The 119,276-nt window shown below is 45.9% G+C and overlaps 1 protein-coding gene and 1 non-coding gene across 2 annotated transcripts; one reads left to right on the top strand and one right to left on the bottom strand.

Moving 5' to 3' along the window:
- TRNAG-CCC lies at positions 9,821-9,893 on the top strand. The gene has a single exon. It is a non-coding gene; the product is annotated as a tRNA-Gly (tRNA).
- Positions 52,380-110,517, bottom strand: GPD1L (glycerol-3-phosphate dehydrogenase 1-like). The gene is made up of 8 exons (XM_018038391.1): positions 110,359-110,517; positions 96,709-96,886; positions 80,931-81,071; positions 79,311-79,449; positions 71,972-72,084; positions 62,861-63,094; positions 62,375-62,481; positions 52,380-55,311 (listed from the first exon to the last, which is right to left on the bottom strand). The coding sequence occupies exons 1-8, from the start codon at positions 110,403-110,405 to the stop codon at positions 55,215-55,217; spliced, it is 1,056 nt and encodes a 351-aa protein (XP_017893880.1). The 5' UTR covers positions 110,406-110,517; the 3' UTR covers positions 52,380-55,214.

Genomic DNA, 119,276 nt, shown 5'->3' with positions numbered 1-119,276 from the left:
GAGCGTCTGCGTTCACAGGTAAGGTACTGTTCCTTTCGGCACAACACATGCTTGCCTTGGACAGTAGGAGAGAGGCTCTGAGCCTGGGTCACAAGGCCTGGGCCTCGTCTGCATAAGGTTTATCAAGGGATGGATGACAAACTGCTCTTGGGTTTCTCCCCTCCCTTGGCCTGGTGAATCGGCAACCAGAAAAGCTAGTTAGGTGTCCTGCAGTCAGGGGTGGGGGCTAATGGAGAAGAAGCAGGTAGACTGGCTTTGTGGGGTGCTTTTCAGAGTGGGGGATCCTCTGAGAGCTTCAGGTGTTAGTCGCTCAGTTGTGCCTCTTTGTGACCCCCCCATGGACTGTAGCTCACCAGGGTCCTCTGTCCATAGAATTCTCCAGGCAAAAATACTGGAGTGGGTAGCCATTCTCTTCTCCAGGGGATCTTCCTGACCCAGGGATTGAACCCGGGTCTCTAGCATTGCAGGCAGATTCTTTACCATCTGAGTCATCAGGGAAGGCCCCCCGCCACCAACCCCACCGTCGCCTGAGAGCTTCAAAATGTATTGTAAATTTGAGAATGAAATTCATCACAGACTCCCACCCTGGTGCCTGCAAGGTGATAAACACACAGGATCTGGGGAGGGAACCGGGTAAAAAGAAATACTTTTCATAAAACCAGAGAATTGTGGGATCTCTAAACAGGCTGTCACAGACAATTGAGACAGTGCTCAACACAGAGACTCACGTGTTATTCTTATTTTGATTATTGCCCCATGTCTAGGAATGGATCACATCAACCCCCATCACACAAAGAGCAGTTGAGATAGGTGTTTTAGGCCCAAACTGGAGATGGCAATCACTCGCCACCAACAGTACTTTCAAAGTTATTTTAGCAACTCTTACATGAGAGGCCCTAATTGTCTTCAGGTGTCCTCTGTCCCCTCCTTCCTTTAATAATAGAACCCTAGAGTTTTAGCTGGACACACAGTCATCCAGTTAAGGACATTTCCCAACCTCCTTCAAGGTGTGGCCATGTTGCTACACAAATAACAACAACAACAACAATAATAGTATATCTTCCAGTCGAGTATGTGTTAGGTAACTATTCTAAGTGCTTTACATGTACTAACCTATTTAAATTTCACAGTAACCCCATAAGGATTAGGAAACAGAGGTGCAAAGACATTAACTGACTTGGCCATGACCACAGATGGCAAGTGGGAGAACGGGGGATGTTTTTAACCCCAAAAGTGGGGCCTCAGAGATTGCCTTCTAGCTCACATTCAGCCCAGTGGAATGTGAGTAGACTTTCTAGGTCATGCCCTCAAAGGGGAGAGGTTCGCTCCCAATCTCTCCATCTGTCGTTCCTGCCAGAGGGAAATCACTTCCCTGGTGGTTCCGTGGTAAAGAATCCACCTGCCAGTGGAGGAGGCACGGGTTCAATCCCCCGTCCGGAAAGAATCCACATGTCGCGGAGCAACTAATGCCCATGCGCAGTAGCTACTGAGCCAGAGCGCTAGAGCCTGGGAGCAGCTGCTGAAGCCCGCGCGCCCTGGAGTCAGCGCTCGGCGGCGAGAGCAAGCGCTGCAGTGAGAAGCCTGCACACCGCGAACAGAAGGTGGTCCTTACTCTCAGCAGCTGGGGACAGCCTGCGCAGCAACGAAGACCCGGTGCCGCCAAAAATAAATAGATCCATCTTAAAATAAAAAAAGAAGGAAGCTGCTACTTGAAGATGGTGGGATAATAAGATGAAAGGCTGGGTACCCAACACCATATAACCTATTTGCCTAGACGCCTTTATGATCAGCTTGTTACAGGAGAGACAGAAATCCTCATCCAGTTTTCACCATTGCTGTTTGAGGAGAGAAGAGCAGTCTTCCTTATAGCAAAACTGTAAGAACATATCCTAACGAATCCGCCTTAGGTCAAGAGTGAGGTTGTGGAAGGAAGGTCATGTCTTTGAGCATCTACTGAATACCCAGTGTCTTCACACGCCATCTCATTCACTCCCCAAAGAAGTTCTGCAAATAGGCATGGTCAGCCTGTATCTGGAATGAGGAATCTGAGGCTCAGAGTAGTTAAGTAATTTGCCTAAGATCACACAACTTGTAGGAGGACGGGCTGAGATTTCAACAGCCCTTTTCCAGAGGCCTCTTTCCCACTATTCCCAGTGATGCTCTGGGGAAAGGTGACTCATTTACGAGAAGCATTTCTACACCATCTGTATCATGACCCTATGATGAGTTGCTCCAAAAACCCATCTGATCAGATTGGTACTCTTAATTCCATGTTGTAGATGAGAAAACAGACAAGACAAGCAATTATACCCCCAACATCCACAGAGGGTCTAGATTTAGAAGTCACAGCTGCAGAAATTCAAGGCTGATGATTGCTCTATAAAGAGAACCAATTTGAGAACCGAGAAGTCCTTATTGTTGAAACTTATGAAATGTCTTCTCATTTTTCAAGAATTTTAATGGTGGGGGATAGAAGCGGAGGAGATCAGTTGCTGATGATATGGAAGTGTTGTGTTTAATTTGAGTTTTAGAGATTTTTCCTATTTGACTATTCAAGTTTTGTTGGTCACATCAGAACTTCTGAGTCACAGGGGACAGTTACATAAAGGCCCCCAACCTGAAAGCTGGCCCTCTATAGAGACAGAGGTGGTGGTCACTGAGGTTCTCAGCCACTCTGGCCATAGACAACCTCAAGATGGCAGACCTGAAGACCCCCAAGTCCTTAGAAATGTTTTGCCTTATCTCGTGTTTCTAATAGGAAACCACTTTCTCTGTTCCTGGTTTATCTGTAAGAAATGGTGGCCAAAACTTCTCTATGCCATTTCTCTTGGGTTAACAAGGGCAGCCAGACCATGCTGGAATCTATATCTCCCACCCAAATTCCCAAGGAAGGGGCCCAAGAGAGTAACTTATCCCCACAGCTTGCACCCTCATCCAGTCAACATCCAATGGCTGGTGCACCTCAGCCTTGTGGATCAGTGGGAATGAGGCATTCCCATGGAAATAACAGCCACCAGATGACTTAGTGCAGGCCTCCTCAAGCCCAGCTGCACATTGGTCATCCGGGGAACTTCACAAACAAACCTAAGGCCAATCCCCACCCCCAGAGACTTGGGTTTCATTGCTCTGGATGAGGAGGTATACGGAACCCTGGCATCACTGTTTCGGGGAAAATTTCCCAGGGGATTCCTTGTAGCTAGAGTAGCGTGTGTGCAATGTATCTCTACAGCAAAGAGGAGCATTTTCAGAAAGATTTCAAGCAGGAAGCTGTTTGTTCTGAAGAGCTGTTTGTTTTGCTGTGATTTGTCACTGGCTCCATTCCCCTCTTACGTTAAAGAAACATCTGAAGATCTTGCTACCCGTGGTCCCTAGAGCAGCCACAGCAGCATGGGTACCACAGGACCTTGGGCCCCACCCCAGACCTGTTGGGCTAGACTCTGCATTTAACAAAATCCTTGGTGCTTCCGTGCATACTAGAAGCACTGCTTTAAGCCCTGGCTCTCAAACCTGGCTGCACGTCGGAGGCGCTGAAACCGAAAGTCGTGTCCAACTCTGCGACCCCATGGACATGGACATGGGGTGGGTAGCCTTTCCCTTCTCCAGGAGATCTTCCCAACCCAGGTCTCCCACATTGCAGGCAGATTCTTCACCAGCTAAGCCACCAGGGAAGCCCGGAGTCACTTGGGGAGTGTTAAAAACTACTGAGGCCAGGCTCCACCCCCAAGGATTCCGATTTAATTGGCCTGAAGTACAGCCTGGGTGGGGAAGGAAATGGCAACCCACCAGTATTCTTGCCTGGAGAATCCCATGGACAGAGGAGCCTCGCGGGCCACAGTGCATGGGGTTGCAAAGAGTCGGACACGACTGAGTGACTGAGCCAACCACAGACCTCCCCAGGAGATCATAATAGACAGCAAAGTTTCTGAACTATGGTCTTAAGAGTCTTCCTTTCCCACACACCCTACCCCACTTTTCTCCCTGTGCCCTCCCAACCCCTCAAAAAAACTAGGCAAGTAGTACCAAAGATGCCACATCTATTAGGATGGTGAATTCCAAGAAAGCAATTATCTTATTTGTACTGTTTGCTCTAGGCTTAAGGATGGTAAACAGTTCCAGGAAAAATTACAGTCCTAAAGATTCGACTTGAACTTTTACAAGAATTGATTGGCCTGTCTAATTCTCCACCCCTTCCCTCTCCAGAGCCGCACCCCTAGGTGTCAGCCTGGAGTTCTTGCCAAGCCACTGCTTGAGGACAGGGGCTGCTGCCGCTGCTGTCTAGTTGCTGTTGTGTCTGACTCTGTGACCCCATGGACTGTAGCCCTCCAGGCTCCTCTGTCCATGGGATTTCCCAGGCAAGAATACTGGAGGAGGTTGTCGTTTCCTCCTCCAGGGGATCTTCTCCATCCAGTGATTGAACCTGTGGCTCCTCTTGGCAGGCAGATTCTTTACCACTGAGCCACCTGGGAAGGGAGAATAAATATTAGGCTTCTGTGTCCACAGCACAGGACTGCATTGTTTTTTAAATTGATTTGACGTCTCAGCTCAGGGAAATTTTCCATTTTGCTTTGAACCTCAGACTTCTGGAGAAGGGAATGGCAACCCACTCCAGTATTCTTGCCTGGAGAATTCCGTGGACAGAGAAGCCTGGCCGGCTACAGTCTGTGGGGTTGCAAAGAGTCGGACACAACTGAGTGACTAACACAGTAACACAACAGTCAGACTTCTGGGCAGCTCGGTTTATGCTTTGCCCCTTCTCTGAGCAGTTAAACTGAAAAGCACTCCGGAGTCCATCAACTGGGGCAGATAGCATCAGAGGGAAATAATCGAAAACCATGGCAGAACAATTGTCCTTTTATACAAGGTGAACTTTGCTGGGGGAGGGGACTTCTTTGATTTATTTTTCTCTAAATTAACCTCACAGGAAAGGGTCTGTGCTCTTCCCTGAATGCCCATCACCCCAGTCCTGGGCTTTTCTATGTCACCTTTCAATTTCACCAGCTCCTTCCTTTTTCTTTTCTTGGGAAAGAATCATGTTTCCTAAAATGGGTTGAAGCAGATGTTGAAACTCAAAAGCAGAGACCTTAAATCTGTAGGAGCTCGGCAGCCTTAGTGAATGATGAAACACCCACAGAGTAGAGAAACCCTGAATGAACTGGGAGGTGGGTCATCTTCCCATACCTGGCTCTGAGAAGCAGCCACCTGGAATTGTGAAAACAAGACACCGTTCCTTCTCCTGAACCAGGTCTTGAAGTCGAAGGGTAATCTCCTGTGTGACAGGGTGGGTTTGGTGGACTTTGAGGTTGCCTGTCCAACTGTCAATCATACCCCTCCATCACGGTAGGCTGAGGACGGTGGGAGAATGAGTTTGATCTGTCCCTTAGCCCCATGGCTGGTCCCTGATTGGTTCAAAGCAGTAGAGGTAATCCTATTTCTGCATCCTGATTGGTTGGATCGAACCTCGGTCTCCTGCATTGCAGGCAGATTCTTTATCATCTGAGCAACCAGGGAAGCCCCGATTGGCTGGAAGAGAAGCTTATTGGGTGAAGGAGAGCCGGACTGAGGACGAACCCTAATCAGGGAGGAAGACTGAGCAGAAAAGCGGAGGTGCAGCCCTCAACGTGGCCTGGAGGAGTCAGCGCGTGCACAGCCCAGCGTCCTCAGCTCTGGGCCCAGAGGAACCTGCGGCGTGTGTTCCATCCCGCTTCTGAGAGCTTCTCAAGGGACCAAGCTTAGGTGCCCAGAGCCTGTAACTAACTTAACAATGCCCCCTTTACTGGCCGTCTTCCCTTCTCTTTATCTCTTCCCAACTCTTTTCTCCTGTTCTCTTCAGATTCCAAAATAAACTACTTATGCTAAAATCCTCCTCTCATGTCTGTTTCTGGGGGAAATCTAAGCTACAGCAGTTTTGTTCAAGTCAGACTTTTAGGCCAAATGGGTAGCTTTCTCTTCATGGCTGCTGTTGTGCTTTTTCGGTCCTCTGCTTGGATTACGCATTGTCCCTGGTCTCTACTAGACAAACTCCTACTTATCCTTCAAGATCCAATTTCAGCCTGTTGTTCTGTGTTAGTTCTTCCTAGAAGTCTTAGTCATGGCCTCCCTCAGGCCATCATTGGACTGTGAACAACACTCCACTGTTGGAATGACCTTATTAGAGACAGACATTTACCTGGCAGCCTTTCTTCTGGACCAAGTACCTTGAGTTCAGGCACCTTTTCCCCAGGGACGTGTACAGAACATGGCACACAGCTGTCACTCAAATATTTGTTGAGTCAACGTATGAATCCATGTCCTGATAGCAAGGTGGTTGTTTTACATCATAAGTTTTGGATGGTTCGCTACATAGCAGTGGCCAACCAGAACAGCCACTATTAACTTCTCACCTGTGCAAGCTACTTGGGTTTCCCTGGTGAGTCAGATGGTAAAGAATCCACTTGCAATGCAGGAAACCCGAGTTCGATCCCCTGAAAAAGGGAACAGCAACCCACTCCAGTAGTCTTGCTTGGAGAATCCCATGGACAGAGAAGCCTGGCAGGATACATACAGTCTCTGGGGTTACAAAGAGTCAGACACGACTGAGCGACTAACACTTTCACTTTCATGCTACTTAAACTTTCAGATCCTCATCAGAAAAATGGGGATGATAAGATAGTACCTGCTGTCTATCTATTTTGTGAATCTAAGTTAAGAGATTCGTGCCTAACATGAAGTAAATGCCCAAGGAATACTTTCCTTGGGGCTCTCACTCACAGGGCCAAGCACTGAACTCATGATCCTGCAGAGATATTTAGTGACCAACACAGCTGGCTTTCCAACGTGATCCTTTTCAGCAGCTTCAGTTCTGAGACTAAGTCCTCTCCCCAAAGTTTAGGTCTTCACCTGCCACAGGTGGTGTTTATTGGGCTGCAGAAGGCAGGGGCCTCTGGCAGATGGGCACTTCCCCACCATTTCCCTGGCCCCACCCAAGGCCCAGAGGGCTCGCTTGGACTGCTGTTGGAGGAACCAGACTTTTAAATTCCCTTAATCACTGATTTTCACAACACCCTGCTGCCATTGTACAGAAGCTGAAGCAGCCAGCCTGTGACAGCCTGGCAAAGGCCTCATCTCCCCTCTCTCCAATCACCTGCTGAGGCTCCCAAGTGGCTCAAGCGGGCAGTCTGGTACCAAAACAGGATGGAAAGGGAAGAAGAGAAGTCGCTCAGTCGTGTCCGACTCTTTGCAACCCCATGGACTATAGCCCACCAGGCCCTTCTGTCCATGGGATTTTCCAGCCAAGAATACTGGAGTGGGTTGCCATTTCCTTCTCCAGGGGATCTTCCTGACCCAGGGATCGAACCCAGGTCTGCCGCGTCATAGGTAGACAATCACCATCCAAGTTACCAGGGAAGCCCAGGGAAAGGGTAGAGAGGAGAGAAAAGGGGGGCAGAGCGGAAGTCCTCCAGCCCAGCGTCAGTGTCCTGATTGAATTTTCAGGGGGGAATATCGGAAAGGCTCAAAAAAGATGAAATCACTCACCCAAGGATACAAGGAAATAGATAATGCTCCCTGGAGGGATGGCCCAGTCATTCTCCTTACAAATAGGTCTTTGAAAGCAAGTTCCTGGATGTTATCAGAGAAAGATTTTTTTTTAATCTTTTGGTGGTAGTGGAAGGAATGGGACACATGTTAAATATATTTGAATCTTCTTTTAAGTTATATTTATGTCAAGTGGTCTCTCCCTCTCTCTTTTTTGGCTGCAACTCAAGGTTCGTGGGATCCTAGTTTCCCAACCAGGGACTGAAACCCCCCAACTCCCGCCCACCAGTCCCAGCAGTGAAAGGGCAGAACCCTAACCACTGGACTACCAGGGAATTCTCCAATGTCAAGTAGTCCTGTTGGGAAAATGTTTCTCACCAGCTGGGCCTGGGGCTGGGCTGAGAGTAGGGAAACACTAATTAAGGCCGTTCCCCCGAAACAGAGCGGGACCCTGTGGTCCTTGCCCCTGTTCCACCTCATGTCCTTTGCCTGCCTTTTGTCTTTGGAAAACTTTAGTCAAATAATAAGTTTAATCAGAGATGTGAGAAATGCGGGAACAAAGGAAAACAGTCAAAGGAGACGAAATAATAATGCAGTGATTAAGCAAAGTCAAGGACTTTAGTTCTTTCTCCAGGGCTATAGATAACATTCTGAGCCATATCCTGTGAGCTGTCTTATAGATACCAAAACACCAGGTGGAGAAGTTGACTCTGTGATGACCAGACCATACCCAGGACATGAGCTGCCACAATTCTGAGAACTGGCCTCAAAGAAATGGGAACAAATGGACCCTGGAACTGAAGATTAACTGTACCTAAAGCAAGAGGACGCTGATGACCAGTTTCAAGATGACTGTCAGAGATGACTGTGCTGTTTCTGCATGGAACTCCCACCCCTGCACTCTGGGTATAAAAGCTCTTGCCCCACAGGTTGCCTGGGGATCAAGGGATGAAGGAGAGAGTCAGCTTTTGGACAGATGTCCACCCTCCCCCCTTCCCCAGTTGTCAGCATCTGAAATAAAGCAAACTGGGTGGCTCAGCTGGTAAAGAATCCACCTGCAATGCAGGAGACCTGGGTTCAGTCCCTAGGTTGGGAAGATCCCTTGGAGAAGGGAAAGGCTACCCACTCCAGTATCCTGGCCTGGAGAATTCCATGGACTGTATAGTCTATGGGGTTGCAAAGAGTTGGACACGACTGAGCAACTTTCCCTTCTTTTCTTTCCTTTCCACCAGCCTGGCCTGTTTATTGGCTTTTGAGCGGCAAGCAGCTGGACCCCACACACCTTTCAGTGGCAACTTTGAACCCTGGAAATCACTGGTTTTGAAAGGAAAGACACTCAGCCTTTTTGCCATTTTTTCAAGCAGGTTGACAGAGTGATTTCAACTCAGTTCTTCCTTTCTTCATATGGTTCAACCAAGTCTGGGTTCTAATAGAGACTAAACAGACACGTTTGTCTCTCTTGCTAGTGAGCAGTGAATATTTGCAGTATCTAAGGACTGCATACCGCAAGCAAATGCCAGAGGCTTGGACCTACTTTGGACATGAACAAAAGCTGGCCCATTTTAACTATTGCTGGCCCCTTGATCTCCCCTTATCTGAGAGGCAGGTATGTAGTCAGAAGCACAGATTCCGAAGCCAGAACACCTGGCTTTGCATCCAGATCTGCCATTTCTAGCTGTGTGGTGTTTGGCAACTAACTTAAACTCTCTGTGCCCTGGATTCCTCATATATATAGACATACACACATAAACACACACACACACACACACACACGCGCGTATGTATAACTGAGGGCTTCCCAGGTGATGCTAGTGGTAAAGAACCCACCTGCCAATGCAGGGAGACGTAAGAAACACAGGTTCGATCCCTGGGTTGGGAAGATCCCAGGAGGAGGGCACACCAACCCACTCCAGTGTTCTTGCCTGGAGAATCCCATGAATAGAGGAGCCTGGCAGACTACAGTCCATGGGGTCGCAAAGAGTAGGACGTGACTGAAGCGATTCAGCGTGCATGTTTGTGTAACTGAATCACTTTACTGTTACTTTGAAATACTGTAAATCGACTATACTTTAATAAAGAAAAGAGAAATCCTTGACTTCTGGAGCTGACATTCTAATGCTGTTGGTTGTAGACTCAGAGGTCTATGTACCACGAAGGTCACGGCCACAAGCCCCTCTATTGCACAGGCCCTTCCAAAAGCTCAGTGGGGGTCCTACTAATGCCTTTCCATTTCTTGCCTAATTGTGTATTCATAATTGTATGTTTTCTCTCTTCAAGAGGACCCTCAAAACTGCAAAAGCCTGGGACTTCCCTGGTGGTCCAGTGGTTAAGATTCTGTGCTCCCAATGCAGGGGGCCCAGGTTCAATCCCAGGTCAGGGAACTAGATCCCACACACAGCCCAACTAAGAGCTCGCACGCCACAAGCAAAGATCCCACACTCGCCAACAAAGATTGAGTATCCTGCAGGCCACAACTAAGACCTGTGCGGCCAAAAATAAATATATATGAGAAAAGACTAGTACCTGAACCTAATATTCTTCTCTACAGTGGCCTGGATCCAGCATCCAAGCCAGAGACAACCCATATTTGTCAAAATATCATGTAACAAGTATTCAGGTGTTTGGTTTTTTTTTTTTTTCTCTCACAATGTACCTACTACTCAGGTATCTGCAATACACATGCAAATATAATTTCTAACCTGCCCCAGTGGAGTGGCATGTTTGGACGGCAAACAAGACTTTGCTCTTTCTAAATGCCTCTGTACACAGAGCATGCGCAGCCCACCTCACCCCCACCCCCAACAGCTGATTTGGGAAAACACGTATTTGTCAATAGGCACAGCCATTAAGAACCGACGGAGAAAATTTACTTTATAGGTTCTAGGTCCCTCTTGAAAAATGTTTGCTTTTTCAACTGGGAATATCTAAGCAAGTAGATTTTATTTTAAATGTGGACCATTTTTCTTTGAAAGAAGAATAAAGTTTATTAGAGCGGGGTGGGGGTAGGGAATCACTGAGAATACAGCAAGCCGGCTTCCTGATAATGGGGGAGAGGAACTCCGGATGGGGGTCTTTGGTCTGCTTTAATAGCTGGGGGACAAAGCAATGGGATGGGGTCTTGCGAGTCGTTTGCTGATTGGATGAGGCACATAAACATTCTGTATATGAGGCAGGAGAAGAGTAGGACAAACACCTTTCCTTACGTAGGGTAGGAGGGGGCCAGGCCTCCAAACTTCCACAATGGTTACAGCAGGCAGGAAGGTCCATAAGAGTCTTGTTTTTTTCTGTTGCTGAATTTCGAGACCCTTCATGCTCATGTTGTTCTTTTCTCTTCAAGGCACCGCAAGAGCCACTGTAATCAGGACTGCCCCCAGGATGTGGGCCATTTTTAAAGTCTTCATGGATTTTGCAATATTGCTTCTGTTTCACGTTTTGGTGTTTTGGCCCTGAGGCATGTAGGGTCTTAGCTCCCCAGCCAGGGATCCAACCCACACTTCCTGCACTAGAAGGCGAAGTCTTAACCACTGGACCACCAGGGAAGTTACCTAAGCAGGTAGATTTTAAATAGTTGGTTTCATATCAGTTATCTTGTGCTATTTATTGCCATTATGGAAAAAAAAAAGTGTAAAACAGAGTTCCCTGTCATATAGATTTCTGGGGGGAATTACAAGCAAAATTGATTTACTCTTTAAGCCAGACAGCATATATAATCACCTGCTGTTGTTAGGACTTGCAGTTTTAAAAACTTCTGGGAAAATAGCAATGGGTGAAAAAGGAAAGATTTGGATGAGAGCTTTCAAATAATGAGTCCATTGGCTTTGGTGCATTAACTTTGATATTAAACTACTATATAGATAGCGCACTTGTTCCAGGAATTAATTATATTTAACCTTCTCCATGTATCCAAATGCCCACACAACTTTCAAAAATTGTGCTGGGCAATCTTGCTTTTAAAAATGCCTTTCAAGTGTTGGGGGTCAGGACAGATTGCAAGCTTGGGACTGACATGCATATATTGCTGTATTTAAAATAGATAACCAACAAGGATCTATTCTGTAACACATGGATTCTGCTTAATACTCTGCAATAACCTAAATGGGAAAAGAACAGATGCATGTATATGTTTAACTGAATCATTCTGCTATACACCTGAAACTAACAAAACATCGTTAATCAACCTGTTCCCCCTAATTCTACTGCAGGTCACGCTGGGTCTAGGTGTCTCCCTACAGAGACAGTTGTTTACTGGAGGATTAACTACCAGTCACCAATGGACCAATATTTCCTATTGAGTTAGACTGACTAAGCCCATTGCTAAGGATTTCATTCTATTTACTGAATCATGCTGGAGCCCATTAGCTAATCAGCAACTGGCCATTAGTATGCTGGGGAAGAAATAAATGAGAGTTACAACCATATCCCAAGCAGAGGAAAACAAAGGAGATGAACGTGACCAAAAGCCAGGGAGTGTGTCAAGCACAGGCGTGATCCCAGAAGCTGTTTTTATCTTTCACGTTGGCTGCACTGGCTAGTCATTGCCCCTTTGGGCTTCTCTAGTTGCAGCACCCAGCCTTAGTGGTCCTGACTGGGGATCAAACCCGTGTCCCCTGAGTTGGAAGGTGGACTCTTAACCACTGGACCACGAGGCAAGACCTTGTTTTTTTTATTTGAAGTATAGTTGATTTACAATGTGGTGTTAGTTTCTGGTGTATAGCAAAGTGATTCAGATCTACACACATATATGCACACCTGTACACGTAAACGGAATGTATGTGTAATGTACACACATATTCTTCTCCATCAGGGTTCATTACAGAATACTGAATATGGTCCCCTGTGCTACACAGTGCTACCTTGCCATCTCAGAATCTCTTTATTTAACAGCATCTGCTACTGGGACTTCCCTGGCAGCCCAGTGGTTAAGACTCTGTGATTCCACTTCAGGGGGTGTGGGTTTGATCACTGACTGGGGAACTAAGATCCCACATGCCAAGTGGTGCTGCCAAATATATAAATAAGTAAAGTATACCTGGTGGCTCAGACAGTAAAGAATCTGCCTGCGATGCAAGAGACCTGGGTTCGATCCCTGGGTCAGGAAGACTCCCTGGGGAAGGGAATGGCTACCCATTCTAGTATTCTTGCTTGGAGAATTCCATGGACAGAGGAGCCTGGCGAATTAGAGCTTATGGGGTCACAAACACTTGGACACAACTGACTGACTAACACACTCACACACAAGCATATCTGGATGTTAAAAAAATCCAGCAACCAAAGTTTGGAAGAAATGCAATCTACCCTACAGTCAAAAATTATTAAGCTCTTTCAATATTTTCAGTAATATCACAGCTGGATACATAAAATTATTTATAGTGTATGAGAGCTGTGACTGGAGAATGATATATTTTGATCTTGAAAAAATAAAAATGATGCTTTATGAAGTTTTAATAACTATTTAATCCTTTATGAAAAAACGTAGACTGCTTGGGAAAAGCATGCGAAGATTCAGTTTTAATTCAGTAGTTTGCTTTTATTTATCAGAGTAATAGAAATAGTTTTGATGTACAAATTTATTCCCATGCTGAAGTTATTCCCAAAACATAAATTTCAGGACCACTAAAAATGGAATAAGGTTTCCCTCTGATAATGAGGAATACTCAGGAACATTTTCACTGGGTAATTTGAGTCTTAGAGCTATTCAAGAAAAGTCTAACTTTCCCTCCCTAAATTATTAAAGCAATAAAAATTTATTATATCATATTCTATCAAGTAAAGAAATGACAGAAATGAAAATTAGTTCTTCCTTATTCCACTCTCCAGAAGTAACCATCATTTTCACTTTCAAGTTAAGTGGGATTTTTTTTAAGTGGGATTTTTAAAAAACAAATCTTCAAAGCTTAAAGCATTATGCTTTGTGCACAAAAGTGAAAAAAATTAGTAACAGCAATGCAGACATACTTTTTCCAAGGGGCAATTTCTCTTTTTCTTCTTGATGGCATAAAAATCGATTTCCAATCAGAAAGCTAAGATATAGTGATCCAAAAAAGATCACTTCTTTTTAAAATTTTTTACTTTGAAATTATTATAGCCTTGTTATGGACTAAATATTTGCTTCACCAAAATTCATATATTAAAGCCATAATCCCCAATGTGATAGCTTTAGAAGGTAAGTTAGGTGATGAGACTGGAACCTTCATAGATGGGATTAGTGGCGTAAGAGGCCAGACAGCTGGCTTGCGGCCTATCTGCTGTGTAAGGATACAACCCAAGGGAGGCCTCTCACAGACCCAGATCATGCCAGCCCTCTGATTTCAGAGTTCCAGCCTCCTGAGCTGTAAGAAATAAATTTCTGCTATATACAAGCCACCTGAACTAAGAAAAGTCTCAGAAGAAGTTGCAAAAACGGGAGAGAGAGGAACTCCGTTGGTGGTAAGAATCTGCCTGCCAGCTTAGGAGACACGGGTTCAATCCCTGGTTTGGAAAGATCCCACATGCCTCAGAGCAACTAAACCGATAAGCCTGTGCTCTAAAGCCCCCGCTCCACAAGAGAAGCCACTGCAATGAGAAGTCCCTGCACCGCAAGAAGAGAGCAGCCCCCGTTCACTGCAGCCAGAGACAGCGTGCATGGCAGTGAAGACCCAGCACAGCCAGAAGTAAATCAACGATTTAAAAAACAGTTCAGAAGTACCAGGCACCCTTCCCCAAGCTGCCCCTCAAAGTTATGTCTGACGTAACTATGGTGTACTATCCAAACCAGGAAATTGACTAGGTCATTTCTTTTCGAAACACCCAGTATTTGGGGGGAAATCCTGCCATAAATATGATGAGGCCTATTGGATTTTTTATATTCAAATAAAATTATTCTTCAAGGTATCTATACAGTAGAAGGACCCAGTTGCCACCATCACTATTGTATGTAACCCAACATTGAGTCACTGTCCTAGATAGACGTCAATGCAGAATATTTCAAGGGCTTTGATGGACAATGTATTGGTTTAAATATCATGTTTAAATAAGCTGAGGACTTGCCCTGCACTCCAGTGGTTAAGACTCCGCCTTCCAATGCAGGGGGTGAGGATTCAACCCCTGGTCAGGGAACTAAGGTCCTATACGCCTCAAAGTGTGGCCAAAAATTAAAAAAATAAGCTGAGTTTAAAGTAATAAAGGATACTGATGGAACAAATACATTTTATCCTTAGTGGTTATGAGACTGGAAATGTATTTTTCTGTAAAGTACTATTTAAATGCATCAAATATACTTTGGAACTGCTTCAAATGGGAGTAAATGGCATACACAATCACAGAACTTAACTGCACCAACATTTTAGCTATTAACAGAGAAGCCTGCCTCCCAGGCCACGTTGAGCATTAGTTCCTCAAAAGCACTGTTTAAATTTACTTTGGAAACACCTACATTTGGTGCATCTTTTCCTTCATTCTTGAGGGTGCCTTTAGGAAAATCCAAGAACACAAATAATAAGGTAATGTGGGTGTTCCCAAGTACAGTTTCATAGTTAGTAAGCAGATGGTTCGGGGCTTGGAAAGCATGATGACAGTATATTTTTATATGCCAGAACTACTGAACAGGAGAACACAGCAGGTCAGAGGAGTCTTTAAGATTTAAAAAAAAAATCAATTTACTTATTCAAGAAATACTTACTGATGGTCATCTGGTAGGCAGGCACAGGCCTGGGCACTGGATACATGATGCTGAATTAACCTTTTATTTTTCAAATTCACAAACTTTTCCATTGACCCCTCTGGTAGGATCTGAAAAAAGTGGAAGTATCAGTTGCCCAGTTGTGTCTGACTCTTTGTGACCACACCGACGGTAACCCACCAGGCTCCTCTGTCTAAGGAATTCGCCAGGCAAGAATACTGGAGTGGGATGCTATCCTCTTCTCCAGGGGTTCTTCCCAATCCAGGGATCTAGAAAACACCAAAATCAAAACTTGCAAAAGGGGTGTGAGGTCACTGGGAAAAAATTCTAGAGATAAAAGTGGAGTACTTTCTAAAGAGATCCTGAATATGTGATATTCTTCATGTCTTAGAGAATAATATATGGAAAAACATTCACACAAAGATTGTGGATGGACTGACAAGTGGTTCAGAAAAATAAGACTACAATTGTAAATTTTATTACTCATATAAATGTTATACCTACATACATGGTGTGTATATATGTGTAATATGTATCATATATACACATGATATATATGCATGAATCAATAAATATATTCTCCTACATAAATGCAAGAGGGATATATGATAAAATCTATGTCTAAATAAGTTTATTTAAAAGGCCAAAGAAATCCAGAAAGAAAAGAACATCTTTTTCAACAAATGGTGTTGAAACAATGGATATCTATAAGAAAACAAAAATGAATCCCAACCCCTACTTCATACCACATACAAAAACTAATTGTATGGTTGAAAAATTTCAAAATAAAGTGGTGGAAATAAAATATGCCTAAAACAGCTCTTAGAAGAAAAGTTATGACCAACCTAGACAGCATATTAAAAAGCAGAGACATTACTTTGCCCACAAAGGTCCATCTAGTCAAGGCTATGGTTTTTCCAGTGGTCGTGTATGGATGTGAGAGTTGGACTATAAAGAAAGCTGAGCACTGAAGAATTGATGCTTTTGAACTGCGGTGTTGGAGAAGACTCTTGAGAGTCCCTTGGCCTGCAAGGAGATCCAACCAGTCCATCCTAAAGGAGATCAGTCCTGAATATTCATTGAAAGGACTGATGCTGAAGCTGAAACTCCAATACTTTGGCCACTTGATGTGAAGAACTGACGCATTTGAAAAGACCCTGATGCTGGGAAAGATTGAAGGCAGGCAGAGAAGGTGACGACAGAGGATGAGCTGGTTGGATGGCTTCACTGACTCAATGGACATGAGTTTGAGTAAACTTTGGGAGTTGGTGATGGACAGGGAGGCCTGGCATGCGGCACTCCATAGAGTCTCAAAGAGTCGGACACGACTGAGCGACTGAACTGAACTGAACTGAAAACAGCTCTATCAATCAATACAAAATAAAAATTCCAAGTGGTAAGGAGTCAGTGTCTCCTAATTTCATTGACAGGGCTTTTATTTTCTTTCTCAATTGTATATATGATAATAACGTATCTCACATTTCACAGAATTTCAGATTTGAAGAAATACAGTCATTTCTAGGGTGGAGGAAAATATACTCCTCTCTCCCTTGAGGGACATGAATCTTAAGAGTGTATGGTGTTAAGTGCTATAATGGTGGTGGGTGGTAGGAGTACACCCCTAAAGTAAGCCTTACATTTTCAAGCCTTACAGTTTGTATTGGGTATTCATATTATAGTTGCAATGAATTACGCTGCTGCTGCTGCTGCTGAGTTGCTTCAGTCATGTCCAACTCTGTGCAACCCCTGAGACGGCAGCCCACCAGGCTCCACCAACCCTGGGACTCTCTAGGTAAGAACATTGGAGTGGGTTGCCATTTCCTTCTCCAATGCATGAAAGTGAAAAGCGAAAGTGAAGTTGCTCAGTCGTGTCTGACTCTTAGTGACTCCATGGACTGCAGCCCACCAGGCTCCTCCATCCGTGGGATTTTCCAGGCAAGAGTACTGGAGTGAGGTGCCATTGCATTGTAATTTCTTAACTGCCTTGCAAGTAGGTCACATGATTAGCCCAATGTACAATAATGAATGAATGAACACATAAAGTAGCTAGGGCCCACATCATTAAAAAGTCTACAAACAAGAAATGCTGGAGAGGGTGAGGAGAAAAGGGGACCCTCCCTATACTGTTAGAATGCAAGTTGGAGCAGCCACTATGGAGAACAGTAGGAAGGTTCCTCAAAAAATTACAAATATAACTACTATATTATTCAGCAATACCACTCCTGGGCATATATTCAGACAAAAATATAATTCAAAGAGACATATGCACCCCTATGTTCACAGCAGCACTATTTACAATAGCCAAGACACAGAAGCAACCTAGATGTCCGTCGACAGACGAATAGATGGAGACGTGGTGCAATACACAGTAGGCTAGTGCTCGGCCATAAATAAAATAAAATGACATCTGCAGCAACATGGATGAACCCAGATGATCATTCTAAGGGAAGTATGTCAGATAAAGACAAATATTGTATAATGTCACTTATACGCAGAATCTAAAATATAATACAAAATGACATATCTACAAAACAAAAACAGACACACAGATGTAGAGAACAGACGTGGTTGCCAAGGTGGATGGGGTAGGGGAGGGAGGGATTGAGAGTCTGAGGTTAGCAGATGCAAACTCTTGTATACGGATGGATAATCAACAAGGTCCTACTGTACAATTCAATACCCTGCGACAAACCATAATGAAAAAGAATATGAAAAGATACATTTGCTGTGCAGTCACTTTGCTGTACAGAAAAGAAATAAATACAACATTACAAATCAACTATACTCTGACATTTTTTAAAAAGAAACCAGGACCCAGAAAAATTAAGTATCTTAACCTAAGATCATCCAGTGAGTAAGGGCTCTAAGACTTGGTTCTTCTGACAGCTCTTCCTCCTAAACCATTTATCTTTGACTGACTTCCCTAAAAGCAGAGCCGGAGCTGAGGATGTCCTGTGCATGTGATTTATTGAGGTTGTTATCTCAGGAAAAACCTGTAAGAGATGAAGGGAGGCAGGATAGGGCCAGGGACTGAAGGCCCATGAAGATGAGAGTTCAGCCAAAGTCCAGCCTCAGCCTACTCACAGAAACCCTGGAGCCGCAGCATCCACCTTGGGGCAGGGGAGCTGGGCTTGTTTATTTAAACTACATCAGCCTGTTCATGGCTTGTGGGGGGGCACCCACCTTCTCATGCAGGGGGCAGGCATCTCTGAGCCAAAACTCAGCTGCAGCTAGAGAACGGGGGTGCCAGCCAGGAAAGGGAATTTGGATAGGGCTACACAGCCTCCGCCTACTGGTGGGAGGAACATTCTCTTTAAGATTCAAAAGAATATTCAGTGGTACAATGGAATACTGTGTGTGTGTGTCAGTTGCTCAGTTGTGTCTGACTCTTTGCGACCCCATGGACTGCAGCCTGCCAGGCTCCTCTGTCCATGGAATTCTCCAGGCAAGAATACTGGAGTGGGTTACCATGCCCTTCTCCAACAATGGAATACTACTCAGCCATAAAAAAGAACAAGCTTTTGCCATTTGCAGCAACATGGATGCAACTAGAGATGATCATACTAAGTGAAGGAAGTCAGATGAAGAAAGACGAATACTGTGTGATATCACTCACATGTGGAATCTAAAAAATACAGCAACCTAGTGGATGTAACAAAAAAGAAGCAGTTCACAGTTTGTATGGAAATACAAAAAACCTCAAATAGCCAAAGCAGTCTTGAGAAAGAAGAATGGAACTGGAGGAATCAACCTGCCTGACTTCAGGCTCTGCTACAAAGCCACAGTCATCAAGACAGTAGGGTACTGGCACAAAGACAGAAATATAGATCAATGGAACAAAATAGAAAGCCCAGAGATAAATCCATGCACCTATGGACACCTTATCTTTGACAAAGGAGGCAGGAATATACAATGGATTAAACACAATCTCTTTAACAAGTGGTGCTGGGAAAACTGGTCAACCACTTGTAAAAGAATGAAACTAGAACACTTTCTAACACCGCACACAAAAATAAACTCAAAATGGATTAAAGATCTAAACGTAAGACCAGAAACTATAAAACTACTAGAGGAGAACATAGGCAAAACACTTTCCGACATACATCACAGCAGGATCCTCTGTGACCCACCTCCCAGAATATTGGAAATAAAAGCAAAAATAAACAAATGGGACCTAATTAAAATTAAAAGCTTCTGCACAACAAAGGAAACTCTAAGCAAGGTGAAAAGACAGCCTTCAGAATGGGAGATAATAATAGCAAATGAAGCAACTGACAAACAACTAATCTCAAAAATATACAACCAGCTCCTGCAGCTCAATTCCAGAAAAATAAACTACCCAATCAAAAAATGGGCCAAAGAGCTAAACAGACATTTCTCCAAAGAAGACATATGGATGGCTAACAAACACATGAAAAGATGCTCAACATCACTCATTATCAGAGAAATGCAAATCAAAACCACAATGAGGTACCATTTCACACCAGTCAGAATGGCTGCGATCCAAAAGTCTACAAGCAGTAAATGCTGGAGAGGGTGTGGAGAAAAGGGAACCCTCTTACACTGTTGGTGGGAATGAAAACTAGTACAGCCACTATGGAGAACAGTGTGGAGATTCCTTAAAACACTGGAAACAGAACTGCCTTATGAGCAATCCCACTGCTGGGCATACACATCGAGGAAACCAGAATTGAAAGAGACACATGTACCCCAATGTTCATCACAGCACTGCTTATAATAGCCAGGACATGGAGGCAACCTAGATATCCATCAGCAGATGAATGGATAAGAAAGCTGTGGTACATATACACAATGGAGTATTACTCAGCCATTAAAAAGAATACATTTGAATCAATTCTAATGAGGTGGATGAAACTGGAGCCTATTATACAGAGTGAAGTAAGCCAGAAAGAAAAACACCAATAGAGTATACTAACGCATATATATGGAATTTAGAAAGATGGTAATGATGACCCTGTATGCAAGATAGCAAAAGAGACACAGATGTATAGAACAGTCTTTTGGACTCTGTGGGAGAGGGAGAGGGTGGGATGATTTGGGAGAATGGCATTGAAATATGATAATATCATATAAGAAACGAATCGCTGTCGGGAGCCACGTTAGGCATTACTGGCAAAATGGAGGTACGGCCCTAAACCCCCTCCCTTTGTTCCGTAGGCACAGACATGGAATGAAGGAGTTAGGTTTTGTGATTCTGACTTGTTTTTTCCTTTCCTCGGCTAAGTTGACTGAAGAGAATATTAAGGTGCTGACTGTTTTTGAGAGTAGCATGAGAAGGCATAAAGCCTTCTGCAGCTGTGCTCAAAGAATAATTCATAAAGTTAATCACTGACATTTGTTCAAAGACTTTTGCAGAAGAGTGTTCCAGGGTGAGCACAGAGGCTGCAGCTTGAGACCATGAGGGATTGCTATCTGAAGCCTATTTGTGAGGAAAGTGTTCATGGTAAAGGAGTTTGCTGAATTTAGGGCCTAGGAATAATTAAAATAGTTAGAAGCTAAAGATTTAAGGAATGTTGTAATGTTAGCACATTCTACTATAGCTTATAGAAATTAGGGACTTTAGAGATATTATTAGCTAGAAGCCCTTTCTGAGAAATACTGAGCTTAGGATACTAGGACCAAACAGGACTTAGAAAGATAAGAAATAAACTGAGGAATGCGGTATGCAGCCCAGACATTAGCATGAGTTACAGTGTATTCACAAGGACACATGAGAAGTAGATAAGAGAATCACTGAGGAAGGAACTCCTTTTGAGGGGCACCAGTGATTTTTGGAGAAAAATAAATTTGGGTCAATGGGAACTAAAATATCAAACCTCTGACCTAATGCTTTTGTAAAAGTATAAAAGAGAATCATAAGCTTGAAATAAACAGGCAGTCCAACAAAACTGAGAGGCTGCCTCAGTTTCTCGCTGACGCCACTCACCCCTTCAGGTTGAATCCCTGGCTGCTGGAGCTGGACTCTGGCAAATCGCCAGTCCAGGTTCGATGCAGGATATAGGATGCTTGGGGCTGGTGCACTGGGATGACCCAGAGGGATGGTACGGGGAGGGTGGTGGGAGGGGGGTTCAGGATGGCAAACACGTGTACACCCGTGGTGGATTCATGTTGATGTATGGCAAAACCAATACAGTATTGTAAAGTAATTAGCCTCCAATTAAAATAAATAAATTTAAATTAAAAATAAATAAATAAAATAAAAAATACAACAACCTAGTGGATGTAACAAAAAAGAAGCAGAGTCACAGATTCAGAGAACAAACATGGTTACCAGCTGGAGGGAGGGGTAATATAGGAGTTGGGGAGCAGGACAATCAAACCCTTGGATGTAAGTTAGGCTCAAGGATGTATTGTACAACATGGGGAATATAGCCAATATTTGTAATAAGTGTAAATGGAGTGTGGCCTTTAAACATGGAATAAAAAAAAAGACTCGAGGAGAGGAGGCCTGATTTAGCCCTCATGGGCTACACTTGGCTTTGTACTTTGGTCATGAAGAGTTAAGACATGAGTTTGAGGGACTTTCTTGATGGTCCAGTGGTTAAGACCTGCACTTCCACTGCAGGGGGCAAAGGTCCAACCTCTGGTCAGGGACCTATGATCCCAAATGCCATGAGATATGGCCAAGAGGTTGAAAAAAAAAGATAAAGTCTGAGCCTGGCCAGTGCTGCATCTTCCTTTTAAGAATGACAGCTACACAGGATGTCAGCACTCCCTAGACTGCCTGCTCCCCATCCTCCCCCTTCGTCCTCCCCTCCTCCTCTTCCTCCTTCTCTCTCCTCCCTACTTCCGTCTCCCCTCCCCCTCCTCTTCTTCTTCTCTGCCTTGTCTTTCTTTTTAAATTACCAAGTGACTAAGTGCCAAGCACAACCACTAAAAGAGGTGCTAAGTACAAATATTATCCCTAGTTGGCGCTGCCCCCATTTACATCCCTTGGATTTCCTGACCACTTCCCTGCACACAGGCTCCCTAGTCTAATTCTCCTGGTGGCCTGTCCTCTGCCTGGCAGTTTACAGACCTTCCCCAGGAGCCCTTAATCCTTGAGGCCCTGAGGCCACAGAACCAGGTCCCACCATCTACTTTCCCTGTGGGTTTCTTCTGGGAACACTTACGAATACATAACTTTCACATGAATCCTACTCTTCAGGTCTATTTATGAGAAATTCAACCTAAAACATTCCTACTTTATAGTCAGGGAAACTAAGAAGTAAGTTGTCCAAGCTATTAATTTTTAAAAAAGTGATAACACTGAGATTGAAACCTGGCCCTCTCCTGGTTCTCAAATCCACATACCAACCATTATATCCAATGTGGCTTCATGAACCCAGGTCCTCGTTGACATCTGGATCTCTGTGGAGAAGGCCAGTTCTGGACAAAACGCTGCTAGGAAGGGGTCAGCCATGCCAAGCCAGTCACCTCTTTATCCACCATCCCAGGGTATGTTAAACTCAGTTCTTTAAAGTTAGTTTGTTAAAGTTAGTTGAATAGACCGTGCTATCTGTCCTCAACTCTGCTCCCCTCTGCCTGTAAAACCCAGAACATTTTCCAATATCCAGCTACCAATGTCCAAATCCTGGCGATGATAAACTTTTCACTGTGCCATAATCAAAGGAGAAAAAAAGTTAATGTGTCAGAAACCAACACGACATTGTAAAGCAATTATCCTTCAATTATAAATAAATACATCTAAAAAGCAAAACACACAAAAAATGTCAATGTGGTAAATTTTGCTCGATGCCAAATATATTCATTTTAAAAAGCCTTTTTTTTTTTTTTTTTTTTTTTCCATTTTTGGCCACACCTTGAAGCATGTGGGATCTTAGTTCCCTGACCAGGGATGAAACCCCTGCCCCTGCAGTGAAAGTGCAGTGTCTTAACCACTGAACCACCAGGGAAGTCCCCAGATATATTCAGTTTAAAAGACTCTACTCTGGGGTGATGTCTTTCCTTCATTTTGGGGGGTAGGAGGTGGGGAGGAGCCACTGGACCTATGAGATCTTAGTTCCCCAACCGGGGACTGAACCCAGGCCCTGGGCAGTGAGAGCATGGAATCCTACCCGTTGGACTGCCAGGGAATTCCCTTCTGACATTTTTAATGTTCAAATATCTTCTTCTGTACAAGATAATAGTAAAAACAGATAGACGCTGATTTTTTAGAAAGTGGTCTAATGTAGCAAGATTAAAGTTGGCAACTCTGTAACTACAGATTTTTTTTAAAGGTGATGGTGGGTGGGTTGGGGGGCAATTTTATTCATCTTGAAATCCAGTTGTCTAGAGGTTAGTATGTTGGGGAATGTACCAGGACCCACAGGTGTCAGGAAATTTTCTTATTTCAGCAGAATTCCTTCTTAATGATGACCACCAGTGTTAACCGGGATTCTCTTGATAGCAAGTGACAGAAACCCAATGAGCTCAGATACAAGGGGATTTTGCAAGGCTTTCATTATTTCAAGAAGGTGCTGGTAGACTTCAAAGATTGGAACTAAGCACTCAAAAACCACTGTGACTAGGAGTTTAGGATTAACGGATACACACTACTATACTAAACATAAAGCAGGTAAACGGCAAGGTCCTACTGTATACACAGGGAATGCTCCTCAATATCTTGGAGTAACCTGTGACAGAAAATAGACATGCACACATACACATGGATAACTGAATCCGTTTGCTGCGTACTTGCAACTAAACAATCCTGTACATTAACTAGACTTCAATAAAAAAAAAAAAAGTCTGCTGTGACTCTCCGCGTTCCCGAGTATAACAGCTGTGTACGGTTACAAAACAAACCACCTCAAAAATCAGTAGGTTGAAACAATAACAGTAGGGCTTCCCTGGCGGTCCAGCAGTTAAGACACTGCGTCCCACTGCAGGGGGCAGGTCTACCCTACGTCGGGGAACTAAGATCCCGAATGTCATGGGGTGCCATCAAAAAACAGGAAAAAAAAAAAGATTAAAAATCAAGTAACACAACGACAGTCCCTTATTACACTCGTGAATCTGCATGAGATAGAGTCTGGCAGAGAAAAGAAGGCTCCTTTCTGCTCCATGTGATGTCCGACTGGCAGCCTCAGCAAAAGGCTGGAACTCTGCTTCTAAGGCAAGGCAACATGCTGCAAGCTGGTTCTGTCAGCTGGGCCGAGGGCCCCAGGGACGGGTCTCTCCACGTGGCTACTCACTGCATGAGAGCTGGATTCTGAGAGCAAGCCCAAGAGGGGGTGCTGGGGGGAGTGTGTTGTGTGTTGCCTCCTATGAGCTGGCCTCAGAGTCAGAGGGCACCCCTCCACCCTCCTCCACCAGGGAAGGCAGCGACAAAGGCTCAGCCTATTTCAAGGGTTGGGGATAGCTATAAACCTCTCCTTTATTTTCTTTTTTGGGTGCACCTTGAAGCTTGTGGGATCTCAGTTCCTGACCAGGGATGGAACTCATGCCCCCTGCATTGGCAGACGGATCCCTGACCACTGGACCGTGGGGAAGTCCGTAAACTCCTCCTCTTGATGGGGAGTGGCCAGGCTCTGGAAAAGCATGTCGCGTGAGGCGTGTGGTCACAGCCACCTTCTGGAAACACGATCTCCCACACCTGGCACTGTCTTCCCTCTGCAGTGAACTTCGCCCAGGCCTGGAGGGCGTGGCCATCCGTGACGCTCAGGCCCTCATCTTCAGCTCCACCATCTGAGAGCGGTGCACTCTTGCCTCTGGCCCAGTTTGGGGTGGATCTTGGTACCAATTATAGCCGGAAGAGATTGAATAGGGTGATTGGCTTATTTGGGGTCAGAGGCCTGCCAATGACAGTGGCCTACAGGATGAGATCTGAAACAACACGGGTTTGCTTCCCTGGTGGCTCAGACGGTAAGAAATCTCCCTTACAATGCAGGAGACACAGGTTCTATCCCTGGGTTGGGAAGATCCCCTGGAGAAAGGAATGGTTACCCACTCCAGTATTCTTACCTGGAGAATCCCATGGACAGAGGAGCCTGGCGGGCTGCAGTCCATGGGGTCACAAAGAGTCAGACACAACTGAGGGACTAACACTTTTACTTTTCAAGCATGGGACCAGAGACAGGGTGGGACAGGCCACAGAACCAGCAAAGGGGAGGAATGCTTTCCTGAGCAGACAGGTCCATAACTGTCCACTACAGGCCTTGCTCCAAAGCCTCTCCCCCTCCTCCATGGGGTGCAAGGAATGCAACCAGGGCCCTAATGAACGGGCTCTCTGGTTACAACCCCCAGAGAGGACTTGGATTACTTTATAGGTCCAGTTCTGATAATACAACAGGTTTGGGTGGAAGTTGTGGAGATTTACGTTTAAAGAAACAAACCCAACAGGCTTGGCAATAAATGGGATTCATTTCCTTCTGGAAGTTTCTGCCCTGAAGAGGTGCAGTGTTTCAAGCAATCTGATCCTGAGGGCTCAGAGCAACTCAGAAATGTTTCTCAAAACAGCTTCTTTGGTTGAACACCTCAGCTTTTGGATGCCAAGTTTGCCCCTCAAAGTACAAAAAAACCACTTGAGCTCATCTGAGTAAAATCGAGAGTCAGGGATTATCAAGACCTCCCACCACCTGGCTCCAGCTAAAAATCGCAAGCCTCCATTGCCACTTCCAACATAAACTAGAACAGGTAGAGTTTAAAATAATAGTTTCGAGAATTCCCTGGTTGTTCAGCGGTTAGGACTCTACACTGGTGAGGGCTTGGGTTCCATCCCTGGTTGGGGAACTAAGGTCCCATAAGAGGTGCAGTGCAGCCAAAATAAAACAAAAACACCCCATTTTTAACTGCTTTTCAAGGGACTTCCCCGGTCGTCCAGTGGTTAAGAATCTGCGCTTCCACTGCAGGGCGCACAGGTTTGGTCCCTGGCCGGGGAACTAAGATCCCACATGCCCCATGGTACAGCCAAAAAATAAATAGAAATAAATGTAGGACTTCCCTGGTGGCGCAGTGGATAGGAATCCGCCTGCCAGTGCAGGGATCACAGGCTTGATTCCTGATCCTGGAAGATTCCACATGCCTCAGGGCAACTAAGCCTGCGCTCTGTAGCCTGAGAGCTGCAACTACTGAAGCCGTGAGTCTGGAGCCCCTGCTGTGCAGCTAGAGAAGCCCGCGCTGTGCAGCTAGAGACAGCCCCCGCTCGCCGCAGCTAGAGACAGCCCCCGCTCGCCGCAGCTAGAGACAGCCCCTGCTCGCCGCAGCTAGAGACAGCCCCCCTCGCTGCAGCTAGAGACAGCCCCCCTCGCCGCAGCTAGAGACAGCCCGCACAGTGCAGCTAGAGACGGCCCATGCACAGCAGTGAAGACCCACTGCAAACAAAATTAAATTCATTCATTCATTCATTCATTCAAAAATAACTAAACACTTTTCAATAATTTTTCACCTGTGCTCGTTTCCTACGTAGTGGTAGGGACCTTTTTTTGTTTTTTTCTTCATCTTTTCCTGTATTTGAGGAAACCTAAGAAACATCACTTTAGGGGAAACAAAATTCTCCCCTGGGTAGAGGGGTCCTCTCAGATCTGCCAGGTGAGGCTGGAGCTGTGCTGTGGGAGTCTGCGGAGTCCCGGCAAGGCTGAGCTTCTTCCATCCCCAGCCAGCCATCCCTGTGAGAAGGTGATCACAGCAACCCCCAGCCTGCCTCTCCCCTGCCTGGGAGTGCAGGACCGGGCTCTGGAATAAGCTGCACAATCCTCCCCCACCTTCCCAGCACTGCCCTCCGGGTATTTGAAGATCCTTATCCAGGTCATCCCACACCTCAGCCTCAGCTCTGTTGCCAAGTTAAGCGGACTCAGAACAGTGGATGGGAATGCCGCCTGCCCTCTGGTCAGGAATGCTGCCCGCCGTCAAGCCCTCTGCCACTGCAGCACCCCCTGATGCTGCTATGTCCAGTTCACCTTCATTCCCACGTGCCAAAAAGAGCAACTTTAACACATGTCCAATGTCCACCAAGGCATCTGCTAAACCATTTTGCTGGTCCCTTTGAAGGCCTGGGTGACGCAGGAAGAGTCTATTTTCGTGGCATTGTTGCGGGCGCAGGCATCAACAGGAAAGCGCACCCTCTGGGGTGACATCATGTCACCGCAGACAGTGGGGCGGCAGCCACCCCTGCAAGGCTTCCCGTGACGGAGAGCTAGGGTCTCCCCCTGCTACTGACGCGCTCGCGGCGCTTTAGAGGAGCTTCACAGAGCAGAGGTCGGGGCACATCAGGGGGCCTGGGAACCCAGCAGCCTCCCATTCATGAGGGTAAAGAGTCAGTGAGGGGAGACAGGGAAAGAGAGAGGGTTTCTGCTTCTGCTGACCCAGGCCACGCCCTTGGTCTGGGGTGTCTGTGCCTCTGGGTGTGTGTGTGCATGTATACATGTCTGTCTGCGTGTATGTCTCTGCATGTGTCTGGTATATCTGTGTGTATGTTTGTGTAACTCTGAGTGTGTGTCTGTGTCTGTGTCTGTGTGTGCCTGTGTGTGTGTCTGTGTATTTGTGTGTGTGTCTGTGTGTGCCTGTGTGTGTGTCTCTGTATGCCTGTTTGTGTGTCTGTTATCTGTGTGTGTGTCTGTGTATTTGTGTGTGTGTCTGTGTATACCTGTGTGTGCCTGTGTGTGTGTCTGTGTGTGTCTGTGTGTGTCTGTGTATTTGTGTCTGTGTGTGCCTGTGTCTGTGTCTGTGTATTTGTGTCTGTGTCTGTGTGTGCCTGTGTGTGTGTCTCTGTATGCCTGTGTGTGTGGCTGTTATCTGTGTGTGTGTCTGTGTATGTTTATGTCCGTGTATCTGTGTGTGTGTGTATATATGTGTGTGTATATATATATATATATACAGATGATCATACTAAGTGAATAAGTCAGACAGAGAAAGACAAATATATGATATCACTTTTAGGTAGAATCTAAAAATTGATACACGTGAACTAATTTATAAAACAGAAGCAGACTTAGAAAACAAGCTTATGGTTACCAAAGGGGGAAGGGGGTGGGGGAGGGATAAATCAGAAGTTCGGGATTAGCAGATACAAACTGTGAAATATGACTAGATAAACAAAAAGGTCCTACTGTACAGCATGTGTGCCAAGTTGCTCCAGTCGTGTCTGACTCTTTGCAACCCCGTGGACTGTAGCCCACCAGGCTCCTCTGTCCGTGGGATTCTGCAGGCAAGAATACTGGAGTGGGTTACCATGCCCTCCTCCATGGGGTCTTCCCACCCCAGGGATCAAACTCGAGTGTCTTATGTCTCCTGCATTGGCAGACAGGTTCTTTACCACTAGCGCCTACCTGAGAAGCCCCACTGTAAAGCACAGGCAACTATAATAAATATCCTATAGTAAACCATAATGGAAAAGGAATGAAACTGTACCATTTGCAGACACATGGATGGACCTAGAGACTGTCATACAGAGTGAAGTAAGTCAGAAAGAGGGGCGTCCCCGGGGGTCCAGTGGCCGACTCCATGCTCCCACATGGAGCCTGGGTTTGATCCCCGGTCAGGGAGCTAGATCCTTCATGCCGCAACTAAAGACCCTATGTGCCACAATTAAGACCTGGCGCAGCCAAATAAACACAGGGAAACGCAAATCAAAACCACAATGAGGTACTATTTCACACCAGTCAGAATGGCTACGATTCAAAAGTCTATAAGCAGTAAATGCTGGAGAGGGTGTGGAGAAAAGGGAACCCTCTTACACTGTTGGTGGGAATGCAAACTAGTACAGCCACTGTGGAGAACAGTGTGGAGATTCCTTAAAAAACTGGAAACAGAACTGCCTTATGACCCAGCAATCCCACTGCTGGGCATACACACTGAGGAAACCAGACTTGAAAGAGACATATGTACCCCAATGTTCATCGCAGCACTGTTTATAACAGCCAGGACATGGAAGCAACCTAGATGTCCATCAGCAGATGAATGGATAAGAAAGCTGTGGTACATATACACAATGGAGTATTACTCAGCCATTAAAAAGAATACATTTGAATCCGTTCTAATGAGGTGGATGAAACTGGAGCCTATTATACGCAGTGAAGTAAGCCAGAAAAGAAAAACACCAATACAGTATACTAACACATATATATGGAATTTAGAAAGATGGTAATGATGACCCTGTATGCAAGACAGCAAAAGAGACACAGATGTATAGAACGGACTTTTGGACTCTGTGGGAGAGGGAGAGTTGGGATGATTTGGGAGAATGGCATTGAAACATGTATACTATCATGTAAGAAACGAGTCTCCAGTCTATGTTCGATACAGGATACAGGATGCTTGGTGCACAGGGAAGATCCAGAGAGGTGATATGGGGTGGGAGGTGGGAGTGGGGTTCAGGATTGGGAACTCATGTACACCCGTGGCAGATTCATGTCAATGTATGGCAAAACCAATACAGTATTGTAAAGCAAAATAAAGTTATCTTTTAAAAAATAAAAAACATAAATAAGTAAAATTAAAATGAGCCAAGGATCTGAATACCAATTTCTCTAGGAAGATATACAAATGGCCAAAAAGCACAGGAAAAAACGCTCAACATCATTAGTCATCAGGGAAATGCAAATCAAAACCACAATGAGATACCACTTCACGGCCACTAGGATGTCTGCAATCAAAAAAGCAGAAAATAACAATTGTTGGCAAGGACATGCAGGACTTGGAACTTTTGTATTTACTGGTGGGCACTTAAAATGATACAGTTACTGTGAAAAACAGTATGGCAGTTCCTCAAAATGTTAAACATAAAAGTTCCATGCTGCTGCTGCTGCTGCTAAGTCGCTTCAGTCGTGTCCGACTCTGTGCGACCCCATAGACGGCAGCCCACCAGGCTCCCCCGTCCCTGGGATTCTCCAGGCAAGAACACTGGAGCGGGTTGCCATTTCCTTCTCCAATGCATGAAAGTGAAAAGTGAAAGGGAAGTCGCTCAGTCGTGTCCGACCCTCAGCGACCCCATGGACTGCAGCCTTATACGACCCCGCAATTTCACTCCAAGGTGTATAGCCAAGAAGATTAAAAAACCTATGTCCACACAAGAAGCTGTACATGAGAGTTCATAGCAGCATTACTCATAATAGACAAAGAGTGGAAACAATCCAAGTGTCCATCAACTGATGAATGTGAAATATCCATACAAGGGAATATTATCCAGCCATAGAAAGCAATAAAGCACTGATACCTGCTACAATATGAATAAACCTTAAAAACAATTACGCTAAATGAAACAAGCCAGGTATAAAAGGCCACATATGGTACCACTCCACTTACATGAAATATCTAGACTTGGATATTATAATAGCAGACTTGAAGGGCTGCCCAGGTGGCACTAGTGGTAAAGAACCCGTCTGCCAATGGAGGAGACATAAGAGATAGAGGTTCGATCCCTGGGTGGGGGAAGATCCCCTGCAGGAGGGCATGGTTACCCACTCCATTATTCTTGCCTAGAGAATCCCATGGACAGAGGAGCCTGGTGGGCTACAGTCCAGGGGGTTGCAAAGAGATGGACACAGCTGAAGCAACTGAGTATGCACACAGACAGGGAAGGTAGATACAAGTGGTTGCCAGAAGCTGGGAGCAGGGGAAGGGGAGGAGTTGCTAGTGGGTTTCCACAGAGGGTTTGTCTGGGACTGAGGGATTTCCATGGTAGGTCTCTCAGTGCTAAGCTTGGACATTTCTAGGCAAACCCTGAAGAGGGGGTTTCCCTATTCCGTATCTGTAAACGAATGTGTTAGGTTGTCACTAAGGTCCCTTCTAGCTCACAAATTCTTTGAGATTTTACTTGTGAAGAAACAAACAAACAAGCAACAATACACATCAAAGCCTTAAACCAGAAAAGCCTGTTTTTCTTTCCCCGGCTGGTAAATGATCCGCCTGGGGGCCAGCTTGCTGTCCAGACCTGCTGGTCATTCCCAGGGTGTCATAGCTCCCCCTGAGTGTGGGAGAAGCAGCATGGGTACCCTGTTTCCTAAAAAAGACCCCTGCTTAGTCTCGAATCCCAAACGTGTGAAATCGGGACATCTGCGTGTCGGACCCAGGCCAAGAAGGCTTTTTAAAGAGCTGACCAGGGGATTCAGGTGTGCAGCCAGGTGCGAAAGCCAGAGGCTGTGCCATCTGACACCTGCCCTGCTCCTCCTCCCAGGCCCTCCCACGACTGGGCCAAGGGCCGCCGGGAAATAACAGATGAGTCGGTCAGGCTCTCTCGGGAAGCTGAACTAAGACACTTTGGGGGAAGCTTGAGCAAGGCAGGAGAGGCCGTAGTAGATCACAGGTGAGAGGGTGTGGGGCTTGGGTGGCTGGGATGAGAGCAGAGGTCAAAGGAAATTGAGGAGGATCAAGAATAACTAAGCACAGAGAGACCCAAGCATGAGGTCACAGTCTAGCGATTGCTGGTCCTGCTCGGCTTCCTTTCCAGGGTTTTCCTAACTCTGTTTTTTGCGTTGTTTTTTTTTTTCCCCCCAAATTTATTAAAAAAAATTTTTTTTGGCCACATCACACAGCATGAGGGATCTTAGTTCCCCGACCAGGGATCGAACCCTTGCCCCCTGCCCTGGATACTCAGTCTTAACAACTGGATCACCAAGGAAGTCCCTCTGCTGGCTTTTATAGTAAATCCTCTTCTCCTTAGTGGGAGGAGATACGGTATTTTTTAAAGATGGCTACAACAGTGTCTCAGCCCACGATGCTCTCCTCAGTGTGATCTCACCACTTCCCCATGGAAAGGTGGCAGGTAGTTTCTGTCCCCTTGAATCTAGGGGTGACTTTATGTTGTAACCACCAAAATGCAACCCAAGTACTACACGCGACTTCCAAGGCTAGGTCAGAAAAGCCGCGGAGGTTCCATCCTCATCTCCGGGGACCTTCTCTCAGGGAGCCCCAGCTAAGAAATCTGACTGCCCTAAGCCCACCAGCTGAACAGGTCATGTGTCGGCTCTCCAACTGACAGTCCCAGCTGAGCCCAACCTTCCAGGCACCCCCCCCCCCCCACTAAGGCACCATACTGGATACTCCAGACAAGCCCAGCCAGCAGCTAGCAGTACTGGGCAGTCTCAGTCAACATCACACGAAATGCTCAGTGTGACCCTGCCCAAGTTCCTGACCCACAGCATCTCTGTGATGCAAGAAAAAGGCTGTTCTTAAGCCACAAAATCTGGGGTAGTCTGTTATGCAACAAAACTGAAACAGGTAGTCCAAGAAAATCTGTAACCCTTTCCATCAGAACATGATTGGCACACCAACCCCTCCCAGGATCTGTCACCGTTCCTAACTCACCTTTGGTTTAGTTTTCATCAGGCCTGCAACCACCAACCTCCTACGACCAACAGCTAAAGCTTGCACTGTGGATAGGAATTGCTGATACTTTTCACAAATCAGAGTGGTTCCTAAAGGAACACAACACAATTATAAAGTATTAAAAGAAAATTGTTGTTGTTGTTGCTGTTCAGCTGCTACGTTCAGCTCTTTGTGACCCATGGACTGCAGGACTCCAGGCTTCCCTGTCTTCCACTATCTCCCGGAGTTTGCTCAAGTTCATGTCCACTGAGTCACCGATGCTATCTAACCATCTCATCCTCTGCTACTCTCTTCTCTGTTTGCCTTCAGTCTGTCCCAACATCAGGGTCTTTTCCAATGAGTTGGCAGTCGGCAAAAGAAAATATGAGTGATATATTTTTTTTAAGTTGTAAAATATACTTGAAATGAAAGTCATGTCTGACTTGTTGAGACCTCATGGACTATACAGGCCATGGAATTCTCCAGGCCAGAATACTGGAGTGGGTAGCCTTTCCCTTCTCCAGGGGATCTTCCCAACCCAGGGATCAAACCCAGGTCTCCCGCATTGCAGGCAGATTCTTTACCAGCTGAGCTAGCAGGGAAGCCCAAGAATACACATAAAACTGTTTAAACCATTTCTCAGTGGCATTAAGTCTATCCACATCTCTGTGCAATCACTGCCACCATACATCTCCAGAACTTTTTAATCTTGCAAACCTGAACCCCACATCCACTAAACAACAACTTCCCATTTCCTTCTCCCCTCAGCCCTGGAAACCACCGTTCTACTTTCTGTCTATGAACTGGATTACTCGAGGTATACCTCATATAAGTGGAATTATACAGTATTTATCCTTTCGTGTCTGGATTCTTTTACTTAGCATAACGTCTTCAAGTTTCATCCACGTTGTTGCAAATGGCAGAATTTCCTTCCTTTTTAAGATCCATTGCATGTATATACAGGACTTTTTCTAGTCATTCACCCACTGATAGCCACTTGGGTTGCTTTCACCTTTTGGCTATTATAAATAATGTTGAATCTGGATGTACGTGTATCTGCTCTCAACTCCCTGAAGCGGAACTGCAGGATCATATGGTAATTCTTCATTCATTTTCAGAGGAGCCCCTGTGTTTATTTCCCACAGCAATTGCACCACATTTTCATTCCCAGCAGCAGAGCACAAGGGTTTCTGCACATTCTCACCAATTCTTCTTTTTCTTCAGATATCCATGGGGTAATGAATGGGAAGTTGTATCTCACTGGAATTTTGACTTGTATTTCTCTAATGACTAGTGACATTAAGCATCTATTCATGTTCTTTTCATGTGTTCATCTTCTTTGGAGAAATGTCTGTTCAAGCCCTTTGCCCACTTTTTAACTGTGTTGTTTGGTTTTCCATCATCAAGACGTAGGAGTTTTTAAAAAAATTCTGTATGTTTACCCCTTATCATTATTATTATCATTTTTACTTTATTTATTGATTTTTGGCCACACTGCTATCTTTCCTTTTCACTAGCTTGTAGGATCTTAATTCACCCACCAGGGATTGAACCCTGGCCTTGGTAATGAAAGCGCCAAGTCCTTACCATCACACTGCTGGGCAATTCCCTTGACCCCTTGTTATATAAATGATTTGTAAACATGTTCTCCAATTTCATAGCTTGCCTGTAAGCAATATTAAAAGAGCTAGGATGAACACAACATTGTAAATCAACCATACTCCAATTAAAGGAAAAACAAGAGGATCTTCCCCTTGTGGTCCAGTGGTTAGGACTCTGTGCTTTCGCGGCAGTGGACACAGGATCGATCTTTGGTTGGGGAACCAACATCCCATAAGCCGCATGACCCAGCCAAAAAAACAGACCAAAAACAGAGAGAGCATGAGCGAGCTGGGAAACAGCTGGGTACTTTCTAAGCATGATACCAACACAGAAATAATAAAGGAAACAGTCAGTGGACTTGTCTACATAAAAATATGTGGTAGCCATGATTTAAAAACACCACAAACAAATATATCAAAAGTCAAGTGATGCAAAAACAAATTTTTGCAATATGCAGCAATATATTTTAAATATACAGCAAGTAAAATCCAAGAATCCAGTAAACAATAGCTAAACCCCAATAATATCAAACAGGGAAAAAGACACAATATACACTTACAAAAGAGAAATACACTATCCTTTCTACATATGCAAAGCCTTGTGGAAGCAAAGCTGACATCGTGCTTCCATGAAGTCGCAGGCTTAAGGGAAAACACACCTTCAGGCCTGTCAAATTCAGCCCCTCAAATCAATGGACTCCTGAGCGTCGCCTATAAGGTGCTGACTACTTAATGTGAACAACTCTATCCCTGACTTTTGCAGTGCTGCTGTCTGAGGTCTGGCCACAAGCGCCTAGAAATGATAACCCTGTAAATTGCTGGGTTTTGGTCCGGAACATACCAACCATAAATTCAGTCACCTTGGTAATTTTGCAGTGCTTGGCTTTAATGATCTGTTGTGCTTTTTACTTGAATAGCAGGTCCTTTGGGGTGTCTTGCATTTCTTGCAGGTAAACTTCTTTTCTTACTGCTGTTACCTGAGTCTTCAATTCGCCCAGAATCAATGAGATGCACAGTAAAATATCAAGGTACCATTTTCAGCTATAAAATGGGCAAAGTATTTTGCCAAGATATGTTCAATGCCAGTTGGGTGGGCAGGTAAGCTGGGCCCACCTACGTGACTGCTAACTTCTAAAATATACCCTTTAAATCCTGCAATTCTAGTACCTGCCATTCAACAATGGCTATCATTAGGCTGTACATCCTAAAATTAGCAAGAAACAAACACTAAAAGGTTATCAACTTACAAACAGTCAAATACATTTTCTAAGAGTATATAGTACTCTGGGGTAACGCTCTTGATTTAATGTGAAATGAAAAAAGCGGGATGAGGGTGGGATGAATTGGGTGATTGAGATTGCCATATTAATATATATACTATTGATAATATGCATAAAATAGATAACTCGTGAGCACCTAGTGCACAGCACAGGGAACTCTACTCAGCGCTCTGTGGGGACCTAAATGGGAAGGAAATCCAGAAACGAGGGGGTATATGTGTAGCTGATTCACTCGGCTGTACAGCGAAAACTAACACAACACTAGAAAGCAGCTATACTGCAAAAAAAAAAATAATTTAAAACACAAGTGGAATCATGCTGGATGATGGAAATTTGACACTAAAATATGATAAGAATGCATTTAAATTACCACCCTTTTCTTTAAGGAAAAAAAGAATTCATTTTAATCTGCTGCCATTTAATAACAGAACGCACTAGAACTTCAATTACGTTCTTAAGTTCAATTAAGGTGGAATTATAAATAATGTTGTGTTTTAAGGTCAGTCAAGGAGAAGGCAATTGCAACCCACTCCAGTACTCTTGCCTGGAAAATCCCGTGGACAGAGGAGCCCAGTGGGCTGTAGTCCATGGGGTCGCTGTGAGTCGGGCACGACTGAGTGACTTCACTTTCACTTTTCTGCACTGGAGAAGGAAATGGTAATCCACTCCAGTGTTCTTGCCTGGAGAATCCCAGGGACGAGGGAGCCTGGTGGGCTGCCATCTATGGGGTCACACAGAGTCGGTCACGACTGAAGCGACTTAGCAGCAGCAGCAGCAAGGTGGGTGGAAATGGCAGCCCACTCCAGTGTTCTTGCCTGGAGAATCCCAGGGATGGCGGAGCCTGGTGGGCTGCTGTCTATGGGGTCGCACAGAGTTGGACACGACTGAAGTGACTTAGCAGCAGCAAGGTGGGTGGATGAGGGAAAGAATCAAGAGGGGGAGAAAAAGACACCTGGCACAGTATGTGAGAATGAGAGAGACAGACAGATCTAGAAACAGGCAGAAGGATCAAATGTGATCAGTCCATGGACACTGCTTCATATCCTCTCTCTGCCTCTGTTTCTCTCTCTCTCACACACACACTCCAGGCTGCTGTCTCAGAAGGTTTTCTAGCAGAAACCAACAAAGAAAACAGCTATCTGAACCGCCAAGAGCATAGGCCCTCCTGCAGGTAGGAGCAAGTGAAAGGATGTTCACATCAAATCCCTGACAGAAGAGCAGGGTCAGGACTTTGCAAAGGACCTCAGAGCTGGCTCAGAAGCTGTGGGGGCTGTGCACACGCCCCCTCCTCTGGGAGGCAGGGACTCGGGCTCAGGTTACTGAATTATTTATCAGAGCCCTAATTTACAACAAACCAGTTTAAACACATTAAAAGGGCTGGGTAGGGGAGTAAGCAAGCACCGGCTGAAAGAAAAGAACAAGCTGTTATTTACAGAGGACTCAAGGACGCACACCCACAGGCGCATACTTGTCATGTGATCAGAGAAGCAGTATACCAGCAAATTAAGCAAACGTCTTCTGCAAAGATCAAAAACAGGAGTAATTGCCCACAGCCGGCCCCAGTGTGAGCCGCTGAGCAAGCGATCCTGGCTTCTGTTGATGCAGAACTGGCTCTGCAGAAAGAGCTTTGAAATGTTGGGTCAGGGACTTCCCTGGTGGTCCAGTGGTTAAGAATCCAAGCTTCCACTGCAGGCAACATGAGTTCCATCCCTGGGGGGGGGCGGAGGGGGGCGGCGGGGGGACTAGATCCTACATGCCACGTGATGCAGCCAAAAGGCAAAAAAAGAAAAAAAGAAATCTGGGTCAGGCAAGGTCTGTCCTCTCTCAAAAGCAGACTCATACTTTGAATTGCCCAGGTTTGGGAACTCCTGACTGCATGAAAACCCTCCAAGCATCTGTTTTAAGTAATAGGGAGCATCTCAGAGCTGTAATTAGCAAAGTGTCACCAACACAAGAGATTTAGCACTGGCTGCCTGAAAAATAAAGCAGGGTTCCTCGGTGCATATGAGAGAAGCAGGTCAAGTTAGCAGCTTAGCAACTCAGCCACCCCTGGAGAGAACCCGAGAAGCGATCCGACACCCGTGAGTGCCCTGCTGGGTGTATATTTCGGGAAGCTGGGGCCTTTGATTCTTGCATGGCCACACCTTCCAATAAGTCACAGCAGCCCAAGCTCTCGGGTGGCTGCAAATAATGTAACAGAAGGTTCAAAAGGACCTCCCACAGGACTTGCCTTAGTCGCTCAGTTGTGTCCAACTCTTTGCAACCCCCATGGACTGTAGCCCCCCAGGCTCCTCTGTCCATGAGGATTCTCCTGGCAAGTGGGTTGCCATGCTCTCCTCCAGAGGATCTTCCAAACCCAGGGATCAAACCTAGGTCTCCCACACTGCAGGCAGATTTTTTATTGTCTGAGCCACCAGGGAAGCCCACCAGCACCACCACACACCCACACCCCCACATACACACCCACACACACATATACACATTCTTTTTTTTTTTTCTGTGCCTTTTTTTTTTTTTTTGGTTTGTTCCCTGACCGAGCCCCCTGCATTGGAAGTGAGGAATCTTAAGCACGGGACCAGCAGGGAAGTCATATATATACATTCTTTTTAAACATGTTCTTTTCTGAGAATTCCTTGGTGGACCAGTGGCTAAGCCTTTGCACTCCCAGTGCAGGGCCATGGGCTCGATCCCTGGTTGGGGAGCTAAGATCCTGCATGCCTCAAGGTGCAGCCAGAAAACAGGAAGCAACACGTATTCTTTCCATTATGGTTTATCACAGGATTCTGAATTAGTTCCCCGTGCTATACACTAGGGCCTTGTTGTTCGTCTTTTCTATATAGAAAAGCTTACATCTGCTAAGCCAACCTCGCCACTCCATCCCTCCCTCAACCCCCTCCCCCTTGGCAACCACCATTCTGTTCTCAGTCCGTGAGACTGTTTCTGTTCCACAGATGAGCTCATTTGTGTCCTGTTTTAGATTCTACATGTCCGTGTATCAAGAGGGCTTCCCTGGTGGCTCAGTGGTAAAGAATCCGTCTGTCAATGCAGGAGATCTGGGTTCGATCCCTGGGTTGGGAAGATTCCTTGGAGAGGAGATGGCAATCCACTCCAGTATTCATGTCTGGGAAATCCCATGGACAGAAGAGCCTGGCGGGCTACAGTTCATGGGGTCGCACCAGAGTCAGACACGACTCAGTGACTGAACGGTTACATAAGTGGTATCCTGTGAAATTTGTTTTTCTCTTCCTGACTTGCTTCACTTAGTGGTATCATCTCTGTGTTCATGCACGTTGCTGCAAATGGTATTATTTTGTTCTTTTTTTGGTTGAGTTCAATACACGTACCACAACTTGCATACGTACCACCAGTTGTGCAAGGCCCTCCCCCTTGAAAATATTTATTTGGTTGGCTGTGCCAGGTCTTAGTTATGGCCTGAGGCATCCTCACTGTGACATGTGGGATCTTGGTTCCCTGACCAGGGATCAAACCCGGGTCCCCTGTGTTGGGAGCTCAGAGTCTTAACCACTGTTCACACAGCACACAGCACACACACACACACACACACACACACACACCACACACACACATTAATATAAAACTGAGTGATTTTGCCATACAGCAGAATTAACGCACTATATAAATCAACTACTTCAGTTAAAAAAAATTAGAGGAACTCACGCACACATCTGTGAGCTGGATAATGGCAGGATGCACGGGACAGAATTATCTTCCTTCCCTCTTCCCTCCTGTTTCCTTTAACTGAGAAAAGTGGCCCCAGCACCAGCACTGGGGTGCGGCTGTGACCCTATCTGAGACAGATGTAGGGCAGGATTGCAAGTGACAAGGAGATGTAGACCACACCCTGGAAAGGGGCGAAACCTTTTACGGACATGTAAGGTAGAGCTGTACCGCCTGCCTGGACCCGTGAGCTACCCCGTCACCATAGCCATGAGATCATAACAATACGGCAGGGCGCATAGGCAGGGCGCACGGAAGCCTGGGGACGGAAGGAAATCACAGAGAGAAGAAGGCAGGGAAACTGATGCGACAGCTTGTTGCTGCCGGAGCTTCCTTAGCAAAGATCAGGATTGGGTTTAGTTTTAAAAGAGACAAATCCTGGTATCTACCCAAGATGTTTGTTCCTATTGTCTTTAATCTGGTGGCAGGAGCAGGAAAGAAATCAGTTTGGGGTAAATACTGCTGCGAGCAGTGGCCGTTCCTTGTAGAGTGAGTTTGGACACTGGATGCTGAAAATGGACCAAGAAAACCCAGCACATCCTTGGCAGCACACCCAGCACAGGAGCTTCAGCTGTGTTTTCTCTCTCTCTCTCTTTTTTTTTTTTTTGGTTGCACCGTGCTGCAGGCAGGATCTTGGTTCTTCAAACGGGGATGGCAACTGCGCCCCCTGCAGTGGAAGCGCGGATTCTTACCCACTGGACCGCCAGCGAAGTCCCGTCCGCTGTGTTCTTAGAAACACAGACCGTCTTTGTCAGCAGAGCTTTGAAACCCATTAAGATGAGACCTCAGAGAGCAGAAGGTGAAACTGGCCACCTCACTCCAATTCCTTAGAAAATGGACACGCAAGTCCCTCCCTGGGAGCTGTCCAGGTGGTCTTAGTAAACAGAACTGCAAACCTTTACGATGTGTAGAACAGGGACGTCCCTGGTGCGTCAGCGGTTAAGAATCCGCCTGCCAATGCAGAGAACACGGGTTCCATCCCTGGTCCCAGAAGATCCCACAAGCCGAGGAGCAGCTAAGCCCGTGTGCCACAGCTCCTGAAGCACGTGCGCTCACGCTCTGCAACAAGAAAAGCCACTGCAAGAAGAAGCCCGCGCCCCGCAAGCAGAGTAGCCTCTGCTCACTGCAACCAGAGAAAGCCGCAGCACAGCAAGGAAGATCCGGCACAGCCATAAACCTTAAAAAGAAGAAAGATAAGTAGAACAAATATTCCTCTTTCTTTGCAGCTCTGTTTACCAAGACCACCTGGACAGCTCCCAGGGAGGGACTTGCGTCTCCATTTTCTAAGGAACTGGAGTGAGACGGCCAGTTTCACCTTCTGCTGTCTGAGGTCTCATCTTAGTGGGTTTCAAAGCTCTGCTGACAAAGATGGTCTGTGTTTCTAAGAAAAAAGTTGAGATTGTTTTTAAAAGACATCTATATCAGGGCTTCGCAGGCTGGCGGTAACCAGAATCACCCCAGGAGTCTGGGACGTGCTGGAAACTGGTGACTCTGCATCTCTCAAAATCAACGTTTGAAAAGCCTTCCTGGTGGTTTCAGTATGGACGCAGGGTGAGAAACAGTGGTGTAGAGGGACTTACCTCCTGGTCCAGTGGCTAAGACTCCATGCTCCTAATGCAGGGGGCCTGGGCTCAATCCCTGGCCTGAGAACTAGACGCCACATGCTGCAAGAAGATAGAAGATCCCAGGCACCAAAAGAAAGATCTGGCGCAGCCAAATAAATAGATATTAAAAAGAAAGAAAGAAATAGCGGAGAACCGTGATTTTATAACTTCAGTGGGCATACACCGCACTGGGGATTTCCTGAGATGGGAGTTTCATTCTGGCAGGTCTGGGAGCAATGAAAGTCTGCATGTCTAATGAGCTTCAGAGATGGGGACGCTATGAACCCCAGGCTACACATAGGATGTCAAGGGTCTCTAGAGGTACCTCATCAATTATGGGCATCGAACTAAGAATTCTCATCAATAAAGTACAATTCAAAGCCAGGGATAAACCTTTGCAACATTTTGGGCAAAACCACTTTTCTTATCATGTGTGGGAGAAGACGGGGGTAAGCAATCAGAGCAGATTGAGCAGAAATCAGAACAATTTTCCATATCAGTTGCATTTTTCGGTAAACATGACGTCAACTGATGAATCAGTAAACAAACTGTGGCATATCCTTACACTGGAATGTTATTTGACCATGAAAAGGAATGAAATCTTGATACATACTACATGGATAACCCTTGAAAATATTATGCTGGGAATTCCCTGGTGGTCCAGTGGTTAGGACTCCATGAGTTCACAGCCCAGGGCACGGGTTCCATCCCTGATCGGGGACCAGGATCCCACAAGCCACACAGTGCAGCGAAAATAAAAAAAATGCTAACAAAAGAAGTCAATCACAAAAACCACATATTATATATTCTATTTACATGAAATGCTCAAAATTGGCATATTCTTAGAGGCAGAAAACAAAATAAGTGGTGGCTTAGTGCTGGAGAGATGGGGGAAAGGAGAGCTAGCTGATGGGCATGGAGTTTATGAGGTCATGAAAATATTCTAAATATTTGTGAAATATTCTACAATTGACTACTAAAAAACCATTGGTTTATACACTTTAAATGTATAGTTGTATGATATGTGAACTCTCTCTCAATAAAGCTGTCAAGAAATTACTGAAAGAAGATCTCTGCAGTGCATATAAGCAACCGAACATACAAAAAGTATATTATTATATATGACATATATTATTTTCTTCACATACAATTTTCATTATATAGATATATTCTATATAGAATATAAATACAAAGATGATATAAAGACTTACAGGAGCAAGTCTATTTTTTTAAAAAAGGCAAACAACAACAGGAAAACAGAGGATATGCACAGGCAATTTACAAAACAGGGACCCAGAAGGCCAATATACACACGGAAGGAGGTTCAACTTCTTCGGAAGTCAAGGAAATAAACACTAATATATATCAACTGGATATCAGTTCAGACCCACTGAGTTGGAAAAAGAACTGCGAAAATTAGTATGATGACACTCTGTGTGCGTGCTAAGTCGCTTTAGTTGTGTCCAACTCTCTGTGACCCTATGGACTGTAGCCCGTCAGGCTATATTCTTCCATTATTTTCCATATTAGTAAAAAACTTCAACAACTTATATGCCACCAATAGAGAAACAGATAACTTTATTGGGGTTTATTCATATCATGGAAAATTAGCACTTAAAATAAATGAATTTGAGCTACCATATGTAATATAATCGGAGAAGGCAATGGCAACCCACTCCAGTACTCTTGCCTGGAAAATCCCACGGATGGAGGGGCCTGGTAGGCTGCAGGCTACGGGGTCGCTAAGAGTCAGACACGACTGAAGCGACTTAGCAGCAGCAGCAGCATGTAATATAATATTTAAAATATGATTCGCCACCACAGTGAGAAGCACATGTACTGCACTAGAGAGTAGCCCCCACTCACCACAACTAGAGAAAAGCCTGCAGCCACGAAGACCCAGCACTGCCAAAAATAAGTGAATAAATAACATTATTTAAACAACAAATGTGTGGATGTATGGCAGAAACCAACACAATCCTGTGACTGTCTTTCAATTAAAAATAAATTAAGAAAAAAAAATTCCTTAAAAAAATAAAAGATTCATGTTATCCCCTAGAAATCGTTGAGAGAGAGCAAAGGTACAGGGGACAGTTGAGCTGGCAATTCGTGTGTGGCTTGGACCTGGCACTCCATCCATACTGCTCAGTTACCTTGGCCAAGCCAGTCACAGGCCACGCCCCATCTGCAGGGGCTGGAGCATTGGCTCACGGCCAAGGAATCGGGGTCACAGTGGAAAGAGAACAAAATGACACATGGTGGACTCCCAGGGCGGATCAGTGGTTAAGACTGTGCACTTCCAATATTGGGGACATGGACTCAATCCCTGGTCAGGGAACTAAGATCCCACATGCTGCCAAGCCAAAACATTTAAAAAAAAGAAAAAAGAAACATGGATTCTGTCCAGGTCTTATCCCAGGCACCTCAGTTTTATTTTGGGGTTATTTGTCCCTGAATCCCTTTTCTCGGCACCTCACAGACCACCCTTTTGGTACTCCCTTAGAAGGGCTTCACCCAACACCATTCTTTTTTTCTTGTCTCCTGGACAACTCCAGACGAAACAAGCAATTGAAACCAAGTATCAATTTGTCTTTTCTCCCCAGGTTCTTTCCTTCTTGAAGTTCCCTAATGTGTTCAGGGAACTGTGAGAAGCAAATTATACATGTGATTTGATTTCTCAAGAAACTTGACACTATCTACAGAAAAAGAAATGGACTCCGGGAGAGATTAAGTAACTTGGTCAGAGACCCGTAGAGCCAGAACTTAAATCTCTACCCAAACATGTTAAGTCTTGAAAGGAGGTGTTGACTCCACTTAAGGGCCCAGAAGCTCATTTTTTTTAAGAATTTTTTTTGATGTGGTCCATTTTAAAAGTCTTTATTGAATCTGTTACAGTAGTACTTCTATTTTGCTTTGGGGTTTTTTCCGCCACCAGGCATGTGAGATCCTAGCTACCTGACCAGGGATGGAACTTGTACCCCTGCATTGGAAGGAGAAGTCTTGACCGCTGGACCGTAAGGGAAGTCCCAGGGGCTAGCTTTTAGAACCTGGTGATTTCTCTTTAAGAAAAAGAATACAGGGGACTTCCCAGGTGGTGTAGTGGGTAAGAACCTGCCTGCAATTCAGGGGACACGGGTTTGATCCCTGGTTCAGGACGATTCCACCTGCCACGGAGCATCTAAGCCCATGCGCCATAACTGCTGAGCCCTCAAGCCACAACTACTGAGGGCTGTGTGCCTAGAGGCTGTGCTCTGCACCAAGAGAAGTCATCACAGTGAGAAGCCCTTGAACCACAAGGAAGAGGAGTCCCGGCTCACCAGAACTAGAGGAAGCCTGAGTAGCAATGAAGACCCAGTACAACTAAAAATAAATAAGTAAATAAATTAAAAAGAAAAAGAATACATAGACTTCCCTGGCGGTCCAGTGGTTAGGGGCTACACTTTTGCTGCCAAGGACCCAGGTTTGATAAACTAAGATCCCACAAACCTTGCAGTGAGGCCAAAAAAAAAAAAAAAAAAAGAATACAAATTTAAGAAAACAAACTTAGGTAGAAGGCACTTGTACAAGTAAGGGTCTTGAAGCTTAAATTTTATTCACTTCTTGATAAAACAGCTTCTAAATGGAAATCACACAATCTCCAAAGATAATGAACCAGCAAACCAGGGGGAAGATTAGAACGCAAAGATTTTTCTTTTCCCCCTTCGCTATGTACCACCCTCCTTGTTGAAACTTCTCTAAAGCACGGAAGGTCCATCCTCCAGAAGTATTTCTGCAAAGATATTCCTAGAGTCTTTCCGGAAAACAAAAACGCAGGTATTTTTGCTTTTGCTGGAATGTCAGTGTCAGAATGAGATGGAGAAGAAATCAGACATCTAATGAAGACGGACTAAGTGGGAGCCCAATGTCAGGGAAGGGAAAGAAATCCATAAGCAACAAAATCCAGTCAGGTGTTTAAGCGGATACAGGACAGAGTCAAAAGTGAAGCATAGCAACTTACAGTCTGTTTTGAGTTACAACATCAGGATGAAACCTAGATACAGGGCAATTGTGCAGCACAAACTTGGCTCAGCTCCTAAGAACAGCGTGACCTTCCCAACACTTGACCAAAGAGCCACTGGAACAATAATGCTTTTTTTTTTTTTTTTTTCAAGGCTGCCAACTGCCTGGGGCGAACTCATTTCCAAAGAGTGACCTCTGGTGGACAGGAGGGTCATCGTTCACCGGAACCGGGAATTTCCTGACAAGCGTGGTAAACCCATCTCAACTTGCGTTTTACAAGTCTTCTGGGATTTTGTTTCAACTTGTAATGTTTTAAATTTCTTTTTGTTAATGTTTCTTGTTTCAATAATCCTCATAAACAAGTCACTCACAAGACATATTTTGTATGCTTATATAAACGTTCAGCACCACTATTACAACTACTAGTAAACAGTTCTTTTAACAAAATTGTGGTTTTGAGTAACAAAACTTCTAAGGAGACACTTCTAAATTCTTTTTTTTTTTTTTTTTCTTTTTTGGCCACACCATGTGGCTTGTTGGATCTTAGTTCCCCTACCCGGGACTGAACTGGGGTCCCAGCAGTGGAAGCGCAGAGTCCTAACCACTGGACTGCCAGGAATTCCCTAAATTCTTGATAAATACAACATTGTGCATTTCTCAGATTTATTGGTTCTATTTAATTCTCTTTATAAAAGAATCACAGATATTGGTTATAAAGGTAATCAGGAAATGATAATGAGGTCAGAACCATAAATTGCAGCCTTCCTTTTGAAGGCTAACTTGGCAGGGTCTATTAAAATACAAAACACAAATCTTTGTGCCAATCATTGCTCTTCTAGGAAGTTATTCTCTAGATTTGCTTACATAAGGGAACAGAGATTCACATGTGAGGATACTTACTGAGGCAATTATCATAATTAAAGAAAACAATCTAAGTATTCATCTATAATAAACTATGGAACAGTCATACAATTAAACATATGCAGATGTTTAAAGGCTACGGGAAATCCATATTTTTTAATATTAAGACTTTTAAAGGAAACTTTAGAACAGTATTTTGTTTTAAAATCCCACACATGCATGAACAAGGGCTTCCCAGGTGGTGCTAGAGGTGAAGAACCTGCCTGCCAAAGAGGGAGATGCAGGGGACTCGGGTTCAGTTCCTGGGTTGGGAAGATTCCCTGGAGTGGGAAGTGGCAAACCACTCGAGGTTTGTTGCCTGGAAGAGTCCATGGGCAGAGGAGCCTGGCGCGCTACAGTTCACGGGGCCGCAAAGAGTCAGACATGACTAAGTGACTGAACACAGCACACACACACGCATGAACACGGTATATTTATGCAAATTTGCAGAAATAATTATTGAGTGATTACAGTTTTGATCTTTCCAATCACTGACTTTGCTTCACTATGAACAGCCATTACTGAAAGGAGATGACATAACCTTAAAGTTAAGGACACAAACTCTGGGGACTTCTCTGCTGGTCCAGTGGGTTAAGACTCCACATTCTCAGTGAAGGAGGCACAGGTCTGATCCCTGCTCAGGGAACTAAGATCACTTGCCCCTTGAAGCAACAACAACAAAAACACACACACAAACTCTGAAGGCAACCTGCCTGAGTTCAAATCCTGGTTTTATCAACTACAGTCTATTAGGTAAGTTCTTTAGCCTCTTTGTGCCTTAGCTTTCCCATCTGTATATGGGCTGATAAATTTTGAGGATTAAATTAATTCATATACACAAAGCTCAGGCTTCCCAGGAGGCACTAGTGGTAGAAAAATAAAATAAAATAAAATCCTTCTGCCAAAGCAGGAAACACAAGAGACCCGGGTTCAGTCCCTGGGTTGGGAAGATCCCCTGGAGTGGGAAATGGCAACTGACTCCAGTATTCTTGCCTGGAACATTCCATGGACAGAGGAGCCTGGTGGCTATGATCCATGAGGTTGCACAGAGTCAGACACGACTGAGTGTACACACACAGTGCTCAAGGTACCAGAGTAGTAAGCTAGAAGTACTTTACCACTAGCATTTTAATATGCAATTTTTAAAATTAAGTGTTCATATGTTCAGGGAAATTGGGTGGTCCTAGGAATTTTCTGTACTATGTTTGCAACTTCCTGTGAATCTACTGATAAAATTATTTCAAAATAAAGGTTTTTTAAAAGTTGCTTAAAAAAAGCAACTGATGTAAAAGATGGTCAAGACATAATGTTAACTGAAAAAAAACCAAGATGCATAGTAATCCCTATTTTGTGTAGAAAAATGGGAAGGGGAATAAGTATATATTTGCTTATGTAAAATGAAATTCTAGAATAGCACATTAGGAATAAATAACAGTGGCTACTAAGGAAGTGGGCAGATGGACTTTAATTTGAAACGAAGGGACTGTTTCCCAAATATTATTTTAAAATAAGAGCAGTAACAATAAAGAATCACAGATAACACTTCCATCAAAGCATAAAAGCATTTCCATTTCCAACAAGTTGAATAACGCCAACTTGACAAATCACAAGTACAATGATGAAGTATTCTTCCAATGGGCTCATTTGCACTCAACATGTTAAAATTCAAAGATTTTTTTTCCCTTAGGTTTTTGTTTTTGGTTTCAGGAGGTTTTTTTTAATTATTAATTTTTACTGGAGTGTAGTTGCTTTACAACGTTGTGTTAGTTTCTGCTGTACAGAAAGTGAATCAGCTATATGTTCGATCCCCTTTTTTGGATTTCCTTCCCATTTAGGTGAGTAGAGTTCCCTGAACTACACAGTAGGTTCTCATTAGCTCTCTATTTTATGCACAGTATCAATCATCCCTTACTTTTTGAAGGGAGTCGAAGTCACTCTTTCAGCTTCAGCTACACAAGGGTTTTGGAGTTGACAGCTGGCTTGTAGACTTAGTGAAAATCTAACGACTGAGCAACTGAACTGAACAGAGCAGAATGACACTTCTAACTGGAAGCTTCTGAATTGAGGAAGGTAACTTAAGGAGACTCTAGCAGAAGAAGCACATGTTAAAGGCTTCCCTGGGTGACCCAGTGGTTAGGACTTACACTTTCACTGCAGGGGGCCCAGGTTCAGTCCTTGGTCGGGGGAACCAAGATCTTGCAAGCCACAGTTCAGTTCAGTTCAGTAGCTCAGTCGTGTCCAGCTCTTTGCTACCCCATGAACCGCAGCACACCAGGCCTCCCTGTCCATCACCAACTCCCGGAGTGCACCCAAACCCATGTCCACTGAGTCGGTGATACCATCCAACCATCTCATCCTGTCGTCCTCTTCTCCTCCTGCCCTCAATCTTTCCCAGCATCAGGGTCTTTTCCAATGAGTCAGCTCTTCACATCAGGTGGCCAAAGGACTGGAGTTTCAGCTTCAACATCAGTCCTTCCAATGAACAGCCAGGTCTGATCTCCTTTAGGATGAACTGGTTGGATCTCCTTGCAGTCCAAGGGACTCTCAAGAGTCTTCTCCAACACCACAGTTCAAAAGCATCAATTCTTCGATGCTCAGCTTTCTTTATAGTCCAACTCTCACATCCATACATGACCACTGGAGAAATCGCCACCCACATTCCAACACAGCTTCTATATCCCAACAAGGGATGCCAAAATAGATAGTAAGATGCTGTAGGGACCGGTGAATAAATTCTCCAAAATATTTTGATATTTCTGTAAGTTCCATCTCATCTTAACTCCGTAAATGTCTTTTTAGCAAGTTAAGGAAAATTATGCTAGATGTTATGATAAATAACACTTACATCTCAGTGGCATAATGATTTTTTTTTTTTAACTATCACAGTTCAATGTGAACTGAAGGTTGGGGGAAACTTCTCCACATAGTCATGTAGGAATCCAGGCTCTATTTTAAAACTTTTTATTTCTTTGGTTGCACAGGATCTTAATTGTGGCAAGCAGGATCTTCCATCTTTGTTGTGGCTTGCAGCATCTAGTTTCCCACCAGGAAGTGAACTCAGGTCCCCTGCATTGGGAGTGAAATCTTTAGCCACTGGACCACCAGGAAAGTCCCAGGATCCAGGCTTTAAGAGCCAATGTATGACTTCCAGGTCATTCTGGAAATTGATATCCAATCAGCACACGGGAAATGAGTGGAGACTCAAACCGATGTAACCCCAGCAAGGTTTTTTGTTTTTTTTTTTTAGAAGTTGGGAGTTATGTTTTATTTGGTGGGAATTTTAAGGACTTTAAGCCAGGGAGACAGCATCTCAAGTGACCCTGAGAGAATTGCTCCAAAGAGGTGAGGGGAGGAGCCAGGTTATACAGAAGTTTTTCGACAAAGGGCAGGTAGGCTTAACATCAAAAGGTAGGTAGGTTTAGTCACTCAGTCATGTCTGACTTTTTGCGACCCCAAGGACTGTAGCCCACCAGGCTCCTCTGTCCATGGGATTTCCCAGGCAAGAATACTGGAGTGGGTTTCCATTTCCTCCTCCAAAGAGGTATTTTTCTCTTCCCTATGTCAACTGGCCAGAATTCAATCACCTAGCTGTAGGGGAGGCTGGGAAATGCAGTTTAACTGTACATCTCAGAAAATATTTTTTTAATAATTTAGTAAATATATATCATTGTCTCTGCACAAGCAGCTACTAGTATTATGTTCTCCTCCTTTAAAGTTATTATTTCCTATTTCTCACTGAAGTGAAGTGAAGTGAAGTTGCTCAGTCGTGTCCAACTCTGTGCGACCCCATGGACAGTAGCCTACCAGGCTCCGCCGTCGATGGGATTTTCCAGGCAAGAATACTGGAGTGGGCTGCCTAACTGACCTTCACAGTAATCCTTGAGCTGCATGGATATTATTCCCAATCAATGAGGAAAATACACTTCAAAGAAGACTTGGCTGACCTGACTAAATGGACACTAAGGCAATTTGAGTGAACTCCGGGAGTTGGTGATGGACAGAGAGGCCTGGCATGCTGTGATTCATGGAGTTGCAAAGAGTCAGACACGACTGAGTGACTGAACTGAACTGAAGGCAATGAAGCAGAATCCAAAACCCAAGTCTTCCCACAGCGCTACACCTCCCATCCAAACCAAAGGAGACACAACTTGCTCCAGTACTCAGATCCATCAGACCATCAGTAAATTAGTAGCTTACACTTATAGCTCTATAGTTTATTTCCAAAAAAGAAAAAAGTTCATCATCAACTTATTTTACAAGCAGTCATAAAGTTATAAGGTCTATATAATAAAATTTTAATGGAGAAAAGTTTTAATGGAAATATATTTGGGAGAATAACAAAATTGATTGTATACAATTAACTCTGTTCAGACATTATTTTTTTCAAAAATCGCCTCTCCCTCTTCTTTCTTCTGGAACTCCAATCAGATGTATATTGAATTTTATCCTATCCTCGACTTACCTCTTAAATTCTCAGATATTTTCTTTGCTACTTTCTGTTAATATCTTCACATCTATTTTCCACTCTGTTAATTCCCTCTGCAGCACTTGTCAAATCTATTCTTTAATCTGTCCAATGACATAATTTATGTTCATATCTAGATGTTCAAATAGGTTTACAAGTCTCCTTCTTAATGGTTTAATCTTCCTTGTATGACCTTGTTTTTTTCTTTTGACATTTGAGTCATTTCCTGCTCATTTTGTGAAGAAGCCCTGGGCTGGTGAATGTGAGGTCTCTGTGCTCATTTGTCTTCACACCTGTCACTGAGTGAGCCTCCAGGAGAGTGGTGGAGCCCCTGGAAATTTGGAGACTTAATCCAGGAACCATTGCCCAGGCCATGTATACTTCTTCCTAAAAGTACCTTTCAAAGCATCTCTCATTTTGCTTAAATAAATATCTGGAAACTTGGGCATGTAATTCTTCTGTTTAAAAAAAAAAAATCTACTGACCTGCACTCATAATGAACTATTTTGTGATTATAATTTTAAAAGTACATACTCAATGGAGAATACTTATAGGAAGTGCATGTTTACGGGAAGCCTTGCAGCCTGGATCCAGAGAGATTTCTGCAGATGTTGCTGATTTTTGTTTCTGCCAGTTACTGGCATTACTGGCCCAAGTTCCGATTTTTATGTTAACTTTTTGCCTTTGACTCCTGGAAGTAAAAATTCAAACCCAAAGCCTGTTTGTGGTGCTGGTATGATTAAGTTTTTAGCAGAGACCTTTTCTCTACCTGGTGCTCAACTTTCTTGCTTATGCCCATACATGTGCTTTCTTAGTCCATTTTTTTCCTGAACCATGTGGCCCTTGGACGGCTGGAGCATAAGCTTTACAGCCCAGACCCCTAGGGATACAATGAGCACTCCCATGCCCTCTCCCACAGTCACAGAGCCACCTCAAAGCCTGGCTGCTCTGGCCATCAGTGTCCCCATTTGTTTCAGGATTCTGGGCATTTCCCTTGAGAGTCAATTCCTGGGCAGGTTGATAAGAAGTCCGGGGGTCCCCAAGGAGAGAGGGGGTCTGGAATTCTCAAGGAGGAGGAAAGGACTGCCAGGAGCCAGCACAGGAGATCCCACCCATGACAAGGTCATGTGAAGGAGACCTGATAAGCAAGGCTTCAGGACTTGAGGGACTCCCTGGAAGAAAATCAACTTAGAGCTCCTGGGCATGAAAGGAGTATTTCAATTCAATCCCCCTGTTAGCATTCTAGCTTACTTGGCAGGTTTATCCAGCTCTTGCAACATTGTTGAGCCAATGCTTGCTGCCAAGTTCCCACATCCCTTATCCATTGTGTTCCTGGGAGTGCATATAGTTAGGATATAGAAAAAACAAGCAGTAGCCTTAGCATTAGCAACATTAGACTTTGAGTTAATAAGTTCTTTCTTTGCTGTAACCCACTGAATCTTTGCTCCATAAAAATGTAACTCTGTACTTTAAGGGTGACGCAGGCTAGCAATTTAAGAAACACTTCAAGGGAAAATTATTGCTCTGGCTGACCAACCTTTATCAAAAAGGGGTCATAAAATATCAACAGGCCTCCGGGCCAGAAGACAATGTACAAAAAATAAGACTCTTGCAGGAAGGAACCTGGTATCGATAAAAGTTAATACTGATGGAATGTTGAGTTGACTCTGCATTTTTCACTTTGCTCAGTGTACAACTCAGGGTATAAAAGCTCCCTCTGAAGAATAAAGTGACAGGCCTCGCTCACTGAAGCTTGGTCTCCCCATGTCATTCATTCATTTGCCAACGTCGTCCATCCTGAGGGTATCCCTGGACTCTGCTGAGGCTGGACCCCGGCAAAGGACAAACTTTTTTTTTTTTTTCCTCTACATTCCTTAGGATTATATAATAATGTATCCTGCTTGAGGACAGTTTCTGGAAAACACCTTCTGGCTAATGCTATTATCTTGAAATGTAAATTACGGGAGTGGGTCTAGTGAGGTCTTAACAACTTCCAGACATTCTTTTGATTCACTGTAATAAGTAATTAAAAAGTATATAACTCCATTGAAACACTAGCAAGGGGGCACTCTTTCTGCCCCTTCTGATGTCTATGTCAGACGCTTCCTCTAAACTCTATCACACAAAATCTCTGAGCGATCAAGCCTCACTTCTGGCCCTGGATTGGATTCTTCTCCTCTGGAGGCCAAGAATCCTGGCATCTGCTGTGGTTTAGCAGCAACCTTTCACCCTCACACTTAATCCACTGAATGGATGGAAGGAGAAGGCCTCCATCCTATGCTTGTAATTCCATAAAAATAGCAGCAAGCAATGGAAGGGAACAGCTACCGACAAATGGAAGCAGATGTGTGTTTGAGGAATGCATTAGAGAGGAAGCCCTTCTTTTAAAATTTGCCTTTTTATTGTTGTCAAGGTAACACAGTTTGGGGAGAGAAATAAGAGAGACTACCTACACAAATAAAACTATCACATAAGCTGATTAAAAAAAAAAACAGGATCAGTAGCACAGGTTTGGGGGGATTCAATTTTTATTAAATCAAGCTTTTAAATCATATCCACCTACAGTCTGTAAACAAACATAGTACATGTGTAGGTAAAAGGCTCTTAGAGCTCGTGGAAGAAACTGAAGATTCCTTGGTACAGTGGCATCTCACCACTCCCTGGGCTGATGCCATGGGGCCACATGATAGCTAAGACTTAAATAAAAAACCAGGAGGAGTTTAGCTCAATTCCACCTGCTAGGATGGGTTTCAAGATAGATAATGTTCCACATTATAGTAGGCTGGATTATCGCAAGGCAACAGTGTAGTTTTTACATTCACAGATTTGGCTGAAACAGTATAAATTAAGCTTCTTTTCTAGATGTCTCCCTCCCCAATTACCGTAATTAGTAGTAAGAAAGGTGAATTAAAATAAATGATGGACCACAGGTGGTTATAAAAATAGATAACTCGTAGAGTAATAAATATCTAGTTAGCAAAGCATAAACTTATATAAAATTTACCTTTTTCTATATGTGCAGAATATCATCAGTATGTTCAAAAGACTTCAGAAGGGTGAGAAGGCATTTATAAAGAAAAAACACTCAAGTACAAAACCCAGAGTCAGAAGCTGAATGCAGATGAAGAATATAGACGAGACAAAAATCCGAATCCTCACATCTGATGATGCTACTTGACAGACACCACAATTAGCTTACAGCCCTTTATGTATCTTAAAAAGTAACTTTGTTACTTATGTACAAACTTTTAAAAAGATTAATTATGAGACAAGCAAAAATTGATTAACAGTGGCACTAAAATTGATGAAACATAGCATTTTGTGTGCTTTCATATTCTTCTATGTATAGGAGCTTTTAAAATTCCCACGGAAAAAAAATCTAGTTTAGAATCATTCTGGGTATAGAAGGGGAAAACAAATCCCAAGCTGGAAAATAAAAAAGGTCAAAATCTCAAAGTGACTGAAAATCCAAGAAAATGTAAAAGACATTCATACATTTCCTTAACACTCACCCACTACCATGTAAGGTAACCGCAGTGCTATCTTGAAACCAATCACATTTACAAAGATACAGTAATTTCCATTCTAATTCTAGAATTAAAAGCACTGAGTCCACACAGTGTGCGTTTCAGCGAAGTTGACATCCACTTGGCTGTACCTGATACTGTCGCCTTAAAGCTTCAGCAAAGACTGTGGCAGACCTGAGCTTTATATAAAGGTGCGGAATGAACAATACCACAGGTAGCCATTCATTCTCATTTCCTGCAGACAGTGAAGTATACTTGCACTGTCCTGTGGTTGCCTCAGCCTGGAATAGTGTTCCTTGGAAACTGGTATGTTTCCTTGCCAAAAAAAAAAAAAATCTCCATAATCTGTCTGGGACTTGCTGGGTTAAATAAGCATGTTCCATGAACACACAGTCTATCCCTTCAGGAGGGGTGTACAGACATGGCTTTTCCCAAACTCACTGGATCTTGCCAGGGAACATCAGGACCACTACTGGATCCTGGGACGCTGGTTTCCTGTGGAACGTGGTTTGCGAAATGCGAATCTAAATAATAAATTTTCTACAGTAGTGGTTCTCAGACAGTAGACAGCATCGAAAGACATGGAAGGCATGTCAAGGCAGAGATACTAGACCTCACTTCAGAGGCTGGGGTTGGGGAGGGACCTGGGAACCTATGTTTCTAAGAGACTTCAAGTGGAGCAAATGGAGTGAGGTCCACACTGAGTGACATCCTTCTAGACAAGAACCCATGCAAGTCTCAACTGCAGAAAGCTGCCCACGCCCTCCAGAAAGCCTGGGGACAGCACTTGCTATGACCAGTCAGCAGGTGTTCAAGCCAGGCCAGTGACGACTGAGCCTCTGGATCTGGCCTTCTTGTCAGATGACCAGGCAGAGAGCCTGGACCTTAGAAGAGGAGTAACAGCTGCCCCCTCTCAGGGGGTCTGTGAGGCTTACAAGAAATGTGTGAACACAAGTACAACCTGACAAAAGGCCTCACATGATGGTAGCTATCGAAGAACACAGCAGGAGCATCCCAGGTGAGTTCTCGGCCTTCCGCCACTGCTGTGCCTTTACCAAAGTACATTCTGGTAGTTAATGAAGAGAAAAGAGGCTGAAAGTGCAGAAAACTGCTATGAGTGGAATATATCAGTGAGTGGACGACCTAATTAAAATACGTAATTACTTAAAAAAAAAGATCAACCTACAATTGAAGCAGTTAATTATGCTGGCTCTGAGATAGTGTTTCAGTTTCAGTATGTTGATCTTTGAACCCCCTCACTCATCTACTCTGCCGTGTTAATGCTTGTTACATTTTAACCTTAACCTTGAGAATGAGAAAAAGAAATCCTTCGGTGAAACTCAAAACTTTTAGCTGCGATAGTTCCAATCTGGTATGCTACCATGGTGGGAAAATTTCAAAAGTGATTTTTAAAAAGGGCCTTTAATTTTAGTTCATAGAAACATCAATAGAATGAGAAAGGAGCACACATTCACATGGCCACATATGTGCGTCCAGATGTTGCCCAGTAACATCTTAGCCAATGAACTTCATCTTGCAATTCAAACGTGAACCTGGTAAAAATTCATACACATCCATGATGGGATGACAGTCGAGCATACATCTTTGTTGCCAAGTCCTGGTTTCCACCAATCTAAAGGTCTGATACGAAAGGCAGGCCGTTTCCTGACAGGTTGAATGATTCACTCTATATATGCTCTGGATGGCTCTGGAGACAAGACAACATCTCTTGGACGGGCCGGCCTTCATAGCAGATCTGGTACACTGCAGTGAACAACGGGAACCTGGTTGGGGGAGGGGGGATGGGAAAAGACAAGTTAAACCATCTGGTCTACCTCGCAGAACCAACCAGTCTTTCTGTCCGGCCCAACAGACTGCAGACTAGCATGCTACTGTTGGAAAACAAAGCGCCCTCCTTCACATCCCTTCCTTATGTGGTCTGCAGGGAGCCTCTGCACCGTGGCTGTAAGAACCTGGTACAACCTAAACCATCCTCTGGTTGCTTGGAGTGTGCTGTCTACAGACCCGTCCCAGGGAACTCTTTACAGGGACATCTGTGGTCACCGACATCAAGAGTTGTGGCTCAGGCTCTTGACCAAATCTGGAATGGACTCAGGTGTATGTCACTATTTTAAAAGGTTGGAGAATAAATTTTAAACTGTAGGGAGGTACTGCTCTCGCTTCTCTTAAACGAATCATCCAAGGATGAAGACGAGGCAGCCCACACAGCACCATGAACAATGGAGGCCTGGAACACTCCCACAAGAATCAACAAGGGGACTCATGATTAGTAAAACGCTGATCTCACGTGGGAGGTGGAATTTATCCTGCTGTTTCTTCTAAGATGCAAACACAGGTATAAATGACAGTTTGAAATGGATGAGGGAATGAAGGAGTAGGCTAATAATCCACTATAAGAAAAGGTAACATTATCCCAGGGTACTGCTAGCTCACTCAGTAAGTATTTATTTTTTTAATGCAGAAATCACTAAGGAAATAACTAAGTAATGCCAACAGGCTTTCAAACCCATACACACTGCCTAAAGTGAGCTTGAAAGAATCACAAGAATCTTAAAAACCATTCTGAAAGTTATCTAGTTAAGCAGTGATAACATGATTTAAGAACAGGAAACAGTGCCGATAGGTTACATGTCTTTATGACAGTCTGTCACTGTGGGTTTTTTAAGGTGCAGAATGTTCTGGCATTTTTCAGAGTCAGCTAGACTTAATAAAATCTTTGATTTCACAGCCTATTAACTTTGGGCAAGTTTCACAACCCCTCTGTCCCGTTGCTCATCTGCAGAATGGGACTGGACACTCAGGATTGTTGTATTAAGTGACTTAACGTGTGAGGTGGAAAATGCGACACTTGATACATGATGTGTGTAATAAACAGCAGCTTGTAAATGCAGCCACATCGCAGCCAAGGGTTCTAGACTATCTGAGAGGACAGGGCCCAAGGCTAGTTTTGTTCACCTCTGCATCAAAATGGCCTGGCCCAGTGCAGGCAAGAGGCAGGTGCTTACTGCTTGTCGAATGGATTTTTGTGGATGGGAGTTAAGGCCAGGCGATTTTAACTCCTTCCTTTGTCCTCCCATGACTTAACTTTCCTGTTCCTATGGTGAGAACAGTTTGCGTGTTCCTCAAGCAGAGTGGCAGGTAATGAGTGCCACCCAAAATCATTCCCAGCCCCCTTCTCTCCTTACTGAAATTGGAAATACCCTATCTCAGCCTTTCTTTCACACCAGAATTGGCCAAGTAAGCAAGTTCTAGCCAGCAAGACAGAATACATCTGGGAGGGTTTCTGGGGAAGATCTTTCTCTCCTTGAGAGGCACTAGACAAAAATATCTGCTAGACCGCCCTTGCTCCATGCTGCTGAGTACAGTTGTGAGTATGCGATGCCTGGAGCTGCTGCAGCCACCTTGAGGCTTTAAGGAATGGCCAACAGGATCACTAAGATTCTAACCCAGAGACACTGAGACAACACCAATAACATCTACCCCTGGAATCTGTTATGAGAGAAAAATAACCATATCGTTCAAGGTGTTTTAATTGGCTGTTGCTCGTGAAGCCAAAAGTACTCCCAATTTTCACAACTAGCATTTTCAAAATGTGTTCTGCAGATGAGATGATGACAAGTGATACAGGGTGGGGGGGGGTACATTTCTATTGACAAGTAACTTGTTTAACCTCACAACCACACTATAAGGTAGATAATGTTATCCCTATTCTATATATGAGGAAACTGAGGCACGGTTTCTGACTTTTCTAGCTAACACTAAACCACTAGGCTATAATGCCCATCTAAATGCTATTTTCTATCATTTAAAATGTTATGGGCTTTCCAGGCAGTCCAGGGGTTAGGAACCTACCTTGCAACGTAAGGGACACCAGTTTAATCCCTGGTCTGGAAGGATCCCACATGCTCTGGAGCACCTAAGCCTGTCACCACAACTCTAGAGCCAGCACTCAGAGCCCTTGAGTGACAACTACTGAGCCCAAGTGCTACGATGACTGACGCTCGTGCACCCAAAGCCTGTGCACAAGCCCGAGTACCCCGACGCAGAGCAGCCCCTGTGCAACAACCAGAGAAAGCCTGCATGCAGCCGCAAAGCCCCACCGCAGCTCAAAAGCAAAATCTGTTTTTTAAGAAAGGACTTATTTCAGGCCCACAGGACATCCAAAAATTAAGACTATAAAGCCAATTAGATCAGTTTGAGGAACTCTCTGAAGAAGGTTAAAAAGTGGGAGGAGGACATGGAAACCATTAACAGAACGAAGACAGCCTACCGGATGGGAGAACATATTTGCAAATGCTATGACTAGCTCATACAACTCAACAGCAAGAAATAAACAACACGATTACAAAATGGGCATAAGAACAGAATATTCTTCCAAAGAGGAAATCCAGATGGCCAACAGGCACAGGAAAAGATGTTCAACATCACTCATCATCAGAGAAATGAACATAGTCAAAAGGAACATAACCTCACAGTTATGATGGCCTCAGAATGGCCATCATGGAAAAGAACACAAATAACAAACGTTGGCACGAATGTGGAGAAAAGGGAACCTCACTACACCGTTAGTGGGAATGTAAATTGATGTAGCCACTGTGGAAAACAGTATGGCTGTTTCTCAAAACACTAAAAACAGAACTGCCTTATGTCCCAACAATCCCACTCCTGGGCATATATCTGAAAAAAACAAAAGCACTAATTTAAGTATGTGCACCCCAATATTCATAGCAGCATTATTTACAATTGCTAAAATATGGAAGCAACCTAAACAGCCATCAACAGATGAATGGATAAAGAAGATTTGGTACACAGAAACAATGGAATACTACTCGGCCATAAAAAAGAATATTAATGAATAAATATAACCAAAAAGATGCAGACTCACATATAGAGAAGAAATTAGCAGTTACCAGTGGGGAGAGGGAAGCAGGGAGGGGCAAGAGAGAGGTGGAAGGATGGGGTGTACCAACTGTTATGAATTCAATAAGCTACATGGATATATTTTGCAACATGAGAAATTTAGCCAATATTTTATAATAACTGTAAATGGAGTATAAACTTTAAAAGTTGTTAATCACTATATTGTATACTTGTAACATACAACCCTGCTGCTAAGTCGCTTCAGTCGTGTCTGACTCTGTGCGACCCCATAGACAGCAGCCCACCAGGCTCCCCCGTCCCTGGGATTCTCCAGGCAAGAACACTGGAGTGGGTTGCCATTTCCTTCTCCAATGCATCAAAGTGAAAAGTGAAAGTGAAGTTGCTCAGTCGTGTCCGACTCCTCATGACCCCATGGACCGCAGCCTACCAGGCTCCTCCATCCATGGGATTTTCCAGGCAAGACTACTGGAGTGGGGTGCCATCACCTTCTCCGGTAACATACAATGTTGCACAGCAACTATACTTCCAAAAAATAAACTAGTTAAAAAAAAAATGAAGGTCTTCCCTAGTAGTCCAGTGGTTAAGACCCCACACTCCCAATGCAGGGAGCCTGGGTTTGAACCCTGGTCAAGTAACTAGATCCCACATGCTGCAACTAAAGATCCCTAAAGCTCCCACATGCTGCAACTGAGATCTGGCATAGCTAAACAGAAAAATAATTTTAAAATAACAGAAAGTGAAAGGAGTACCAAAGACAATGTTTCATTACAAAATGGACATAAACCTATCAATCAAGTATCCCACTAATGGAGACTGAGGGCTTAGATGTTTCAGGCCTCGGCAAGGCAGAGATGTACGTGTGTTAGTCGCTCAGTCGTGTCTGACTCTGTGTGACCCCATGGGCCGTCAGGCTCCTCTGACCATGGAATTCTCCAGGCAAAAATACTGGATTGGGTTGCCATTTACTTCTCCAGGGGATCTTCCAGACCCAGGGATCGAACCCGGCTCTTCTGCATTGCAGGCAGATTCTTTACCATCTGAGACATCCTTAAGGCACAGAGATGTGTAGTATTATATATAAATGAGGCCCCAGCCCTTTACAGCACTGTTACCAGCTGACTGTACCCCAGCCCCCTCAATCCACCCAATGCCCCAGCACCTCAGAGTGACTGTATTCAGAGATGGTGCACTTAAGAGGAAATTAAGTGAACAGGGTTCATTAAGATGGGCCCTAAACCAATATGGCTGGTATCATAAGGAGACTGGGACAGACCCCTGAAGACATGGGGGTAAGACGCCATCTACAGGTCGAGGAGAGACACTTCGGAGAGGTCAGTCCTGCGGACAGATATCTGACTTCCGGTCTCCAGAACTGTGAGAAGAAATTCCTGTTGTGTGAGCCACTCTGTCTGAGACATTTTGCCTCGGGAGCCCGAGTGGACAAACGCCCGATACTCACACGTGGTCGTAAAGACAGGCACAAAGACGCTGAAGAAAGCACATTTCAAGACAGCATTAAAACCCAGACAGCTTTAGCATTTATCAAGGGGAGACTGGTCAATAAACAGAGGTTCTCCCGCACTGTGGAATGTTCTGCAGACAGTAAATGAGACCTCTGGGTGCAGATGTTGAACAATCTTCCAAACATACCCTGAAGTGAAGAAAAGGGGCAGAGCAGACTGTGGAGTCGGTCACTGTTACACCGATGAAAGCACCGTGTGGAAAGGTCAACGAACCCTGAGAAAGCGGCTTCTGTCTGCGGTGGGGATCAGGGCCCACTTTTCCGTGTGCGCCTTTTTGTATGACTGCAACGGTCTTTTCTCCCGGAAGTGTGGTCCCCCTCCCAGACTTGAAAAATCAAAGTAAAATTGTAAGTTTAGCAGCAACACCTTAGCAGCAATAGTGTCTAAACCAGGGATGTGGCAACCACGGCCAGAAATACAAGTCTTGCCTGTGACCTGTTCTTGCCCCACCTGCAAGCTGAGAATGATTTTTACATGTTTAAAGGGCTATAAAAGGAAACAAAGACACACAGGCAGAGGCCTGTGTGTGGTCTGCAAAGGTGAAATTTTGTTATGTGATTCTCTGCACAAAAAGTTGGCTGACTGCTGCTCTAAACAGTAATTTCAAAGTACAGGAAGTGATTTAATTCTACAGGGTATGGAAAAGGTTCTCTGAGGACACACCCAGGCTGCCTCATGGGCCATGATGGTTGAGATGCTCATGAAAGGGGTGTCCAGGCAGGTCAAACTGCCAGGGAAAGGCACACAGGAGTCTGAGAAAGAGGCGGTTGGGGTAACGGAGGTCCACTTCTACTAAACAGGGCACACAGGACATGCTGTTAGAAGCCAAGTTGGTAACTGGACTGAGATGCCAACCTAAGGCCTGTGAATTTCATTCTGAAAGAACAGGAGGTCTCTGAGTTAGAGGTAACCACAGCAGTCATCTGGTCTACCAGTTTGAGTTTGCAGATAAAAGGGCATAGAACAGCTAAACACATGACCTGCCCAAGACCACACAGCTGAGCCATAGGGCCACTGGCCTCCCCCTCAGCACTCTTTCTACAGCAGGGAAGGGAGTAGGAAGGGAAGGAAGCCCAGGGTGATGATGGCTGGAACGGCAGAGAAAGAAATTCAGGTAAGAGGTGGTGCCAAGTGAGAATGGCAGGACTTAAGCTCTGCCTGAACACTGAGGGACTCGACATTCAGCCTGGGAGAAGGGTAGGGACCCCAACCCAGCTGCGACCTCATTCAACACAGGCAGGACACGGTCCACGTCTCAGCTCAGTCGCTCAGTCACGTCCGACTCTGTGACCCCATGAACCACAGCACGCCAGGCCTCCCTGTCCAACACCAACTTCTAATCAGTTAGAAGGTCCACTTCTAATCAGAAGGAAATGGGACATGACTACGGAGAGGCAGGCTTCTCCTGCTTGGTTACATCTGCTTTTACACAGGCAGGTACTGATCCCAGAACGCCTGTTCCAGCCTGTATCATCCTGCAGTTAGAGGGCGCACACAGATTCACACCGGCCAACGTGTCAGTTCAGAATCCTATCAAAGGACAGGACCCTAGCCTCTCCCGTGTGCTGTCCTGGGACCCTAGGGTTCGATCTTGGTTGCACACAGGTGGTACTTTTTCCTTTTAAAGCAGCGTATGGATGAGTACACCTGAAAGGCAAGGAGACCGCAAGGTTCCTCATTGTACCTTAACACAGGGCGCCTCCACTGCTAGAGTCCTAGGGGGACTCGCTCTTCCTTTTTTTCTGAATTGCTTGACATTTCATTAACAAGAGTGATCTTTTTATTAAAAGGACAGAGTAACCTTTATTTTAAATTTTTAATTAAAAATATATGACATGTTGCTTTAAGTCATGTTAAGTCATGCTTTAAGTCAGGCCAACTCTTTTGAGACTCCATGGGCTGTAGCTCGCCAGGCTTCTCTGTCCATTCTTTCCTGGCAAGAATCCTGGAGTGGGTTGCCATTTCCTACTCCAGGGGGTCTTTCCCACCCAGGGATCAAACCGGGTCTCCTGCTTGGCAGCCAGATTCTTTACCACTGAATGACCTGGAAAACCCATGTAACTCTTACCAAATACCCAACAGGGCAAGCCAGAATCTCAAACTCCTATTTTGTCTTGGGTTGGCCAAAATGTTAGCTTGGGATTTTCCACTGATGGACAAACCCGAGTGAACTTTTTGGCCAACCTGATACCGTGCCTAACAGCGCTCATTTCCCCTCCCTCATTTCGGACTTTGGGTAAATGCCTGTTTTCAGGGCAGGCAGACGTTTCCTGCCGTAGACCCTCACAACACACGAAGGACGGCACTGCTCTGCTAACTTTCTGTCCATGCCTGGCAAATGCCTGAGTCAAACGCGGACTGTGCTCATCAGCGAGGAGAATGACAGCTGATCCTCTGGCTTCGCGGAAAATGGGGCACTTACTTGTCGAGCAGCCCCTTCTGTTTGAGGATTCGGTACACCTCGGCTGAAGTCTGAGGTCCTTGCAGCTTCTGTCCATTCAGCATCTCCTTCTCCAGTTCTTCGATGGTCTTAAAAACAATGGATGAACATAATCTCCTGTAACATCTAGAGCATCACTTAAAAAAAAAAATCTGGTGGTGCTGCATGGCATGTGGGATCTTAGTTCCCCAACCAGAGATCTACCCCATGCCTGCTGCAGTGGAAGCTCCAGGCTTAACCACTGGAATGTCAGGCAAGTCCCTAAGGCATCACTTATTCTAAAAGCAGGGTAAGGGGAGGGGAGCAGCAGGCCAAGGAAAGGTAGTAACACGCAAGCAGAGGGCGTAGGCCTGACGCGCATGTGCGTGAAGGCAGGTGGGGGTGGGCAGGACAAGCCCCGCACACACAGCCTCTGTGCCCTGGACAGCGGCTCTTCCCCAGCCCGGGACGCCCCCCACCCCGGGTTACCTTGCCGGTCCTGGCGAAGGCCTCGGCCACCTTGCGGTTCCGGCCCCCGTAGCAGGTGGTGATGAGATCAGCCACGCCGCAGCTCTCCAGGAACGTGGCCGTGGACACCTGGCCTTTGCAGAAGATCCGGGCGAAGGCGATCATCTCCATGAGCCCCAGGCGGATGACGGCGGCTTTCGTGTTGTCGCCGCAGAGGAGGCCGTCACAGAACCCGGCGCCTACGGCCACGATGTTCTGGGGAGTAGACAAGAAGCAGGGAGATGCCGTCATTCACATGCACACTGCGGGAAAGTGTGCAGGGAAGTGGGACGAGCAGAGGCAGGGATGCTGGCCGGCTTCCCCGGGTCCCACAGGACCCAGGAGGGACCAGCTCCCATTCATGGGGCAAACAGCCCAGAGCACTCTGGAACCTGAACTCAGAGGGAAGCATCCGCCAGAGAAAGGGAATGGCGCAGAGCCATCTCCAGTTAAACACTGTTTGTACAGACTTTTTTTTTTTTTAAAATAAATCAAAAGCTTTATCCAACTATAACATTGAAAGAAAAGTAGTCAAGTCTTAAGTACAGGGCTTGATGAAGTTTCACAAATGACACACTCTTAACCAGCACCCTGATCAAGGAACAGAAGGTAACTGGTGCCCCAGAAAGCCCCCGTCGGCCCCCCAACCCAGTCACCCCAGCACCAAAGGTCACCGCTCTCCTGACTTCTAATGGCACACGTTTACCTCCCCTGACCCAGCACTATGTGAGTAGAATCATACAGGATATAATCCTTTGTGTCTATCTCCTCTGTCTCAATTCCACATCACATTTGTGACCTTCAGCCGTATTTTAACGCAGGACACATTTATTTCCGTTGCCACACTGTATTCCACTGTGCAAAATCAATGTAATTCACCCCTTTGGGTAGTTGGCACTGGGGTAGTTTCCAGTTTGGAGCCACTGCAAATAGCTCTGCTTATGACACTAGGCACGTGGCCTCTGGTGACCCCAGGCGGGCATTTTTGTTGTGAGCATCCTTGGGGTAAAGTACTGGGTAATGACGGGTGCATATGTGTAGATCAAGTTTCCGCCTTTTGTTTCATTTGATAATCCCTAAATTAGCATTCGGAGAAGGCGATGGCGCCCCACCCCAGTACTCTTGCCTGGAAAATCCCATGGACGGAGGAGCCTGGTAGGCTGCAGTCCACGGGTCACTAAGAGTCGGGCACGACTGAGCGACTTCACTTTCCCTTTTCACTTTCATGCATTGGAGAAGGAAATGGCAACCCACTCCAGTATTCTTGCCTGGAGAATCCCAGGGACAGAGGAGCCTAGTGGGCTGCTGTCTATGGGGTCGCACAGAGTCGGACACGACTGAAGCGACTTAGCAGCAGCCAATTAGCATTGGTGACGTGCTGGCTTATTATGTGGCTCTCTGCTGGACACTAGGCAGCTCGGACACAGACCTGCCTCTTCAGAAGCTGATTGCCTAGTTCGGGGATCAGCAACTTAGGGCCAAATGACTGCTTCTGTAAGTCACATTGTGCTGGAAACTCAGCACCCCTGATCAGTAACGTACTGTCTGCAGTTGCCTTTGTGCTGTCAGTGGATGTGAGTGGTTGTGCGGAGACTCATAAGGGCTGCAAGACCCACATCTTCTACGAGGCTCTTCTGGAAAAAGTTAACCCCTCCCGACTTGACAGGAAAATAAAACGTGTGCACAAGTCACCGTGATGCTCAGCAGGAAGTGTTATTCCATAAGAGGTACTGAAGGCCAGGCGTCAGTTCAACTCACATGTACGGAGCAGGGCTGTGGGAAGCCCCGCTGGGCCCTGGAGGGGCGGAGGCTGCCCTGGGGTGGGGGTGGGGTGGGGGAGCTGCACAGACATAGAGCTTGCTCTCAAGGAGTTGACAGTATCATTGGGAAAAGACATAGAAAAGCACATCAAGAGACAGAAGGATCGGAGTATGTGGAGAAGCTTCATTACAAAGCAGGGAAGCCTGCACAGAGGAGATGGCATCTGAGCTGAGTCTCAGATCCTATGTAAAACCAGACAGTCACATACAGCAAGTAATGCCTGGCGTGGTAGTGGGGGACACTCTTTGGGACACCAGTCGAGCCCTGAGGTTTCTGGCCCTTTCTACATTACCGGTTCCTTCTTCAAAAACGCTCAATGCAGGAAAAATCCAAGTATTCTGTCTCCATCTAACCACACAAGCATTTTCTTCCATAATGCCTGATGCCTGTATAGGGATTTGTGCCTTAAGAGATCTTAAAATATGAATCCAGTTAGCAACAAATGGGAAATAAGCTCAAAGAAACTAAGCCCATTCCTCCTCCGTTCACTTGTTTGGGCCCAGCCCTGGGTGTGCCCCGGCTTCTGGTCTCTGCCCAGTGTCCCCTCTAAAAGGTCCGGCTGTTCCATCTCAAGTTGGCGGTGCTGAGGAATATTTCCTAGTTTGCTATCGGCCTCTCTCCAGTTCCTTTCCTCTGCCTCTCCTCTCACCTCTGCCCACAGTGTTGCCGGATGCCCAGTGCGCCCGGCCAGGGGTCAGCCTCCCCCCCATGGCTGCACACGCAGCGGCTGCTTGGGGCTGGAAGCTGCCGCCCGGGGGTCTGTGACCCTCACACGGCACTGCCCGTGGCACCCTTCCCGCCACGGCAGCCTGACGGAGGAGGCCACGTGAGGCGCGAGAACCACAGGCGCGACTTCCAGAGGGCCTCCGGTCCCCAGTCTGCTTGGCTGCTGGGTGACCCTGGGATACTCACTCCACCTCTCTGAGCCTCCTGGCCTCGGTTGTTAAATTGGGAGCTTGGATAAGAGCTCTCAAGGCCCTTCTGGTGGTGGCATTCCTCCAGGGAAGCTGGCTCAGTTGTGGCCCTGCCCTGGGACTGCAGACAGCAGGACGGCCCTGGGGCAGCAGAGAAACCTAAGGACGTGCAGGGGGACTGACCGCAGAGGCCAGGAGGCCAGCTGTTGGGAGAGCCCACCGAATGGTTTTATGGAAGTTACCATGGCAACGTGCCCAGGCCTAGGTTCCAAATGGTTAGACGGCTACAACGGCTCTCTGATGCCTTTTGGGCTGGGCCCCTGGTGTCCCCCCTTTCCTCATGACACAACCCATTCTGGGGGTCACTTGACAAACCAGCTCCAGCCAACGTGTATGGACTGGAAGGGAAATAGCAGGGACTTCCTTCCAACAAGGGGTTCCTGTACTCAGAGGAGAGAAAGACTATTTACAAAGTGCCTACAGTGAGCCCACCAGGCCACCGCCCATGCGGTCTCATCTGAATTCTCACTGGCAACCCCAGAGGAGCCTGGTGGGCTGCAGTCTACAGGGTTGCAAAGAGTCAGACACAACTGAGCGACCAACACTACACTTCAGCTGGTTCACAGGGTCAACGGCTTGCCAGGAACATCCCTCTGGTGACTGAGATAGTCGGGACATGCCCCCAGGGCCTGGCTCCACAAGCCCCCTGTTCCCCGGACTCTGTTCCTTCCACGGTGTGGCCACCGTGGCCTGGCCATTCCCACCAATCTTGGGGTCTGAGAGACCTTCCTGAGACACCCCTGCAACCAGATATCAAAGAGAACTGGCCCTGGGAATTCCCTGATGGTCCATCCAGTGGTTAGGACTTGGTGCTGTCACTGCTGGGGCCTGGGTTCAATTCCCGGTTGAAGAACTAAGATCTTGCATGCTGTGTGGCAGGATTGGAAAAAAAAAAGTATTAAAAAAAAAAAAAAAAAAGGACTGCCTCCCAGGCCTGCAGAGAGACTTGGGAGGTAAAAGGGGGAAGCCTGGGAGGACAAAAGATTTATGGGAAAGAATAGTAAAAATAACAACAGCTTTCCTTAATGAACTATTTCTAAGTGCTTCCTACATTATTAACTCATTTAATCTTCACAACATTCCTACAAGACAGGTTCTGTTACTATGTATAATGTGAGGTGAGGACCCTTGGGCACCTGGGGTAAAGTAGCTCACCCAAGGTCCCACAGTCAGGACCAGTCAGGAGCTGGGTTTCGAACCCTGACAGCCTGGCTCCGTCATCTCTCCTGGGAGCAGATCACACGAGGCTGCTCCAGCCAGCGAGTGGAACACACAGAGGGGCTGGGACAGCAAGATCTGAACTTTCTAACAGGAAGAGCTAACCCCAATCAACAGGAAATACTGAGGTGAAGGGATGAGCTCTTGGTCACTGGAGGCATCCAAGGAGGAGCTGTATGGATGAGCCCTTAGCTGCCAAGCAGTGCTTCTGACCTTCTGTGTCACTCTGCTCAGAGAAAAGGCAGAGGAGAGTGCCCCCCCACCGTGGTCTGGGGGCACACAGGTAGGGACCACTTCCCAGTTTCCCCTGGGCATCTGACCTCCCCACCTCGGGGAGCAGCGGGCCACTGCAGAGTCAACCCCTCCCTCCTCAGGGGACTCAGGGCCAGCTTAATCACCTTACGATGGATCTTGAACTCTTCCCTCTCCCCCACCACTTATCACTGTCCAGAGAAAAATAAACACTGAGGCAGTCAGATCGTGTGTGAATAGCACCCAAGCAGATGTCCTCTGAGATCGCTCAGCGGCGAAATTTATCATTATCCGCTGTACATTCAAATCTGCTTTAGACTATTCTGGAGCTAAAAATACCGTGATTTTCAGAAGACAGACGTGCTGAAGCCCTAGCTCATTTCCTGGGGGGTGGCAACACTCAGAGGCAGTCTTCCCGAAGTGTTGTCTTTGCAATCCTGCATCACAGCGGGTCGAGGGGCTCACTGTCTTTCGTTCCCACCCAAACTGTAAAACTGGAGGAGCAGCCCATGCTACCTGCAGGCTATGCAAACACTCCCACCCCTTCGGAAGAACTGCCCCACTGAAACCCAAGTCAGAATTTTCTGAGTCCATCTGACTCTCCCCAAGGCCACCTTCAAGTGCATCTAACCTAGAGGAAACCTGCAGAGTGGAGGCTAACCAACTGCAGGCAAGGTACCACCTGTGGTTTGTAGGTCAAGCCCTGAGTAAGGTCACCCATCTGAGACGTCCAGGAGGTCCAAGGTCAAGTCCACGCTCAGCCCCACAGGTTGGGCACCCTGACGAGACGTACATGTTTGATATCTGCTCGTCCAGCAGAGTGGCCACTAGACCTTGAGACTCACGAAAGACTCATGTGACTACTGAGTCTGAAATGGTGCTACTGTGACTCTGACACAGAATTTTGAATTTTTTAAAAAAGTTTTAATTTGCATGTAAATGAAAACAGCCACAGAGGCTACTGGGTGCTAGCTGGAGCCCCGGCTAGAGACTCGGTACCAGACTGTGACCCACAGCACATTCATCACAGCCAAAGGCCTGGAGGAAACCCGCACACCCTACAGCTAGGGTGGTGAGCCTCAGCACAGACAGCCCTGCGGAGAACACCACGCACCTGTGGCAGACGTGATGGGTGTCTCTCCCAGAACACCCTCCTCTTCTAGAGCCTGAGTCCCTGATTTTCAGGCAAGTGTATTTTTCCCAGGCAGGTGGAAAAATTCCCAACCTCCCTTGCAGCAGGGAGTACGACTAAGTACTAACTGCCTATTAAGATGAAGCCAGGACTTCCCTGGCAGTCAGTGGTTATAAGACTCTGTCTTCCCTTGCAGGGGGTGTGGGTTCAATCCCTGGTCAGGGAGCTAAGATTCCACATGCCAGAGGGTATGGCAAACAAAATTAAAAATAAAGCCAAACGTTACACTGCAACTCCCCAGAATGCCTTAAAAGACAGCTGCCACATGCCCTTTGTCTTTGTTTCTTTTTTCATCCTGTTGCTTGGAAGGTAGATGTGACGGCTGGAGCCCTGGTCACTATCTTAGAACATGAGGACAAGGGTCATCTCTCATGAGCTGGAGGAAGCCTGGGTCCCTGAGAATTTTGTGGAGTGGAGTTTTCATATGGAATTAGGATTTCTGCACAAGAAAGAAAGTTCTACCTTGTTCAGTCCCTATTATTTTGGTCTCTGTTAATGAAACAATCTTGATAAACCATTTATTGAAAATAACAGGTTGAGCTAAATACTTATGGTTTTTATACTTTTCTGTATGAAGAACATCTTAAAATTTACATTAAAAAATACACCCCAAGGGAAAGAAGCCAGACACAGAGGAGTACATACTGTATATGTGTATTATAAAAATTCTGCAGTGAACAAAAGCAGATTGGTGGCTGCTGGTTTGGGAGGGAGGAGTAAAGTGTAAAGACACTGATGGAGTTGCCCGGGGTGATGGAAATGTTCTGTATTGGAGTGATGATGTTCAGGGTGTATATACCCAACTGTTAAAACCTACTGTATCATGTATTTAATCAACACAGTTTAATGTACATGGATTATGCTTAAATAAGTTCACTTCAGTCACTCAGTCGTGTCTGACTCTTTCCGACCCCATGGACTGCAGCACGCCAGGCCTCCCTAAATAAAGGTGATATTTAAAAAAGAATACTCACTTACCAATTAAGAGATTAATGCAGCTAAGAGATGAAAGACATTCTGAAGGGTGTAAGATGCACTGGTACAAAATGATTTCGTATAATTCTCTGACTGTTCCTTTTCTTTCAACATTGTAGGGAGCTGTTATCTTTCTTTCTCTTCCCGCCCCACCTCGCCGTTTTTTTTCTTTTTTGGTAACTCAAACGCCCCCACGTTTTTAGGCACGAAAAAAGTGTACTTAAAAATTTTTTTAGAATAGAGATGACTAAAGGTTGTTAATGTGAAAAAAGTAAAACATCCAAAAAAGAATGATTATATGTGTACAACTGACTCACTTTGCTGTTTAGCAGAAATAAACACAACACTATAAACCAACTATAGTTCAAAAGAATTTTTTTAAAGGTAAAACAAACTACTTGAACAGTAAGATGCACTTTTTGTTTTAAAAGGGGGAACATGCACATACTTGTGCTTGCTAAAAAGACTGGAAGGACAGACAGCAAGCATTAACAGCAATTATCTCAGGATGTGGAGATCATCAGTCATTTTCACTTTCTTCTCTACGCCTCTCTGTAGTATGGGAGAATACTACAGAGAGGTATAATCAGGAAGAAAACAAAACTACTCATTATGTAATCAAGGAAAAACAGGCCCATGTGCCCTTGCTGGGGCAGGCTCTAACAAGAGAGGACTTCATTTCATTCAACCGCCTGGACACAAATGGGAAAAGTCAGGTCATCCAGAGTAACCAAAGAACCCTGGACGGATTCTTCAAACCCGCGTTCACATTCCGACTGGGCTAGTATTTGCTACATTTCAGTCATTCACTTTTTGGCACTCTGCCTCCTTATTGATCCGATGGGATGGTTAGCCTCAGTTACTGCCCAAGAACCTGCCTCTCAGTTTTTACAGCTCCCAGCTCTGATGCAGGCTGGCAGGAATGATGGGAACCACCCCTGGTTGAAAGGAAAGCCAGGGGCAGGATGATAAATGGTCCTCAATCCCCATCTACCTCTGCCCCCAACGAACCACTCTGTCACGGTAGCAGGAGGCTTCCTGCCAACAGAACTGAAAAGCTGTGCCCAGTTCAGAAGCAGGGCCAGCACGTGGTTCCACCCGGAGAAGCTTCTCCAGGGCCCTCAGTCTAGACCCTTTCTTCTCTCCCACCCCCTTCCCCTGCACCTTTGTTCTGGGTGGGTTTTCACAGCTTCTCCATCCACCACCCAAAATAACCCAGTCACTTCATGACAGTTTTGGAGCACATAGGCCGTGCTGAGCAGTGAGACCGCCCATTAGTTTAATGAAGGACTATTAAAAACGCATAAAAATCTCACCCAACAATAATAAACAACGCAGCCAAAGCCAGCATCTTCAATGTATAACAGGCTGCGTGCAACGTCAGAGTTCCCTGCCAGCATTCGGAAAGATGAACGTGGGCTGCCTGGGGGCCCATGTCTCTTGCTGGCTTCAATTTTTAAAACTCTCATTGTATGGAGAAGTGACTACCCATACGCACGTGACATTAAGTGGTTTTAAATTATGACTAGAAGAAAAGACGTACAATTTGCAGACAGCATGAGGAGCTGCCCTGTGGACGGGTCTCCCTGCCTTCTTTTGATCTTTGCAATTTTCACCTGACAAAGTCAGGCGAATGTCAGATTAATTTCCTTCCCTCGGTGCTCAAATTACTGAAAAGTAGCTTCTGCTACAGAAGAAATGACTCAAAAGTGACTCAAAGGGGTTATTCTTTCACAGGGAAGCTCTGTATTTTTCCTTGTTTTTGACATGGCAGCTAAGGCAGCTCTTCTTCCAAGAGGAGAATGTTCAGAAGTTACAGCCCATTGTCAGTTCAGAGAGGAACCCCAATCATGACTTCCAAGATTTTTTTTTTCATGTGGACCATTTTTAACATTTTTATTGCATTTGTTACAATATTGCTCCTGTTGCTTATTTTTCGTTTTTTTGGCTGCAAGGCATGCGGGATCTTAGCTCTCCAACCAGGGAACCAGCCTGTACCCCCTGCAGTAGGAGAAGTCTTAACCACTGGACCACTAGGAAATGCCCCTGACCACAACTTTTAAAGGCAGAGGGTTACATGTCAGGAGCTCAAGTCCAAACGTGGAAATTTCCCTTGACTCTCTCAAGGCACTAGCCAACAGAAGCTGCCTCGTTAATCTCATCTTTCCCCTTTACAGGCAAAGATTAAGCTATTCTTAGGAAAACCTGCCAGTAGCAGAGTGCTTTTTCTTCTTTAAAAACAACCAAGCATACCGTCAAACCAACAGATCCTCCAGAGCGACCAAGCTCCTCTTCCTGCTCAAGACAACACGCAGGGGAAATGTAGGAATTACAGAATACTTGGCTCCCAGGTAAGACTCTACAATCAGAGTATGCCCCTGGCTTTCCAAATGCTCATGCCGTCCACTTCCCAGAGAACAAACTAGCTCACTGCTCTCGGATTTACAAACAGAAGCCCACCATGACTGCGAGAGGAAATCTAACCACCCGGGAAAGGCTGGGGCCGAGCAGGAAGTGACGGACAAGGCTGCCAATTCACTGTTCTCCCCAGAAGCAGGAGTGCAGAACACAGAGCTCATTCTTAGAATGGGGCGCAACGACGCCTGCAGGGGCCCTGCGTGAGGACGCCATGTGCACGCAGAAACGACAGGGCTGCCTTACCTTCAGGGCACCACACAGTTCAACCGTGTCTGCGTCATCCACCACTGTAATTCGAAAATTTGGAGTCTGTAGGAGTTCTTTGAAGAGAAGGCCGTTCTCCATGATCTTGCTGCCTATTGAAAGGTTAGAAAAAAAAAAAGGAAATTAATAACGGCCTCTCATCTTAACTTTCACATCTAACACAGTTTAAAGTGAGTTTTGGACTTCCCTGTGGTCCTGTGTTAAGACTCCATGCACTCAATGCAGGGGGCACAGCTCCATTCCTGGCTGGGGAACTAAGATCCCCCCATGCCCTGGGGTGTGACCCAAAATTTTAAAAAAAGGTTTTTTAAGCCAATAAAAAATCTTTTTAAAAAGACCTTTTTCTCATTACAAAGGTGACATACGTTCCTGATAGGAAATTTCATAAAGTCACAGGACTAGACATAGAAAATTAAAATATTCCACAATCCCACCACAGATAAAATCAACAATTTGGCATATATCTTTAAATTACCAAACTTGAAATATACATAGTTTTCCTCAATTGCGAACATAACATGGATTCCACAATCAGCTTTCTCCCATTTATGGCAGGAATAATTTTCAGTGATATCCTGCATTTTCCACATTATTTTGTTAATAAATGGCTGCTTTGTATTTTATTGCATACATGCATTATATTTTATCCAAGTGTCTTTCTACTGTTTGAGATCTAAAATTGTTGCAACTTTTTGCTACCATAAACACTTACAGGCTCCCTCCACAGGAAGCACCTCCCTTTCCAACAATGCGAGGCCTAACCTCCGACGTGCCTGGACTCAGCGGATGAGACAATTTCCCCACCCTTTGGGCTCAGCCACATGACTGGCTTTGGTGAAGATGAAGTGTTAGCTGCTCAGTCGTGTAGATTCTTTGCGACCCATGGACTTAGCCTGCCAGGCTCCTCTGTCCATGGAATTCTCCAGGCAAGAATACTGGAGTGGGTAGTCATTCCCTTCTCCAGGGGATCTTCCTGACCCAGGGATCGAACCCGAGTCTTCTGCATTGTGGACGGATTCTTTAGCACCTGAGCCAGTTACATGACTGGCTTTGGCTAATGGGACCGGACCTGACACAGCAGAATTTGAAGCCCATTTGTGCAACAGCAGGGCCGGTTCCCATGTCCATCTGCCTTCACTGTGGGAACACACCCCAGCTGGCCTGCTGGACCCCACAGGAAGGTAAGACCGGAGCACAGCACTGCCTCCCAGGGGACCCACAGATGTGTCAGCTGTGCTTATTCTGGATGCCACTAAGAATTCAGGATTATCTGTTACGTAGCATCACTATGGCAACAGAGAACGGATACAACATCAACAAACATGTTCAGGGACTCAATTGGTGGAGGATGGAAATGCATTCAAGGGCTCCTTATTTCTGCTCCCCACTGGGGCCATGCCTGGAATGATGAGGAGGATCAGTATTTTTCACATGTTACTTTTCTATTTATAGAGACTTTCAGTTCAAAACAAAACTAAAACTTAACACATAGAGCCTGATGTGAGGTCTGCTCTGGTTGGTGGGGTGTGGGGTGGCGCTCAGCTCCGGAAATCACGGTGATAAAATTCGCCAGCTTGGTCCTGGCTCCCTCGTCATGCTCTCCACACAGAGCTGGCAGAAAGCTCCCCTGGGGACCATGGCACTTGGGTTCTTCCAGCCTTGAGTTTCCTGAGCCTGTTTCCCAAGCTTGTCTGCACATTACAATCACTGGGAGATCTTTAAAAACACCAAAGGTCAGCTACACCTGAGCATCCATTGACTCACAAGCTCTGGGGTCAAGCAGGTATCACTAATTTTTGACGTTCTCCTAGTGACTTCAATGGGCAGACAAGTTTGAAAACCTCTGATGTGATCTCTAATCTCATGAGTAAAACACTATGGCACATTCAGCACTGTCATGAGGTTAAGTAAGAATGAGGTGTGGAAAATGCCTATTAGTTACAACAAGCATGCAAAGGTCTATATAATCACAACAGGATAGTGATATTTATGTGCCTATGATTGATTTCCCCCACTCACACACAGGAGGCCCCAAAGAGGTTTACTGAGTTGCCCACGGTCATACAGCTAGTAAGAGGCAGAGCCCAAATTCTAACCCAGATGCTCTGGATACAGGACCTAGATGACCTCTCTCTATGCTATGCTCCACTCAGGGGCAGGACGAGAGGAGCAACAGACAGACATTACAGTTAGAGCCACAGTCGTCCACTGCAGGAAAGAACAGCAGGATGTTCAACAAAGTACACTCGGAAGCAATATAATATCAAAATGACCAGGGGAGGCCTTCCCCAGTGGTCCAGTGGTTAAAATTCCACCTTTCCAATCGACAGGGTGTGGGTGTGATCCCTGGTCGGGGAACTAAGATCCTGCATGCCAAAAAATAAAACAAAGTTCAGAGACGAGTAGAGAGAGGATGGGAAACAGATGAATAAGGCTACCCAGCAGTTAATCATTGCTAAAGATGGGCAGTGTGGGGTCCTAATACAGTTCTCTCCACTTTTGTTTGGTTTAAGGACATTTGCCATCATAAAATGTTTAAGATAGCTACATGGGATACTTAGAAACATTTTCTATTCTACAGGCCATTGCTATGATGTCATTTAGCTGAATGCTCATTCATCCAAATACTAGAACCCCCTCTGTTCGCTCAAACTGTCCTCTTCCTTTGATAAACAGCCCTACAGACCAGCAGCACCGACTCATCACCTGGGCTGGGTAAGCCAGCCCCAGGGCCCCACCATGATGCAGTCACTGTCTTTCTCTTCCGTCCCGCACCGTGGGCCCTGCCAGGTGCCTGCAACCCGAAGGGGGCTCACGAGCACAGACAGGCCCCCACTCCCTCCACTAAGCTACTTGGATTGAGCCAGCAGCAGCTCCGAGTAACCGGACCTGTGGAGGGGAGACGAGCATTCTCCATCTGCCACTGACACAAGGTGGCGTCTGCTGGTGCCTCTGTGCTGCAAATTACGCACGGGGTTCATGAGAGAGGTGAGCTTGATTTAAAGGAGCCTTACATTCTCTCAAACGCACCTTTTGTTTATTTTATTCTCTTCCATTATGGTCTATTACAGGATATTGACTCTAGTTCCCCGTGCTACATAGTAGGACCTTGTTGTCTACCAGTTTTATATAACAGTGTGCATATGCTGACCCCAACCTCCCAGTTTATCCCTTCCGCACCCCTCTTTTCCCTTTGGTAACCATTGTTTTCTATGTCCGTGAGTCTGTTTCCATTTTATAAATAACTTCACTGGGTCATATTTTAGACTCTACATGTAAGTGATATCAAATGATATTTCTCTTTCTCTGTCCGTCTTCACTTGAACCTCTCGGTCCAATCATGTTGCTGCAAATGGCATCAAATGTTTACCCTTTAAAATTTTTAATCTTCTAAGTCATGGGTAAGAAAACATTGATATTATTATTACCAGTCTGAGGCAGTGATGAGGCAAGAAGGGACCCAGGACATGTGATCCAGAACAGGGAATGCCCATTGGCCGTGTGGAAGGGCTTGTCAAACTCACTATGAACCAAGAGACAGGAAAATCCCCCTTCTCTTCCACACCAAATTTTGGAGATAATCAGCCTATTTAATCAGACTCCCTCACATCCCACGTCTCAGTCCATAATTCTCTGCTGTTTGTGTACTAAGAAGCTCCTTCCACAAAGAAGGGGCTCATGTATCCTTGACATTTAGCACCACCACTGATACAGAACAGACTGTGAACAGTATTTGCAGGCTGAGCAGACATCTCAAACTCCATGCAGTCATTCCCACAAAGGGGGCTCCCACCACCAGGGGGCACCAGGGCTCATAGTGCCTGTTTGACCCACGTCCGCAGGTTACTTTCATGGCCTGGGATCCAGCCCAGGATCCTGAACTGCACTTAGTGGCCAGATCCCTCTAGATTTCTCTTTTAGACTTGCAATGTCTCCTACAACACTGACATTTTTCAAGAGTGTGGGCCAGTTGTGGGACTTCCCTGGTGGTCAGCTGGTTAAGACTCTGGGCTTCCAAATGCAGGGGACGAAGGTTTGACCCTTGGCTGGGAAACTAAGATCTCATATGTCACAAGGTGCTGCCCCCCCAAGAAACAGTGTGGGCCAGTTGTTTTGTACCATGTCCCTTCCTTTGGCCTTGTCTAATACTTCCTGTTGATTAAATTCAGGTTACATAAGAAAATTTAGAAAATATCACTTTCCTGTTCTATCTCACTTTGAGTATTTTATCTAATTTAATTCAGATCACTCTTGCCAGTCATGGTCCAACCCATAGAAGGCAGCAGAAGCAATGCGTAAACAGAAGCCAGAGAAACAGATGTGACTTCTGTGCGTTTGTCTGTCTTTACAAAGTAAAAAAGCCTGATGCACCCAAATGGGAGCTTTCCTATAACAAGGGTAAGGGGCAGGCAGAAATCCTAGCCAAAATCTATCAGCTTAAATTTGGAGATGAAGTCTGTCTCAACCCTACAGAATGACTGGGGTTAACTGGCCAATCCCAACCAAATAACTAGCAAATTGATTACTAGCAAATAGGACTAAGCTGGAAAAAGTAGCTAATAATTATTTTTTAAAAAGTTAAAGTGATTACATAACAGTTTCACAGGCTACATTAAAATCACAGATGAATAAAAGAACTAAAAGAAGAGAATAAAGAAAAGAATAAAACCTAGTACAGCCTAGCATACATATGCAATTTTCTTTTTTTAATGGAAGGGTACTTAGGAACTACCGACAGTGATTTTCTTTGAGAAGAGGGAGTAGGTCTTAATTCTAATTCCATACCTTCTTGTACTGTTTGACGTTTCTTTGGTGCTTAGCTGCTTCAGTAGTGTCCAACTCTTTCGTGACCCTCTAGACTGTAACCCACCAAGCACCTCTGTCCATGGGATTCTCCAGGCAAGAATACTGGAGAGGGTTGCCGTGCCCTCCTCCAGGGGATGTGCCTGACCCAGGGCTGGAATCCAGGTCTCCTGAGTCTCCTGCGTTGGCAGGTGGGTAATTCACCACTAGCGCCACCTGGGAAGCCCCTGAATTTTCTTAGCTGTGCTTATTGCTTTTATAAAGATCAACCTGGGTAATGCTGTTATGGGTCATTTTGTTTCCTTCCTTTTACCATTTGTGACACCTCTGCTCTCCAAATTTATTATTACACACACACACACACACACCCACACACACACACCCCTAAGTGCCCAGATATATATGGGATTGTCAATGAAATGCTATGCAGCTATGAAGATATATGCTGATTGAAGTAAATGAAGCAACTGCAACCATAGTTCAGCACAAGTAGAAAAAAATAACAAAAATTAAATGAAACTTGAAATGGTTTTTCTAAATCAGAGAAAGACAAATATCATATGATATCACTTATATGTGGAATCTAAAAAAAGAATACAAACAAACTTATTTACAAAACAGAAGCAGAGTCACAGATATAGAAAACAAAGCAATGGTGGGATAAATTAGGTGATTGAGTAGGGCCTAGACACACTGTTACATATATAATAGGTAACTGACAAGAACCTATTATATAGCATAAGGAACACTACTCTGTACTCTGTAATGACCTGTATGGGAAAAGAATCTAAAGAAGAGTGGATATAAATAAATGATTTACTCTGCTGAACAGTAGAAATGAACACAACATTGTAAATCAATTATACTCTAATAAAAATTAAAAATCAATGTGCTGTGCTAAGTTGCCTCAGCCGTGTCCGATTCTTTGTGACCCTATGGACTAGAGCCGGCCAGGCTGCCCTGTCCATGGAATTCTCCAGGCAAGAATTCTGGAGTGGGTTGCCATGCCCTCCTCCAGGGGATCTTCCCAACCCAAGGACTGAACCCATGTCTCTTACACCTCCTGCACTGGCAGGTAGGTTCTTTACTAGTGCCACCTGGGAAGCCCCTAAAATAATTAAGTTTTAAGAAACGGCTTTCTTTTGATTATCTCTGTGTCCCATGGTAATCAGGTAATGTCTGTACAATTACAAATAAAAGAGAAAAATAAAAAAAATTAAAAATGTCCTAACTTACATGCAGGCATAAAAACATTTTCCCATCCATCCCATCTTACTCAAGAGAGCCTGATCTCTCCCAGAGTTTCCTTTCATGAAGCTGCCAAGGAGAAATGATTCCCATCACCAGTGTATTTGATAAGAGTGGAAGTTAAGTCCTGGAGTGGTAGATAAACTTAAATACACCCTGCAAAGCATTCTATGACCCCTATAACATGGTATGTGGGCACTTAGGAATTCTGAAGCCCCTTTTAAAAGAAACAGACATGTTCACAACACTGATGTGTAAGAATAGAAAGGACTTTCTGTTTCAGGAACCAGGAGACCCAAGTTCATGTCTGGGTTCTATATTAGCTGTGTGATCTTGGGGCAGGGAGCTTACTCTCTGAGCCTTGGCTTATTCCTTTGGAAAGCGGGGATCACTCCCATCAATTTCTAGATCTCCGAGGCATCCAATGAGGCTCCAGATACTGGCATTTATGAGTAAAGAAAAGCTACGTTTCCCTTGGACTGCACCAGACCAGTCAATCGTAAAGGAAATCAACCCTGAATATTCATTGGAAGGACTGATGCTGAAGCTCCAAAACGTTGGCTACCTGATGCAAAGAACCGATTCACTGGAAAAGCTCCTGATGCTGGGAAAGACTGAAGGCAAAAGGAGAAAGGGGCAGCATAGGATGACATGGTTAGATAGCATCACTGACTCAATGGACATGAACTTGAGCAAACTCTGGGAAATATTGGAGGATAGAGGAGTCTGGTGTGCTGCAGTCCAAGGAGTCACAAAGTTGGACATGACTTGCTTTCCCTGACCCCCACAACCTTCATGCAAGGAGGCAGCTGTCTACAAGCCAGGAAGAGAGCCCTCACCATAGAAAAGTGTTGGCTCAACCCTGATCTTGGACTTTCTAGCCTTCAGAACTGTAAGAAATAAATTACGGTTGTTTAAAGAAAAAGAGAAAAGCTGGGTTTCTAAGGCCTAGGGAGCTCCAGCATGGACATAACCATCTGCTTCTTGGTACAAGCAGGCACCCTTACGTTTTTGTGAACAACCTCGATGATGCACTACTGGACTGTGGCGGGCCACATGGTCTCCTTGGCTTTACTTTTACTCCAAAGTTTGCAGAAACGCTTCATGCCCACAGAACAGCCTCCTAAGATAAAATTTCCACCCCACTGAATGCCCATCCCAGGAATGTTAAGGGAACAGGGAAGAGTTCACTGCGGAAAATTCCAGAAATGGAATATGTGCCTGTTAAGACACCCAATGTAATGTCCCTTTCCCCAGCGGCCCTCACCGATGGTGGTCTCGCAGAACTTGCCGGCGGCCACCTCGTTGGCAATGTTAGCTCCCATCAGCACGCTGATGTCAATGCCCATCTTCTCTCGGATGATGTCAGAAATGAGCTTCAGCCCCTCAGGACCCTCGTCTATGCCCTGCAAGGACGTCAGTGGGTTAGAGGAAAAGAAACCCCCAAGGACAAGAGGCTGGAGACTGCTGCTTTATAAGTCATCTAGATTCAGACCTCCAATGGCAGAGGCAACTGAAAAATCTCGCTTCTAAGAGTGAACAGACACAGTGTGCATGCACCATTTAAAGAGTAACACATAAAGCGAAAATGGACAACGTCACCATCCAGGCTGAGAAAAAGAACGTGACGGACACCACTGAAGTCCTCTGGGTCCCTTCCCAAGTTCACCCTTCTCCTTACTAGCGCTTCCTGGTCCCCGCCAGGGTGAACCCCTATCCTCAGCGCCATTTATGCCCTGTTCCCGTTTTTCTTGTTCATTTTGTCACATGAAACTACCCCCATACAGTGTGTTATAGCACTATGCCTGTTTTTGAAAGCCTGTATATGAGACGGCGCCTCTCACCTGTGATGTGCCGCTTTGTGCTATATCATTATTTGGGAGATTCACCCACGTGGCCGCATGAATATTCTAGTTCACTCCTGCGTAGCTTCCCATCATTCATTTTTCCATCCTATCAATGACTGACATTTGAAGTGTGCTTGCTTTCCTAAACATTCACCTACAGAGTCTCTCAAGAAGGTTCTTAACCTTTTTTACAACACGGACCTGCCCCTGGCAGTCTGGTGAAGTTTATGGATTCATTTGCAGACTCCATATGCATAAAGCGAAATACAAGATTACTCAGCAAGGCAATTATTTTGAAATACAGTTATCAAATATTAAAAAAAAAACAACCTACATTTGTGACAAAGTAATATATGTATTTTCTTATTCCAATTATAAAAAGGTGCCATAGCAGGTCGAATTACTATAATTCCCAAGTAGTTGGGAATAAATGGTATCTTGAGATATCTGAAGCCATTGTAAGGTAACGAAAATACCTATAATTTGTATCCGCCACAGGGTCAAGGTCCTGCTAACATATTGTCACTGAAACTCTGGCTTGTGGCCTACATTCATAAGTCAAGGAGATGCTCATTTCAGTTAGAGGTTAAAATAAATAAAAATGCAACTCCATCCCCATATTTAGGTCCATGAACCTCCTGAATTCTGATTGTGGGAATCTGGGGATGGTTTGTGGACTTCTGGTTGAAAATGTCCTCTCCAAGGAATAAATTCAGGAGTGGGAAATTAAAGACGATCAACTTCGCAGCCAATGTAAACCACGTGAGATTTCCTGGGCAAGGGCGGAGCCCCGCGTGATAGACAGGAAGTTCTTTTCTTGCGGGAGCCCAGCACTGTGAACCCCTCCAGATAGGAAGCAGCCCTTCGTAAACCCGAGTAAAGCGAGGCTCAGGAGGGTACGTGTGGTTTTGATTCCCTTCCAGGCATCCTTAAAAAACAAACCCAAAGCAGCCATCCCCTCCCCTCAGCTCCTTTTCCCCAGCAGATGAAAGAGGTATGGAAGTTTCCAGGAGCCCGTGCGTGGCGAGGGGCCGCCTCACCTTGATGAGGGTGATGCCCAGGGCATCCTTCGGCACCCTCCCCGTGATCTCGTCGCAGATCCGGTGGATGAACTGGTGGGGGATGACAAACACCAGCAGGTCTGCGTCCTGCACGGCCTCGCCGAGGTTCGCAACAGCAACCTGCCAGGGCAAGGGTGACATGCTTACTTCCGGCCTGAAACACACCTGTCCAAGCCACACACGCGCTGCCCGGGCATCAGCTGCTGCCACTGCGCACAGGAACAGTCAGGTCAGTGCAGGGGTGTGCCACCTTCCCCGCTCTGCAACCCAAGCTGGCAGTGCCCTCCCATCTCCCCCACCCCGGTTCTGCTTTCCTTAAAATGGGGCTGTAACCATCCTGCTCGGTGGTTCTCTATTGCTCCCCAACCCCCCGCCCATTTCTGCCCTTCTCTGTTCCCAGGAGGCTGCGCTCTAGGTGCTGTTTCCCCAGCACCCTTGCCCTCTGCCTTCCAGGTGGCCTCAGCCCAAGGCCGGCATTGCCAGGAGCTCCAAGGTGGGAGGAGAGCCAGGTCAGGGCGTGTAACTGTTCCTGAGGCCACTCCTGCCTGGCTCGCAGGGGTGCTGGCCTGGGCTCCCGTCTAGAGCCCCACTTCCTGACCTGATCTACGGCAGACCCCTTTCACACCTCTAAGCCCGGCACTGGTCTGTCCCCTTGCCCTTTCAGGGGGGGCTGTGGCCTCCTCCCGCTGCTAATCTCTGGCCACGTTTCCGAGCCCTTCTGGTTCCCTCAGCTCTGCCTACGCCTGTCAACAGCCCCACACTAAGCATTTCTATGTGAGTACTTCTGAGAGCACCGTTGTGAAGACCAAATGACACAGAACAGAGTCTGTCACTTGACAGGCCCTGAATACATGTCAGCTATTCTGATGGTTACCCTGCAGAGAAGTACGAAGACGGGTTTTTGAATTTCACATGGGCAGGACTTCCCTGGTGGTCAGTGGTTAAGACTCTGTGCTCCCAACGCAGGGGATGAGGGCATGGGTTCCATCTCTGGTGGGGAAAATCCCATATGCAGTGTGGCAAAGCCCAGCCCACCCCCACCGGAAAAAAAATAAATAAATAACATGGGCAGAGAAACACAGAGGCAGCGGTGAGGGCACCGATTATGGACACGGGGGCATATGATCTCTAGCAGAGACTGCTCCTTGTTGCCCAATGTCCGTTCTCCCCTTCTTCATCAGCAAGAGAACCCCAGTTTGGGGTAAGGCTCATACCTGCCAGGAAAGAAAGCTACACTTCAAGCTTCCCTTGCAGCTAGGTGCCTTGTGTGATAAAGTTCTGACCAATGGTGTAAATGCGCTTGTGGTTTCTGGGATATGTCCTTGAATTCCTCTTTTGGCCAGAAAAATGCTGAAGAGATGGCTGGAGTATGGGCAGCCATCTTGGACTAAGGAGGAAACCGATGCTGAGATAGTGGAACAGAGTCCCTGTCACCATGCTGAGTCATTAGTTATGATGAACGTCCTTTACATTAGAGAAAAAAAGTGTAAGTGTTTACTTTGCTTAGGTTACCACTACCTTAGGTTTTCTGTCATATGCATTTGAACCTAAGACTTCCCTGATGGCTCAGATGGTAAAGCGTCTGCCTACAATGCGGGAGACCTGGGTTCGATCCCTGGGTTGGGAAGATCTCCTGGAGAAGGAAATGGCAACCCACTCCAGTACTCTTGCCTGGAAAATTCCATGGAAGGAGGAGCCTGGTAGGCTACAGTCCACGGGGTCCCAAAGAGTTGGACACAACTGAGCAACTTCAATGTCCAATGTTGCAGCTGACATAGTTTCGATTAAACAGTCCTGGTTCCCCAAATGAAGGAAATTGGATGTGGGTTCTTCTCTGAGGAAGTGCTATCTGCCACAGGAACATCATTCAGAATGGATAAGCCTCCTAGGAAATCTAGTGTGGGAGTTGTGATGGAGGTGCCAACTCCTCGATAAAATCTCTTTTCCCCTTTCGCCATAACTGCAGAGCTGCAAGCTGGTCCCTGGTCATCGAGCATGCAGAACTGCATTTCCCAGCAGCCTTGCAGATATGCAAGGTCAAGGACCAAGTTCCCATCAGTGGAATGAGAGATGGAGCAGTGCATACCACTTAAGATCCAGAGTCCTTCAAACAGGGGCTGCTTCCTCCACACTTTCCCTTCTCCACTTTTGTGCTATTTGAAAACCCAAGTGGGACCAAGAATAATGGTGTGAAGCAAAGCTGCTGGACTGCTGTTATGTGAGAGGGAAATAAATCTTTGTTCTTTAAATTACATTAGTGTGTTTTTTACAGCTTAGTCTAGTCTCTTAACTAATGCATGTGCAAGAGTTACTACCTCACTCAAAGAATTCCCCAAGAAAATCTACCTGGCATCATTTCACTCACCACTCCCTTTGGCTGGTATGGAAGACCTGTAATTTACCACCTAGCCTCCATTCTCTTTCTTTCTGGCAAAAATGCCTCTAAATTTCATTTCAAAAGCTACTGCTTCGCCACTTCAACTATGCAGTTTGGGTGGAAATGCCCACCCCACCCCCTCCATGAATGGTCTTTTAAGTTATTCAGGTCAATGGACAAACAAAACGATGGGAACCAATGTTTGCTGGGGTTTCTGAGAAACAGTTGCTTCTTTACTCTTGTGCACCAGCTACTGTGTCTTTCCTTGATCAGTAGGGAATAATGGTGCAAGGTCTGGAACACTTGCAGCCATTTTACAAATGTGAGGGGCAGAACCTAGACCTGCCAAGGGGCTCCAGTGTGAATGAAGGCAGAGTAGAGAAACAGGAAAAAAAAAAAAAACAGGGCCTTGTTGATATTACTTAATCTACTGTTTTAGGCTGCACCTGAAACCAGCCCTACCTGAATTTTCAGTCACATGACCCAAAACATCAGCTTAAGCTGACTTGAACGGCAATGCAGAGAGTCGTCCCCATAGAACGACTAAGCTCATAACCTGAAGCTTAGCACTTCTCTCTCTTTATTCACACACCCAAGGTGGAGGGAAACCTGCCTTCCTCTTCAGAGGGGCTTCTCCTGTTTGCTAATCTAGGCTAGGTAGTAAGGATTTCCTTGGCATCTGGATATTTCGCCCCCTCCAAAAAGAGCAGTTTCTTATTCTAAGCCATCAGCCTTGATGCCTAACCACAATTGCTGTCTGCCTCTTGTTGACAAGGCTCATTATGCTCTTAGATATTTGCCTGTGGTCCCAACCAGTCTCCGCCCCCCCAGCCCTCCTTAGAACTCGGACCCCCCCCCCCACTCCCCCTGGGGTTACTGGCCTCACTTAGGCAGGGATTTCTGCTCTTGACCCCCTTCTCACAGAGCCTGGCAGCCTGAATTTTAATGAAAACCTTTCTTCTCTAGACCTATTGTTTCTTCACTTCCCCATCCACCTCCCTGCCCTGCAGCCCCGGGAAAACACACACCCTTTTTCTCTTCAGGGCATTTCCTGACCTAGTAAGATGTAAAAGACACCAGAACCAGAGAAAAGATAGAAAAAATGAATATTTTCGTCCCGTGTCAGCAACTGATCAGCTATGGGACCTGCACAGACGACTCCTGTTCACTAAGCACAGTCGCCCTGGCTACAGAACGAGATAACAATCACTCTTCTGGGACTTCGTGGTGGTACAATGGTTAAGAATCTGCTTCCAGTGCAGGGGACCTGGGTCTGATTCCTGGTCAAGGAACTGAGATCCTACATGCTGTAGCGCAACTAACGATCCTGCATGCCTAAACTAAGACCCAACACTGCCAAGTAAATACTTAAAAAAAAAATCACCTTTCCTGGGGTGAGACGGGGAGGGAGGTGGGAGGTAGGTGCAAGAGGGACGGTTTATATGTATACTTACGGCTGATTCATGTTGATGTACGGTAGAAACTGTAAAGCAATTATTTTCAATTAAAAATAAAGTTAATTATTAAAAAACCCATCACAATATTGTAATTATCCTCCAATTAAATATTTTTAAAAATCACCTTTCCTACCAGCTACTTCACAGAGCACTTTCAAATTAATATAGATAACAGCACTCTGCAGCGATATGAAATACGTGAGAGACATTACTCATCAGAAAAACCCACTGGCCTCCTATCAATTCTTAACCTTTAAGGCATCAGCCCACGCTATGTCCTCTGTGACGAACCACTCCCATGGAAGCTGCCAGCTGGCCCGGGATTTCTTCCCATCTTTTCCGATTCCTTTTTCAACAAATCAAAGGAGACTGCAGCTGGTTGGGTGTGTCGGGTCTCTGGGATAATATGACTGGGGACTCCCTCAAGCACACACAGATGTCCTTCCATTGTCCTTGTCCGAGCACTAAGGGTTTAACCCACAGAAGCAACATGTGACCCAAGCTGTGTTTATACGGTGCACACGGCTGTCATTCCTGCTACACAGAATCAAAATAAGCTCTCCTCAACAAACACAATAAATTGAATATCCTCTTTCAGAATGACAGCTTTAGCTAAGCCTCTATCCTATCTTTTACTCTGAGCCAAATCAGGACACTGCTTTGGAAACGCTGACCTATTTCACGGGCCTCCTGCCAAAATCTTCCTGAGGGTGTCCACCACTAAAGGTTCCTGAAATGCTTTGAGAAAGACTATTCAGAGCAAACGGGCTTGCCTGTCACTGGCCAGGAGGGCAGGAAACCCAATTAGAATGAAGGCATCACAGCCGGTCCATCTGATGCCCAGTCTTTCAGGAATCCAGGGCTCTTGGTTCATGTTAATAAAAATGTTTAAAAACTAGTAATAAATAAAATAAAGTCATTTAAAACAGAGCCAATTGGGCTTCCCTAGTGGTCTAGGGGTTAAGAATTTGCCTGTCAATGCCAGGGACGTGAGTTTGATTCTGGGTCCGGGAAGATCTACAGGCCACAGAGCAACTAAGCCTGTGCACCAGAACTTCTGAGTCCACACTGCATAGCCCGAGAGCCCCAGTTACTGAAGGCCGCATGCCTAGAGCCTAGAGCCTGTGCTCTCCAAGAGAAGCCCCTGCTCTCCACAACTACAGAAAGTCTGTGTGCAGCAACAAAGACCCAGCACAACCAAACATAAAAGCAAATAAATAAACCTTAAAACAGAGCCAGTCAAGTCTATGGGCCCAGCCGGAAGGTTCTTCTCTTTCCCCCTGGGATAGCTACCACTGTGCAGCCCGTGGGCATCTTGACCCAGTTCCACCACCAGTTAAGTAACTGGGCACCCCAGGCAACTCGCCCGCATTGTTGAGGGGACGAGCATTTAGATCAAACACAACATCATGAGTAATGTACATAGCAAAGCAGAGCTGCCACACAGCAGAGGCTCGAAAATATTGTGGTTTACTCCAGTTCTCCTAAGCTCAGCTTGGGCCAAGATGAAGTGAAGTTCAGGTCCTTGGCTCCAGAATGATGGTGCACCATCCCTGGCATCAGAAAAATGATCCTCAAGTACAGGCAACTTGATCTGAGGATTCCTTTTTGTTGTTGCTCTTTGTTTACAGATTTTTGATGTGGACCATTTTTCCAGTATTGTTTTTGTTACAATATTGTTTCTGTTTCATAGTTTGGATTTTGGGCTGTGAGTCACGTGGGATCTTATCTCCCCAACCAGGGGTCAAACCTGCACCCTCTGCAATGGAAGGTGGAGTCTTATCCACTGGACCACCGGGGAAGCCCCTCTCAAGATTTTTATATAAACATACCACTTTAGTAAGTGAGGTTGCCTCCAGAAGGAAAAAAATAGAAAGCTGCTTATCATGTAGATCAGCAGGGCCCAAGGTGTGGTTCAGCATTCCCACCACCCAGCACCCCCATCACCCAGGAACTTGTTAAAAATGCAAATACCTGGACCTCCCCTGAGACCCAGTGACTCAGAAACTCTAGAGGTGGATCCAGTGATCCCTGGTAAACTCTCTATGTAGTTCTGAGGAACACTTCAGTTTGAGAAACACCAACAAAGATGAAACCTCTAAGGAAAATAAAAGAGCTAAACCCAGGGAGGAAAGAGTTGATGCAGTTGCTTCTACTAAACTGATATTCTAATCTTCAGAAGCCTTAAAGCTAAAATTAATAGGCAAAATTACAACCGTATTACCCAAAAGTCAATGGTCATTTTTAAAAAAATTATCCTGGCCGAACCTTCTATCCCATGGGACACCACCTAAACCACTGAAACAAAACTCCCCAGTCTAGTTGGTTCTCCCGATCCACTTGCACTGTCCCTGGCACTCAATCAGACCACAAATCACACCTGGCACTACTCCAGGAGCTGAAGACATATCAGTGAATGGAGGCCTGTGCAAGGAACAAATCCAGCAAGTTAGCAACAAAGGAAAATATCTCAGTTGGATTTCAAAGCTTAAAATGGTTATGCTTCAAAGGATAGCATAAGGAAGTAAAAACTCACAAAATGAGAATATACTTCTACACTATATACTTGAAAATGGATTTGTATCTAATAAATACTCCTTGCAACTCAATAATAAAAAGACAATTTAATTTTTAAAAATGGGGTTTTTAAAAAAACATTTCCCCAAGGAAGATATAAAAATGTCCAATAAGCACATGAAAAGATGACTAATATCGTAAGCCATCAGGCAAATGAAAATCAAAACCACAATGGAGATGCCACCTCAACCTAACCCTAACCCAAAAAGTTAGTTAGCTAAGGGGCTTCCCTGGTGGTCTAGTAACTAAGACTCTGCACTCTCAATGCAGGCAGCTCAGAGTTCAATCCTTAGTCAGGGAACTAGATCCCGCATGCTGTAACTAAGAGTTCACATGCCACAGCTAAAGATCCCACATGCTTCAACTGAGACTCTGCAGAGCCCAATAAATAAAGTATTAAAAAAAAATGTTAGATAATAACAAGAGTTGGTGAGGATGTGGAGAAATTGGAACCCTCATACAACACACTGGTGCAACCACTTTGAAAAAGTCTGGCAAGAGTTCCTCAAAAAGTTAAACAGTTTCTATATGACCCAGCAACTGTACTCCTAGGTATTAAGCTCCAAAGAACCAAAAACATGTTCACACAAAACACTTTACACAAATGTTCCCAGCAATACTATTCGTAATAGCCAAAAAGTGGAGACAATCCAAATGTCCACCAACCAGTGAGTAAATAGGCAAAACATGGGACATCCGTAAGATGGAACACTGGTCAGCCACAAAAAGGAGTGAAGTACTGATTCGGGACCCAGCACGGATAACCCTGAAAACATTATGCTAAGTGAAAGAAGCCAGGCACAGAAGGTGAGGTATTTATGGTGACATTTACATGAAAAGTCCAGAACCGGCAAATGGCAAGACAGAAAGTAGGTTAGTGGTTGCTTAGGGCTGGGGATAGGAGGAAGTAGGAGGTGACTGCTAAAGGATATGAGGTTTCTCTTTAAGTTGATGAAATAGTCTAAAATCAATCGCAGCGGTAGTTGCCCAGTTTTGTGAATATACATAGAAAGCACTGAATTGGAACATGTGTGTAAAGTGTTTTGTGTGAACATGTTTTCCCTTCTTCTGAGTATAAACCTAGAGGATAGTCGCTGGGTCATATGATAGCTTTAACCTCTTAAATTGTACACTTTAAGGGGCAAACTGTATGCCTGAGAATTAGATCTCAGTAAAGCTGCTTTTGAAAAAGAAGCGGCGAGGTTTAGAAGACACAAGAGGAGAGCCGTGTCAACTACAGTTCACAGAAGATGCGGCGATGATCAATCCCGGTGTCACACTGAGGGTGGTGAAAGCTGAACCGAGGCAGAAGAGCTCTCTACCCGGGCGAGCTCTAAACACAGGCCCTGGAAAGACGGCTCTAACAAAGGACCAACACTGTTTATCCTGCAGTGACAGGAAGTAAGAAATGTTCCTCCATGCGAGTCTCAGGGGAAATCACAAACCCAGTCGGCCCCAGCTTTTAGTGAGAAGTTGATGACCTGGTGAGGACCTTGCTACAGAAGCTTCCCCTGTGGAGGGGTCACGTGGTGAGCACGTGATGACCTGGAGAAGGGTCAGGCGGGCAGCAGTCTGGGGCCCCCAGCAAGGAAGACCCCTGGTCTCAACCAGCAAGCGGCAGACGTCATAAATAACACTGCCATGTGGATGATATGCGGCAAGTCTCTCCTGCTTGAATCCTCAAGACAGAAGTGAGTAAAGCCGGCTTTTAGCTCTGGATGGACATTCATCGAGTCAATTAAGCTTATGTCTGACTTCTTATCTGAAATAATGGTAACAACCATTGGTCTTGTCTAACACTGCTACTGCTACTGCTAAGTCACTTCAGTCATGTCCGACTCTGTGCGACCCCAGAGACGGCAACCCACCAGGTTCCCCCATCCCTGGGATTCTCCAGGCAAGAACAGTGGAGTGGGTTGCCATGTCCTTCTCCAATGCATGAAAGTGAAAAGTGAAAGTGAAGTCGCTCAGTCGTGTCCAACTCTTTGCGACCCCATGGACTGCAGCCCACCAGGCTCCTCTGCCCATGGGATTTTCCAGGCAAGAGTACTGGAGTGGGGTGCCATTGCCTTCTCCGTGTCTAACACCAGTTTATGTTTTAAATGGCCAAATGAGGTATTTGAAAAACTCCGGGAAAAAACCCAAAATTTTTAAAAAACCGATAGAAACAAAGCCATAGTTTTGTAACAGATACTTGACACTCACAATTTATGTGGATCATCTCATTTACTCCTTACAACAGCCCATCTTACCAGGAGGAGCAGGGCTGCCCAGACTCATTCAGAGTCGGCCCTCAACTTCATCACTGCTCAACTTTTCAAATCACTTGTGAGACATTTTGTGTGTGTGCATGCATGCTCTGTCGCGTCCAACCCTTGGGACCCTAGAGACTGTGCAGGCCACCAGGCTCCTCTGCCCACGGGACTCCCCAGGCGAGAATACTAGAGTGGGCTGCCACACCTTCCTCCAGGGGATCTTCCCACCCAGGGATCAGACCCGAGTCTCCCACGCCAATCACCTGCATCGGCAGGTGGATGCGTTACCACTGTGCCCCCTGGGAGTCCCGCATTATAAGACATTTCATACATACAAATGCTGGAATCTGGAAAGCCTAAACAAGAAACAGAGAAGCAAATGCCAGTGTACCTTTGGCCAGCTTCAGAAATAAAACTTTTCAATACCGTCTGTGTCCTGCACCAAGGGCCAGCAAGGGTGTGGAAGGATGTGAGTTCTCAGACCCTGCTGGGGGTGTAGAGATGGACACAGGGAGGAAGGGGGCAGGGCACAGCCTTTAAAAGAAGGACAAAGCTATTAAGGATACAACATAAACTGGTTAGAACTGACTAACACCGACCAGGTCCAAGATGACAGAATATTCCACTTCTGGTAGACCTTAGCCTCATTACACACTCATTATAACACATTCAGTTCAGTTCAGTCGCTCAGTCGTGTCCGACTCTTTGCGACCCCATGAATCGCAGCATGCCAGGCCTCCCTGTCCATCACCAACTCCCGGAGTTCACTCAGACTCACGTCCATCGAGTCCGTGATGCCATCCAGCCATCTCATCCTCGGTCGTCCCCTTCTCCTCCTGCCCCCAATCCCTCCCAGCATCAGAGTCTTTCCAATGAGTCAACTCTTCACATGAGGTGGCCAAAGTACTGGAGTTGCAGCTTTAGCGTCATTCCTTCCAAAGAAATCCCAGGGCTGATCTCCTTTAGGATGGACTGGTTGGATCTCCTTGCAGTCCAAGGGACTCTCAAGAGTCTTCTCCAACACCACAGTTCAAAAGCATCAATTCTTCGGCGCTCAGCCTTCTTCACAGTCCAACTCTCACATCCATACATGACCACAGGAAAAACCACAGCCTTGACTAGATGGACCTTAGTTGGCAAAGTAAAGTCTCTGCTTTTGAATATGCTGTCTAGATTAGCATATGCTAAATAACATGCCCACAGACACCCAACAGTTGTGATGACAGTCCTGACGTGCTCAGTTGTTCAGGCATGTCTGACCCTTAGTGACCCCACGGACTGCCAGACTTCTCTGTCCACAGGATTCTCCAGGCAAGAATACTGGAGTGGGTTTCTGTTTCCCCCGCCAGGGGGTCTTCCTGACACACGGATGGAACCCGCATCTCCTGTGACTCCTGCATTGGCAGGGAGATTTTTTGCCATCTGACAGTCCTGAGGCTGCCCATAAAAGGCCCCAAAGTGGGCAGTGCCCCAATTTGTGGAAATTCCTGCCCCTTCTCCCCCAGAGTGCTAGAATAATCCTTCGACTCATTAGCCTATGAAATTACCCAGCCCATAAAAACCAACCACCCCCGTACTTCGGGGCCATTTGCCTTCTGAGCAGGCCCAGATGGCCCACACTCAGCGTGGGAGTGGACGTCTCTCTAAACACATCCCCTTCTTATCTATCCCTTTGTCTCTCACTGAGTTCCTTCTGCACTGAGACATAAAGAACCTGAACTTCAGTAAGTCCTGAGAGCAGGTATATGATCTTCATGAAAGGACAAAGGGTTCAGTCCCAATCTGGGTTTCAGCTGGGTTCAAGTTCTCATCTGAGTTGTATGGTTTCACACCCAGGCTGGAAACCAGTGGTGTGACCTAGAAGATCACAGGCTGCACTGGCTGTGACCTTGCGATACGCACCTCAGACGTGAATAAGGCCGTTCCCGGGAGCACTGTCTGCAACAGCAAAGCAAATGACCAGAGGCCATACAAACGTCCAGTCCATGGACCAGATACACTCACAGTCACAAGGCTACAACCTTCTAGGAGCAGAGAGCTCCTCCCTCGTCCACACCTGGGCACATGGGCTAGGCTTTGGGGGATGTGGTTTTTGGCTCCCTCTCCCCCTCCTGCCCCCCTGATCTCCATGCAGACAGTGAACATCTAGCAGATTCATCTCCCGCTGTGTTTGCTGAGCACCTTGCTGGGCATCATGGGAGAACAAAACCCCAGCAGGTCAGGTGCACACACCTGGGGCAGGTGGGGTACAGAGGGTGCAGAAGGAGCTGGCTCAGAGCACAGTGAAGAGCCCACTAAGGAAGCATGCGGTCTACAGAAGGGAAGGAGCGGTGGATCCCGACACGGATGAGAAGGGATGCTCGGAGGACCAGTCTGCCCCAAGCAAGGTTAGACATGACCTCAGAGGCCTTCCAGGGCCGTGGGAACAGTGCCATCAGATAGTTGGGCAACTTCACTGCTCAGCTCGGAACCCTAGGGAACCGCCCTCTCCCCACCCACAGCACCAGGAGGAACCCCAGGGAAACGCTGCCCGCAGTGACACAGGGGAATCCAGTCATCGCTGTCTAGAAGCCATGACTCAGCAGGCCTGCCAGCCGACAGCTCCGTGACCAGGGCAAGTTCATTAACCTCTCTGAGCTCCGGTTTCCTCCCCTGTAAAATCAGAAGCATCATCATAATAAGAAAACTAATGGCACCATCCTAAGAGGGTCACTGGGAACATTCAGTGAGACTGTAAGGAGTACGTAGGAGGTCCCCACGAAAGGAAAACCAGGCATGGCTCTCTTGAGAGAAGAGAAGCCATCTCTGGCCTAAGGCACTCTGGGACCTAAGCCTGGCTTGCCCTGAACAGTAATAAAGGATCTTAAGGGAGCAAAAAGACAAACTTATCAGAGGACAGAATAACAACAGCAAAGATACCAAATCAGTTGTAATGACTCCCAGTTAGAATAGCCTAAAGCTCTGTCTTAAGTGTTTTGAAGGATTTAAACCCATCTTGGGCACTCCACCTCCAGATCAACTAGACCCTAAGGAATGATGAAGTTGACCTTTTCTGACCTTCATGATTTCATTCCACTGAAGCTTGGACTCACTCTGTCTAACACCCAAGCCCCTGTGTGAATATGCGTGTTCTCTTAGATTATAGCGTCCACAGTTTTGCTGTTGGGGAGGCTCTGCTTTGGGAAAGACCCCTGAGGTTCTCCTCACTTGATGCAAATAATAAATCCTTCCTTTTCCCTTGACACCTACCAAGAAGCGATCTCAATGTTCAGGTAACCAATATGATAAATGTGAACTACTTCCCAGAGCGCTTGATGCCAAGGCCATCTATAGCCAAAGCCCATCGGCAGTCCTCGGTGAGAAGGACTACATCTCCAAACTTGCTGGCATTCATCAGCCTGCAAATCTGCCTCCCCGGCCGGAGTCAGCCAGCCATGTGGGCTGGCTTTCACGTTCTTTCTTTCTTTTTTTGGGTCTGCAGCTTATGGCATCCAGGATCCTAGTTCCCCGAGCAGGGATCAAACCCGTGGCCCCTGCAACGCAAGTGCAGAGTCCTAACCACTGGATCACCAAGAAAGTCCCTGGGCTGGTTTTCTAACAGACTCTTCCAAAAAGCCACCCAGGGGTGAATCTGGAACAGATGTTCATGAATTCTAGGCTCCCTGGGGGTCCAGTGGTTAAGAATTCGCCTTGCAATGCAGGGGACACTGGTTCGATCCCTGGCCCGGGAAGATCCCACGTGCAACGTGGCAGCTAAGCCTGTGCACCACAGTTACGGAAACTTGAGCACCTAGAGCCTGTGCTCCACAACAAGAAAAGCTACTGCAACAAGAAGCCCATGCACCACAACGAAGACCCAGAGCAGCCAAAGATAAATAAATAAATATTAAAAAAAAAAAAGTTCACGAACCCCACTCACACCAGTAGCCGGGTCACCATTTTCATTCTCATCTAATTTCTTCCTTCCTCCACAAGTCACTGCAAGGAGGCCAGGCAATAACCTAGAGTTTTCTGCTCAAGCCTAATAAGCTGGAATTTTAAACTATCATTCTTCCAATTTTCTATTTCCTCCAATCCACTTCAGTGATTTAGGTCTTAACCTTGATTTTAATTAAAGACCAGTCCATTTGCTGGCCTAGGGATGGCAAGCTACAACCATCCTAGATAGCATATTAAAAAGCAGGGACATTACTTTACTAACAAAGGTCCATCTAATCAAAGCTATGGTTTTTCCAGTAGTCACGGATGTGAGAGTTAGACCATAAAGAAGGCTGAGCACCGAAGAACTGATGCTTTTGGACTGTGGTGTTGGAGAAGACTCTTGAGAGTCCCTTGGACTGCAAGGAGATCCAACTAGTCCATCCTAAAGGAGATCAGTCCTGAGTGTTCATTGGAAGGTCTGATGATGAAGCTGAAACTCCAATAATTTGGCCACCTGATGCGAAGAACTGACTCATTAGAAAAGACCCTGATGCTGGGAAAGATTGAAGGCAGGAGGAGAAAGGGATGACAGAGGATGAGATGGTTGGATGGCATCACCGAATTGATGGACATGACTCTGAGCAAGCTCTAGGAGCTGGTGATGGACAGGGAAGCCTGGTGTGCTGCAGTCCATGGGGTCGCAGAGTTGGACACAACTGAGCGACTGTACTCACCTGGGACCCGGCACACACCCTCATCTGGTTGGCAACCCCACTCTGGAAGTACTGTTATAAAACTCCTCAGCAAGTTCACCCAGACTGGGAATCACAGTTTTCCAGGACAGGAACCTACTGTGTCCCCCTTTGCCTGGCCAAGCAGTAAAGCTATTCTTTTCTACTTCACCCAAAACTCTGTCTCTGAGATTTGATTCAACACCGCTAAACAGAGAAGCCAACCTTCCAGCATCACCGCTGTTCTTCGCCCGGGCATCCCTTCCCAACAAAGTCTCTTGCTTTGCCAGTTTGTGTGTCTCCTGGGACAATTCATTTCTGAGTGTTAGACAAGAGTCCCCTTTCAGGCCCTGGAAGTTGTCCCCCTTCCTGCAGTGGGCATATTAATTATTATTGTTATTTATAAAGTTATTTTATTTATATATTTATTGGCTGCAACCCACAGCTTGTGGGATCTTAAGTTTCCCAGCCAGGGACCCTACATTGGAAGTGAGGAGTTTTACCACTGAACCACCAAGAAAGTTCAGCATATTAGTTATTTTAAGGTGCTGGGAAAGATCTAGGGCAGGAGGAATAGGGGGTGACAGAGGATGAGATGGTTGAATGGCATCACTGACTCAATGAAAAACAAATAGGAGGTGTCCTTATGTAAAAACATTTACATTTATAAAGGAAATCTCCATTTGTAAGGGGTGGGGGGGTTCTCCCTCCAAGGGAAGAAGAGGAGGGCCAGATCTCTACAACTCCAAAACTAGGAAGGTAAAGATTAAATCTGCATAACAACCTCACCTTTGTTTCCTGTGCTTTCCAGCTCACCTCCCGTAATTGACTCTCCCCGTCATGAAATTAAAAGACGCTTACTTCTTGGAAGGAAAGTTACGACCAACCTAGATAGCATATTCAAAAGCAGAGACTTTACTTTGCCAACAAAGGTCCATCTAGTCAAGGCTATGGTTTTTCCTGTGGTCACGTATGGATGTGAGAGTTGGGCTGTGAAGAAAGCTGAGTGCCGAAGAATTGATGCTTTTGAACTGTGGTGTTGGAGAAGACTCTTGAGAGTCCCTTGGACTGCAAGGAGATCCAACCAGTCCATCCTAAAGGAGATCAGCCCTGGGATTTCTTTGGAAGGAATGACGCTAAAGCTGCAACTCCAGTACTTTGGCCACCTCATGCGAAGAGTTGACTCATTGGAAAAGACTTTGATGCTGGGAGGGATTGGGGGCAGGAGGAGAAGGGGACGACAGAGGATGAGATGGCTGGATGGCATCACTGACTGGATGGACGTGAGTCTGAGTGAACTCTGGGAGATGGTGATGGACAGGGAGGCCTGGCGTGCTGCAATTCATGGGGTCGCAAAGAGTTGGATACAACTGAGCGACTGAATTGATCTGAACCCTCAACATCCTCTTTTTCTTGCTTTTTGGCCATGCCCTGAGGCATGTGGGATGATCTTAGTTCCCTGATGAGGGATCAAAGCCACGTCCCTGCATTGGAACCTCAGAGTCTTAACTACTAGACCACTGGGCAAGTTCCCACCATCCCCTTTTTGTCTTTAGCTGAGGATTATCTAAGGTAAGGGCTTCTATCTTTTTGGTTACAAAGTTTTCCTGGGTCTCTCCTATGCATTTTTTTTTTCAATTGCTGAGGGGTATCCGACTCTTTGTGACTCCATGGAGTGGAGCCCACCAGGCTCCTTTGTCCAAGGAATTCTCCAGACAAGAATGCAGGAGTGGACTGCCATTCCCTTCTCCAGGGGATCTTCCTGACCGAGGCATCGAACCCGTTTCTCCTGTACTGGAGGTAGATTCTTTATGACATGTTATTCAGACTTGTGTCAACTTAATTGCTTAGGCCAGACAATAGAACCTAGAAGTGGAGAGAAAAATTCCTTCCTCCAGACAACCTGGAGTCTCTTGAATTATGAGAAGATTCATTCCTGTTGTTTAAGACACCCAGTCTATTTCGCTTTGTCATGGCAGCCCCAGCAAGGCCCACATTCTCAATAAAGAAAGTGAAGTCGCTCAGTCGTGTCCGACTCTTTGTGACCCCATAGACTGTAGCTCACCAGGCTCCTCCGTCCATGGGATCTTCCAGGCAAGAGTACTGGAGGGGGTTGCTATTTCCTTCTCCAGAGGATCTTCCCAACCCAGGTATCAAACCCAGGTCTCCCGCATTATAGGCAGACATTTTACCGTCTGAGCCACCAGGGAGGAAAACCAAAACAGAGCAAGCAATGAACTTGGTGGGAGAAAGGAACAGGAGACTGGGGAAGCAGTTTTCCCATCCCCTCCCCCAAGTCCTAGGTGCTCACTCAGTCAAGCCTAACTTTCAGAATGAGCCAAATGAATGGGGTTGGCCAAAAGGTTCATTCTGATTTTTCCATAAGATGTAGTGGGAAAATCTGAATTTTTTTGTCAACTTTCTACCCCCAAATCTTACCACGTTTTCTGGCAGCTTGTGTCCAGGGAGGTATTTCACATTTTCATGGTCGTTATTTATGATGTCTGTCAGTTTTCTCCCATTAACTGTTTCTTCAAAGACCCACATCTTGACCGTGGAGGCAAACTTCTGAAGTTTCTTGACATTATTACCAATTATTTTTGCAACAGCTGAACCCCTGCAAAAGAAACGATGGAGAAGAAAATGTTTAAAAAAATAATAAAAAATGTTTTAAAAAGAAAAAACATGATAAATTCCCTTGAGCAGAAGAGAAGAAGCACCAGATTATAATTCAGAAGACTTGAGTTCTTATTCAAGCACTGAGCTTAGAACTCAAGATATGATATTGCCTCAGCTGAAACTTGGTTGTTTTCACTTGGAAATATCACCCTGTGGTCAGGAAAGCCTCAGAATTTGGTACAAGGTCAAAAAGTAGCTCCCCTTGAGACTAGAAGGCATCAACCTTTCTTGGAAGAGACTATCACAGGTGGAAGAGAAATCCACCTAAAAGATAGTATAAAAATAACACTTCAGGGCTTCCCCAGGGGCCCAGTGATTAAGAATCCACCTGGCAATGCAGGGGACCCAGGTTCAATCCCTGCTCCAGGAAGATCCCACATGCAGTGAGGCAACTAGGCCTGTGCAACTCACAGGCTCTAGAGCAACTACTGAAGTCCATGTGTCTTACAGCCTGGGCTTTGCAATAAGAGAAGCCTCCGCAATCAGAAGCCCGACCACCACAACTAGAGAGTAGCCCCCTGCTCACCTCAGCTGGGGAAAGCAACAGAGACCCAGTGTAGCCAAAAATAAAATACAGAAATTTTGAAAACAAAAAAGCAAAAAAAAACCAAACAAACAACAAACAAATAGTTCAACGGTTCCCAAAGTCTCCAAGGCCATTAGGCTTTACTTCAAATCCATCAAAAGACAGTTCATACGCAGTTACTGTAGAATAAGCTGTGTTCTGGTGAACTCCACCAGGGCCCAAGTGGAGTCATGAAGGAAAGACAAGATCCAAGTGGATTCAAGAGAAAGAGCCGAGCAAGGGCTCCAGGTCTGGTCTCCCCACCAGACACCCAGCAGCCTCTAAAAGCTCCCTTTTCTCTGCATCTCTATTCACCAAACATATCCTGGGAATGAATCAGTCACCCACAGGCTTTCCCCCGAGGGAAGAGAAGATGCCAGTTAATGCAGTTGATGCCAGTCCTCTGCACAAGAGCCGTGGGTGTGCAGCTGGTCCCTACAGCAGAGATGTTGCTGGTCAGCTCGGGCACCTGTGCCCATTTCAGGGATGTGCTGGGTGCAGCAATTTGGGCCAGGGGTGGTACCTCTAGCTAAGCCAACCAGTTTCTTTTTCAGGACTTTGAACGGAAAAACAGTTTGTTTCTTAGACAACCTTCCTGCTGTGAGGAGCAAAGGAAAGAAAGGCCCGGAGCACCTGGAGAATTCACATGTCAGGGCATTCAGTATTTTTTCTAAGATTATTCTTAAGACAGTCTGGAAAATGAGTAAGGGGTAATGACAAAAAGGGGGCAGGACCAAACTGATACAGAAGAGACGGAGAGTGTTATCCTTGCCTTTATCTTTGGCTGCACAATAGATTATGTGCAACTGTGGCTCTCCCTGTGAAATCCTTATTCTATGCCAGCAGGACAGTTTATTAGCTAAATATCCATTCACCCAATTCTCCTGATACTTGACAGAAGAAAAGGCCAAGAATCTCCCCACCATCACTATCACCTTTATCCAAATGTTTATCCTGACAATTCACACAAGGTCAAAGAGACCAAGTGTGATTCTGATGAACCCAGGAAACCGAGATGGGTGGGGATCTCTAAGACACTAGGAATCCAAGCCTAGTAAAGCCAGTGAGAAAATAAACTAGAACCACAAGCGCCCTCCCCACGGTCCAGTCTTACTGGAATACACCTGCTTCTCCCTTCAGTCGCCTCCTGAAGAAGTCAAGCATTTGCAACCAGGGACAAACCGACTGTAGCGTTTGCTGAAAAGTTAGTTAAGAGAACTTAAATAACAATCGGAACGATTAAGAACTAAGCCCACCAGACAGACCCTGTCCTATGGTGCTCAAAGGAGCTTAGGACAGAAAAAAAATGAGAACTCCAGGTATGCTGTTCACTCCTATAAGCTCATCAGGACTGCATTCTACCTGCTCCTTAGTGTCATCAACGCCTTCATTCAGTCTTTCATTCACACATCGATCTCGGTTGCAAAAAATGTCCTGAACACCTATTGTGTATAATGCATTTGGCAGGAAGCTGGCAATACAAAGCAGCGCTCTCCAAAGCTTCCCAACCACTTTGGGACTTCACTGGGATCCAGTGGCTAAGACACCACACTCCCAATACAGGGAGCCCAGGTTCAATCCCTGGTCAGGGAACTAGATTCCCACATACCACAACTAAGACTTGATATAGCCAAATTAAATAAATGAATATTTAAAGAAAAAAAAAAAAGCTTCCCACATGAGGCAGGAGGTAGAGGGCCTCCCAAAGTAAAGCAATTGGAGATTCACTCCCTTTGGACCAAAACTCCGAGGTGAGAACAGCAGGACAATTAAAGGAGGAAGTTGGACCCTGCCCAGATGACATATTTCTCATTCTCAAAGTCAGGAGACCTCCCCGACCACACATGTGCAGCAAGGCTCCTTAGAGGCTACAGGGAAGTGATACCAGGGATGTTCCCTGCCCATACGCCTTTTTGGTACAATCCATCTAGGCTTAGTGATGTACGCACACACATGCGAGCATCCTGAGATACATCAAATATGGACTGTGAACGCAAACCAAAATGATCGGCCAAAGGAAAACCATTAAGAAATGCCCCATACGGAGAAGGCAACGGCAAACCACTCCAGTACTCTTGCCTGGAAAATCCCATGGATGGAGGAACCTGGTAGGCTGCAGTCCATGGGGTTGCAAAGTTGGACACGACTGAGCGACTTCACTTTCACTTTTCACTTTCATGCATTGGAGAAGGAAATGGCAACCCACTCCAGTGTTTTTGCCTGGAGAATCCCAGGGATAGGGGAGCCTGGTGGGCTGCTGTCTATGGGGTCGCACAGAGTCAGACACGACTGACGCGACTTAGCAGCAGCAGCAGTATTCAACTGTCCTATCCTTCTGAACTTGGACGGCGAGTACTGCTGGAGAGACATATGGACTGGCACCATCACAAACTTGTTATCTCCATTCAATCTTATGAGCTTTCCATACCACCTGTCAACATTCAGCTTTCTCTGCTCTACTCTTCAATGACTATTCCAAATTCTCTTGAGCATTAACTTAAAACTTTCATTCTCAGGAGGTCATCTCTTTGCCCTGGAAGATTGTGAAAGTAGGTATCGTTTTTCTCAACTATCTTCCTATCTTCTTGTAAGTTTACTCACACCAACTCATTTTTAGCAACTTGATTTTAATATGCTGAAACCTGTCAGGGTACAGTTTAAACTCTGCTGAAGAGTCAGTGAATGAAAATATGCAGATTAAGGGTGAGGGATATTTTTGTGGGCAATGTGCTTTATTTCATTAGCTCAATTATTTCTTTTCTGTTCTGATTATAGGGGATATGCATATTAAATATTTTCATCAATTTCTTGGGTATGAATAAAATAAATATCTGTGGTTTGTGAAAAAAAAAAAAAAAGAAATGCCCCATAAAAGTAATTCAAACTGCCAGGAGAGTGTGACTCAGGGACTCTCCCTCTGAGTCTGCTGTGTGTCTGTCCATACACACTGTACTCGCTTCCTCTTAATAAATACTTGCTTCACTCCTTTCCGTCTTTGTGGAAGTTCTTTTCTGCAGAGCTGAAGGGCCAGGGTTCCTGTCACTGACCGCTGGTCTAGTGGCTAGGATCTAGTTGACCTCGATCTGGACTCAGTCTCCAGCTGGGAACCCAAGCCCTGCTCCAAGCCCTTGCAGGTGGAGGCCACCCGAGATCACACCCACTTAAGAGAGAACAAAAAGGAATTCAGTCCTGTGTGTGATAAGAGGTGGAGGGGAATGAGGGACACATGATTAGAAGGGTCAGTTGCGACAGACTCTCAACACAAAGGACTCCAATGCAACCCAGCTCATCCACGAAAAGTCTCGCACACCCAAGATTCAGCTGAGAGAAACAAAGGACAGACCTGGCGTTGGGGGTGGGGTGGGGGGTGCGGGGAGGGTGGTCCAGGGAGAAGACATGGGAACAGTCCCTACGTCTGCAGAGAAGCAAAGGGGCTTCACACTCTAGGTGTGGGAAGAACAGGCAAAGGAGAGCTTCCAGCCAACACTGAGCCAGCTGCAGGCACGTGAGGAGTGGGGCCAAGCCAAGAATGAACCAGCGGATTCAGAGACGCACAAGCAACAACACGTGCGTGTCATTTTCAGCACTGCGTTGCGGGAGAGTGGGCTATTTTGCAGCAGGAGCAAAGGGATGTATCAGATACGCAGCTAGAGGTAACTCCAGGCGACTCTGGGCCAAGCCGGTTCTCTGTCACTCATGGACGGGGTGGGGAAGGGACAGGAAGAGATGTGATTGGGGAAGCAAGAAATTCAATTCACTGAAGAATCTAGGGAGATGAACAAAGAAGATCTGCAACCTAGCCATGTCTTCACCGGGCTTCCCTAGTGGCTGAGCTGGTAAAGAATCTGCCTGCAACGAGGGAGACCTGGGTTCGATTCCTGGGTTGGGAAGATCCCCTGGAGAAGGGAAAGGCTACCCACGCCAGTATTCCTGGGCTTCCCTGGTGGCTCAGCTGGTAAAGATTCCACCTGTAATACAGGAGACCTGGGTTCGATCCCTGGGTTGGAAAGATCCCCTGGAGAAGGCTACCCACTCCAGTATCCTGGCCTGGAGAATTCCATGGACTATATACCCCGTGGGGTTGCAAAGAGTGGCCATGCCTGAGCAACTTTCACTTCACATGTCTTCACCACTCTGCTCTCTCTCCCTGGGTCCCAGATGGACAGACACTCACCTGCTGGAAGTCCTAACCTCCACTAGGCAACACCCTCAACCCCTTGGTGCTGGCTCCTCGCTTCCTCTCCAAAAGAAGTGACATTTTAATCAGCTGAGGGACAAGATATCTATCCAGGCAGGCTGACAATTCCCAGAACTGCACGGTGCAGAAGCTTTCTGGTCCACAAAGGAACCCACAAGACCATCCCTCTTTAACCAAGGAGGAAACTCTTCAGGGAGAACAAACAAGGGTTCAGCTAGACTCTTCTCATCCCAAGCCCAGAGCTGATCCAGCCTACGTATCCAAGGGAAGAGAATGGTCAATTTTGGTCTGTGAGTCATGTCCAACTCCTAGCGACCCCATGGATTGTAGCCCGCCAGGCTCCTCTTTCCATGGGATTCTCCAGGCAAGAATACTGGAGTGGGTTGCCATTTCCTTTTCCACAATTTTGGTTTAAATAACATCTACTTTCTTATTTCTAAAAGCTATTCACGAAAGATGAAAAAACCAGTTACAAATAACTCACTACCAGAGAGAACCACTGTTAACATTTTGCATAATTCTTTGCAGCTAAGGGCTTTTAGAGTACAATCAAATGCCAGAGTATTTAGATGCAAATGTGAAAAATGAAGTATTTTAAAAATAGATTCAATTTGGTGAATGCTTATTTGATCTCTGGATAGGGAAGCTTCCTAAGTTTAAAATCAAAGCTAACAACCACAGAGGTGCGAACAACTTCACACAGAAAAAGGAGAGGGAGAAGGAGATGAAAAAAAGAGCCTGTCGATCAAACTCTAAACTGCAGGTGAAAAGCCTAAGATAGAATGCTACATTTAACAGAAAACAGGATGCAAAAGCGTACCTAACATATGATCATACACAATTAATAAAATACATACTACCTCACACCTGTCAGGGTGGCTACTATATTAAAACAAAACGAAAAAGCAAGTGTTTAATGAAAAGACATGTGCTTTGCTGGTAGGAATGTAAAATGGCACAACTGCTATGAAAAACAATACAGAGGTTCCTCAAAAAACTAAAAATAGAATTACCATCTGATCCAGCAATTCCCCTTCTGGGCGTACACCCAAAAGACTTGAAAGCAGGATCTTGAAGAGGTATTTGTTCATCAATGTTCATAGCAGAATTATACATGAGAGCCAAAAGATAGTGAGTGTTCACCGACGGACAGAGAAAGAGAAGGTGGTGTATATATTCCATCATTCAGCCTTAAAAAGGAAGAAGATTTTGGTACATGGTACAAGTGAAACATGAGGACATTATACTAAATGAAATAAGCCAGTTACAAAAAAAAAAAAAAATCACTGTATAATTCCACGTATGTGAGGAATTCATATGAACTCTTTCTGGAAGTTGGAATCCAGTCACCACACGGAGGAGCCCAAGCTTGCCTGCTGCAGACAGAGAAACATGTGGCTTGTCAGCCCCATCAGCCTGGCCAAAGCCCACCCCCCATGAAAGGGGGTTTGGAGGACCGAGAGCCCCAGCCCACTCCCCATCTGAATGCTGCCTTACCAGTCAGCCCAGGAGAGACCAGCACAGACCCACCCAGCTTAGCCCAAACTGCCGAGCCCCAGACTCAGAAGCCAACAGTGACGGCTGTTTGAAGTCAGGAAGTCTCAGGGGGAGATAGCTGGGCAGCAGCAGATAACTGAAGTCCTGGCCCCCAACTGCGAAAGGCGCTGAGCCCCAAAGTGCAGAAGGATGGCAAAGCACCGCGAGGAGAGCCCCAGAGGAGCTGGAGGAACGCCAGGCTTAGCTCCTGACGCCATCAAGCCCTGGGAGTCAGGGATGAGGGGCAGAAGAAAGATCTGGAGGGGAGGCGCCTGACACAACTTCCTACCGGCAACCGCTGAGAAACCTGGAGATACTACAGAGAAGAGCTGGTGGATCCATGACTCTCTAAACAATGGGACGTGTCTTCAGAAAGAGTGGGCTCACCTGGCCGCTGCTCTGAGGCTAGTGGGTGGAAGCTGGTCTCCCACATACAAGGCTTTTCTAATGATTAATTTTCTAGATTCATTTTAAGGTCGGGCAGCTTATTAACGGGGCTTCCTTGCTGGCTCAGTGGTAAAGAATCCACCTTTGAGGCAGGAGACGCAGGAGATGCGGGCTGGATCCCTGGGTGGCGAAGATCCCCTGGACGAGGGCATGGCAAGCCACTCCGGTATTCTTGCCTGGAGAATCCCATGGACAGAGGAGTCTGGCGTGCTACACTCCATGGCGTTGCAGCGTAAGACATGACTGAAGCAACTGAGCGCGCACACACCTTATACACAGCAAAGTGTGATCCTGCCGTAACTGCAGGAGAAGGGATGCCTGCTGCAGAGGGAAACTGAACAGGATCTTTTTTCCCAAGACTTTTGCCACCAAGGAAGTCCCTCTGGGACGATTTTTAAGACCTCACTTCAATTTGATTTTTATACTAGACTTTTTTAGGGAGGGTAAGATATTCACTTTTTTCGTACAGATGGGATTTGTTCAGATAAAAGTATGCTTCTCACTAAAAATGGTAAGAATTAGGAACTTCTCTGGCAGTCCAGGGCTTAAGACTCCACATTTCCACGGCAGGGCACGTGGGTTCGATCCCTAGTCTGGGAACAAAGATCCCACATTCTGCTTGGTCATGGCCAAAAAACTAAATAAAAATGATAAGAATTTCTAGAAACAAGCACACTGAAGTTAGAGAGATCTGCGTTTCAATTTTATTTTATTAACCACTGACCTTGAAAAGTTTTCTGATGTCAATTTCATCATCTAAAATAGGGATGATAATAATAGTACCTCATAGGCTTATTATTAGATATACATGAAATAGCACATATCCCAGACACAGAAAATGCCCATAAGTGGTAACTACTATAATGATTATCCCCCCTAAAGATGAGGAGGAAATGAAGAATGGTGAAAGAGGGCTCAGATAGGAAAAGCGGACTCACCCCCAGAATAGCTGTGATGTTTTTACTGCACAGAAACAGAAATAGGTGTATCAGCCTGGAAGGTGTTTTCGGCCTGGCTGGTCGGGGAAGTGGGTCTCCTCCCAGGTCGCCCCTCCCCATCACTACCCACCCCTGCTTCCAGAGCAGAGGCGTGTCAGTTCCGCTGCCTGTGGACAGGGAAAGGGTCATTTTGACCTCAGAGGAGCTCACACACAGATGCTCAAATCTGTTCAAGCTCTCCATGTCAGGATACAGCAAGAATCATCACTGACACTGAGTAACACAGACGAAAAAGGACGACACGGGGGATGAAGAGCCAGCCAGGCTATATTCAGACGCTTCCAGCAGGACAAAAAGAGCCACCCACATGTCCAGCTTCGGCCATCAGTGCAAAGTAGGCCAAAGGTCTCCCTGACCTTCAGTCCCAGGAGTCAGTCAAGCTGTGAGGTGACAGTGTAAACAAGGGCAAAAGATAACTTCTAGAAACTCCCCTGCTCTCTGATCTTTTCCCCTCCTCTGCCTCTGTTCCTTGGCATTTTGTGATTAGCACTGGCTCTCAGGTAGAAGTATGCTTCTCACTGAAAATGATAAGAATTTACAGAGACATGAATTGGAGTTAGAAGGATCTGGGTTCCCACTCCACCTTATTAAACACTGACCTTGAAAAGGTCCGTTGGGTGACTTGATAACAGTGCTGGTCAAAGGTGACCCAACTAACGAAAGTAACATTTTCTCATCAGCTGACATTGACTGAGTGCCTGTGGCTCTGCACTCTCCTGAAGCGGTGAAAGCCGCTCAGTCCTGTTCAACTCTTTGGGACTCCATGGACAATAAGTCCATGGAATTCTCTAGCCCAGAATACTGGAGTGGTGAGCCTTTCCCTTCTCCAGGGGATCTTCCCAACCCAGGGATTGAACCTAGGTCTCTCCTGGATCACCACACTGCATTCTAACCATGATCCTAAACAGCAGGTACCAAAGTCAGAACCTGACCCTTGGAGAGCAGTTTGCTCAAGGACCTAGACTGACAGGGTAAGAAACCAGGACATCAGGGTGGAATCCTATTACTGCTGCCTCTTGCCTCACCTGACCTCCCAAGGAGGTTTGGGGTGTTTCTGGACTTAGCTCCCAGGCACAGAGGTGGGGCTGCAAATACAAGTGAAACCGAGTGGGGCCCTGTGGGGCTCCCAGGCACAGAGGCCTTTCTGTGTACCATTTCTGGTAGGCAAGATTCCAGCCATTATACCTTTCCTGAGTTCCAAAGGGTGGATTTGAACAGTTGGCTAATCAACTGAGAAACCACCTAAGGCAAGATTAAAGGGACTAGAGCAGCTCATCAAGGTTAGAAGACCGACCACCTGAGATCCAGCATACTCCCTGATCTTGTCAGCAACCCCACCTTTGACCCACTGTTATGAAAACCCTCATCAAGTTCTCTGGAAGATACATACAGCTTTTCCAGGCAGAAGCCTGGTGTGTCCCTCTTTGCCTGACCAGGTAATAAAGCGGTCCTTTTCTGCTTCACCCACAGCTCTGGTCTCCAGGGTCTGGTTCCGTATCGATGCACAAAGAGGCCGAGCTCTCACTAACACAACCCTGAGGTTTTAGTTCTCAAACTACATCTTATCCCTGTATCTGGGCGGCTGTCCCAAGGAGAGATCTCCTGGAGATCTTTTTGCTGGAGGAACTTTGTTTCATCTTTGCAGGAACTTAGGAGGCTTTTGTTTTTTCCTTTCAGTTGCTTTTATGAGTCATCAGGACCAGGCCCATGAAACGCAGTGCCGGTTTCCCGCGGCGGGCAGCCCAGCAGGGCTCAGTGAGGTGCCCCAGCTTGCACTCTCAAAGTGCAGGAGGGTGGGACAGGTCCTGTTATTCTTCAGGTATCTGCATAGTTATAGATGCTCATTTAAATTGCAAGACGAACTTAATGTGAGCCACCTTATAGCTACAGATATAACACCTTTATTTGCCTGAGCATTCTCAGCAACTTCAAGTTCCCAAGTGTAAACACTGCTTAGGCAACTTCCTATTCCTGAGAATCTGGAAGGGCCTGTCTTTTGGTAATCTGTTTTATTTTTTTTATTTTTTTATTTTTTGGTAAACTGTTTTAAAATTAGTGGAAGATTGGGTTCAGTGTTTATGGAAAAGACTGTGGCTCAGTGTTTAAGACTCTGTTCTAATGCGAGGGTATGGGTTTGATCCCTGGACTGGGAACTGGAACTAAGATCCCACATGCTTTGTGGCAAGGCAAAAAAAAAAAAAAGTTAGCAAAAGGCTTAAGTCCCTGAGGGGAAAAAAATCTGCCCTGCCCTCAGGGAATGTGATTCAGCAAGTTCAGATTCCTTGGTACTAATTCTGGTTCAGCTGGTAAAGAATCTGCCTGCAATGCAGGAGATCTGGGTTCAATCCCTGGGTTGGGAAGACCCCCTGGAGAAGGAAATGGCAACCCACTCCAGTATTCTTGCTTGGAGAATTCTATGGACAGAGGAGCCTGGAGGGCTACAGTCCATGAGGTCACAAAGAGGTGGACATGATTGAGTGACCAACGCACACACACAATTCTGATACAAGTGGTCTTTGAACCATGTTTTAACGAACACTATTAAAAACACTGCATTCCACTTTGCTGTCAAAGGTCTGTATAGTCAAAGCTATGGTTTTCCCAATAGTCATGTATGGCTTTGAGAGTTGGACCAAAAAGAAAGCTGAGCGCCAACGAACTGATGTTTTCAAATTGCGGTGCTGAAGAAGACTCTTGAGAGTCCTTTGGACAGCAAGGAGATCAAACCAGTCAGTCCTAAAGGAAATCAACCCTGAATATTCATTGGAAGGGCTGATACTGAAGCTGAAGCTCCAATCCTTTGGCTACCTGATGTGAAGAGCCAACTCTTTGGAAAAGACTGTGATGCTCGGAAAGACTGAAGGCAGGAAAAGGGGATGACAGAGAATGAGATGGTTGGATGGCATCACTGACTCAATGGACATGATTTGCACAAATTCTGGGAGGCAGTGAAGGACAGGGAAGCCTGGCGTGCTGCGGTCCATGGGGTTGCAAAGAGTCACACACGACTTAGCAACTGAACAACAACATTAAAAACACTATTTAAAACATCTAATCTTGGGACTTCCCTGGCAGTCCAGGGGTTAAGATTCCATGCTTCTACTGCAGGGGCGTGGGTTTCATCCCTGGTTGGGGAAATAAGAACCCACAAGCCACAGGAGGAAAATAAACCTAAAACGTCTAATCTGTGGCAGATATTTCATTCCACTTTGTATTTCTTTTGAACGTAATCTTCCAAGTCCTTATCTGTCTGTGACCTGAAGGCGGAGACGGTGTCCACTGCATTCCTACCCCTGGAAAGACCACTATATCTGTATGGAGCAGACAGGCAAATGTCTTATGACCAGAGCTGAACACTCAGTGGGCCCCTGGGCAGCCTCTCTGTGTCATTTTCTGTTCCTAAGTTCCTGAATCTCTCTGCTGAGGTCGTGGAACCTCTCTCTAGGACTGGCGTGGCTCTGTACCCGGGACAGAGCCTGGGAAGCCAATGACTGTTCCCATCTGCTCCCATCATTAATGGAGCCCGGCAGCCAGGCCAAACCATCGGCGCATTTCTCAATTGCTCTGCTCCAGTGTCACTAGCCAAGTCCCACTCCACTTCCTCGACCCGGAGCAAGCCAAGAAACACAGTTAAGAACATCAGAGTGAAGCTGCGGGAAGGCAGCCAAAGTCAGAGATGGGGGCAGGAGGGTCATTTCACGACTCTAGCTCCAGGCCCAAACCCCGCATGGCCCAGCCATTCTATTTCTCCTGCACCTTGCCAAAGAAGGAAAAGGTGCTGTTATCTGTGGTTCTGGGGCCTCTTTCGGAAGAGGAAACTAGTGTTAAAGAACACACGATGAATGGGCGTGTTTCCAACCTCACAGTCCATGAGGCAGCCGGCATTTCACTCAAGTACCTGGGGATAAGAACCGGTAAAGTCCAGCAGCAAGCCCAAATGAAGCTCTCCAGTGGATAGTTACCGACTCAATTAAATGTACGACAGAACATTTTGTTGTGGTTGAAAAAAGTTTACAGAAAAGTGCAAAATATCCTAGTATTTGCAGGGATGTGAGATAAAATACTACTTATAAACATTCTCTTGCATCTGATGGAATTCTTCCGGAAAGAACAGAATAAACTGATAACACTGGTTTTCCTCCAGGAGGTACCTTGGGAGACAACTGTGGGTTGTCTTGGAACTTGGAAAATAATTTTTTTTTTTTGGTGGGTTATGGGGTACCTTTCAAACAATATGAATATGTGAATTTTTGCTAAATCATACATAATTACATTTCTTCGTTAAAAAATGAGTTTGGGGTGACTTCCCCAGTGGTCAAGTCTCCATGCTGCCAATACACGACGGGGGGTGGGGGTGGGGGCCAGGTCGCCGCGGCAGGGGGCGGGGAGGGTTGGATCTCTGATTGTGAAACTAAGATTCCACATGCAGCTCAGTATGGCCAAAAGATTTCTTTTTTAACTTAGTTTGTGTTTATTCATTCAGTATTTACCAAGTACATGCCTAGCTCTTGCTGTTCTCAAGAGCTGAAAGGGGAGGAGTGGAAGCAGATAATCAAATAAGTCATCACTTGTAACAGATGTTAGCAACAGGGCACAGGGCTCCTGGCCTCGCTGGGATGGAAAAGTGGCGAATCAGAAAAGGTTTCCTCCAAAAAGGACTTTCTGGGCCAAGTCTTAAAGAGGAAGACCGAGCAACTAGTACCAATTTCTGTAGGACTGCTACAAGCGTGAACTTGTGAACTTGATGAGTGTGCGGCCACAGGACTTAAAGGACATCACTCTTTTAACTATTCTTATACCAGTCCCTCGAATGTGGGAAAAACAGCGGGCAGCCATGGAAAAAGATTGAAAATATCAGATGCTATACCATATTCCGCCTCCTCGCCCCCAAGCCCACTTTCCTCTACAGTCACCCAAACACACCAAATAATCCAACTGTATTAAGTCTGAGAAAGGGAACTAAAAGGGCTAACGTTTAAAGTTCTTACGAGAACTCCTAGCACAGCGGGGACGCAAAGCTTCGCAAACATCCCCCCCCTCCGCCCCGGCCCCCCAGCTAAGAATTCCCAAAGCCCTTGAGCTACTGGAGAAGCCTAGGCTGTAGGCAACTTGGATTTTCTTCCCGATATGTTAGTAAGATACCAGACTTAGCAGAAGCCTGGAGCCGGACTTGCACTTGGAAGGGCAGAGCCGGCCCCGCCCTCGACCTGCATGGCAGGCACCCTTCATCCCCCTCTGCCTCGGTTTCCTTGACACGGAAACCCCAGGAAGAATGCTCGAGCCTCCTACAACTCCTCTACCCAGGCGATCTGCCCAGGAGAATGGAGAACGTCCTGAGGATGTTGCCCAAACCCCCCGGGCGTGGCGAGCAGGTGGCCCCCGAGCGTCCGCTGCCTGGTGCCGCGAGCGCAGACAGGTGCCCGCGGGCACCCGTCCCCTCTCTCTGGGCCGCCCCCATGAGCACGCGGGCTCTGGGCCTCCCCAGCTGGTGCCTCGGCGCGGCCTCCCCGGGTGCGCGGTGCCCAGCCGGGCCGCGACGCTGCCCGCCCCGCCTCCCCACGCGCGGTGCCGGGTGTCCTCGCCGCGGCGGGGACGCGCATCCCCGCTCGCCCTGGAGAGGGGCTTCCTGGGGGCGGAGTCCGCGCCGCCCGCCCGCTGCCGCTCACCAGTTCCCCGAGCCCACGATGCACACTTTCAGGGGCGCCGCTGCCATGGTTCAGGCCGTACGCTGCAGACCGGCGCGCGCCTACCGGATCGGCTGCCCGCCTCCACCCGCTCGGCATGAACCCGCTGCGGCGCACGACGGCCCCGCCCCGCCGCCTCTCGGCCAATGGCCGCAACCACCCCCGCCCGGGCGCCCGGGGCCACAGCTGACAGCCCGGAGGGCCAGCCCCGCCACTCCCGAGAGCCACTGCGCACGCCCGGCCCCGCGAGGCCCCGCCCATCCCAGCGCGAGGCCTCTCGGGACTTGTAGTCCGCTTCTGCAGACCCCCTCTCCCGCCGCGCCACGTGCAGCTCTGGCTGGTTTCATCCGGGCGCAGGGGACGCACCGCTTTCCTCTCAGAGCAGGCTTTCTCTAGTGCCTCCCTCTCCACCTGTCTCGGGAGGTGCTGCCAGGCTGCAATTTGAAGCCAAGAGAGGACTCTGGACTTAAGTCGACCCGGCTTGGCCCAGAGCCCCAAGAGGCCACTTTAGTTTCTTCAGACTCTGCCTCACCTGTGGAAACAAGAAACCGCCTGGCACCGCCAAACTTCGCGGTGGCCGTGTATCTTCTGAGGCCTTTGAGAATTGACCGGAGAGTACCTGCCCTCCAGGGTGGGAACTTTCTAGAGTCGGGGCAGTTGGGGAGAGACCTGGGCACGGGGGCGTCGCCCTCGCCCACTAGCTTGGCAGGACTTGGCTCCTCAGTGGTCTTCGCCCCAGGGCACCCGAAGGGTTTGAGGTTCTGAGGCCTCGCTTCCCCCCTTCCTGAGAAACTGAACGTTGTGTATCCGTTCTAAGCATCACTTTCCACCAGGCGCCGCGCTGGACCCTGAGGAGGAAACGAAGTGGTGTGAACCAGAGATTCTCAACTCCACTACATCTCTGAGTCTCTGGAACTTTTCAGAACTTCCATGCAAGGGCATCACCTCAGACCGATTGCATCAGAATCTCCCGGAATGCGATACAGACATCCAAAGTTTTTAATGTTCAGGGGGGTGACTACAAAAGGACTGAAAATTGAGAACCAGAGAACTAAAATATCAGAGACTGACGGAGGAAACAAATACTCTAGTACCTAGAAAAATATTAGGCCTGTTAGTTTGATGCCCAGAGGAGTAACTGTTATTTTTGTTCCGTCTACAGTATATGAAAATTTTACTTCTGTTACTGACGGTACTAACTCAAAAAACTCCCTAGAGAGAGAGTGGGTGAGACAAAGCCTGCTTTCCACTCCTCATGTGGACACTCGGTTTCCCCAATGTTGCAACTGCGTCTGCGTGAAAATGAGTGGTCTGGCTGTTCTGTGAACTCATCTTGCACAGCATCATCATAGAGGGTTTATCGGCCACCCGAGATACACAACACATTGTGCCAGGATGGACATAGTGAGTAGCCATTTATTTGATAGACCGGTTGCAAAGATGGAAACCAAAACCACAGAGGTGAAACCCATGGGTAGAACGTTGAGAGAATAAAGCAAACTGCAAGAGATTGCACACGGTAGAATTCTAGTTCTGTCAGTTCAGAAACAAGCAAAATTACCTGTATCACTGTAGATATATACATACATAGCATAACTGTAAAGGAAAAGAAGGGAAACGAACACAAAATGCAGGGTTATAGTGGAGAGGAGGGTTGGTTATTCTTTATATTATTGTGTATATGTTAGAAACACTTTTGTATATCAACCTAACGGGGAGCATGGGGAAGAGGAGAAGGTCTAGTGCTGAGATCTCTGGTTCTCTGCCAGTCCCCTCCTGGTCTGCTAAGATGGCAGTGCTGCCAGTTGGCCTTCTGTGGGTCTCCTTCCCCAGGAGGGTTGAACAACCCAGATGACAACACACTAGCCAGTCTCATTGGACAAGCTGACTCTTGAGGGACCTGGAGAAGTCCCAGGTTGTTTACGACTCAGTGCATGGTGCGTGGAGACAGCATGACTGGGTTATGCATGTATCTTGATGAAAATTCATCAGGCAGCTAGGAGAAGCCCAGAAGCCCTTTAGAAACAGCCCAGCAGTCTCCTTCACCAGGTCACTGAATTCCTGAAGCACAGTTCTGACTAAGTACAGGAGACAATGGCAACAGTATTGCCAAACTCTCCTCTGTAACTGGAGACTCCATTGCTCTCTTAGGCCCCCACCTTCAGCCTTGTACCCTGTCTCTGACACCATCCCTGAGCCTTTAGACGCCTGCCTGCTGCCAGGTCCCAAAGCCAATGGTGCATGTCAGGCAGCAACACTCCACTTCCAGGGCTCAACAACCCCCTGGTTATTTCTTGTTGCTTAACAGAGCATCCCAAGTTTAGGTCTCCAGGCAACCACATTCATTTGTTTAGCTCTAGAATCAGAGGGGACAGCTCTCTCCACATGGGGTACATGATCAAAGAGAGTTGGAGGCTTCACTTCCGAGATGCTTCATTGGCTGCTAAAGACCAGGTGCAGCCAAATAAGGTGTTTTATTTTTTTTTTTTTTTAAGAAAAAAGGTGCAATCAGCAAGGTGATAGGCTGGGAGGGGACTCAAAGGAGCTCTTCCAGGCAGGGGGACTAGCATTGGCTAAGATTCAGAGATTACAAACAGATGACATGTTCAGAAACTAAAAGGAGCTCAGTAAGGATGGAAGGGAGAACAAATAAGGGGAAGAGTATGAAGGGCAAGGGAAATGAAGAGAAATGAAAGTTGGGAGGTGGAGGAGGTGTCTGGTCATGATTGGCCTTGCAAACCATATCAGAGAATTAGAACTGAAACCCTAAGGGCAGAAGAAGCCAGTGTAGACTTTCAGGCAGGAGCTTGACATCATCGGGGCCAGGAGGCAGAGGCCAGATGGGAGCCTGTTTGTTTTTAATTAATGTTTACTGGGGTATAGTTGATTCACATTGTTGCGTTAGTTTCAGGTGCATAGCAAAGCGATTCAGCTGTGCGTATGCATACTTCCACTCTTTTTTAGATCCCGTTCCCATATAGATCATTACAGAGTACTGAGTAGCGTTCTCTGTACTATAATATTTTCATTCTTTTTTAGATCCCGTTCCCATATAGATCATTACAGAGTCCTGAGTAGCGTTCTCTGTACTATAATATTTTCATTCTTTTTTAGATCCCGTTCCCATATAGATCATTACAGAGTACTGAGTAGCGTTCTCTGTACTATAATATTTTCATTCTTTTTTAGATCCCTCGATTCCCATATAGATCATTACAGAGTATTGAGTAGCGTTCTCTGTACTATAATATTTTCATTCTTTTTTAGATCCCATTCCCATATAGATCATTACAGAGTATTAAGTAGAGTTCTCTGTACTATACAGTAGGTTCTTATTAGTTATTTTTAATTTTATTTATTTTATTTTTTTGCCACATTACGTGGCATTGGTGATCTTAGTTTCCCAACTAGGGATTGAACCTGGGCCCTAGGCAGTGAAAGCACAGAATCTTGTGAAGTACAGATTGGCCCTTGCCATCTGCCTCTACAAGGATTAAATCATTTGCTGCTGCAGCTGCTGACTTTCAACATCCACTGAAAGGATTTCAGGGTGGAAAGCAGAAATGCACTCTGTGCTCCAGGGAAAACTGGGAGAACAGGACTTCAGATAGTTAAATATTTTCAGGAGCTGATTTTGTGAGCCCAATTCCTGTCTCTCCTCATCACCTAGAAAGCACTGAAGTCCTCCATGATGACCACTAGTCCTCCTGACTAGTAGAGACCTGCAAGAAATGCACCCTTCACTGCATGTGCCCCTCGCCACCAAAATCTCCTTGCACCCTACCTCTTTGAAGCAGGTTCTCAGAGCTGTCTCCCAGGCTATAGTACACTTTATGCGTGTGTGCTAAGTTGCGTCAGTCGTGTCCAACTCTTTGTGACCCTGTGGACTGTACCCCACAGGCTCCTCTGTCAGTGGGATTCTCCATGCAAGAATACGGGAGTAGGTTGCCAGGCCCTCCTCCAGGGGATCTTCCCAATCCAGGAATTGAACCTGCATCTCCGGTGTCTCCTGCATTGACAGGCGGGTTCTTTATCACTGGTGCCACCTTGGAAGCTCCCATAGTATTCCTCCTTTTGCCCCAAATAAGACTTAACTCTCAACTTTCATGTTGTGCATTTTTCTTTTTAAGTTGGCAGTCCTAACCTCTGGACTGCCAGGGAAGACCCTAGTTATCTATTTTTTATACAGTAGTATGTATATATGTGCATGTCAGTCCAAATCTTCCAATTATCTTTCCCCCATCGTGTCCCTTGGTAACCATAAGTTTGTTTTCTACATCTGTGATGCAGTGTTTATTCTACATGGGAAGTGATACTGGATACATAGGATGGAGGTCAGTGTGGTGGTGACAGTGATGGGAAGATGTGGGTGAAACTGAGACATGCTTAGGAAGTAGAAAGATAAGACTTACTGCTTTTGGGGGGCAGAGAAATGAAAGAGTATAGGATGTCTCCACCTTTCAGGCTTGGACAATTAAATGAGCATCATTTGCTAAAACAGGAGGAGTAATCGATATAAAGAGAGGGGTGATGAGCTCAGATCTGGAGAATTTAAGTCTAAGGAGTCCATTTGGTTTCCACATATAGATTTCAGGAAGGCAGTTAGGGAGACATGTTTGCAGATCATCAGTATGAACTCAAGGGCTCAGTGCTTAGAACACTGCCAATCATGGAGTGGACACTCTGTAAGCGTTGAGTGAAAGGGATTGAGATCACTCACACAGATGGGTCAGGTAACAAAGGAAGGCAAAGCAGGACAGGACTCTGAAATGGATTTAACATTTAAGAGCCTGGGAGAACGAGGAAGGGGCAGAAGGAATACAGAGTGTGGTGTTGTGGTCGTCAAGGAAGGACCACATTTCCAGCAGGAGGGGTGGTCACAGGGGAATTTGAGGGTGGTCAGATAAGATGAGACCAGAGTACACCTCTCAGGCTAGCAGAAGGCTGCTGGCAAAGTATGGTTGTGCAGGTAACACACTGCACAAGGCCAGTGGGCACCATGCCTATGGTGTACATTGTAGATATGTGTGTTTGAGACTACCTTTTTCTGACAGATGGAAACAAGTGCCCCTGCAGAGGGATACTTTTCTCCAGTCCATACTGGAAAGGTCTGGTACAGGTAGCCACCTCCCTGGTTGTTGGTGGGCCTGGTCAGAAGATTTCAGTTTTGGTTCTGGGCAGAGCTTGAAGTAGATGGAGGCTTAAATAGAGAACAAAGAAATGGCACTTGAGAGAGTGTAGAAACTGCTTTCCAAAAGTTTGGCTGTCAGCAGAAGATGAGGGCTGGGGTCATGTGGGGAGGGACGACAAAACCCAAGGGAAAGGGAAGAATTTGAAGGTCCCCCCCCCTTTAAATCATGTGGAAAAGGCTAGAACATGCTGGACTATTCCTAGGAAGGAACCAGTAGAGAGGGAGAGGGAGAAAACACAGAAAAGAGAATGAGAGGGAGAGGAGGAGAGGGAGAGAGAGGCTAGCCTTAAATTAAATGAGAAGAGAAGTACTCTGAGGAGAGACATCTGAGAGAATCAAAGGAGCCAGGCCTCCAGGAAGAGGAAGTAGCCAGTGCAAAGGCCCTGCGGCAGGAAATAAACAGCCTCTGTGTTTAAGGAACAGAAAGAGCTATAGAAGGGTGAACAAATGTGAGAGAAGGGAGAACTGTGGTCAAAGAGGCAGAATTTAGCCAGACTAAATTGTAGGGCCTGGCGGTCTATGGTTTAAAAGGAAAAAAAATATGATTTCCCTCCCAGTAGCCAAATCTGGGTCAACACAATCATTAAAGTAAATAATGATAAACAATGAGGATTTATTCCATAGCACTGGGAACTACATTCAATATCTTATAATATCCTAAAAAGAGAAAAGAATCTGAAGAAGAATATACATTTATGTGTGTAACTGGGCTTTCAAGTTGACTCAACTGGTAAAGAACCTGCCTGTCAGTGCAGGAGACACAAGAGATGAGGGTTCGACCCCTGGGTCAGGAAGATCCCCTGGAGAAGGAAACAGCAACCCACTCCCATATTCTTGCCTGGAGAATCCCATGGGCAGAGGAGCCTGACAGGCTACAGTCCATTGAGTTGCAAAGAGTTGAACATGGTTGCGCACAGACACATGTAACTGAATCAGTTTGCTGTGTAACTAACAAAATGTTGTGAATCAGTGTACTGTAACTAAAATAAAAAAGTAAGTAATAAATAGCTAAAAAATAAAGTAAATAACGATAGTAACGGGCTTTGAATGAACTGAAAAGTCATGGGTCCATGGTGATTTAGAGAAATAAGTAAGCAAAGCAACAGAAGAGACAGTCTTGCTTACAATAGCATGCCAACAAATAAACATTAAGTTCCACAGTCAACAGTAGTTGCCAAAATAGTGGTGGAAGTTTGGTGAGGGACAAGATACTTGGCCTCAGAATCTCCACGTAAATTTCTTACAAGAGATAAAAGAGTAACCTCACAGTAGAGAAAACTGGCTGTCACCAGCTTAACCTGTTGGGCACCACAGACGTTACCCGAGATGGGTCACACATGCCTTCTTTAGCTGGCGTGAGAAGGCATTTAGTTAATACAGGCTTGTCAGAAAAATATTTCGAAATAGTTCCTAGGTCTTGGGATTTTATAGATTAAACACATTTTTCTTGTCTGAAAGTCTGATGTAGAATTAGCAAATTTTTTTTTTCCAAATAAGGACAGAAACCATTTGCCGCGTGTGCTCAGCTGCTCTCAGTCGTGTCCTACTCGTTTGCAAGCCCATGGACAGCAGCCGGCCAGGCTCCTCTGCCCATGGGATTCTCCAGGCAAGAACACTGGAGTGGGTCTCCATTTCCTTCTCCAGGGGATCTTCCCAACCCAGGGAACCAACCCTCATCTCCTGCACTGCTGGCAGATTCTTTACCATTGAGTTATGGGGGAAGCTATGGAAAGGCTGTAGGGTGAAATTCTGTCTCCCTCCCTTTTCTTTTTCTTTTTTTGATAGTTGACTATTTTTTCAGTCTTGATTGAATTTGTGAAACAATATTCCTTCTGTTTTATATTTTTGGTTTTTTTGGTCATGAGGCACGTAGGATCTTAGCTGCCCGACCAGGTATGGAACCCGCACCCCTTGCATTGAAAGCCAGAGTCTTAACCACTGGTCCACCAGGGAAGTTCCTCTCCCTCCTTTTCCCAGCCCCTGTTTCCCTCTCTTGATGAAACCTCGTTACCAGTTTCTTGCATGGACACCTTATTCTGTTATTTGTGTCCCCACTTAACATTATTTCATATCGCAAACATCAGTCATTCTCAAAAAAATGAATTCACATAATGAAAACTTGAAATGAAAAGTGAAAAGAATAAAGGACACTCCTTAGAAAACTCTTCCTCTCACAAAATCTTTCTTTTTCTCACTTCTCTGTGGCACTGAAAATATTTTCACAAGCTGATATTGGTTAACTTCTATCCTCTAATTCTGGGGAAGACATAAACTTGGGCCACACTCGAGAAACACTTTATCCACTCCCTCCAGTGCATGGGCCACCTCTCTGCCTCCTAATTATACGCCATACAGCCCTCCCCCCGCCACGGTAACATTTATCCTTGGTACGACAAGCTTCAGATGAAATTACCCATCTTCAATATTGCTACTGACAGTCTAATGAGAAACTACAGATTTTTGGCTAAAGAAAACAATGCTTCTGGAAACTTATATGGGCTTTTATCTCACTTCCTTGGGGAAAAGAAACAAGCGTAGATAAAAGGCAGATTTCACTGCTTGAAAGAACCAAATAGAGTTCCAGACACTTAACAGTAGCCACTGTCAATTGCAATCTGTTCATATTAAAGTTTATTAAATTATCAAGCAAGGTTTGTACATCAGGTTGTATCCACCAGCTGTACTTCAGCACCAGCCCCTTAGATTGGGGATCTGTTGGTTCATCTAAAGATCACACTACTGAAAAAAAAATTTTAAAAATCATGCTACTAAAACCTAGCTTTATTTAGAAACCAGCTCTTAGCCAAGCACTGGGTATTATTATTGATTACATCTGGGTTGCAGCCACCTTGGATGGCTTGGAGACCTTGGGAGTTTTAAAGATGAAATGATCAGATTCAGCATTGTACCCAACCTGAGAGAGGCAGAGAGATTTATTCAGTTTCTACTTGATGGAAAATCAAATGTTAACCTAGTCTTGGCTCTAGATGAGTCTTGTTCATCTGCTGTTCAACACTCGACTCCTGCCTTGTGCCAGGAACTGAGGATACAATGTTGAAAAATAGAGACAAAGTTTACAGTCTGGAAAGGAGGTCAAATAAAAACAAGTATCTTTCATAGAGGAGCTTCCCTGATGGCTTAGTGGGTAAAGAATCTACCTGCAATGCAGGAGACCTGGGTTTGATCCCGAGGTCAGGAAGTTCCCCTGGAGGAGAAAATGGCAAAACACTCCAATATTAGCAACACACTTCAGTATTCATGCCTGCAAAACCCAATGGACAGAGGAGCCTGGCAGGTTACAGTCGTGAGATCATAAGAGTCACACACTACTTAGCAACTAAACCATCACCACCATCTTCCATAGAGTCCAGCCTGATGTTCCAATAGGAAACGGGTCAATCTGGGGACAGATGGGAGTGGTACCCAGGGGGCCCAGGGTAAGCCTTTCTTGTAGGAGGATGTCTGAACTGAAGGATGTGTAGGAATTAAATGGGAGAAGAGTGTTTGCAGCAGAGAGAACAATCTGTCTGAAGGCTTGAAGGCAAAAGAGAAGTAGTCCTTGGTTCCTTTGAGATCTGAAGGATCTCAAAGTTGAGCAAGTTGGAGGATTGATCAAGAGGTAAAGACGGATGAGGCAGACAGGTGGATGGGGACCAGACAACAGAGGGTTCTCTTATAGGGGGTTGGTTTTATTTTGAAGGCAGAGGGG

The sequence above is a fragment of the Capra hircus genome, chromosome 22 (genome assembly GCF_001704415.2).
Source record: "Capra hircus breed San Clemente chromosome 22, ASM170441v1, whole genome shotgun sequence".
Taxonomy (NCBI): domain Eukaryota; kingdom Metazoa; phylum Chordata; class Mammalia; order Artiodactyla; family Bovidae; genus Capra; species Capra hircus.
This window is presented reverse-complemented; position numbering and strand designations above follow the sequence as displayed.

What these genes read in the sequence shown, in the direction of transcription:
- GPD1L (XM_018038391.1), bottom strand. Translation starts at nt 110,405, where the DNA reads ATGGCAGCGGCGCCCCTGAAAGTGTGCATCGTGGGCTCGGGGAACTG. An exon ending in AACTGTGTGGTGCCCTGAAG is followed by an intron (nt 63,095 to 71,971) that starts GTAAGGCAGCCC and finishes TCTACTCCCCAG; the next exon opens with AACATCGTGGCCGTAGGCGC. An exon ending in CCTTCGCCAGGACCGGCAAG is followed by an intron (nt 62,482 to 62,860) that starts GTAACCCGGGGT and finishes ATTGTTTTTAAG; the next exon opens with ACCATCGAAGAACTGGAGAA.